The sequence below is a fragment of the Prionailurus bengalensis genome, chromosome X (assembly GCF_016509475.1).
Source record: "Prionailurus bengalensis isolate Pbe53 chromosome X, Fcat_Pben_1.1_paternal_pri, whole genome shotgun sequence".
In the NCBI taxonomy this organism is placed as follows: Eukaryota; Metazoa; Chordata; class Mammalia; order Carnivora; family Felidae; genus Prionailurus; species Prionailurus bengalensis.
Window position 1 is genome coordinate 81,478,049 of NC_057361.1, and position 144,179 is coordinate 81,622,227.

At 39.8% G+C, this 144,179-nt stretch overlaps 3 protein-coding genes and 1 long non-coding RNA gene across 5 annotated transcripts; 2 read left to right on the plus strand and 2 right to left on the minus strand.

Annotated features, from left to right (window-relative positions):
* Window positions 1–14,009: 14,009 nt before the first annotated feature.
* On the minus strand, window positions 14,010–20,376 carry TSPAN6 (tetraspanin 6). Its single transcript, XM_043569649.1, has 8 exons — window positions 20,265–20,376; window positions 19,129–19,317; window positions 18,777–18,851; window positions 17,535–17,633; window positions 16,900–17,034; window positions 16,424–16,507; window positions 14,969–15,074; window positions 14,010–14,307 (listed from the first exon to the last, which is right to left on the minus strand). The coding sequence occupies exons 1-7, from the start codon at window positions 20,349–20,351 to the stop codon at window positions 15,006–15,008; spliced, it is 738 nt and encodes a 245-aa protein (XP_043425584.1). The 5' UTR covers window positions 20,352–20,376; the 3' UTR covers window positions 14,010–14,307; window positions 14,969–15,005.
* On the plus strand, window positions 20,315–27,898 carry LOC122476810. Its single transcript, XR_006295611.1, has 3 exons — window positions 20,315–20,421; window positions 22,739–22,745; window positions 27,887–27,898. It is a non-coding gene; the product is annotated as an uncharacterized LOC122476810 (long non-coding RNA).
* A 930-nt stretch (window positions 27,899–28,828) lies between these two features.
* SRPX2 (sushi repeat containing protein X-linked 2) lies at window positions 28,829–53,541 on the plus strand. Of its 2 annotated transcripts, none has more exons than XM_043569821.1 (11): window positions 28,829–29,223; window positions 30,890–31,101; window positions 35,611–35,691; window positions 44,740–44,931; window positions 47,261–47,437; window positions 47,740–47,866; window positions 48,018–48,139; window positions 49,242–49,421; window positions 49,759–49,892; window positions 51,799–51,920; window positions 53,013–53,541. In XM_043569821.1, the coding sequence occupies exons 2-11, from the start codon at window positions 31,020–31,022 to the stop codon at window positions 53,191–53,193; spliced, it is 1,398 nt and encodes a 465-aa protein (XP_043425756.1). In that variant the 5' UTR covers window positions 28,829–29,223; window positions 30,890–31,019; the 3' UTR covers window positions 53,194–53,541. The 2 variants fall into 2 exon arrangements, with proteins under 2 accessions (XP_043425756.1, XP_043425757.1); XM_043569822.1 differs by having other exon boundaries at window positions 28,832–29,223; window positions 31,019–31,101.
* Window positions 53,542–57,334: 3,793 nt separating this feature from the next.
* Window positions 57,335–84,629, minus strand: SYTL4 (synaptotagmin like 4). Its single transcript, XM_043569577.1, has 18 exons — window positions 84,521–84,629; window positions 84,320–84,399; window positions 80,120–80,299; window positions 79,653–79,868; window positions 79,410–79,519; window positions 79,082–79,184; window positions 72,212–72,313; window positions 71,663–71,738; window positions 71,130–71,220; window positions 70,915–71,018; window positions 70,331–70,423; window positions 68,862–69,040; window positions 68,462–68,564; window positions 67,791–67,952; window positions 64,156–64,264; window positions 62,231–62,330; window positions 61,124–61,332; window positions 57,335–58,989 (listed from the first exon to the last, which is right to left on the minus strand). Exons 3-18 carry the CDS (start codon window positions 80,227–80,229, stop codon window positions 58,841–58,843), a joined length of 2,016 nt encoding a protein of 671 aa, XP_043425512.1. The 5' UTR covers window positions 80,230–80,299; window positions 84,320–84,399; window positions 84,521–84,629; the 3' UTR covers window positions 57,335–58,840.
* Window positions 84,630–144,179: the final 59,550 nt, after the last annotated feature.

Here is a 144,179-nt window from a genome sequence, read left to right on the forward strand (position 1 = left end):
TACCGTACAACCCAGCAATTCCACTCCTAGGTACCTATTCAAGAGAAATGAAAACACATGTCCACACAATGACTTGTATAGAAATATTCACTACAACATTATTCAGAATGGCCAAAAATTGGAAACAACCAAAATGTCCACCAACTGGCAAATGGATAGACAAATATGGTATATTTATACAATGGAATGCTATTCAGCAATAAAAAGAAATGCACTACTGATATCATGGATGAACCTCCAAAGCATTTCATAAAATGAAAGAAGCCAAGCACAAGAGCCCGCATATATGATTCTACTTCTATTAAATGTCTAGAAAGGCCAAATCTATGGAAACAGAAAGATTAGCGGTTGCCTAGGGTTACAAGTAGGACCAGGGTTTAACTATAAATGAGCATGAAGGACCTCATTGTGGTGATGAAAATGTTCATCATAGATTCAAATCATTGTATTGTATACTTGAAATGGGGTAACTTTAGGATACATAAAATATACCTCAATAAAGTTATTTTTTGAATTATAGCTAATATTTATATAGCCCTTATTATGTACCGTGCATTGTGTTGCTCTTAGCATGCAGTATCTCATTCAATATTTGTAACAGCCCTATAAAGTAGGCAATATTTATCCATCCTTCATGAATTAAGAAACTGAGGAACAGAGAGATCAGGTAACTTGCTGAAGAGCACACAACACATAATTGGTAGAGATGGGATCCAAGCCCAGGTGGTCTGGCTCCACACTCTATGATCTTATCTGTGGCTTCCATTTGTGGGAGAGAAAAAATATGCAGATATACTTTTATATGGCAATATGTGGAAGGATTCACAAGGAACTTTTATAAGTAATTCCCTCTGGGAAGTAGAAATTAGGGTGGGCAGGAGAGGGAGACAAATTTATTACTTTATACCACTTTGAACTCTGAATTTTTTATATATTTTAGAATCCATGCCTTCATTTTGTAGATAAGAAACATCATTTTTTTTTTAATTTTTTTTCTACGTTTTATTTTATTTTTGGGACAGAGAGAGACAGAGCATGAACGGGGGAGGGGCAGAGAGAGAGGGAGACACAGAATCAGAAACAGGCTCCAGGCTCTGAGCCATCAGCCCAGAGCCTGATGCGGGGCTCGAACTCACGAACCACGAGATCGTGACCTGGCTGAAGTCGGACGCTTAACCGACTGCGCCACCCAGGCGCCCCGAGAAACATCATTTTTAAATCAAAACATTGGTTATCTTTGATTTGTCAGATTTTTGCATTTTTAATTGTTCCTAAACTGTTTGATATTTTCTAAATTCTTCGGGGTAAACATTCAGCCATGTTCCCAAATAATTATGATGATGTGTTTGGTTACATTTTGCTCTTCCAATGTCAGAGCCCCAGGATGGGGTTCAGGCCAAGAAGGGAGCCGAGGAGGACTTGATGAAAGAAAGGCCTGTGTTGCTTGCTTCCCTGCCAGGGCCAGGCTATTACTGGGCTGGATTCAAGACTGCACTGAGCTGTGGTGTGCTGCTCTGAACTGCAGAGATGCCCTGAGGCACACCCTGGGGACTGGCTGCCTCAGAAATTGCTGCTATGCTGTAGGAGATAGATTATCTGCATGCATATGCATGTGTGCACACAAACCCATTCAAGAAAAGCACGTGTTTGGATTTGTGCCTACAGGATGTGAGTGATTCTACCTCAAGCCTATGTGTGCTTCTGTGTAGCAGAGGTTGGGTATTTTGGGTGGTTTTCCACTCAATATTTAAAGATATTCACAAGAGATTACATTGTGAAAACAGCTAAGTATTGAGGAGTATCTTTACTAACATAGGAAATATTAGCTTGTAAACTTTAGGAAGCATTCACTGTGTGACAAGACACTTAAAAGAAAATGTACAGGGTTAATGTGTAGAATGTGATTAACTCTTTGCAAGCATATCTTTGGCTTTATAACGTTATTGGGGGCAGGGAGTAACAACAAGCTTTGTTTTTGTAATTGAATGTCAACACCCTACAACAGCATATTGTGAGAAAATGGGGTACTCTTTTTCATGAAAGCTTCCTTTTTAAAACTTCATATTCAGTAAAGACTAATTAAAAGGTATTTGAAGAGGGGGTGCCTGGGTGGCTCTGTAGGTTAAGTATCCTGCCTTTGATTTCGGCTTAGGTCATGATCTCACAGTTCATGAGATGGAGCCCCGTGTTGGGGCTGTCAGCACAGAGCCTGCTTGGGATTCTCTCTCTGCCTCTCTCTCTGCCCCTCCCCTGCTCATGCGCGCATGCTCTCTCCCTCTTAAATAAATAAACATTACAAAAAGATATTTGAAGAATAATCTTTTTTTTTTTTATTTTTGTACTTCTCTTCTCTGGATATGGACTAGCTTCACATAACCTCGAGAGTCTTTTTGCTATTGAGACACAGAAGAATCCAATGAAGGAAGCATGGGGCTTCAGAGTCATACAGATTAAAGTTCAAATCACAAATCTGTCTATTACTAGCTTATGTGATCTTGGGAAGATTAATTAACCTAATCTTCAGCTTTTTGTGTGTGGTTTTCTGAAAAGATGGAATAACACTACCTCCCCACACAAGTTAGTCGATTGCAGCACCTTACACAGTGTCTGGCAATTAGTGAGTGTTCAATAAACATTAGTTCTCTTATCTCCTCTGACTAGGAGAAAAAATAAAGACTTTTTACAAAGATTCTACCTTCTCTTATATGCTATTTTCCTGCTAAGGAAGTGTATTACAGAGTGAAAATGTATGGATGTCGTCCCTCACCTCTCAAAAATCTCTTATACCCCAGGTGTGTTTCCCTATGTCCACAGTATAGCTACTCGTCCATTCCAGTGATGTTTCTGAGCAGTTGTATCAACTACTTAGATGCTGTGTACTCTCATTTTTGAACTGATCATCTATATCCAGGGAAGTACCATGACAGTTTGGTTTGTTTTGAGGATGTTGCTACTAGGCACCTTTCCCAGAAAAGGTGGTGAGAAACTTGTGGGAAGACAGAAGAGTCTTTACAAGTTACTACTTCAGTCGTCTTTATTTTTTAAATAAAAATTTTGAGGACATGGTAATGAGAACAACACCAGATCAAATATGAGAATTTTACACAAAGAACTTACATTAGCCTGATAAATAAATGCATGCGGCAGAGACAATGGTAATGAACTCTTAGAGCAACTGACCTATTTCCCCCAATTCCCATAAACTGTGTTATTCCTGGTGAAGGAGCCAGTTCAGTCAACATCAGATGAGGGCCTACTATGCATGGATTAGATGTTATAGGAGGAGTTTTTGACTTTTGAAGTGTTCTGAATGCTGAGCTTTTGGGTGTTGGAGCAGGGAGGACCTGCTATGACCAGCACACAACTAAAGTGTACAACCAGAGGGGCACTTCGTTGGCTCAATCGGTTAAGGGTCCAACTTCAGCTCAGGTCATGATCTCACGGTTTGTGAGTTCAAGCCCCGTGTCGGGTTCTGTGCTGGCAGCTCAGAGCCTGGAGCCTGCTTTGGATTCTGTGTCTCCCTCTCTCTCTGCCCCTCCCCTGCTCATTCTCTCTCTCTCTTTCTCAAAAATATTTAAAATATTTTTTATTTAAATATATTAAATATATTTATATATAAACATATATGTTTATATATGTATTATTTATTATTTATTTATATATATTATATATAAATATATATATATAATATATATTATATATATTTTATGTATTTATATTATAAATATATATTTATAAAATATATAAATTTATATATATAATTTATATATATTTTATATATTTAATATATTTAAAATATTATATATTAATATATATTAATATATGATATATAAATATATATTAATATATATTAAAATATTAAATATATTTTAATATTTTAAATATTAATATTTAAAAAATTAAAGTGCACAACCAGAGAGCAAAGGGTTAGTTAGGCCTGATGATCCTCTACATTTAATCCTTCCAAGGTCAGCGTAATATAAGAGCAGAAAGTCAAATGCAAGCCTTTGGGGGGAAGCCACACTTGAAAGCAGGAGGAAATTAAGACAGTAAAGTAAACTAGAAAGGGCAGTAAAAAGGAAAGAAAGCAGGACATTACAAGGTCAAAGCAAAAAACAAAACAAGAATCTTCAGCGGCATGATAAGTAGCAACAAGTTCAAAAAATAGAAGCAGCAAAAAGTGATTTGACCAGGAGGAAGTTAGCAGTGGTTTCTGAGGTTAAGTGGTTCCTGATGGGGCAGGTGGTTTCTATTATATAAACAATGGTTTATATGGAGTGAGGTATTTAGATCAACTGCTTATTTCTCACAGAACATTACAGAGCCATTATAATTAGATTCACTCATTCATTTATTTCATTAACATTTGCTATACTCTTACAAATGCCTAATTCTACTGAGCTCCATGGGGTAGGGGTACCTAATAGAAAAGCAATAATTAAATCATGATGGCTTCTTTCTCACAAGGAATCTGGGTGAAGTTTTAGACCTACGACTTAAAAATTAAAGTCTCATTTCCCATAACTGTTTCAGTTTATGTATTATTTTCTGATATATTAGCCTTTTGTTTTCCTTTTTGATTTCAAAAAGTTTGGTTCGCCGCATCAGAGGCAAAGTGTCAATCTCAAAGGGCAGCAAGTGTAAAAAAATCAAATTAATTGTATCTTTTTTTAAAACAATGTTTATTTTATTTTTGAGAGAGACAAAGTGCGAGCGGGGAAGGGACAAAGAGAGAGGGAGACACAGATCTGAAGCAGGCTCCAGGCTCTGAGCTTGTCAGCACAGAGCCTAACACGGGGCTCTAACTCACAAACCGTGACATCGTGACCTGAGTCGAAGTCGGACGCTTAAACCACTGAGCCACGCAGGTGCCTCTCAAATTTCAATGTATCTTATGTACGCAGTGAGGAAAGGCAGAAATGGTATTTATACCTTGTGTTAGTTTTTTTTTCTACAAATACAAAAGCCCACACAAAGGAACCAAAGTTTCCTCAGTTTCACAAAAAATGTGTACATTGCTTTGCCCTTCAATAGTTTAATCAGTTTGGTTAGCTGCATCACTGGCAAAGGACCAACTTGGATTCTGATAGGAGGTTAAAAGCATCAAGTCTCAAAGAATCCTGTGTGAGCTTTGAGGAGAAACAGAAATGACATTTATACCTTGTATTGGGTATTTGTTTCCATGAAAGTTTGATGCCTACAACATAAACCTAATCCCCCACAGGAATAAGCCAAAGTTGCCAGGCTTTCTACACGTTCAGAAAATATACTGAGGAGCTCTGCTTCTCAAGGTGGAGTTCAGAGCCACTTTGCAGTAAATAACCTGGTTCCTGGAAGTGAGACAACCCACAGGATGCCTTTGGCACATTGAAGACGCAGGTGAATTTTACAGTCTGGGAGGCACAGGCACACATCAGCTATAAGGGACTTTTGTAACTGGCCATCCAAAATAAGCCCACCTTAAAATAAATACACCAACACATCTACAGCTGTGGTGTTTTTTTTTCTTTCTACATTCTGTATTTTATGGGTTTTTTTTTTCTTTTTAACAATGAGGGAACACTCTTAACTTTAAGAAAACTACTTAGACAACTTAAGGTTCTTCTAGGCCATCCTAGTGAAATACACCTATTTGAAAACTGGATTATCCTTTAAAAATGTTCTTCTTTAGATTTACTAATTCCAATAGCCAAAAATCTGATCTACTACATTTGTAAAGCCACTATTTTTCAACTGTTTTATCACTCTTTTATTTTATTTTATTTTATTTTGTTTTATTTATTTATTTTTTTTAAAATGAAATTTATTGACAAATTGGTTTCCATACAACACCCAGTGCTCATCCGAAAAGGTGCCCTCCTCAATACCCATCACCCACCCTCTCCTCCCTCCCACCCCCATCAACCCTCAGTTTGTTCTCAGTTTTTAACAGTCTCTTATGCTTTGGCTCTCTCCCATTCTAACCTCTTTTTTTTTTTTCCTTCCCCTCCCCCATGGGTTCCTGTTAAGTTTCTCAGGATCCACATAAGAGTGAAACCATATGGTATCTGTCTTTCTCTGTATGGCTTATTTCACTTAGCATCACACTCTCCAGTTCCATCCACGTTGCTACGAAAGGCCATATTTCATTTTTTCTCATTGCCACGTAATATTCCATTGTGTATATAAACCACAATTTCTTTATCCATTCATCAGTTGATGGACACTTAGGCTCTTTCCATAATTTGGCTATTGTTGAGAGTGCTGCTATGAACATTGGGGTACAAGTGGCCCTATGCATCAGTACTCCTGTATCCCTTGGATAAATTCCTAGCAGTGCTATTGCTGGGTCATAGGGTAGGTCTATTTTCAATTTTCTGAGGAACCTCCACACTGCTTTCCAGAGCGGCTGCACCAATTTGCATTCCCACCAACAGTGCAAGAGGGTTCCCGTTTCTCCACATCCTCTCCAGCATCTATAGTCTCCTGATTTGTTCATTTTGGCCACTCTGACTGGCGTGAGGTGATACCTGAGTGTGGTTTTGATTTGTATTTCCCTGATAAGGAGCGAAGCTGAACGTCTTTTCATGTGCCTGTTGGCCATCCGGATGTCTTCTTTAGAGAAGTGTCTATTCATGTTTTCTGCCCATTTCTTCACTGGGTTATTTGTTTTTCGGGTGTGGAGTTTGGTGAGCTCTTTATACATTTTGGATACTAGCCCTTTGTCCGATATGTCATTTGCGAATATCTTTTCCCATTCCGTTGGTTGCCTTTTAGTTTTGTTGGTTGTTTCCTTGGCTGTGCAGAAGCTTTTTATCTTCATAAGGTCCCAGTAATTCACTTTTGCTTTTAATTCCCTTGCCTTTGGGGATGTGTCGAGGAAGAGATTGCTACGGCTGAGGTCAGAGAGGTCTTTTCCTGCTTTCTCCTCTAAGGTTTTGATGGTTTCCTGTCTCACATTTAGGTCCTTTATCCATTTTGAGTTTATTTTTGTGAATGGTGTGAGAAAGTGGTCTAGTTTCAACCTTCTGCATGTTGCTGTCCAGTACTCCCAGCACCATTTGTTAAAGAGGCTGTCTTTTTTCCATTGGATGTTCTTTCCTGCTTTGTCAAAGATGAGTTGGCCATACGTTTGTGGGTCTAGTTCTGGGGTTTCTATTCTATTCCATTGGTCTATGTGTCTGTTTTTGTGCCAATACCATGCTGTCTTGATGATGACAGCTTTGTAGTAGAGGCTAAAGTCTGGGATTGTGATGCCTCCTGCTTTGGTCTTCTTCTTCAAAATTCCTTTGGCTATTCGGGGACTTTTGTGGTTCCATATGAATTTTAGGATGGCTTGTTCTAGTTTCGAGAAGAATGCTGGTGCAATTTTGATTGGGATTGCATTGAATGTGTAGATAGCTTTGGGTAGTATTGACATTTTGACAATATTTATTTTTCCAATCCATGAGCAGGGAATGTCTTTCCATTTCTTTAAATCTTCTTCAATTTCCTTCATAAGCTTTCTATAGTTTTCAGCATACAGATCCTTTACATCTTTGGTTAGATTTATTCCTAGGTATTTTATGCTTCTTGGTGCAATTGTGAATGGGATCAGTTTCTTTATTTGCCTTTCTGTTGCTTCATTGTTAGTGTATAAGAATGCAACTGATTTCTGTACATTGATTTTGTATCCTGCAACTTTGCTGAATTCATGTATCAGTTCTAGCAGACTTTTGGTGGAGTCTCTCGGATTTTCCATGTATAATATCATGTCATCTGCAAAAAGCGAAAGCTTGACTTCATCTTTGCCAATTTTGATGCCTTTGATTTCCTTTTGTTGTCTGATTGCTGATGCTAGAACTTCCAGCACTATGTTAAACAGCAGCGGTGAGAGTGGGCATCCTTGTCGTGTTCCTGATCTCAGGGAAAAAGCTCTCAGTTTTTCCCTGTTGAGGATGATGTTAGCTGTGGGCTTTTCATAAATGGCTTTTATGATCTTTAAGTATGTTCCTTCTATCCCGACTTTCTCAAGGGTTTTTATTAAGAAAGGGTGCTGGATTTTGTCGAAGGCCTTTTCTGCATCGATTGACAGGATCATATGGTTCTTCTCTTTTTTTTGTTAATGTGATGTATCACGTTGATTGATTTGCGAATGTTGAACCAGCCCTGCATCCCAGGAATGAATCCCACTTGATCATGGTGAATAATTCTTTTTATATGCCGTTGAATTCGATTTGCTAGTATCTTATTGAGAATTTTTGCATCCATATTCATCAGGGATATTGGCCTGTAGTTCTCTTTTTTTACTGGGTCTCTGTCTGGTTTAGGAATCAAAGTAAACCTGGCTTCATAGAATGAGTCTGGAAGTTTTCCTTCCCTTTCTATTTCTTGGAATAGCTTGAGAAGGATAGGTATTATCTCTGCTTTAAACGTCTGGTAGAACTCCCCTGGGAAGCCATCTGGTCCTGGACTCTTATTTGTTGGGAGATTTTTGATAACCGATTCAATTTCTTCGCTGGTTATGGGTCTGTTCAAGCTTTCTATTTCCTCCTGATTGAGTTTTGGAAGAGTGTGGGTGTTCAGGAATTTGTCCATTTCTTCCAGGTTGTCCAATTTGTTGGCATATAATTTTTCATAGTATTCCCTGATAATTGTTTGTATCTCTGAGGGATTGGTTGTAATAATTCCATTTTCATTCATGATTTTATCTATTTGGGTCATCTCCCTTTTCTTTTTGAGAAGCCTGGCTAGAGGTTTGTCAATTTTGTTTATTTTTTCAAAAAACCAACTCTTGGTTTCGTTGATCTGCTCTACAGTTTTTTTAGATTCTATATTGTTTATTTCTGCTCTGATCTTTATTATTTCTCTTCTTCTGCTGGGTTTAGGCTGCCTTTGCTGTTCTGCTTCTAGGTCCTTTAGGTGTGCTGTTAGATTTTGTATTTGGGATTTTTCTTGTTTCTTGAGATAGGCCTGGATTGCAATGTATTTTCCTCTCAGGACTGCCTTTGCTGCGTCCCAAAGCGTTTGGATTGTTGTATTTTCATTTTCGTTTGTTTCCATATATTTTTTAATTTCTTCTCTAATTGCCTGGTTGACCCACTCATTCGTTAGTAGGGTGTTCTTTAACCTCCATGCTTTTGGAGGTTTTCCAGACTTTTTCCTGTGGTTGATTTCAAGCTTCATAGCATTGTGGTCTGAAAGTAAGCATGGTATAATTTCAATTCTTGTAAACTTATGAAGGGCTGTTTTGTGACCCAGTATATGATCTATCTTGGAGAATGTTCCATGTGCACTCGAGAAGAAAGTATATTCTGTTGCTTTGGGATGCAGAGTTCTAAATATATCTGTCAAGTCCATCTGATCCAATGTCTCATTCAGGGCCCTTGTTTCTTTATTGACCATGTGTCTAGATGATCTATCCATTTCTGTAAGTGGGGTGTTAAAGTCCCCTGCAATTACCACATTCTTCTCAATAAGGTTGCTTATGTTTATGAGTAATTGTTTTATATATTTGGGGGCTCCGGTATTCGGCGCATAGACATTTATAATTGTTAGCTCTTCCTGATGGATAGACCCTGTAACTATTATATAATGTCCTTCTTCATCTCTTGTTACAGCCTTTAATTTAAAGTCTAGTTTGTCTGATATAAGTATGGCTACTCCAGCTTTTTTTGGCTTCCAGTAGCATGATAAATAGTTCTCCATCCCCTCACTCTCAATCTAAAGGTGTCCTCAGGTCTAAAATGAGTCTCTTGTAGACAGCAAATAGATGGGTCTTGTTTTTTTATCCATTCTGATACCCTATGTCTTTTGGTTGGCGCATTTAATCCATTTACATTCAGTGTTATTATAGAAAGATACGGGTTTAGAGTCATTGTGATGTCTGTATGTTTTATGCTTGTAGTGATGTCTCTGGGACTTTGTCTCACAGGGTCCCCCTTAGGATCTCTTGTAGGGCTGGTTTAGTGGTGACAAATTCCTTCAGTTTTTGTTTGTTTGGGAAGACCTTTATCTCTCCTTCTATTCTAAATGACAGACTTGCTGGATAAAGGATTCTTGGCTGCAGATTTTTTCTGTCTAGCACCCTGAAAATCTCGTGCCAATTCTTTCTGGCCTGCCAAGTTTCAAAAGAGAGATCAGTCACGAGTCTTATAGGTCTCCCTTTATATGTGAGGGCACGTTTACCCCTTGCTGCTTTCAGAATTTTCTCTTTATCCTTGTATTTTGCCAGTTTCACTATGATATGTCGTGCAGAAGATCGATTCAAGTTACGTCTGAAGGGAGTTCTCTGTGCCTCTTGGATTTCAATGCCTTTTTCCTTCCCCAGTTCAGGGAAGTTCTCAGCTATGATTTCTTCAAGTACCCCTTCAGCACCTTTCCCTCTCTCTTCCTCCTCTGGGATACCAATTATGCGTATATTATTTCTTTTTAGTGTATCACTTAATTCTCTAATTTTCCCCTTATACTCCTGGATTTTTTTATCTCTCTTTTTCTCAGCTTCCTCTTTTTCCATACCTTTATCTTCTAGTTCACCTATTCTCTCCTCTGCCTCTTCAAGCCGAGCTGTGGTGGTTTCCATTTTGTTATGCATTTCATTTAAAGCGTTTTTCAGCTCCTCGTGACTGTTCCTTAGTCCCTTGATCTCTGTAGCAAGAGGTTTCTCTGCTGTCCTGTATACTGTTTTCAAGCCCAGCGATTAATTTTATGACTATTATTCTAAATTCACTTTCTGTTATATTATTTAAATCCTTTTTGATCAGCTCATTAGCTGTTGTTATTTCCTGGAGATTCTTCTGAGGGGAATTCTTCCGCTTGGTCATTTTGGATAGTCCCTGGCGTGGTGAGGACCTGCAGGGCACTTCCCCTGTGCTGTGGTGTATAACTGGAGTTGGTGGGCGGGGCCATAGTCAGACCTGATGTCTGCCCCCCGCCCACTGCTGGGGCCACAGTCAGACTGGTGTGTGCCTTCTCTTCCCCTCTCCTAGGGGCGGGATTCACTGTGGGGTGGTGTGGCTCGTCTGGGCTACTTGGACCCTGCCAGGCTTGTGATGCTGGGGATCTGGCGTATTAGCTTGGGTGGGTAGGCAAGGTGCACGGGGGCAGGAGGGGCAGGCTTAGATCGCTTCTCCTTAGGTGATCCACTTCAGGAGGGGCCCTGTGGCAGCGGGAGGGAGTCAGATCCGCTGCCGGAGGTTTGGCTCCGCAGAAGCGCAGAGTTGGGTGTTTGCGTGGAGCGAGCAAGTTCCCTGGCAGGAACTGGTTCTCTTTGGGATTTTGGCTGGGGGATGGGCGGGGGAGATGGCGCTGGCGAGCACCTTTGTTCCCCACCAAACTGAGCTCTGTCGTCTGGGGGCTCAGCAGCTCTCCCTCCCTTTGTCCTCCAGCCTTCCCGCTTTCCGAGCAGATCTGTTAACTTATGACCTCCCAGACGCTAAGTCGCGCTTGCTGTCGGAACACAGTCCGTCAGGCCCCTCCGCTTTTGCAAGCCAGACTCGGGGGCTCTGCTTGGCCGGCGAGCCGCCCCTCCGCCCCGGCTCCCTCCCGCCAGTCCGTGGAGCTCGCACTGCCTCGCCGCCCTTCCTACCCTCTTCCGTGGGCCTCTCGTCTGCGTTTGGCTCCGGCGACTCCATTCTGCTAATCCTCTGGCGGTTTTCTGGGTTATTTAGGCAGGTGTAGATGGAATCTAAGTGATCAGCAGGACGTGCGGTGAGCCCAGCGTCCTCCTAAGCCGCCATCTGGCAAAACCTCTTTTTTTTTATTTTAAAAAGACAGTGTGCAAGGGGCAGAGGGAGAGAATCTTTTTAATTTTTATTTATTTTTTAATTTACATCCAAGTTAGTTAGCATATAGTGCAACAATGATTTCAGAGGTAGATTCTTTAATGCCCCTTACCCATTTAGCCCATCCCCCCTCCCACAACCCCTCCAGTAACCCCCTGTTTGTTCCCCATATTTAGGAGTGTCTTCTGTTTTTGTCCCCCTCCGTTTTTATGTTATTTTTGCTTCCCTCCCCTTATGTTCATCTTTTTTGTATCTTAAAATCCTCATATGAGTGAAGTCATATGATATTTGTCTTTGAATTTTAAGCAGGCTCCATACCAAGTGTGGAGCCCAATACTGAGCTCGATCCCATGACCCTGGGATTATGACCTGAGCCTAAATCAAGAGTTGGATGCTCAAACTACTGAGGCACCCAGTTGCCCCTAACACTCCATCGTAAGTCAAAAGCCCTGTCAAGGGGTGCCTGGGTGGCCCAGTTGGTTAAGCAACCAACTTCGGATCAGGTCATGATCTCACAGTTCATGGTTCTTGCCCCGTGTCAGGTTCTGTGTTGACAGCTTGGAGCCTGGAGCCTGCTTCTGATTCTGTGTCTCCCTCTCTTTCTGTCCTTCCCCTACTCACATTCTTTCTCTCTCTCTGTGTCAAAAATAAACATTAAAAAAAATTTTTAAATCCCTGTCAAATGTTTTCATGAAGAAGGTTCTTTGCACAGTAATTCCAAGCATATAAAGACATGTACCCAAAGACACCATGATTCTTAACTAGTACTTTTTGTCCAATTTATAACTGTGATTGACTCCCCCTTACATCAAATTCAAGGACAGTGTGGATGCATGGCAAAGAAGAGCTAGGTTCTACTAACAGATGTGTAAAGAAAGTCAAAACCAAGACAAGAATTCTCCACATTAGCTCAAAGTTTAGTTGATTATTAATTTCCTTATTACCCAGAAAGTACAGGTTACATCTGTCCCTATCCAACTTCTTAATGTAAGCTATACAGTCAAAATAGCCGATCTTCAGGAGAATGCCAAGCATATGCTATTTCATAATACAGAAGGTTATCTTTTCACAGGGAATACTTTTTGTAAACAAATACTTTTTTGAAAATGACAGAGTCAAGACCTCAGTTTTAGATTTCATATCTGAAACCATACCCTAGTAGAAATGTGGGGTTTAGCCTTTTCCATGAAAACAACCATGCCAGATTTTCTAAAAGTTAAACATGATGGTTGTAGAGGAAAACAATATTTATCATGTAAAAGATTTATATTTAGTCAAAGGCACAAACTGAAACAAGACTATGAAAGGTGACTATAATATTGACAAGTCATATCAAACTGAAAAATACCAACTAAAGCTAATAAAGATGAATTGCTTTAAATTCCTAAGGAAAGTACAGAATTCCAACACCATTATTAGAACCTTTCAAACAGTAGGGGCAAATATAAAAACATCAATATAAACACCTTAATTTGGAGGCAAAGAAATGCAAAGTGTAACATAATATTGGTACTGCTTTTAGTCTTTAGTGCCTCAGGTTAGAGATGGATCAGACCATCCGACAACTCCAATGATGAGTACCATCCAACTGCTGGCCAGAATTAAATCATACAGTGTGACTCTCCATCAGCAAAACAGAGATTACAGAACATACAACTTGATACAAGTTGTACAATAATTTAAACTTGTCTGGGAAATGGCCAGTTCAGAAGGGTCAATTTTCTGTCACACTATATCAGTAAGCAAATTCAGAGGGATCATTTTGTAACACTACATAAAATAGCAAATTCACAGCACCTTTCAAAAGCCCCACCTTGTAGGGCACCTGGGTGGCTCAGTCGGTTAAGCATCTGACTCTTGACTTAGGCTCAGGTCATGATGTCAGTCAGTGAGATCAAACTCTAGGGCAGGCTCTGGAGCCTGCTTAAGATTCTCTCTCCCCGGGCACCTGGGTGGTTCAGTCGGTTAAGCGTCCAACTTCAGCTCAGGTCCTGATCTCACGGCTCGTGGGTTCGAGCCCCACATCAGGCTCTGTGCGGACAGCTCAGAACAGCTCAGAGCCTGGAGCCTGCTTTGGATTCTGTGTCTCCCTCTCTCTGCCCACCACTACCCCTCAACTTGCATTCTGTCTCTCAAAAATGAATAAACATTAAAAAAAATATTCTCTCTTCCCCTTCCCCTCCCTTGCTCATATTATCTCTCTCTAAAAATAAATAAAAGGCCCCAAGGCCCCACACTGAGCAAAATAAGAGTCAAGAGGAACACAGCTTTGCTTCATTTACAATTTACTAGCTCTTCCAGTGTTTCACAGTGATACAGGGGTTTCAATGATCTAACATGAATGGGCCAAAAGGTGGACCTATATTGAACAAATGTCTTGATTAAATCAGGCTATTATATAATTTTTCAGTGATCTAACATGAATGGGCCAGAAGGTGGACCTATATTGAATAAATGTCTTGACTGAATCAGGCTATTGATGTAATTTTTTGGTCTATTGGTAAGAAGTGTTAAGCTGTCTTCCATCCAGGCAATATCATAGTTCACAGGGGGGGATGTAAATGTCCTAAAATTAAAGAAAAAAAGTTAATTTACTTATAACCCAAATTGCAATATCTATATTCACTTGCACACATTAGCATCTACTCTGCTAATGAAGACTTTCATGTGTTCCCAGGCAGTGGCTCAATTAAAATGTGAAGGATACCTTAAGGGATTAATTCAGCCAGCAAGAGTTTTCACGGTTTACCATTCAAATACTGGAAGTATTGAAACACATATTTCCTCCAAATCGGGTTCCAAGGTAGGCTAAATCCGTTTATGGCTCTAAGAATAGTTCACCAGGGGAGTGTGGTAAATGAAAACTCAGTAAAAGACCAGGGAAAATGCCAATATTGGGTCAAGAGCAGCGTGTACTTCCCAGGGAACCTGACAAGTAAGGTCACTACTAGGATTCTCCATTTTTTTTCCATGTAGGTACAAATTTGTCAGAAAGGGGACCACTTAGGACCTTTAGATTGATGTGTAGGTAAAACCCCGAAAGGCTCTTCTGCCCTTTGTGGCCATGCCTTGTATTTTAGAGACCTGACCTACCTATGCAGGGCTAACACAGTACCAACAAGGCTTGAATGCACCACTCGGCAAGACCTTGGCAAACTCAGTCCATCCATCACATGAACAGGCTGAAGGAAACACCAAGACAGAGTTGAGGACTAAAATGAACATACCTTAAAATTGGAGAGGAGTCAGCCCGTGATTTGCTGATTACACTATCTCATACTGGTTATTTGTTATGGCTCGAGAGAGGGAGTAGGCTAGAAAGATTCCAATCAGCTAAAAACAAAATACAAAAACAATTAAACACACACACACACAAAAGAGCTTAAAGACCTCAGGATATAGGTTTATTTTCCTTTCATGTCTAATTCACTAATAATTTCCTGAAGTTTTTCTCGACAGCTGTGTTTGATACTCAGCAGCACCTAAATAACATTCAAAGAATATAAGGGAAGTTTTACCACTACTGTGACCTGGAATTTCACAACAGTCACTGACAAAAGTCCTAAATGTCATTAAGTTTTGGGGAAACTTACCAGATAACTTATCAGCTATCAGAACAAAAAGGATTTGGCTTAGCATAAGCATCTCATCACATAAAATCTCCATCTGTGAAGGCTGTTCCATAAGCAAACCACTAGCCACAGGTGGCTTTTGAGCACTTCAAATGGGGCTAGATTGAGGCATTCAATTTATTTCATTTATTAGAACCTTTCAAACGTGCTAGTGGCTATTCTATTAGTACAGATTGAGATACAGCTATATCTGCTATTTTAGAAATGCATTAAGGTTAGACTTCCAAAACCAATCACATAGGTCAAAATGAAGTGTATTAATTCTTTCAGTTTTATCTCCACGATGTTTAATATAGGAAAACCTCCCAACCTCTAAAAAAAATTGTTTAGAGCCACAACACAAAATTTTCATGTCACAGTGAGAAGTAGCACAACTCAGAAAATACAATTTGACCCACAACATAGCACATACCCAACGTAACAGGCACATATTCAATGTGGGGATCGTGTGATCAAAATTTTTTAAGTCAGACCTTATATGCAGCTCTTCAGGCAGTTGCAGCCCAGGAAAGAAAAATCTGAATCATGTAGAATCTTTACTGCACCGAAAAACACTGTTCCCATCTATCTAATGCTTTTGTTTAATTAATAAACTATGATGCTGGAAAACTGCCATTCCCAACAGGGAACCAGGTATGTACTACTAGGAGGTAATTCTAAGTCTTGCTTTTTGTAGTTTCAAAGCATGACAGGCTATGGTCAAAGAGCCGGTAAACTGAGAATAAAATTTAAAGAATTCTAATTGTGGAAAACAGTGCGGGAAAACATAAGATCCAAGGCATCAAAATACTGGAATGAAAATAGCAAAACATCCCCTCCAAAATAAAACAAAGCTACTGTTTTCTTTACTGGGTCTATTTAAGACCCAAACGCAAATGATTGACTCCATATGTGTCTTATATAAAATAAAAGTCATGCAATACTGTGATGAGAAGCTGACACTTTGTGAAAATGTGACTTCTCTGGAAGTGCCCTGAATCCTTCACAGTGGAAATATTCTAGCTTACATCTAACAAGAGTGACAAAACACTCCTAACTACAGGGACTTACCTGGAAGCAAGCAACTCCAAAGGAAATTCCTGCAACCACTCCCATTTCTGACTCTATAATGGTCATCACCTTTATAAAACAACCCTAATGGGAGTGGAAAATAAAATATTAAGTACAGCACAAGCAACAAGGAACACTTCTGCCAAAACAGGAGCTTTAGCTACCACTGCCTTTGTCATTGTATTAAAATTTACTCTTTTATATAACAAATCTTATCTCCTCTCAGGCACAATGTTCTCGACAGAAGTTTGAAGAGTAGAAGTTCCACCTCTTGGATTATGCATTTAAAAGTGTTATTTGCTCATTGTGTGAACTCAAGTGAAATTGTCTGAGCTTCAGTTTCCTCATTTACTCAATGAGACTAATACTTTCCCTGCCTATTTCTGATTATATTTATTGTGACTAAAAATTAAAAATGGAGTCAACTCTGTATTCAGTTAATATTTTCAAATAAAACAATTTTAAAGGCTCCTTACTTCATTGTTTACTTTATCAGCATCTCTCTGTGGAGAACAATTTTCAAGTTTGCAGCAACTCTTGGGAAATCCTTTTTCTAAGTAATAATGAGTATCCTTCCAATCTCTATAGTCGGTGACACCACAACAATGCAACTGAAAAAAAAACACATTTATAGTTTACATCATTGTAGTCAAACATTTAACCTATCATCTTAGACTGCAATTTGTCCTCAAAACAATATTATACTCAATGATCCCTATCCTAATATTTTTAAGTGGCTGTCCTCAATCAGCATTGTAATTCAACAGATTAGCACCCTTTTTTTCCCCTAATAACAAGTGTAACATTTTTGCACTGGACTCATTTTCCTGCTCTAGTTGGTACTAACAGTACTTGGTCTGTGATGTGAAGAGTGAAGAGGTGTACATGTGAGGAGAATGATTAGGAGAAAATGGAGATATGTGACTTAGTATCATCCCACACTTCTTTCCAGTGACCTATCTTTCCAGGGACATATTTTCTCCTGATCAAAGATTGTAATGAGAATATCGTACAAGTGGACAACACCTAGTAGCCAGGGGCCTATTTCTCTTCTCTAAGGAGATAAGGAATGTGTTCCCCACTTGAGAAGCCACCACCTATGACCACTTACCGTATTTTGAATCTTGTCTACTGCATCGCTTCTATAATCTCCCGTAGAGTTATACTGCTTTATAGTTTTCTCATAATTATTCTTAAAACTGTTCTTAATCTACAGCAAAGAAATACAATGCTAGTAAATAAAAATTCTACAAAGTCTCTTAGGTTTCTATGTCAAATAAAAAATCCCCACATCTGACCAATGATCATATCTTTGATGATAACAACATGTATGGTAATTAATTTCTACAGTGCAATCCTGTCCTCTATGGGATATAGTCTAGTTGAGAGGATTACTAAGCAAAACATTACAATAAAAGATGATAAACACTCAAGTTCAAAGTGCTATGGGAGCATTTATTCAAGTGGCAGCTCTGTATTCCTGTATCCCTCCCCAAGTTTTTCTCTACTTTAAGTACAAATTTGATGCCTGTAAAATTTTTAAGCTACAAAACCTTACTTTGGGAGACTGTACTACCACACTTTGTAAAACACTCTCATTGAAGAACCTTCACTACTCACCAAATGATTCCCCAACCCCAGGTTTAACGGTGGAACTCTGATTTCTAATTCAATATTAAAGTTTTGATGATTTGCACTAAGTATATCCAATCTGTTAGAAATATGTGGCATAATGGGGCACGTGGGTGGCTCAGTCAATTAAGCACCCGACTTCCGACTTCAGCTCAGGTCATGATCTCACAGTTCGTGAGTTCAAGCCCGGCATCAGGCTCTGTACTGACAGCTCAGGGCCTGGAGCCTGCTTCAGATTCTGTGTCTCCTTCCCTCCCTGCCACTCCCCTGCTCATGCTCTGTCTCTCTCTCTCAAAAATAAATAAACATTAAATAAATAAAAAAATAAATATGTGTGGCATAAGTGGAGAAGGTATCAATCTTGTGTTATAAATTTTGTGCTTTAAATATTGTCCTATCAGTAAAGTTATAAATTGTACTATCTTCACTTCAGTAGGTACTTGTACACAGAAAAAGAACTGGAAATACATGTCATTATGGGTACCTGTAATTTCCTTCTGTGATTGTCAGTCTTTACAATTTTCTAATTTTTTTATTAAAAATGGGTTAGAATTTTTACAAGAAAGCCATTATTGTCAGCTACAGGCAGAAAAAATAAGCATTACATAAAAGTAAGCTTTAAGAGTGGTTTTTGAACTTTTAAAAACTGCCTTTAACTCTGTTTTTTATGTCTAGGAGAATAACTTTTAACATATTAATAGGTTGCCTAATTCAAGCTTACCTCATGTCTAAAAACAAATCCTACGATGGCAGCGACCAGTTCAACCAAAAAAATGAGAGTCAGAAACATTGCATACTGTGGGATAAAAAGAAAGTCCAGGTCAGCATAAATAAGATACATCACAGCAGCAAAGAGAGTCAAAGAAAAATATAGTCTACTCAATCAGTTCAGCATGTTTTTATTAAAAAGGACAGGGGAAACACAACAAAAGTGGGAACTGGAAGGTGAAGTGTTACTTGGGAAGTAACGGGAAAAATCCTAAAGGACCGTGGCCAGTTTCAAGAAACAAAGCCTACAACATATAAGATTCTTCTAAAACCAAGAATCAATTCTAAGGAAAACAAGGACTCACCAGTTTTAGCATCCATGCAGAAGCTCGGCAGGTAGCAAAACAGCCAAAGGTGCCCAAAAGAATAATGACAGTGCCGGTGCCAATGAGCACAAAGGGGACATTGGTGGCCTTCTCATTTAAAAGGGAAAAATAATTCTCCAGGCTCACCTTGCCCCAAATGCCAACGGCAAGAAGGATAACACCAGTGATCTATGTGGGAAACCAGAGAACAGAAAGTATAATATACACTGTATAATAGAGAACAGAAAGTATAATATACACAGCAGCACCTTCAAACCACAAACCACTGGGTATTTAAGATACAATAGGTGTACGAATTTAGCAGTCTGTGGCCACAGAGCTGTGGCTGGGATATGGGAGACAAGGGGTAGGAAGGGGATCTTCACAAAAGGACAAGCCTTGATAAATCCACGATAGATCACCAGGTAACCCAGGAAACCAGGGCAAAACCAGGGGGCTGCTAGAGAAGGCATCTTAACAAAATTCTTAAACTTCATCTTTTTTTTTTTTTTTATAAACAGAAGTCTGTGGCATATCTGCTTTACTCCTGCCCTAGGAAGAACACCTTCCTGGAGAAGGGAAAAAAAGTGTTTCTAGGAGTTCCTGAAACTTCCCCCCCCCCCCAACCCCAGTTCGGAGTTGAGCACAGCGTACAAAAGGATACTACACAAAAGCAAGCCGGATGGTAGGTTGGCGGGAGTGCAGCCATTAGTATACTTACCTGTGAAATACTCCCCTCTTACGAAGCAGTGAAAAGAAAGAGACTATTAAGCGAGTGAGCCCTCAGAGGGGAGGGACAAGCCTTGCCTCTCGAAAAGGTCCGAGGACACCCTCTGAGAGCTCTGGGATGTTAACTCCCTTCCTCGTCCCCCGCCTCAAATTCGAATCCTAAGCGCGTCTGTGTCCCAGCACAGCCTATTGGCTGCCACCGTCCAGCACTCCGACCCCGGAGTGGGCAAGATGCCCGAGCAAGACCCCGGCAACTCATTGCCACCGTCAGGGTCACTGCGGCGACAGCCGGCCAACCCCCTCCCGCGCCTCCCTCCCCACCCCGGACCTGAGCGCCCTCTGCTCAGCGTCACACCCCCCACCAAAGCCCGCAACCCCACCCGCCCCCGGGCTCCTCCGTTTCTCACCCAGAAGATGAAAGTGTAGATCAAGAGGACGCTCTTGAAACAAGTAATGACTGGTTTGGTCTGCAGTCTCCGAGACGGGGACGCCATGATTAGCTCAGGACCCTGCCCCGCCGCACCAGGCGAGCGGAATAGAGCAAGAGAGACGCAGAGTCCCCGAGTCTCCCCGGAAACTGCCGGAAACTTACGAGCGTCTACAACTGAGAAGAGCCGGAAACACTGTACAATTTTCTAGAGGGTAAAGTCCGGGAGGCTATCCGGAAAGTGACGACAATTTCTGTGCGCCCCCTGCTGAAGGTTACCGAAAACCATACACAAAGTTCTATTGTCGGGAATTTCTTAGATCTTCAAGTAGAGCTTTCTTAATTTTTTCTCTCAAGGAATCTTTCCCGCTCCCCACCCCTCCCTACCCTTATAACTTGATCATATTGTTCTATCACCAGGAGTGCCAGCAGCACTCTGAGATTCGGCCTTGCCCGCCCCTGGTGCCCTAAAGGGAAAGAAAGGAATGAAAAAAGAGGTTAAAAGTGATCTAAGAATCTTTTATTACATGGCTAAATATCCTCAAGAAATATATTTCCAATGAGAAAGCGTATTACAAAGCGACACGTACAGTCATATGTTTTTAGACAAAAACTGAGGAAAAGTAAAATTTACCTGAGTGGTGGTATTAAGCTGATTTCTTTTTCACTTGTTCTGTGATTTTCAATTTTTGAACATTGTTTCATGTGGTGGGGAGCGGGGCATTACGAGTGAATGGACTGTGGGAAGTAATCACTTCTTGAAAGAATTCCAAAGTTAGTATGAGAGATTGTTAATGAATTTGACAATTTTCCTACAGAAATTTGCAAAATCCATTATCTTTCTCCTCTGTTACCCTCTAAACAATTGGAAAGTCGAGGGGAAATGTTCTAAAGTAATTAATATTGAAATGTAACATCAGCTATCAACAGTAAAGTTTTAAAAAGGGAAGGTGCTACTGAGAATGTCAGGTAAGTGTGACCTCCCCCCTCCACATTTTAAATGTTAAAACTGAACGGCACTGTATATTTGAGCCCCCTGGGTTTTCAGATCAAGAACCAGCTGATCACAGAGAGGCTGAAACCGAAAGTCACACAACTAACAGCAAAGCCAAAATTAGAGATCACTGTGCTTTTCGATCCCCTCCCCTGTTACACCAGCCGCATATGGTATTGAGGTGTGGCGTGTCTGTCCATCTCCCTAAAATTCTCCCAATTGCTTAGATCTTCCTAGAACTTGAGACAGTGTGCTCCTGAAGAGTTAAACTGCTTACAGAATGGGATCAATCACCCAAAAGTTTTCTGTCCCAAATGTCCAGAGGCAGCCCTGAGTGAATCCAAGGGGTAAAGTGGAACAAAAGAAACCCAGCCCTCTTCAGGGTCTCCGAAACATTGGTGACAAACGCTGAGGCTCTTTTTGTTTGGGGCTTGAGTTCAGGAAAGGCCAAATGTAAAGACAAGTCTCCAGATAGTTGAAAGGCCTAGAAAATTTGAACTATGCAAATCTGCAGAGCCCTAAAGGGTATTTAAAGTTCCTTGTTACATCTGTGAAATAGGGAAATCTCATAAAGGATTCATGTGCATGTGCTTTGCTCAGCACACAAGAATAAGCATATATTTGAGCTATAAGTTAATTCTATGCCTGTAGTTACAGGGAAAAAAGAAATGAGCCTAGACCTTATAGATACTCACTGTTTCCTGCTTTCTGGTACCTCTTAGGCTTCAAGAGTGACTAAATGAGCCGTTGAAATTGCCCACAATTTAAATAGGTCATTTACTTTTCATGGGAACCTCAGAATAGAGAGGTTTTTTTATCTAGTCAGGTTCAAAGCAATTCACAAAATGAATTAAATACAAATGAATTAAGGAAGTGCTATAGGCATCCTGGTCTCCCATTTTACTTAGGAACATTAGTTAAATCCCTAGCATTCATCTTTCCAGGAATTCAGGACAGGTATAATCAAGAAGAAAAGAAAGATTACCAATGGGTGTGAAGACTCAATTTTCTGATTAATGGAAAATACATACTTTGTGAAATTTTCTCTGGCCCTTCTTGCTCCCTCCATAAAAATATATACTTGTGAGAAAAAATAGTTACTTCTAGGAAATCTGAGTTGATACCTAACACCAACAATACTATAGATATGTATGCTCCTTTATCCCTATGGTAAGACACAGAACATTTAAGTTTCAACCAAAAACAACTTAACTCTTAAGGAAAGTTTATAATTGTACATCCCTAGTAAACTATGGATGGTACTTAAAGTATGGAAGTGTATTTTTTTCCTATTAAATCATGTATGTAGATGACTCCACATTTCTATGTTATGTATAATGAACTGGTTGATCTATATTATAGCACACAGAGTATGTATTAAGGTGTGGTTTCTTAACTAAGGTGTAAGCTCTTCAAGGGCAAAGACTGAGTGTCCAGTGAGTATGTGCTGTTTCTTGAAGGATGGGAGTAAAAGACAATATCAGTCCCCTATGCAATCCATCACATCATCACTGACATAAGCTTAACATCACAAGTGGGCATTTACTGTATTGCTATTATATTGCTATATATATAAAGAAGAGGTGATGCCCAGACTTTTTTGCTTGAAACTTTGCTTTAAATATATACCACAGAAACAGAAAACAAGAAAGTTACATTGACTTGGTCACACAGAGCTTCCCTGTACTTTCAATATTGTCTTAGGACCAGCTCCTATAGCATCATGCCAGATGTCTGAGATCCAAGAGAGCAACTACTAGAGAATGAATATTGCACCAACAGTCTTTATCCTAAAATTTTATCCTAAAATTTTAAAAGCCTAACATATAAACACATGGGGAGAATGGGTAAAGTATACATCTCTGCAACTATAAACACTGAGGGAAGGTTATCAGGAAATATAGCAGATGTCAATTTTGAGAGAAACATGTGCCATAACTACAAGAAATGAGGTTGAGGAGGCTCTAAGTAAATGCAAAGCTTTCTCCCTAGGCTAAATAACAGTATGTGAGGGGTTCTCATATTAAAACAAACAAGTATCAAGGGAAGTCTTGCTAACTTCTTGTCATCTTAAATGGAAGCTTCCTCTGAAGCTTAGATTTGTACCACGTTCTGGAAGGGAGTTTCCTTGTGAGCCCACAAGCAAAGGAATATTTTTGTGGCTGAAGAGAAAATGAAATAGTTAAAGCAAAAGCCACATCTAATTTCCAAGAATGTGTTGATTTTCCGCCTCTCCCTTCCTCTACCACTTACAATGCTGCTTTGTTTGAATAACAGTCAGTGCCAAGTTAAACCAAAGGCTGACACAGAATTTAATATTCCTATGGCCGCAACACCTTGCACCATTGCCTCTCACTCTGCTACACCCTCTTACCCTGCTGCCATGTCATAAAACCCAGAAGTTCAGTTTACTTCAAATTTAGGCCTGGGTCTGGGCCCAAACCCAGACCAAAGGGGCATCTAATCCCACCTAAAGTAATATAAGTAGTAATTCTCTAAGTCATAAGATACATATATTCTTTAAAGCATTAATATTGTAATACTTAATTGTACTATTGATATTACATTCTATTGTATATTTATATTATATATAGTATTATCAATATTATATTCCATTATATATTATATATTGTAACTATAATATTGAGCATTGAATATGTACTGTTGCTAAGCGCTTGACAGGTGGTACCTCATGCATACATCACAAGAGCTACCTTATTGTGAGGTCAAGACTACCACTGCCCTCACTTTACAGGTGAGGAAACAGGTTCAAAAAGGCTAACTTGCCTAAGACCAAGCCCCTCCACCTTCTGTTTCTCTCATCAGAAATAGGGTCCACTCTATGATGAGACATGGCTGCCATTGTATAAATAGATGTCTTGGCTGGGAATAACCAAGCAAAGACTGCTATATTCAGATGTTTAACCACAAACAAGGGCTCTTAGAATCCCCTGAGTCATAAAAACCTCAATGATTTCCCCAATTCTTCCTTGTACTTGGGGGTTTTGTTGAGTTTTACTTTTGCCTTCATTCCAATAGCCCAATCACCTAAGACATAACCCTGCCCATCCCAGAGTGGCAAAGTAGAGTTCAGTACTTTTTCTGGTTCAATCTGTTTTCCTCCCTCTTTATGACCACAAAAACACTTGTTTGATGCTGAAAATATGGGGGAAAGGCAAATATTTTCCTTAAGTATTGTTGCTCTTTGTTTTACATTCCATATTCAGTAGGGATTTGTGTCCCTTTCTATTAATTTCCTGTAACCTTCAAGATTAAGTTTAAGTGTTGTTCTTTGGAATTTAAACTATGTCTCCCCCAGGAAATATGATATCAGCTTATTTCCTACTGCTTTTCCAACATGAATTTCCTGTTCCACAATAAGCCAGTATGACTATCTCCCAATAAACAAGATCTGTTCCCTGTTCCCTTCCCATTCTCCAACCTCACTCAAAATTCCTACTCCTTACTTAAGGTACATCCCAATCCCAACTCAACGAGAGTGTGAATCTACCCCCTTTAACCATCTCCCCACACTAATCCACACACACCTCTTTTTCTAGTATCAGAGCTCATAGTCTGACCACTCACATTAACTCAGATCCTTAGCCAATTACTATGGTACCTGCTTGCTTCTCTACTTACCTGTCTTACATCCTGCTGTCTACATGTTCAGAAACTACTGAAAAGCCAGTGTGGCAGGGCTCTTGCACCCCCTTTTATACTCTCCCCAACACCCTAGGACACAATGCTTAATTGATGAACTCATTTGGTTTCAACCAATCCCTGTTGAGCCCTTTGGTTACAGCTGGTCTCTGAGACTAACCACTTAGTAGTGACTTAAGGTTTGATCAATTCAATTAAATAAACTAAATAAATGTCTAAGCCATCCCAACATTACACTATCACAAACAAAACAATTAAGTTGAGCTGCTGGATAATGTCTTCGAACATTAATACTCCCTATCCTAGGAACCAGTAAAAAGACACCAACTATTTCATTCAGAATATATCTTATCTCTTATTCACATAATGACCTTACCATTTTCAGTTTCTAATACCTTTTATAGAATCCCTTCAACTACCTTTGGCTAAGTGCCCATCATAAAATGTAAAAAACACATCTTGTTTATTTTCTTAAAATCTCATATTACACATTACAACCATCAGATTAACATCATTTAAACAGGTAATTTGAACATCATCATTTAAATAGATAATTCATATGTACATAAGTTTCCTGAACAGGAATATCTTTATTCCTATTGTGTCTTGTGTATTGTTATTATTTCTTCTGTGAAATTCTCTTCTTTGTCTGTTTTTCATTCACTTTTTTTCCATCTACTCCTTTCATATTCTCCATGAATATTTTCCTCCCTTTCTAGCCCTGATCTTGTCTGCTTTTAAAAAACTCATAATATACAATTAGGGACCCATAGAAATGAGAAATACTCTTGAATGGTATTAAAATTCACAATTTCATGTCAATTTGCCTTAGTGTTCTAAGGAAGTTGTTTCTACTTTAGTTTTGTTAAGCTTTGCTGAGACCTTATCTAGGCAAGTCAGTTTCCACATCTAACATTTCTTCAAATAATATGTTATTGACTGCCGAGGAACTTCGTATTGAATGTCTTCATGTTGAAAATAGTACTGAACTTTAAGAACTTTACATTTGTTTATGTATGGATGTTGTCGGTCTCTTTGTATGTCTTTGTCTTATCTTCCCAACCAAATCACAGAGAGGTGTTTTATTTAACCTGACACCCACAATGTCTGACACAGTGTTATCCACACATAGTGGATGCTGAAGAAATGCTGGGTTTTTTTTAAATGACCCCTCTTATTTTGCATAAGCTTTTTATCTTGCCCATCTTTGTGCTTCACAGAACTGCTGCTGGTCTCCATATACACTTACTTTGATCTCCCTATGATTTCCATATTCTCCTCCTTCACTTTCTTCTTTAATTTCTCTCTGCCACACCTCTGTCCTGCTCCCTCCAGCTATGAGTGGGACATGAGGCCTTACACAGCATCCTCAGCCTAACATGTGCTAGGCTCTGTGTTGTGTGCTGGAGAAATGAGGAAGACTAAGGCAAGGTTGTTGCCCCCTAGGCTCTCATGGTCTGGGAGGGGACAAAGATGAGTCTGAGATGAACAAACTAGTAAAGCAGAGGATAGTGATTGTCATGGGTAAACAATGACAATGAATGTGATAAACTTGTAATTGAGATATGTACAAAGTAATGTGATAGAAAAGGAAGACAAACCCGATCTCGCTGGGGTGGGCTGAGGGAAATTTCAGAGCAGCAAAGATGGATACAGTTTCAACAGTCCAGGAAAGGGAGGAAAGGAATACAGGGTAGAGTCAGTATGCCTGGGCAAAGGTACCAAAGTATGAAAGGAAGAGTAAGAAATTCAGTACGACCTGATGAAGTGAATGTTTAAAACTAGGCTGAGGACATAGATGGGGTTTGCTTGTGAAGGGTATGGAATTCCCTGCTAAGAGCTCAGACTGTACTCTTTGCCAAAAGGGTTTTTTTTTAAGAATGAAAACAACCCTACTATAAATTATTACTCTGCTCTCTCTCCCTCTCTCTCTATTACACACACACACACACACACACACACACACACAAACACATGCACTTAATAGATTTACTATTTCCTAACACCTGAGTTTAGAGTAAATTTTTATATCTGAGTAAAAAGGCCTCACAATCTGGCCCTACTGTATCTATTCAGTTTTGTTCCCTATCACTCTCTTGATCTGTCTAACCAGTTTGCCCATTCCCCTCTGACCTAACTATGAGCTATTATTTATGTGGTTTCCCTTGCCCCAGAGAAGATCAAGGCCTACCTCTCCCCACAGAGTGTTCACACAGTCCTCACAGTCTATACCATAACTTTTAGAATTTTATATGGTCATATATTATTTTCAAATTGTTTACGTCCCCCTTATCTCCCCTCCTAAACATAAATCCTCTGGGAGCTGTAGAGTAAGATTCATTAGATGAAGGATCAAACACTTCATGTTCACCACTGTTCTCTGTTCTTAGCTTATATCAGATGTCCAATGAAAGCTAATTCCCTAAACACACACAATTGTAATCAAGAACATTTTTATTGAATGTCTGCCTCCTACATTCCATGACGGCAAGGATTTTTTTCAATGTTTATTTATTTTAAGAGAGAGAGCAAGTGTATGAGTGGGAGGAAGGTCAGAGAGAGAGGAAGAGAGAGAATCCCAAGCAGGTTCTGGCTGTCAGCTCAGAGCCTGAAGCTGGAGGGGGAGGGGGGACTCTGAGATCACAACGTGAGCCAAAATCAAGAGTCAGTCGCTTAACCTACTGAGCCACCCAGGGGCCCCAGGGCAAGGTTTTTTGTCTCTTTTGTTCACTGATGTTTCTCAAGTACCTAGAACAGTATGTGGCATATAATACATGCTCAATTAAAACTTTTGAATTAATTATGTGTTAGGATGCCAGGGATTTTGTCTGTCTACCATCCTTAACATAGTAGAAGCATGATAAACTTATTGAATAAATGAGGCCAAGATTGTCTTCATTTTTTTTTTATTTTTTAATGTTTATTTATTTTTGAGAGAGAGAGAGAGAGCACAAGTCGGGAAGGGGCACAGATAGAGGGAGACACAGAATCTAAAGCAGGCTCCAGGCTTTGAGCTGTCAGCACAGAACCTGACGTGGAGCTTGAACCCACGAACCATGAGATCATAACCTGAGCCGAAGTTAGAGGCTCAACCGACTGAGCCGCCAGATGCCCCTGTCTTCAGTTTTTTATACCACTGTCACACTGGTGAACACATAGTAGACAGTCAATACATATTTCTGATTGGTGGATTGGAAATGAAACAGGCTTGCTACTGAATATTTTATTATCAGAAGCACAATTCTTCCCTTTATAACTGAGAAGAGGTTACTAATTTGCTTGCACACACAGCGAAGAAACCCTTTCTACAGCACCTAAAAAAGTTCTACAATCACTGATTTTTCAAGGATGGAAATGCCCACTCTGAGAGGAGGAAGAATGTGGGAAGCTGGTGTGCACTATGTTAGAATACTCTCATTACCAGATACTAAAAAGAAAGGTTGATAAGTGAAGCATATCCCTCCATCAGAGGTCACTGGTAAATAGCTTAGTCAGGGCTATAACCTTGCCATGCACAGATCATCTAGGTGTGCTTGAATAGGCTCCCCCTAAAGCCTCTCTAAGCATGCTTTCCCTGCACTCTTATTACAGGAATCAGTCTTGATTCTTCAGGCAAAAAGTGCATGATATTTTTTGTAAACAACATAATCTTATCAGAAACTAAAGTCCATAGAAGTTAGGTCATCAGTGAGATAGTTTCAAAGTGTGTTTGACCTTGTATATATGGATGGCAAGGCAACTGAAGAGCTGGGAAGTACTCAAGAATTACAGGGGAAATCTCTAGGGAATGTCAAAGTCAGCTACACTCTTCCCCTCTCCTTGGAGTTTGTGAAATTCCTTTTAATTCAATCCTGATGTCATGTTGAGTCATAAAAAGAAGTTTTCTTCAGCACACCACATCTCTGGAGGCCCTTTAGCCAGCCTCTGTTAGTTATTACTATACTCATGGGCTCTGGGCCAGCACCTTTCACACTTTCCCTCTGTTCTGTGGCAGATGGACTGTGTTCCTCTAATCCTTGTGTTCTTTCTCCCCCATCTCTCTAAAGTCCTTCTCTGAGGGAGGAATAGCTTATAGCTTTGGGGATAATACAGCTTTAAGGAAACTTTTGGCAGATGTGGATGTCCTAACATCTGGGCAGTGTTAACAGAATCCCGGAGGCCCGGACGGACCAAGAGCCACTCGTTCTAGGAATGGTAAAGTAGAAGTTTTTCCGACTGATGAGAGGAGCACAGAGGAAGGAGAAAGAGAAGGAGAAAGAGAGCACAAAAAAATATAAAACAGGTAAGTAAGATCTGCTGCTGAACCCCTCTACATTATACTACCTCATTTCACAATCATCAAAGGTAATGAGACCTAGGACATGGGCAATATGAGTTGTAGTGGGGGGTGGGTTCTTTTATGAAACTGGATTATATGCTACTTGCCATTTGAACCATGACCTGGCTGCAGATACAGGTTCCCACTACCTTCCTGACCCGCAGCAGAGGGTGGCTGACTCCCAGTGAGTCAGGTTTTCAGTCTCCGATCAGGGAGGAGATAGGGAAGCAGTCACAGATGCAGAGTAGTGGGTTGAAAAGGAAAGCCTGTGTTCCAGGACCAAGGAACTGGATTGAGACTGCATATGTGAGAGGGGTCAGTGATTAGTTTATTTAGCTGTTCATTTTCCTGGATCTCTCTTGAATCCTCCCTTTCTTGTCTTTTTGTTCCCTCTTTATGCTTTTATCTCTTTCCTTCAGCCCTAACAGATTTTCTTTTTCTAGCTTCCTTCCCACATCTTTCCACTTTCCTTGCCTCCCTTGCTTGTTCTCAATTTTTTTTTTTTCTATTCTGCTTCCTTGCCAGTGTCTGGACAAAATCTGAATTGAAGTGGAAAATGAATTTTTGCCATTCTTGGACTTTTCACATCCCTTAGGGTTTGGCCAGAATCTGCCATCTTTTGTTTCTCCATTTCTGGAACTGACTCCTCCCCTGAGCATGGCATTTCATTGACATCATGTGGGTGAATGGGTGCTTACTGAAAAGTTCAGTGACCAGTTTATACCAATAAGCAGCAAGTTTTAATACTGTTTTGGATGAATTATTTGCCTACTGGGAACCTCAAAACTCTCATCCAATTGTGAAGACAGGACAGGAAGTGAGAAGGCAATTGAAGCTTGCTCACCCTCTCCTCATGTCCCTCAATAGGTTTTTCCCAACGTCACGGACTTCCTGCTAGCTCAGCAGACTAAAACAAGAAGGTTAGGCTAGACTTAAAAGCCAAAAGCCACTACCAAACCACTAAGTCTCAAAACCCAAAGCTAAGAAAATATCCAGACCATAGTTAATGTCTGAGAGACTAGAAAAAGGAAACATGTAGTCCTGTCTAATACAAAGTGGGGTATAATAATATCTAATATATATTGATTGCTTCCCTATGTGCCAGGCAATAATCTATTGTATAAGGTAGATACTATTATGATTCCCATTTTATAGATGAGGAAACTGAGGCTCAGGGAAGTTAAGAAAGTTTTACAAGACCCCATAGCTAATATGGACAGAATTGGATACACATACAGATCTGTGTAACTCCAGAGTTCAAGCTCTTAGTCCATATATGCTAATGCTTTCCCAGATTAATGGTTAGGAAATGCTAGTTAAACAGATGAAACCATCAACTGGCAGCTTTTAGATCGCAGGATTCCCTCTTGGTTCTATATGACTTTATGTTGGCCCCTTCCTGATTTTGGTTCCTCCATGTCCCTGTCTATAATTTGGACAATGAAACATTTGCATCTGATCTCACCATGGTTAATTGAGAATTGATTGTTTTATGTCATCCTCCTCCTGGGAGGAAAAGAGATCAGAAATAACAAATAGAGTCTTGCTATTCTATAAAGTGGAAGGTCCTTACAGAGGACACAATATAACAGGCATTCAATAATCTAAAAATTTCTCTTCTTCCTCACAGATCCGCATTTCTGCTTCTCACTTTTGGAAGTTCATTGATGGCTGATTTATGAAACATATTTTCTTTTCCCTGGTACTTCTGGCCACATATCTCTATTCTTGTCTCCCTAACCTCCCGACTTCTTTTAAGGATGGCTGGTCAACTAACCCAAAGAGAAGCTCTATCTATCCTGCTCTTCTTCACTCCAGCAGTGACAGCAACATGGTATGCAGGTAAGTTTTAGGATCTGTTGCCCATTATTTCCATGGAAGGCAAGACCTAGACTAAGCATTAGAGAAGGGAGACTTAGACTGCAATAAGAGACAAATAAAGAAAAACTATTTGCACCAACAAAGATGGTTAAACATTCCAAGAGGCTACCAAGGGAGGCTTTTGAGGCAAATAAGAGATATTTGAAAACAGGCTGCATCAGCACAAAAGTGAGAGGGTTGGACAAATATGACTTGTGAGGCCATTGTCTCACCTGCTCAGCACTCAGCTTCATCTCTCCCTCCCTTTCTCTCTCTCTTTCTGTTTCTCTCTCTCATCTGGTGTGTGTGTGTGTGTGTGTGTGTGTGTGTGTGTGTGTGAGTCTCTCCCTCCCTCTCTTTCCCCTAGACCTTACTTATAGGATGAGATTTTTATAGCCCCTTTCTGCCAAAGATGTTAATGACAATACAGATCACAATCTCTTAAACAGGAATTCCCCAGTCTCTTCTGGCTTGTTTTTTACTTCAGAAGAGATGGAGATTTCTGGATTCCTAAATGTTTCATCCTTTACCTATGGAGACATAGGGAGCTGAAGAGAACAGACTCAGTGAGAAGAAGGAAAGAGGGAGGGAGAGAAATGAAGGAAGGATAATGAGGTGGCAGACAGAGGTTTTTGATGGGGCCCATCTGGCATTCCAAGTGCTAAGAATAATCTGCGGCCTGCAGTGTCTACCTTCATGGGGGCTGGGAGGAGTAAAAGAAAGTTAGACCCAACCAATAGAGTTAGGAAAATATACAGAGATGAGTAAATAACAAACTGCTTCCATCACAGCCACAGGCATTGCAGCTAAAATTTTCCACATGCCCTTAGCTCCTGGTGGAGACCTTTGGCAGTAGCTCTGTTTGTCTGGAACAGCTGCATCAAGCTTTTAAACAAATATGCAAACTTCTTCTCCTCTTTGGCTTAACCTGGCTTTGTAGGGGGTAAAGCACAAGAGCTGACATTGAGAAGAAGAAATTCAAGTCAAGCCCTTGGCAGAGTACACACTGTTTGGGGTTAAAGGAACCCCACGTCTCCAGAAGATAATATGTGCAGCTGTCATTCCCAACCTCCCCCTAGCCAATTCAAGTATATAACACCAAAATCCATCCAAAGACCAGAGGACTAAGGAGTGGAAATTAGATGGCTCAAAGCCTAGTTTTGAACCCCTGTAAGAAACCTCATGGAGAGGATGCCTCTGTGGCTCAGTCGGTTAAGCATCTGACTTCGGCTCAGGTCATGATCCATGGTTTGTGGGTTCGAGCCCCACATCGGGCTCTGCACTGATGGTGCAGAGCCTGCTTCGGATTCTCTCTCCCTCTCTCTCTCTGCCCCTCGCACTACTGCTCTCTCTCTCTCTCTCTCTCTCTCTCTCAAAAATAAATAAATAAACTTAAAAAAAAAAAGAAACCTCATGGAGTACAAGGGCCTTTACCTTTTCTAGAGTGGAAGCCCAAACTATTGGAGTCTTGAGGAGAGACCAGTTTTTTTTTTTTTTAAACAAAAAACTTAGACTCATTTGAAGCTTTCAAAGGGCCATTTTCAAGGGTGCCACTGTTCACTTCCACAAGAATCACCAGGCTCTTTCTGGGGAGCCCAGGTTGGTGAGGTCTCTGACAGCCTTCATTCTGCCTTCTTCTGTTCTTGGAAGGCTACATGCTGAGAGAAATTCAGAAATTTTTTAATAATCCTACCCTACATCACTAGCTCAGCTGTCTGAGCTTGCTCTATTCATATGTTCATTCATTCATTTAACAAATATTTGTTGACCATTCCTCGTGCATCCAGCATTATTTATTCACGGCTATAGCTTTGTCCTCAAATGGGAATGGCATAAGGAAAGCAACCAAGTGTGGATTGAGGGCTAATCAGGAAAAGGATCCAGGAATAATCAGCAGATGTTGGGAAGGGCTAAGAATATTAATAAAGCGAACAGTGGGTTAAAAAGTGTGGATTGACATATCTGTGCAGTTCAGGAAGTCAGACCATATTTGTTACCATAAGCCACGCATTAGTGTATATCTTAAAATAGTTCTCAACTATCAGTTACATTTCCAACCATACCTTTGTGAAGGACAGTGCTTGGAGGGTCTGACTGTACTATGGAATTTGGAGGGACCCAGTAACAGACCACTGATTGATGTAAAAGAACCGAGGAATGTGGCACAAACCTCCCATCCTCAGTGCTGAGAAGGGGCAAGCAGATAGAACAATGTGGGGAGAGTGTCCCTCTATTTTCTTATATCTCATCTCAGTATCGTAATATTTGCAAAATAAAATACCCGAACCCAGGCAAAGAGAGGGACATAGAAAGGCTTAAAGTGGTAAGGTGGCCTAAACCCATTCCCATCACAATGCAAACTTGGCACCAGTCCAGCTATCTCTGCACCCTGCTGGAGACTGTAATTATCTGACTGAGTCTTCCCTTCTGCTTTCCCACATCCCCTGTAATTCTAGAATGATAGAAATTGCATTGTGGTCTTTTATCCCACACACGGAGTTAAAAAGCTGGATGGCAAGAAACATTTTGGATTTTTATGTCTGCTGGATATCATCCAAAACTTTCTCCTACTACCATCTTTAGTGGTGTATCTGAGTTTGGTATCAAGGGGTCAAAGCACCCTGGGCTGGAATACCTATTCTGCTCCTTCCAAGGTGGGAGAAATTGGGCTACTCCCTTAACTCCTTTGAGCCTGTTTCTTCATTTGTATATCAGAGAACAATAAGAGTGTCTACCTCACTGAGATGTTAGGGTGACTTAAGAAGATAACATGTAATGGGCTGAACAGAGGACAAGTATGTGCTCAGTGATGTTAGTCATGCTGCTGCTGCCGCCGCTGTTGTTGTTATTGCTCTCCAGCCATAGGCTTCTGACACTCCTGTTTGCTCTTCTGGTAAATGGGCTTTCACCCTGCTGGGCATTTCTTCACAAGCAAGCTCTGGAACAGGCATGCTGGGACTAATCCTTTAGGTAATCACACACATCTGGCCTCCTGTTTACAGAAGCTATAAGGCTCTGAGGCTAATACTAAACTGAAACAGCTGACAAGAATTCCGTGCCCCACAAAGAACCCTCCCATGTGGGAAGAGAGAAAACAAGGGAGAGGACGCCTAAGGAGAACTAAAGGAAAGCCAAGAAAATAACTGAATTGGGAAAACAGAAAAAAAATAAAAGGAAAGTAAAAAATGAACTCTTTCCTCTGGAATGAGGGCAAACCAATGAAGACATGATTTCATAAGGCAAACTTTCAATTTGATTCATTCCCTTGTTCATTAAGATGGAATGGTTTTCCAACACTCCCCCAACCCCCAGTCTGGGCTTGTGGGTAATGGAAGAGCTCCATCATCTAGCCCTTTGCTCCACCCTTTAGTGCTGGGGTTGTGTGTGGGGGGGGGGGGGGGGGGGCTGTGCCTCTTCCCAGAGAGGAGGCAGACAAGCTTGTGGTCTGAGTGTTTACACAGGCCCAAGGCCTCTAGCACTAAACCCCAGCCCTGTCCTGAAAGCACACTGTCTCCTGGAAATGAGGAATTGTTTTCTGACTCCAGCATGGCTGGCTGTTCTATTCCTGTGCATACATTAGGGCTCAGAGAGGCTGGAAAGAGAGCTTCCAGAAACTTCACTCCGTAAATAACTAAGTTATATTCCAATTAGTTTGTATTCATGACTGATTTCCCGCAGTCTGGTGGAATACACTGTTTAGTCTCCCAGACAGCCACAGATTTGCCTCCACTAGGGACTGGGCCACTTAACAGAATGGGAATGGATTGGGAATGTTCTCCTAGCTCAGCAGCTCCCTGCTAAAGCTCCTGATGATTAGAGGAACAGGAAATTTCCCCAAAGGACTCTGCCTTCCTTTTCCTGCAAACCAGGACAAATTGCTCAGGACGTGAAACTACGCTCATTTCTTCTTCCTTTTGAACCCTCCCTCTGCCTTGGCATGCCACCCCTAGCAATGGCAACCAAGTGGCAAAAGGGTGGTGCCCTGTGGGCTAGTGGGGGCCTGAGGAATTGTTTCTCTCTGAGGACCATGAGCAGTCCTGTCACTAGTGGCAAAGCCATTACTCAGACTCTATTTTTAACTCCTACCTGAGACAACAGTCCTTCCTCAGAGCTTAGTCGTTATCCATATCTCATCAAAACCTTGCATGTTGCATCAAGGAAATGGGTCAGTTATATTCCAGATTGGTGGGATTGATGGATAGTCAAGAAGTTCATTTTTTTCTTTTGAATGGAAGCTTCTTGTGCTACCAGTAAGTCACCCCCACCTCCACCCATGATCATGAGCTCTCCTTCTATGCACCTGAGATGTTGAGATTTATGTATAATAGTTCTGCTGCTTTACAAGGTAGAACTTTCCACACTAAATATCCACCTGGCTCCCTAGCCATGGAGTGCCATGTCCTCAAGAAGGGACCAGGTTGGATAGGAGGAAAGGTTGGGAAGCACTTAAGAAATTAATATGTCATCTTGGTATTATCTTCTTCATTGCAGGTTCAGGCTACTACCCAGATGAAAGCTACAATGAAGTATATGCTGAAGAGGTCCCACAGGCCCCAGCTCTAGACTACCGAGGTAAGCCTCCCTGCTTCTCAGGCTCAGGAAGGGTCTTTTCTGGCCTAAGGCCTAGATCTTCCCTAAAGCATCCTCCTCCAGCTTGGCTCATATGTGCCAAAACTGCAGCTCAGGGAATCAGGGGCTGTGATTTACAATCATGAACTTGGTCATGACTTGCTGTATGACCTTTTCTGTCTAGTACTAAGGTTACCCATCTATTATTAATCATTAAGTATTGACTGAATACCTGCTGTACACCTAATCCCATGCAGGGTAGGCCTATGGATGATACAAAATCTAAGGTAGGGTTTTGTCCCCCTCAAGGAGCTTACAGTCTGCTGGGGGTGGGAATGGGTGAGAGGGGAATAAAATTAACACATGCAGAGCAAGTTAGTGTGTATCTGTGGGGTAGCAGTAAATGCAATAGGAGTTAAATAAAAAGAAGTCAGGGCAGGGATCATGAAAAATGACATATATTAGGCCTTGAGTGATGGGTGGATTTTGAGAACTGGAGAAGGGAGGCAAGGGTGTTTAGCAAAGCATTTGGCCACAGATATAGAGGAAAGAACAAAGCTGTTAGAGGAAGGATCTAAGAAGAAACCAGCCTGATTGGAGGAGATGGGATGTGGAGGGAGTAGGAGAAAAATAAAGTTGAATATAAAGAGTAAGACAAAATTAGGAAAGGCTCCATAATCTAGGGACCATTCTTAGGCAAGGCAGGAGGACTCTCTGTGAAGAATGCCGAATAGGGACTCCTGCATTAGAAAGGAAGTTAGAGAGGCACCTGAGTAGCTCAGTCATTTGGGCAGGTCTGCTCTGACTTTGGCTCAGGTCATGATCTCACAGTTCATGAGTTCGAGCCCTGTGTCAACCTCTGTGCTGACAGCTCAGAGCCTGGAGCCTGCTTTGGATTCTGTGTCCTCATCTCTCTCTCTCTGTCAAAATTAAGTAAACATTTTTAAAAATACAGAAAGGAAGTTAGACCAGGCGATATCTAGTATCTCTTCCATTTCTAAGATTCTTTGTTTCTATGCTTTACAAGGCATGTAGAGGAGGTTAGCTGTTGTGCTAGGAGTTATAAGGAGCCATCATATGTCTTCCCACAAGGGATGGCATGGTAATGATAATTTCACCATATCACCCTTGTTATTGTCTACAGAAGTAGGAGGTCAGGAAAGGTAGAGCCTGGGTCAGGGAGACTCTCCACTAATCAGCTACAGTAATGTTTATTAAAGATGATTGAGGGTATGGCAAAGAAATAGAGAGCAAGGATCAACCCCATGGGGAGCCTGGGTGGCTCAGTCAGTTAAGCATCTGACTCACATTTAGTGAGTTCAAGCCCTGCATCGGGATCTGTGCTGACAGCTCAGAGCCTGGAGCCTGCTTCAGATTCTGTGTCTTCCTCTCTTGCTATCCCTCTCCTGCTCATGTTCTGTCTCTCTCTCAAAAATAAAAATAAATGTTAAAAAAATTTTAATAAAAATAAATTTTTAAAAAATAAAAAAAAGAAACCATATACAGATGTGAGTAGAAGAAGAGAATCCAACAAAGGAAAAAGGGACAGAAATAAGCCATGTAGAAGCCATGTGACATATATCATGTCACAGAAGCCACATAAGAAGAGAGTTTTGGGAAGGAGGAAGAATGAGAAATCTGTGTCAAATATTGCAGAGAAAAATTGAGGGTATTGTAAACATTATATTTGGCAAGAAGGTAAATGGTGACTTTTGAGAGAATAATTTCAATAGAGAAATGATCAGATTTGGTGTTTCTCTATGCTTCTTTCCACCTACCTTCTATCTTCTTGCTGCCAAAGAGTCCACACCCACTGCCTCTCTGCCTAAGCACCCACTAACTCCTAAACTCCCTACAGTCTGTTTCCCATTCACCCACAAATCTACATGCTGAAACAACATTCCCTGAAGATCACAATTCTCTCCCAATGCATCAATCATATGGCCCTTTCTTGAACTTCAATCTCTCTAGTCTCTCAGCAGCAATGTGAAAGCCCCTCTCTTCTCACCACCACTTGGGCTCCATGGCATTTCAGTATGTTTATAGCAGCATTATCAACAATAGCCAAATCATGGAAAGAGCCCAAATGTCCATCAACTGATGAATGGATAAATAAGATGTGGTATATATATATATATATATATATATATATATATACACACACACACACACACACACACACAATGGGATATTAGCCATAAGAAAGAATGAAATCTTGCCATTTGGAATGACATGGATGGAGCTAGAGTGTACTATGCTAAGTGAGATAAGTCAGTCAGAGAAAGACTGTGTATCTTCAAATCAGTGTTTAATATGTGTATCTTCATATCAGTATTTTTGTATACTTTGGGTAAATACTTAGTAGTGCAATTGCTGGATTACAGGGTAGTTCTATTTTGGACTTTTGAGGAAACTTCATACTGTTTTCCAGAGTGGCTACACCAGTTTGCATTCACACTGACAGTGCAAGAGTGCTCCTCTTTCTCCATCAATGGCATTTTTAATAGCCTCTTTTCTTCATCACCTCTCACCAGCCATTCACCAAGAACTGTCATTTCTTTATTACTCCATGGGATCAAAACTTTTATTACCTCACACATGGATAATGACAGTTGCCCCCCTAACTGGATTCTTTGATTCATGCTTCTCCTTTCTCCAAACCTAGTAGCCCAATGTGACCATTTCGAACAGAATTTGGCCTCAGTTCAGCTGTCCAGGCTAACAACTCATTACCCCTTATCCCCACATGAAATCTATGCTTCAGCCAGATTAGTAGAATTCTACTCTGTTCCCTGACTGCTTTAGTGCACACTGAGCTTTTCCTCATTCATTCCCTCATTCCCTTCCATTTATTCAATAAATATTTATTGAGTATCTACTATGTCCCTCTTCTGAAATAAACTTTTATTATCTGGACCGCTCATTTGGCATTCATTAGGTATTGCCCCTTTGGTTTACTTCTTATTGCCCTCAACAAAATAGTTACCTGTTTAACAGAAGGATCCATGTGTGATACCCCCACAGAACTATGTCAAAAGTAGTGCTCAAGAAACGTTTACTGGGTCATTGACATCCTGGGAGCAGAACCCAGATTGCAGAAAACTGTAAATGGAAAAAGTGGATAGGAAAAAGTAACAGATGCAGAAAAGTGGTTTCAGGGGGGTCCAGCAGCCCTATGATTAATATTAACCTGACTCATTGGTTATTTTTAAATGTCATAAAGCCCCTTAGAAAAATGTCAGCCACATGGTGGCCTTTGGCCTTGGGGTCATGTGTGTCATGGCTCTGTTTAGGAATTTGGTCTCCGGACACAAAACGAATTGAGTGGGGTTATCAGTGTTGAGTGGGGAGTGGGTGGCTGGGAAAGTACAACCTGAGATCCGAGCCTCCCCTGTAAGGTCTTTTTGTGTTTTCTCAACAGCTCTGCAATTGTAGTGCTTGAGACTTTCTGTAATTTGGGGATGGTGTCTCCAGATGGCAGCAGCGTGTTGTTTCTTGACACCAAATGAGCTGGTGGCTCAAACCCAGGCACTGATTTAGTGAATATCATTCCCAGGGATAGATATATTTTACACATGCAATTTCAGATGATTCTCAGAACATCCTCATGAAATTGGTCTATTATCCCCATTTTACAGATCAGGAAACTTAGCTCAGAGAAGGTAACTTTAGAGAGTTGCAGAGCTCAGAGGTGGCAGAACAGGAATTTAAAACCAGGTCTCTCTGTCTGACTCCAAAGCCATGGTCATTCCATCTCTTTCATCAAAAATGTAAGCTTTCGTGGGGTGTCTGGGTGGTTCAGTGGGTTTAAGCGTCTGACTTTGGCTTAGGTCATGATCTCACAGTTGGTGGGTTTGAGCCCCATATTGGGCTCTTGGGCTCTCTGCTGTCAGCATAGAGCCCACTTTGGATCCTCTTTCCCCCTCTCTCTCTGTGCCTCCCCTGCTCATGCTTTCTCTCCCTCTTTCATAAATAAACATCAAAAATTTTTAAGAAATGTAATCTGTCATCAAAAGAAAAAAGATTAAAAGAGATAACTGGTAAAAACCAGATCATTATTTTAGAGCAAGCTGACCATGTAGTTTGGTACCATTTTCACTAATCTTGAACGTTATTTCATTCCCTTAACCTGACTCCTGGCTTGGAGTCAGAAGCCCTTCTCTGAGGTATGCCTTAAGTCCGCTGGGGGCACTGCTTTCCCAGCATATTGCTTCAGCCCTGAGCTAACTGGTAACTCTGCCTGGGTTATCTGAAAATAATCACAGACAAGGCAATTTCAACTCTGTTGCCAGCACTTTGTTTTCTTATAATCCCCAAAAAAGATAGGTGGATAGCTGCACAGAGAAGAGACCACGGGTCTGAGTTACAAGTCCCAGCCCCTCTACCTTCCAGCAATTTCACCCTGGACAAACACATATTGTGTGCCAATCATTGTGCTATGCATTTTATAAATGTTATTTCATTTAAATAAATTGCATGCTTGCTATGTAGTAATATGGAAAGATCTCTAAAACACATGGTGTTTATTTTTTAAAGCATTGGTGAGAACAATGGGCATAATATATTAGTCTATGTGTTAAAAGGAGGAGGTAAAAAGAATCTATAGCAAGATTTGCTTTATATGCTTAAAAAACAGTTAACAGTGGTTCTTTATGGGGGTACTAAATGGGGGTAGATAAGGGAGCAGGGGTGGGAGGGAGACTTTTTCCTGTGTAACTTTTTATACTTTTTGTGTCTGGAATCATGTGGCTATATTACCTATTTAAGAATGTAAATTTATGCTTCAAAATGGCAGCCTAACATACTGCAGTGGCAGATATTGTGATCAGAAAAAATATGGGCTTTAGGGGCAACTGGGTGGCTCAGTCAGTTGAGTGTCCAACTCTTGATTTTGGTTCAGTTCATGATCGCAGGGTTGTGGGATCGAGCCCCGAATCAGGCTCCATGCTGAACATGGAGACTGCTTAAGATTCTCTCTCTCTCTCTCTCTCTCTCTCTCTCTCTCTGCCCTCTCCCCTTCTCATGCTCTATCTCAAATTTAAAAAAGGAAAGAAAAGAAAATGACTAACACATTTCCTACTACACAGTTTGCCAAGCAATATTTTGCCACATTCTTAGTTTCAGTTTCCCATCAGCATTCTTTAGGTACAGTTGTTCAACCAGTTCTAAATCTCCACAACTGTACTGTCACCTCTCCTGTATGTCTTCACCTAATCCACATCAATGGCCTGAAAGGTATTGCCACATGCCTCACTTCCATATAGTGTACCCACCATTTACCTTGTTCTACCAGTCTGGTGACCATAAAGGACCAGTCTGGTGACCAAAAAGGAAATGAGGTCATTCTGGAATTGTTCTTGAGGGCACCTGGAGATAACTGCTTCTCTTTCTAACTCCTCATTTGCCTATGTTTAAATATTCTAGAACCCTTTGCTATCAGTGCTGTCAGCCTCATCAGGCTGTAGTTCCCAGAGGCTGCCTTCTTCCTTCTGGGGATCTAATATAAAACATAGTGACCATAGTTGATAATACTGTGTTACATACTTGAAATTTGCTAGGAGACTACATCATAAGTGTGGTTACTAAAAAAAAAAAATGGTAACTGTGTGAAATTATGGTTGTATGAATTAACTTGATTTCAGTAATCATTTCACAATGTATATGTATATTAAAACATCACATTGTACACCTTAAATATATACAGTTTTATTTATCGATTGTACCTTAATAAAGCTGGGGAAAAAAGAAAATTAGAATAGTGTTTTTGCTTTTTACCAGCCTTCCAATGTGTTTGCTTTGTGCCACGATTCCTCAGGGCCAGCAAATTTGACCTTATTTGCAATAACTAGGCCCTCTCCTACTGTCTCAGCATTTATCCTGAACTTTATATTTCCCTGTGCTATGCTTGTTTGTTCCATTCATTCCAATCTGATGTGTATTTTCCTTGACAGAATATGGGTGAGCAATAGAATGGGAGTGCTTGTTGGGGTCCCAGCCTCCCATGTAAAGTCATTGTGTTGTGACATATAATCAACAGCTCTGCAACTATAGTGCTTCAGAGACTTTCTGTAATTTGGAGCTGTTGTCCCCAGATGGCAGTCGTGTATCACAGATGCAGGCTCAAAACTAACAAGGGAAGCCACAAGCATATTGTTGCTTAAAGGATAGTTTTCCCACTATCATCTGTCTTCATTCTCCAGCTGCCCTCAGGCAGAGGTTCCTAGCCTTTCTTTGTTCCTTTAGCTCCTGATGTGTTTTTTTTTTTTAAGACCTCCCTTTTTTGGCTTTTAGGATTTGGGAGCTGAATCAGCTTTTATGGGGCTTTAGCCTTTCCAACCCCAGGCTAACAGTTCTGGGTCATCCTATGTATGCATCCTTGGGCATGTGGACCTTTGCCTGTTTATATGTGCTCCTTTAAAATCTGAAGCCACTGAAGAGTCATTTGTTTTGTGTAGCCAATGAGGCATCTTTCTAATGTCTTTATAATTTAATGGCTCTATTACCTTTTGTGCTCAGTACTGAACTGGGATCTGACTTTTATTCCTAAGCAGCCTTCTTTGGTTATCACAATCCCTTCCCCTCTCTAGCTTATATCTTTGTGTTAATTTTTTTTAAGTCATTTTAAATTTGCATACTGTAGGGGCACCTGGGTGGCTCAGTCAGTTAAGCATCTGACTTCGACTCACGTCATGATCTCACGGTTGGTGAGTTCAAGCCCTGCATTGGGTTCTGCACTGACAGTGCCGGGCTTGCTTGGGATTCTCTCTTTCTCCCTCTCTTTCTGCCCCTCCCCCACCTATTCTCTCTCTCTCTCTCTCTCTCTCTCTCTCTCTTTCTCTCTCTCTTTCAAAAAATAAAATAAAATAAACTTAAAAAATAAATTTGTGGGGTTCCTGGGTGGCGTTGTAGGTTAAGCGTCTGACTTCAGCTCAGGTCATGATCTGGTGGTTTTTTTTTTTTTTTAATTTTTTTTTTCAACATTTATTTATTTTTGGGACAGAGAGAGACAGAGCTTGAACGGGGGAGGGGCAGAGAGAGAGGGAGACACAGAATCGGAAACAGGCTCCAGGCCATCAGCCCAGAGCCTGACGCGGGGCTCGATCCCAGACCGCGAGATCGTGACCTGCCTGAAGTCGGACGCTTAACCGACTGCGCCACCCAGGCGCCCGATGATCTGGTGGTTCTTGAGGTCGAGCCCTGCATGGGGCTGTGTGCTGACAGCTCAGAGCCTGGAGCCTGCTTAGGATTCTGTATCTCCCTCTCTCTGCCCCTCCCCCACTCACACTCTGTCTCTTGATCTCAAAAATAAACAAACATTGCAAAATTTAAAAAATAAATTCATATACTATAAAATTCACTCTTTTGGTGTACAGTTCTATGAGTTTTGACAAATGCACATAGTCAGGTAACCACCACCACAGTTCCATCACCTCAAAAATTTGCCTAGGGCTTCCCCTTTAAAATTATCCCCAACCTTTACTCCTGAACTCTGGCAACCATTCGTCTGTCCCTGTATTTTTGCCTAATTCAGAATGTCATATAAATGGACTCCTACAGTATGCAGACTTGTGAGTCTGCCTTCTTCCAGGTCACAAACTGCATCGGAGATCCATCCATGTTGTTGCATGTTGTCGGTGCTTCCTTCTGTATGGATAAACCACAGTAAGTTTAACCATTCACCCACAGGACGTTTGAGCTGTTTCCACATTTTGGTAATTGTGAATTGAGATACTTTAAACATTTGCGTACAGTGTTTTGTATGAACACAGGTTTTCTGTTCACTTGGGTAAATACGTAAAGTGGAACTGCAGAGTTGCACAGCAAGTGTGTGTTTACCTTTATAAGAAACTACCAAAATATTTTCCAAAGTGGCAGTATCATTTTGTATTTCACCCTGCAATGTGTGAGAGTCCCAATTTCTCTCCATCCTCACCAACACTTGATATTACCAGGTGTTTCGTTTTTTTTTTTAAGTTTAGACAACCTAATGGGTGTATAATGGTATCTCGCTGTGGTTTTAATTTGCATTTCTTTAATGACTAATGATTTCTAATGATGCTGAACATCTTTTCATGTACTTAATTTGCTATCCGTATATCCTTTTCAGTGACATGTTTCTTGGTGTCTTTTGCCCATGTTCTAACAGGATTCTTTCCTTTTCTACTGTTGAGTTTTGAGAGTATATATTTTTATATATTTGAAATACTACTCCTTTGTCAGATATGTGGTTTGCAAATATTTTCTCCCAGTTTGTGATTTGTCTTGTCTATTACAGTGTTTTTCACAGAACAAACTTTTTAAATTTTGACAAGGTTAAATTTTGTGATTTTTTTTCTTTTATGAATTGAGCTTTTGGTGTCATGTCTAAGACCTCTTTGCCTAGTTCTAGATCCCAGAGATTTTCTCCTGTTTTTTATCTAAAAGTATTATAATTTTATTTTCTTTTTTAATGTTTAGTGATTTTTGACAGAGAGAGAGAGAGAGAGAGAGAGAGAGAGATTGAGAGAGAGAGAGAGAGAGAGAGAGAGAGAGAATGAGCCAGGGAAGGGCAGAGAGAGGGGGGGACACAGAATCCAAGGCAGGCTCCAGGCTCTGAGCTGTCAGCAGCACAGAGCCCGATATGGGGCTTGAACTCACAAACTGTGAGATCATGACCTGAGTCAAAGACAGATGATTAACTGACTGAGCCACCCAGGCACCCCTATAATTTAATTTTTTACATTTAAGTCCATGATCCATTTTAAGTTAATTTTTGTATAAGTTATGACACTTAGGCAGAAGTTTTGTTTTGTTTTGTTTTGTTTCATTTGCCTATGGAAGTTTGATTACTGCAGCACCATTTGTTCAAAAGTTTTGAACTTTTTAGTTCAAAAGCTTTCCTCCATTGAATTGCCTTGGTGCCCTTGTCAAAAATCATTTTGACAGACTTACTTGTATGGGTCGATTTATGGGTTCTCTATTCTGATCCACTGATCTATGTGCTGTCCTTTCACCAATACTACACTGTCTTGATTACTGTACCTCTAGCTTACTTTTCTTCTATTGCTACAGTCCCCCGATGGTGTTATACATTAAATATCCAGGATGGAGAAGCCACGTGCTACTCACCGAGGGGAGGAAATTATCACAGCACCCTGGGTACTCGTTGTGAGCTCTCCTGCGATCGGGGCTTTCGACTGATCGGACGAAGGTCGGTGCAATGTCTGCCAAACCGCCGTTGGTCTGGAACTGCCTACTGCAGGCGTAAGTGGTGTGTGTGCATATACTGACAAGTGTATGTGAGAGAGGCCAGCCAGCCAGTCAACCACTTGAGAGTATATGTCCAGAGGTGTTACTATGCCCTCTGTCAAATGTAAATTGAGGATTTTCCACAGGTGTCCTGCAGGACCTATCCACATCCTAACATTCTAGCTCATTTTCCCTTCCTGTGGTTATTGCCCGAGCAATATGGACATTTATGTAACAAGTCCTTCTGGCTCAGCAGTCCCAGGAATGCATATAAAGTTTGGGTGTGGGGCCTAATGCAAACCTGGGCTTTTCTCTCGAGTTCTCAAGGATGTGTGTGGTCTCATACTCTTTCCCAGTCATGGCCAGCTGCTATATTTCCTGGCATAGAGGGCCTTGGCAGTGAAGGCACAAGACATCTGCTGTTCTTCATTCTCTTCTGAAAGTCCAGAAGAATCCCTAAAACTAGAATGTGGGAATACTAATACACACATTCTAAATCATGTCCCCCGCAGCTCCCAAATCCCTGCCTCTTATTCAAGCTCTACAGCCTACCCACTTTTAGTAGCTGAGCTTTGCCTGTCCATATGTCCATCACTGAATGCCATTTGTAGGGCACACACGTTGGAGGAGAGGGGGCGCTGAATTGGTCTCTTCATGAGCTCACTCAATTCCTCAATTACCCCCAAGCTGCTTATAAGACTAATGGGATAGAAACACAAATGTGTGCACATGAATGCTGTGTGAGTGGACACACAGCAATGAGCATCTAGAGACAGATGGGATTGGTCAGAGAAGATGCTGTGGAGGAAAGGGGAAGCTTGATAGCCACAAAGAAAGAAGCCACCACACCACTCTAGGTGATTGTAAGTAATTTGCTTTAGGACTTAGATGCCATCATTTCCAAAATGAATTTGAATTGGGATTACAAAATTAAAATAATATGTCTAGGGGCACCTGGGTGGCTCAGTCGGTTAAGCATCCGACTTCTGCTCAGGACATGATCTCCCAGTCCATGAGTTCGAGCCCCGGGTTGGGTTCTGTGCTGACAGCTCGGAGCCTGGAGCCTGCTTCGGATTCTCTCTCTCTCTCTCTCTCTCTCTCTCTCTCTCTGCACCTGCCCTGCTCGTACTCTCTTTCTCAAAAATAAACATTTTTAAAAAATTAAACAAAAATAAAATAAAATAATATGTCTGTAAATGAACATAAAATCAGTTAAAAGAATGGAGAGATACATATTTCCAGGTGCTTAAAATGGGTTAATTCCAATGTTTGAATACTGAATCTGTCTTTGTCCTTCCTCATAAGAGATAAAAGGGCAAACACCTTGGATCATTTTCAGTCATATAATACTAAGAAAACAAATTCATCTGAAAAGACAACCCTTTTTTCTTGGCCCTGATTTCAAGGAAGTCATTTTTTATAGGTCTTTAAATAAAGGATATTAGAAAACATAAAAGGCACTCCTCTTCAAGTCTGGTTTAGCCAAGAAGCCAAGTGAACATAGTTTATATAGAATCTTTATTCAAAGCTCCAATAATTGAACATGTGCAAGGCTAGAACTTAGATAGCCAAAAGTATAACTTGCCTACTTCTCTTGAGTATCAGGCATCTCAAACCAGACTTTGGCAAGCTCACAATCAGGGTCACAATCAATTCATGGAAGCAGTCTCCACTTCTAACACCTGTGGTGTCTAAAGCCCATGGATGCCTCTTTAATCAAATACCATCGAGTCTGGACGTCCAGGCACTGGTCTGACTTGTATTCTCACCCAGATATAAGACAAGCCTGCTTCCACATGAAAGTGAGCCTCAGCTGAGGGGTGAAGTGGTTAACGCAAAAATTATACTCGAAAGGAAGCTTTGAATTTGCTAAAGGGCATGTAGGATTTTAGGAACAAGATATGAAAGGAGCTGCTGAGGCCCTAAATGAGTCCAGAGGTTTATATGTATTATGTCTTTTAATCTGCACAACAATCCTATGAAATATCCACATTTTACTGATGAAAACAGTGAGACTCAGAGAGATGAAGTAATTTGCTCAGGTCACAGAGCTAGTAAGAAGTGGAGCTGGGATCCAAACTTGAGTGTGATTCTGAAGTCCATGCACTTGGACAAGTAATTTACTTCTTTAAGACTCCCCCCACCTCCAAGGGCACTGCTGTGCTTTATAATATGAAAATTAAAAGGCAATTAGGCACAAGAATATAAGGACAGTTTGGGGTAGGGTTTTCTGTTTGTTTGTTTTTTCTGATGTCTCTGATAAGGTTCTTCCTGTGCTAGATGCTGAGGCATCACCTGCAGATAGTCCACAGGTCATTGAGCTTGCCACTTGGTTCTCTCTTAGAGGTGACATGCCACGCACTGCCATTCATCACTAGTGGCACTTACACCTGCACAAATGGGGTGCTTCTTGACTCCCGCTGTGACTACAGCTGTTCCAGTGGCTACCACCTGGAAGGTGACCACAGCCGAATCTGCATGGAAGATGGGCGATGGAGTGGAGGCGAGCCTGTATGTGTAGGTAAATGGTGGTCACTTCCTGTTGTCCTGCTACAAAGAACCACCCCAGCATTGTATCCACAAAGGGTGTGGAATTCTCACCACAGAAGACATTCCTGCTCACAATGAGGGTGGCACCCTGGTCATAAGCTTAACAAAGTCATCACTTCCCTCTGGAGCTGGGCTTCCTCCCCCAGTTTCATTGAGTATCTTGAACTGAGTGTGAATCTTTTATCTACCCAGTAGTGTAGTGCTGCTTCTATGGGTTACCTCAAGAGAAGGTACGGGGCCCATGAGTCAGCACTTGATTTCTGACCTTGACAGACATAGATCCCCCCAAGATCCGTTGTCCCCACTCACGTGAGAAGATGGCAGAGCCAGAGAAACTGACTGCCCGAGTATATTGGGACCCGCCATTGGTGAAGGATTCTGCTGATGGTACTATCACCAGGTGAGTGTTGGATTCCCCTTATGCCTCCCAGCAGTTTCTCAGGCTCTGCCCACACTGAACTGCACGGGCCGATGCCACAGTGATTATGTGCCCCAAACCCCAATTCTAAGAGTCTCGTTCCTCATTGGCTCTCTTACTCTGTACCATGCAGGGTGACAGTTCGGGGCCCTGAGCCTGGCTCTCACTTTCCCGAAGGAGAGCATGTGATTCGTTACACTGCCTACGATCGAGCCTATAATCGGGCCAGCTGCAAGTTCATTGTGAAAGTACAAGGTCAGAAAGAAGTCTTCCATTTCTACATTGCTCGTTATTCCTGCTCTATCCTGACCCTTTACATGCCCACCAGAACCCTCTCCTCTGTAGGCCTGAAGCAGATGCCTCTTTTATATTGGAAAAGGGAAAAAAACAAGTTCACTTAAACAGGGTCATTCAGGAAGCTGCATTACAGGTGTATACATATTTCAGAAACCCTGACTCCCCAGCAAGACTTTCTCGCTCTTCTAAATCTAGATAAAATTCATGAAGATACTCTGTATAAAATTTGTTTCTTTTCTTAGTCTTCTAATTATCAAATCTAATCAGCTTTCATTCTCAGTCTTTCACTTCTGCTGAAATAGGTAGTGTTGGCTGCCTGATTCTTCCTCTTTGTTTTGTGTTGTATTGTGTTGATTTGGTTTTTCCATTATAAAGATAATTCATGCTCATTGTTGAACATTTTGGAAATAAAGAAATGTACAAAGGGAAAAAATCCATTTCCCAGTCATCCAGAGGCAATCATTGTTAATCTTTTGGTATCTTCCTTCAAGTCTTTTATCTACATATACTTTGAAAAAAATATATAGTTGACATCATACTTACATCCAATCTTAGATCGCTCTTTTTCATTTTTATTACAACACAAGTAATTTTCTCATACTCTTTAAAAATTCTTCAGAAATATTTTGAATGACAACATAACAATCTACTTCTAAGAATATATTTTGATTTTCTTAACACTCTACCACTAATGGATATTTAAGTCTTCTCCAATTTATTTTTGATGTTAAAATTAATTTTGTAAGGTAGTCATCTTTGCACAGGGTATCCACAACATCTGAAAACAAACATTTTTTTTTTACAGATTGATAGCTTTTTTTTTATGACAATATGTATACTCCCTGCACTTCCAGATTTTATGAACACCTTTGTCTGCATTTCAGATTGAATTCCTTAAGAGGAAAAATCTGGCTCCACTCTTGGCCACTGCAAACACAGAGAAAGCATTCATTCTGATCACCCTAGGTCTCCTGGTCTAGAAAACACAGCATGGCACCCTCTTAACACGTTTTCCCTAAAAGAGATACCATAGCCCCTAATTTGAAATTCTCCCTGACAGTGAGACGCTGCCCAACTCTCAAACCACCACAGCATGGCTACCTCACCTGCACCTCAGCAGGGGACAACTATGGTGCCACCTGTGAATACCACTGTGATGGAGGTTATGAACGCCAAGGAACCCCCTCCCGGGTCTGCCAGTCTAGCCGCCAGTGGTCAGGATCACCACCCATCTGTGCTCGTGAGTGAAACAAGGGGATGGGGAAAGTGGACATATTGATCAGGGCTACTTTTCAGTACCTTTCCTTATGTATGCCACAATGGTCCAATTGCAAGATGTATGATGTGGGAATGGGGGTTTCTGACCTGTGTTTATTTTAAGGGCTAATGTTCCCCCATACAATACTCTTACCCAAGAAGGATTCAAACTGTCCAAATGTTCTTTCAGGATTTCCCCCAAGGAAAGGCAGAAACACCCAAAAAGGGTTAACTTGAAAGACTGAAACTCACAGTGTTGTTATCTGCATTACAAGTAACAAAAAAGCCATACTCCGACTGACCATCTGCTTTTGCCCTAGCTATGAAGATTAATGTCAATGTCAACTCAGCTGCTGGCCTTCTGGATCAGTTCTTTGAGAAACAGCGGCTCCTTATCATCTCAGCTCCTGACCCCTCCAACAGATATTATAAAATGCAGATCTCTATGCTGCAGGTGAGACCCACCCCCTAATGAGGGCTTAGTTCCTTTACATACCCCCTAACCTCACCCCATTACTGCCTTACCTCTTTCAAATCAAAGAGTTGCTTTTTCTGCAGCACAAACCCCACTTCCTCAAACTTTTTGTGGGGAACATTTGATCAGTTTTACTGTAGACAAATTTAGCACATTTTAAAAAGTGCTGTTTTTACTGAAAAGGCAGTGAGGGCACAGGAATAGTGGGTGTAACTTGCAGGGGGCATGGTGAAAGATGGCAAGGGAGCATGGCAAAGCACTCTGGAGAGACTGGTGAGACAGGTGTGAGCAAATGTAAATGTTGAGAATTAATTGTGTTTATGTTTTCAAGGAGTAATAGCACTAACACTTAGATAATAAGTGCTATTAAATACTAGGTATATAAGCGCATGCTTTACACCTATTCATTTAATTCTCACAACAACCTTTATAAGGTAAGTACGATTACTATCCCCATTACATAGGTGAGGAAAGTGAGGCGTAGAGAGGTTAAGGGATTTGCCCACGATTACTAGATAGTAAGTAGTCATGCTGGGATTGAAACCAGGCAGTCTAACTCCAGGATCTGTGCTCTTCACCACTATAGTAGCAAAAGAGAAGGAAAAGTGTTGTGATATTACAAGATAAAATGAGATAGTTGCATGACAATTTTTAACATACTAAGAGTTATCTGGCTGAATCCACTTGTGGAAGAGGGGGGAGTTGATAAGACACAACACATATACCCACTGGGTCTTATAAAAAGGTTCTTGAAGAGAATGCAGGGTGCACTGACAGGACTAAGAGAAATGGCTCTGAGATGCTGCAAGAGACTGGATAGCCAGGTAAGGGAAAATGCTATTTAGGAAGATTTCTAAAGGTTAAATCGGGGGATTTCTAAAGGTTAAATCTTAGAAGTTGCTAAGTCAATATTCAGAGGCCCATGATGGCAGCAACTCTATCAAAAGGATGACCCTAGGTGTCTAGATCAAAAAGGACCTTGTTCCTCCAGCAATCCAAAGAAAATGGGGGCTAGGGGGAGGAGGAAAGGCAATACTTTGGCTTGAACAGAAAGCAAGAACAGGAACAGTCAGTAAGGACAGTGATTTTGAGGGTCAGGGCTAGAGGATTAGCCCACAGATTAAATAAGGGGTCAGGCACCAGGGAGTGTTCAATGTTGTTTTAAACCTCACTCCCCATAACTGGCTAAGAGGGGATCCTGCAGGACAAAGTAGGACGAAGAGGCAGGGTGGGGTTACAAGGTGTCCTGCCCAGTGTGAGGAAGGCAACAAAGGGCAATGAAAAGAGCACTGGCACTACTTTGGAGAAATCTTGGAGACTGAGGGAAAGGCCATGGCCATGTTGCCTAGTGGTAAGGAGCATGTACAAGGGTAGGCAGCATCAGCCTTCAGTTTGGCTCAGCATCTCATTGTCATGCAAATTTGGGCAAATTACTTTCTCCTCTACAGAATAAGAATGATACCACCTACCTTGTTAGGGGTGTTGTAAGGATCAACTTATTCCTACAAAGCATTAGGTATGTGTGTTCAATAAATGATAGCCATTATAATCATATCACCATAGCCATCTGTTAAGAACCTATGTAGTTTAAAGCCAATGCAATACCAAACAAGGAGAGATTATGTTCCTGCAATTTATCAATTACATTTCACTTTTCTACTCCCCGTGGTGTGACAGGTTTGGTTCATTTCATTAGAATAAAAGAAACACTATTAGGGCAAATGCTTCAGGAATGACAGATCAAAGAGGTTGTTAAATGCTATGGTATGATGGTTGGGGGAGAAGCCCTTCCTTTCCCACACTGCCTGGTCCCAGGAGGAATCAGCTAAGTAGCTTTAGGTTTGAGTCTGAGAGCTATTCCATAAAATCTTCTCTTCCTTCCCAGCAATCCACCTGTGGACTGGACCTGCGCCATGTGACCATCATTGAACTGGTGGGGCAGACACCTCGGGAGGTGGGGCGCATCCGGGAGCAACAGCTGTCAGCCAACATAATTGAGGAGCTCAGGTCCAGGCTCAGAGGCCACAGGGAAGGGGTGGGCAGCAACCCTAGGCAGGACACTGGCAACAAGAGGGTTGGGGGGAAATCAGCAGACACTATCTTGAGGCATGCCTTATGTTTGAACACTTGGGATACATTAGGTAAAACTAGAGAGTGGTAGAACATCAAAATCAAATGGGTGGAGGGAGAGCATAAAAGACAGATCACCAGGCTCCACCCCAAACCACCTCAGGACTATGCTTTTATTAGGTACCTCAGGTGACTCTGAAGCACAGCCAGGACTGAGATACAGACTCAAATATGACTCAGAGAAGCCTCTGATTCTGTTGCCTCATGGCCTCATATGTCTTCAGTCTACAAAGGAACAAAAGGCATCTGTAGGCACTAAAATCTGAATCATACCCCTCTGCCCCTGGACAAAGAGTGGGTGGCAGGTGGTAGAAGTTGACTTTTCTCATTATCTATCCATTACCACCCCTCCAATGCTTCCACATACACTCAGTGCCAATAAAGTCATCATTGCTCTCTGTTCATAAACAATACCTGCCTTTAGGGCTCAGTCTCAGCGAGGACAGAAAGATTCAATCCCAGGTAGGGGAGAAACTGGGAAACACGTAGAGGAAAGAGACCGCAAACTTGCAGGTACAGATAGAAGAGTTGACCAGGTAATAATATTAATCAACCTCAGGGCTGCCATATATGCTTGTGCACGTTATGCCCAGCCTAACTCTAGAAAACACTAGTTACATCATAGTGCATATGACTTGTACTCCCTGGAGGTATTCTGTGCAGCCTGCATAGCTACCTGTGATAACCCTGCTTAAGGAAGGGGGCCTATGAGGGAAGCCTAGCCTGCTATCAATAAAGTTGCTCCATCTGAGGGGAAGAAGACATGGCTTAGCAGAGTTAGATGCATAGGGACAGCAAGAGTAGGGTCTGGGCAGAGAAAAAGAGGCTTGAGATAGGTAGTAGAGGGGATGAGGACAAGGGAGGGAAGGAATTAGTCCATAGGCAGAGCTGTGAAAGGTCAGAGGGTAGTAGAACCTGGTGCGATGAAGCCCAGACAAGGTCTCACACCTCCTGGGCTCCTCTCTCTAGGCAATTTCAGCGCCTCACTCCCTCCTACTTCAACATGGTGTTGATTGACAAGCAGGGAATTGACCGGGAACGCTACATGGAACCTGTCACCCCCGAGGAAATCTTCACATTCATTGATGACTACCTACTGAGCAACCAGGAGCTGACCCAACGACGGGAGCAAAGGGATATATGCGAGTGAACTTCAGCCAGGGCATAATTGAGGTCAAGGGAAAAAAGCTCTCTTAGCTGCAACTTGGGGCCTAATAAAAGGAAGAAATGGTTTTCCACAGTTCTAAGGACAGGACTCTGAGGTGGGTGAGATTTACCAATCCTGAGACATTCCCAGGTCCCTTTTTAGGGCTGTGTAATAGTTTCCCCAAGCAAATTTCTGCTTTCAGTAGCACTTGAGGAGCATAAGAAGCTAGGCAGGGACTGATGTCAGGCCCTGGGCAACGGGCTTGGGGTGAAAGTCTTCTTTCCCTAACTGGGCCTCTGCACAGCGCTCCAAAGTCTTCCAGATAAGTAAATTCTCAATTCATTCACTAAACGGCTGTGTTTTAAATGGTTCCTCTACCCTGAGGTGACAGCAGAGGGCAGCACCATCACAACAACCAGGACAAGCAAGTGTAGCTGGATTTTCCCTATAGGCTAACTATATCATTGGAGGTGGTGGGAGCTTCAAAACATTCTGGAACTTGTCATTTCCCCTTTTAGGACTTGGGTTACAAATGTCACATTAACCATTGCTTCATCTAAGAGTAAGGAAAATGCTGCAATGGGAGGCAGCTTGGGAAGAAAAATCAGGCCAGAGCAGAATCTTTTGCCCTGGCCCTTCCAGCTGGATCATGGTCAACAATCTCTTTTTACTGAGCCTCCAGTGTCATAGCAGAAGGTACCAGTGCTATCCCTTCTTCAGGGAAGCCCCTAGCTCATGATCTAGAGAACCTCAAAACCACCACTCCAAGCCTCTGTAAAACTAAGTAATGGAGAAAAAAAAAAAAAAGAGAGTCAGCCTCATGTATTAACTTATTTAGCTAATCACTTTTAAAAGATGAGCACAGGGGCGCCTGGATGGCTCAGTCGGTTAAGCATATGACTCTTGATTTTGGCTCAGGTCATGATCCCATGGCTTCGTGGGTTTGAGCTCTGCAACAGGCTCTGTGCTGGCAGTATGGAACCTGCTTGGGATTCTCTCTCTCCCTCTCTGCCCCTCCCCAACTTACCCTGACCTCTATCTCCCCAAAATAAATAAATAAATAAAGCTTAAAAAAAGAGAGATGAGCACAGAGCATGTGGGAGCTACCACGGCACAAAGTCAAGCCTTAAGAGTCAGGCCTGAAAGTAAATCTGCGGTTGGGCTCTTGTGAAATGGAGCAACACTCTATGGTGTGTCAGTGTTTGAAAGAAAGGTGTTCTTCCCATGATGCTGAGAACTTTCTTTTCTATACTCATGGAACCTGATGTCATGGTTAAGACTCAGCAGCCTTTCTCCTTCAGCTTTGTCTAGGGGGTCACCGTGGAAAATTAGAGAAGCAGGCTGAATGGAGAGGCAGAGCTAATGCTTGAGCACTCACTATGTGCCAGGTGCCATTCCAAACCGTCTATCAATGGACTCTGAAATCTTCACAAAAGACTTATAAGGCAGGTCTCATTTCACAGATGAGGGAATTGAAACACAGAGAGATTAGGCAACTTGCCTAAGATTCAGACAGGAAGTGCCAGAGTTGGGATTTAAACACCAGCAGTCTGGAGCCAGAGTCACTGTTTGTAAATATTATGCTGCACAGCCTCTACTTTTTCTACTTTTCATTTAAAGAAAGCTGACTGCTCCAAGCAAAGACAAAGGTTTCTATATACAATCCTACTCAGACACAAGACTTGGAAATGGGCCCCGGTTAGGAAAAAGGGAAATGGAAGGCTTTCAACCCAAGAAAAGTCACTCTCCAAAGAAGAGGGATGGGACATAAATCATGAGCCCAGAATATATGGAGATAGTACTGAGTCAGAAAGAAGCTGTTTTCACTGTGGGCTCAGTGGAAATCTCATTTTTTTAATGCAAAATAAAAAGGCAGTTGCTGAATGGGACAAGACATGGAGTAAATGACCAAACTTGGAGCAAAAATGTCCCTTCTCCCTCTTCCCTCCAAGGAAATACAGGAGCTTGAAAGTCAAAAGACAAGTTATGGGCAGAAGATGAAATCCAATGAGCTAATGTGGGAAATCTCCAGTCAGACAGGTCTGTGGTTCCAAATGCAAAGATTGCACATTAGTTAAAATAAATGCCCTTCCTTGTGTTTACCACTTACACCTCAAGTGCCAAGGCCGGGCATGCTACTAGGTCAAAGACCCAAATGATAACATGAAGAGGCCCACCGCCTCTTAAGTTTCCACCTGGGCCTGACTTTCGTATCGAAATGCTCTTGTTTAAAAAAAATTGAGAAGCTTTTGTTTTGTTTCATTTTATTGAGTAGTCAGGCAAGTCAATCTTGCTTTCTTTAGGTAAAGATTTCCTGTAACCTCTTTTGCATTATGATGCAAGAAATTCCAGGTGCTAAAGGAACAGAAGCAGACAGCAGCAGAATCAGGTTCACAGCCAGACAAGGGGCTAGCCTTACCCCAACCTTATTTCTGTTTTCCTCTGACTCCCATCTCCCCCAAGATGTCTCTCTCTCTCTCTCTCTCTCTCTCTCACACACACACACACACACACACACAAGCTATTCAGTCAGCTGGTTAGGTAACATCCAAAGCATTCGGGTTTTCCTACTTAGCAAACTAAACTGATTCCTTTGAGATATTTTAAAAGAAAGGACTCATCCGTTCCTCTGAGCCTTTGCCCATAATGCATAGAACATCCTCACAGGAAGCAGCATAGAGTCAGACCTTGATTCAAATCCTAACTCTGTTGCATAATAGTGGGCTTGACTTTGCTCACCTGTAAACAGGGAAATTTTCCTACTTCATAAGGTGCTTGGAGAAGTTAAGGAATAATATATAATGTGCCTAGCATAAAGCTTTGTACAAAAAAGGCATTCAGTACATATTAATACCTTTTTGCACAAGAGGTCAAAAGTCACTTGGGCTCTACCTAGAAACCCAGGTTTTTTAACCCAGGGCCTTATTCCTGAGATGGGTTTGCTTAGTATGTGTGTGTGTGTGTGTGTGTGTGTTAAATTTTATTTTTTTAATTTATATCCAAATTAGCATATAGTGCAACAATAATTTCAGGAGTAGATTCCTTAATGCCCCTTACCCATTTAGCCCCTCCCCCTCCCACAACCCTTCCAGTAACCCTCTGTTCTCCATATTTAAGAGTCTCTTATGTTTTGTCCCCCTCCCTGTTTTTATATTATTTTTGCTTCCATTCCCTTGTGTTCATCTGTTCTGTCTTAAAGTCCTCATATGAGTGAAGTCATATATTTGTCTTTCTCTGACTAACTTTGCTTAGCATAATACCCTGTAGTTCCATCCACATAGTTGTAAATAGCAAGATTTCATTTTTTTTTATTGTGGAGTAATACTCCATTGTGTGTGTGTGTGTGTGTGTGTTTGTGTGTGTGTGTGTACACACACCATCTTCCTTATCCATTCATCCATCGATGGACATTTGGGCTCTTTCCATACTTTGGCTATTGTTGATAGTGCTGCTATAAACATGGGGGTGCATGTGTCCCTTCGAAACAGCACACCTATATCCCTTGGATAAATACCTAGTAGTACAATGCTGGGTTATAGGGTAGTTCTATTTTTACTTCTTTGAGAAACCTCCATACTGTTTTCCAGAGTGGCAGCACCAGCTTGCATTGCCACCAACAATGCAAAAGAGATCCTCTTTCTCCGCATCCTCGCCAACGTCTGTTGTTGCCTGAGTTGTTAATGCTGCTTAGTATATGTGTTAATTATTTCTCAAGACTAAATGATGATAGTAGGAGCAAAGGGGAAAAAAGGCCCCACCTCCTATAAATACTGAAGGATCCAGAAAGAAACACAGCAAACAACATCTTCCTTCCCCTGTGCACATCTCTCTCCTTCCTTGTGGTACGGGGCTACAGAGCTAAAGGAAAAGTTCCCTTGGTACTTGAGACAGAAAAGTGATGCACTTTTAAGAAGAATTCTCAGTTCTCTCCATAGATACCAAACACAAAGGTCAATGGATCAGAGTTTGGCAGTGGTATCAGGCAGCAATGTAGGGAAAGGGAAATTTTCTTTCAATATGCACAGAATGGTTAGGGAAGGGCATTTGTCACTTTGGTTCTTCTCCTTCAATCCACTGAGCAGCAACAACAGTAAGTGACAACATCAGAAAGAAAAGCATCTACAGAACTAACAAATGCAAACACTTGACAGGTGAAAAAGCTTTATTGAAGCACACATACATTTCAGGGGGTAGAGAACAAAGGAGCAAGTTACAGCCCAGGATCCCAAATGATGCTTTCTGTTACAATATTAATCCACACCCACACCAAACCTTTTAAAAACACTCCTCTATTCAGTTCACATGTACAATAGAAACCACTGCAGCCACCCCTAGTCCAGTGGCCTTATAGGAGAGTCAGCTAGCAGACTCTACCAAAAGGGATTTCTTCTCCAGTATACATTCCTTTTACAAACAACTCTGTGTAGATACTGTTGCAAGAATAACAAGGTCAGTTTGGTACAGTGAGTTTCAGAAAATGAACCTTAGATCACCAGACCCTTCTTAGAAAGGTCTCAGCACACCACACCCATGTTACATCTAGGTCAAGTATAGGAAACAACAGAAAAAATAGAAAGTGAAACCACTTCACGAAGGAAGTCAGAATAACTGGTAGATTCTCTGAACATATTCTCTTGGAGCCCTAACCGTGCCCAGTCTGGAGAAACACTGGGCCAATTTAGACAGTACTTGGCTATTCTGGCTGGTGTAATGGTATGTCCATCATATTCTGTGTGGTACCACAATGCAGACACAAATGCTAAGAAAGATGTGGTATATGAGAGTGACGATATCTTGTCTTTTATTAGAGAAATGAGGAGCTGTCCAACAAGAGCTGTATCTGTATAAAATGCAAAGATCCAGCATGGGCTGGGAGACATTTCACTGTCAGTCCCTCTGGTCCTATGAGACCACTGAGAAGCCATTGTGGACATGTCCATGATTCAGTCAAAAGGCCACTATCTAATTAAAGTGTTTTTCTAAAGAAGCTCCATTATAAGGGTCCCCTAAAGGTCTAGGGAAGGTGTATGGAGCTTGAAGAAACAGGAATTTTCTTAGCATTTAAAAGAAAACAATTAGACCAAAGTAATATGGAAATTGCTTAAAAACAATAAGAGTTAAAAACCAAGTTCCAGAAATATATCAAGGTAAAAATAGAGTTCAAAACATAAATTGGAAAGGAAAGGGCAGACCTACTCACCTCTCTCCCATCTTCTCCTGTCTTTAGTAACCCAACCCTGCTTCCCAGAGCCCTGGCCTCAGACCTATACAAATGCCAAAGGTAGACAGGGCTTCCTGGGGAAGTAGGAAAAGAATTGCAAGACAGGAGATAAAAACTTGTTTTAAAGGATTTTTAAGGTAATTAAACATCATAAAGATAAAAGAATGGACTCTGGAAATATACTAGATTATGCACAAATGAAAACATTTTAAACAGACCCTTATTCTTGAGCCTGCTTTAAAAAGAGGAACAAACTTTCATCACTCTAACATAATGAGATTTGTAGAAATATATGTTTATTACACATACATACATAACACACATGCACACACACACATACATACACTAAATATAAATCTTTGCTCTTGGTTTCTTCGCTTCCTCTGACTTGCCCTGGACAGGACAAGACCTGCATAGAAGGACAGGGGCTCATAAGCCCAGCTTCTGCTTGGCCATCGAGGAACGGAGGTGCAAAGTCCCTTCTGCCCAAGACCCTGGGTACTGTCGCATCTTCTGCCACAGGCTCACTTCTTCCCCAGTCGAGTCCATCCAGTCTACCACTTCCCCATTACTGATCCCTGAGGAGAAACACCAGAAGAAGCTGAACAGGGAACCCACTCCACAGCCCACCAGAAAAGAAGGGTTATACAGCAAGGGTAGCCATCCCGTAAAAGACAGTGTGCTACGAAGATAGGTTGCTGGGACAACAGTCTGTAAACTGCTCCCTGTTGACCCCGAAAAGCTATTTCTGTGCTCTTGAGACTCTATCAGGAGACTTCAAGTTGATGAAATGGGACTCCAAACAGCACATGGTAGCTTCAGACCTCTTATTCTGGGGCCATTACAGAGCTCTAAGTGTCTGACACCTCATGCCAGAGCTACTGCCCTGCTGTTATTGCCAACTTAACTGAAAAATTAAAAAAAAAAAAAGGAAGCAGCAGCAGCTGAACAGCTTTTTCTCTAGCTGTAGATTCCAGGACTAGAGTTCAGATTGTATGTGGCCTCATTCCTATTCTTTTGTACACTCATTCTTTCAACAAACATGTATTGAGTGCCTACTGTATACCAGGTACTATTCTGGGCTCTGGAGATACAGTGGTGAACAAAAAAAGTTCTGCCTTGCAGGCAGCTTATATTTGGACAGGGAAAGCAGCAAATATACAAGCAAGGCAAGATACTTCAGATAATGAGATATATGTCATGAAGTAAATAAACAGGATGATCTGTAGTGCCTAGATCAGGGCCTTGTTTAGATGGAGTGGTCTGAGGGCCTGTCCAAGGAGACATTTGGGTTAAGCTCTGAAAGATGGGAAGGAGCCTGACTGAGGTTAACTATAATTGCAAAGATTATGAAATTGGAATAAGTTTGGTATATTTGGAGAACAGAAAGAATCATTGTGCTTGGAACATGGCTGAGCAAGCAAGAGAGTGATATAGGATGGATCATAAAGGAACAAAGGGTCCAGAATCTATAGGGGCCTGTCAGAATGGCAAGAACTTTGGACTGTCTTCTAAAGTACAGTAGTAAGCCACTGAAGGGTTTTAAACAGGAGACTGATATGACCTGGCTTACATTTGTAAAAACATCATTCTAGACACTTTGTGTTAAATGCTTTGTATGACTTATTAATATACAAGTAGTATTAAAAGCTGCAGGCATGCAGAGACTATAGAGAGGGGAAAGAGGATTCAAGATTAAGTCTTGAAAAGCACCAATATTTAGAATGGGTAAAGAATGGGAAACCCACAAAGAAAAGTGTAGTATCAGTAGAAGCTAAGTATTTTAAGAAAAGGGGAGTGATCAGGGTGCCTGGGTGGCTCAGTCAGCTAAGTGTCCAATTTCAACTTACGTCACGATCTCACAGTTATGGGTTTGAGCCCCGTGTCAGGCTCTGTGCTGACAGCTCAGAGCCTGAAGCCTGCTTTGGATTCTGTGTCTCCCTCTCTTCTACCCCTCCCCTGCTCACACTCTGTCTCTCTCTCCTTCAAAAATAGACATTAAAAAATTAAAAAAAAAAAAAGAAAATGGGAGTGATCAGCTATGTTAAATAGCATGAATATTCTTGTAAGATGAAAACAAAATTTTGTCATGAGCAATTGCTCAGTGAAGTGGTCAGACAGAAGCCAGATCACAGTGGATTGAGCACTAAAAGAGATGTGAGGAAGTAGAGACAATTTAAGAAATTAGAAGGGGGATGTGGGGTCAATAAAAGATTTATTTCTGTTTCTTAATATTGGAAATACCAGAGGTTATCTGTGTTCACCTCCAGGAGGGAGGCAGAGAGAGTGCAAGTGATCAGACAGGAGAGAGAAGAAATTCCAGAAGTGAGGTTAGGAAGGTGAGGGTGTGATCCACAACACTTGTAAAGAGCTTGGCCTTTGCTAGAAAGGACCCTTCTTTCATTATAACACAATGGAAGATGGAAATTATAAGTACAGATACAGGTAGGTTTTTAGACTTTTTTGGTGGTAGGATGATGGCATTCTTGGCCATCAGGGTCACATTTATCTGTACAGATAACAGTGCATGAGCTCAGCCTTCCCCTAGGTCTGCACATAGTAGGCATTCAGTAAATATTGTCCAAAGGTTAACTGAAAGGAAAGAAGACAACTCTTGTTATAGAGGAGCTTTGAAGGAAGGGGGCTGGGTATAGTAGGAGTGAAATATATAAGAGGCCTTTAAAATAGTCAGGATGGGAGAGAGGCTCTCACCAGTGCCAACACCCAGCCTGACCCCTCCCAGGAAGTCATTGCTGGCCATGGGCTCGCGGTCCCACACAGTCAGTTCCAGGCACATGTGTTGTAGATCTTCCAGCCTCACGCCATTGTAGACAAATGTATGGTTGTAGTGGGGATTCAGAGTCTTCTTCATCACAGGAGTTTTACGCTTACTGGCCTTGTTCCTCATGGGAAGGAGGTATCTGGCAGAAGATGGGGAGTAATCAACAACCTACTCAAACCTGGCAAGTAACTATCTATCTAAATTCCCCTTTCCCTAGCTAGCCCAGGCAGGTAAGTCAACATTCAGATCCGAGTACACACACTCCCTCCTTTGAATATGCTGAAGCAGAGTTCTCACTACCTCCACTAGATCATTCACCTGATTCAATTCCTTTAACCTGGAGAGAAAATTAACATAATGTTATAGTAAACTGTTATCTACACTCTACCAGACATGGGTGTTAGACATTGGATCCCATTTCTTTCTTTCTTTCTTTTTTATTTATTTATTTTTTTACATTCTTTAATTTAAATTCAAGTTAGTTAACATACAGTGTAATATTGGCTTCAGGAGTAGAACCCAGTGATTCATTGCTTACATATAACAGTGCTCATGATTCCATTTCTATTGGATGAGGTTCTCTTTAAATAAAATCAATAGTAATAACTATAGGCCTAGCCAAACATGATTTTCAAGAGACCTTAAAAGTCAGTGGGGTGATGTATAATTTGGGGAAAGCTGGCATTGTTGAAATATTGTGGAGAACAAAGTCCTGAGTTCCTAAATCTTAATAGTCAGGGGACACAGATTTTTATTCAGGAATAATTAAAAGCATAAGTGTATAAGAGAGGGAAAGTCCAGCCTATTTACCACCCTCCTCTTTGGAAATCCACACTATGTCACAGTCCAAACTGAGCTTAGACCAGTACAAAGGTGGCTGTGGAGGCTTCGCTGTTACCTATTTTCAGGAGCAAAGTTGGTTGCTGGAGGTGGTAGGATATACAAGGATAATATCCACAGAGAAAGGTTAAATTGGGTTCATCTCTTAGCTCTCTTGTCCTAGAACTGGTTAGTTTGATGCTGGTCCAGGGACTCACCCCTTGACAAAGCTGTCTGAAGTCCCTCCTGATTTGGCAGCCGTCAGGTTCTTGGCTTCTTTGATCCACACCTGGAGCTCTCCCCCTTCCCCACCTTTACCTGTAAGGGATGTCAGCCATAGCAAGTGAGCCCCTACACCTTCAGATTTGTCTTGATCTTTATCTATATAGCACCTTCCATCCCTTGCCCCTAAAGGCAGCAAGCTTCGTGACAAATGGACCACACCTGACTTGGAGTCTTAGGACCTAACACAGTGCCTGACAGTAACCAACAGGTGCTCAATTAATAAGGACAACAGCAACAAATACTTTTAGAAAACTGGCTATGTGCCAGATCCTACATTAAGCATTTAATTCTCAAAGCAACCGTATAAGATATGTACTATTATTCCTATTTTATAGATGAGAAAATGGGAGTTTAGAGAAATAAAGTTGCCTGAAATTTGTTAAAGAGTTTTTAAAAAGGGAACACCTCTACCTGTGTTCTTGATCCCATGCCCACTTCATAGGACTCATCAGATGTCATCAATTTCAATCCCCACTTCCCATTTTTAATATCTTTCTCTACCAGTCCTATCCCCCAGTCTAAATATACACTAATATCTCTTCTTCTTCTTCTTCTTTTTCTTCTTCTTCTTCTTCTTTTAAAAATCCTTTTAAAAGAAAATCTCCCTTTACCCTTATTGCCTTCTCAAACTATCCTCCATGTTTCTCCTTTCTTTCACCAACAAGTATCCTGAAAGAAAGAGCCCACATTCACTACTTCTACTTCTTTGCTTCATTCACTCAGGCTAGTTTCTGGTGAAATCTGGCTTCTGCTTCCACTTATCCACTGAATACTCAACCTAACGCCAATGCACCATGTCTTCTCAATCCTCTTTGGCCTGATATCCCAATACTATTGACGACGCCACTCTTTTCTTCTTCAATATCTTTCCTAATAACCCTCTACCCTCACTGGCTTTTCTTCCTCTATTCATGCTTTAAAATGTTGTCCTTGCTTCTCTTCTCTAGTCATTCTGCACTCCCTTTTTGAGGATCTCTTTGATTCCCCAAGTCCTATAGATTAGACCTTGCTACAGGTATCTTTCTAAGAACTCTGGCTTCTCATTGCACAAATGGATCGAATTCAACTCCTTACCATTATGTTCAAAGCCCGTTTCAGTTAGGCACCAGCCTCATCAACAATTCCAGCCCCACTCCTGTAACTCCAGTGCCACTGATCTTGATCCCATGTCACTACCTCACTACTTACATACAGCCCTTTACCTTGCCTTTTTAAAGGCATTTACCATGCCTTTTTAAAACCTTTGCTCCTGCTATCTCTTCTGGAACTGCCCTTCTACCCCACCCACTTCCTTTTCTTCCTGGTAAAATCTTAAGTCCAGTTTCATCCTTACTTCTTCTTTGAAGCTCTCCCACATATAACCAAAGAGAATTCAGGACTCCCATTATCGGTGGTCTTTTCCTGTCTTTCTTTCTTGCTAAACTAAGCTCTTCAGGGGAAGACAAATATGTCTTATTCATCTACATATCCACAGTCACTATCACAGTGCCTGGTGTGTTGATTCACTCTTCCTCAACCTTGACCTTCCTGTCCCTCATACTTCACTACCTCTTGCAACCACCCGTTCTCACCCCCGAAGTTTCTGTTCTATTCTGCCCTCTTAATAGCTTGCCACAGCAAGACCAAGTTCAAGTCAGTTTAATAGCCTAAAATAATAAGTGCTAACCCTAAAATATTCCCTTCTGGCTGAAAACAATGCAGAAAAGCCTTACTCAGTAAAGGAATCTTCCCCAGTAGATGATCCAGGGAGCCTCTCAATCTGGTCTCTCCAACAGTGCTAGCCACCAGCTGCACTATCTCACAGACACCCCATAGAAAACACTAAGGGCTAAATCCAGCACACACACCCCAAACTCACTCTTTTTCCGGTCACCTCCAACAGGGAGTTTGGAGGCGGGGATGTATTTCAGTGAAACCACCAACTCGCCTTTGTGTGATGGCAAGCCAGTCGGGGACTCAGCACTGATCTGAAACACAGGGAAACCCGACAGGTCAAGCTGGGCTTCTCAGGAGTTATTGAGACCTCTCGCTAAGGAGATTCTAAAATTAGCCCTAAGAACAGCTTCATAATGTAAGAGAATCCAGCTTGTGAATACAATCCAGGGTCCCAAGGCCATGGCAGCCACAGGTTTCCAAGGCAGTTCCTTTAGAAGGAGCTGCAGAAGAACCAACAAAGTCTTCCACAATTCCCACTATTTTGCTAATTTGGGGATACAGTTACTAGATTCCAAATACCCTCAAAGGTCTTCCAGCAAAGTTGCCACACAAACTCACAGGGACTGACACCATGGTGAAGAGTCTTGCTATCAACATCGTTAGTAAGAGCCAAAAAGTGGGAACAACCCAAATGGCAATCGATATAGGAAAGGTTAAATGAGTGATTTTAATGCCATGTATGGCATATAGATTACGGCATGCAATCATCAAAAAGAATGCAGGGAATCCATACATGCTGACTCAGAAAGATAGCCAAGGTGTACTGTTAAGTCAGCAAAGTGAAATGCATAAAAAGTTTCCCACTTTTATTAAAATATATTCATGTCTGTACATGTGAATATGTATGTATATAAATAATGATTATTATCACTTGTATAATAGTTACTATGTGCCAAGCACTGTTAGAAGTACTTTAAGTATATCATTTTGTGTAATCCTCAAGACAGTCCCTATGAGATAGGTACTATTATCCCCATTTACAGGTTATGGAACACAGAGGTTAAGTAACTTGCCAAGATCATACAGTTAGCAACTGGCAGAGGCAGGATTCAAATTCAGACAGATTGGCTCCAGAGTCTATGCTTTTAATCACTATACTACACTGCATAGAAAAACCCAGAAGGATACATACAAACTTAACACTTGTTTATTCTACAGAGAGGAGTGGACTGGGGAAAGGAGAGAGGGCTTTCACTTTTTACTGTGTGTATATCTTCAGTGTCTTTTTAAAGAAAATGGTATGTATCACTCATATGATTTTCAAAGACAAAGCACAATTTTTTCTAAAAAGAGCTTGCAAAGATTTGAGGGCTAGGCGGAGGGAGCTCCACTGCAAGGATTTAAATATGTCACAATTTATAATTTTATATTTATTTACATTACTTTTGATTAATGGCTATCTCTACCACTCAATGCTAGGAGGACAGGAATCACCCTATTTTTGCTCAGCCTAGTATGCCTGACACTTAGCAAAGTATCTGGCACACAGGAGATGCTCCAGAAATATTTACCGAATGAATGTAAGAGTGAGTGAGTGAATGAATGAATGAATGAATGACTGGAATGAGCAGCAAGTGGCCTATTATCTTTGGCTGCTGGTAGCAGAATTGCTTCCCTCTATTGGCTCTCTTGGCATGGTTCTTTTCTTTTTGCTTTGGTATCTAGAATGTGAGCTGGTGCAGACTAGATGTACCCTGTCATCTGTGTTCGCTGGGGGTCCTCAGCACGGAGTATACCAATGCCAGGAAAGCATAATCCCCACTGGTTTGGAAAAATGTACCACATACCCAGAATGCACAGTTTAGCGTATGGGAGAGATGCAAAAGAATAGGGAAGTGGATGCCAGGAAGAGAAAACTGAATGGGAGCAAATGGATTGCTAGGAGACACACACACATGCACGCACGCACGTAAAGATAGATCAGAGACAATAAATGTAAAATGTTTTAAGTTAAAATAGTTATGTAATACTGGAGTAGTCTTTTTTGATGTTTATAAATGTCTACAGAATTTATTAACTCCTAGATTGTGAACTTCAGTAGACTCTTAAAAACTAGAGTTCAGCCTTAGCTAGAAATTGGTGTAATTTTTCAGTGGCATATTTTAAGAGCAAATGACTCCATTTTAATGCAGTTTTTTTCTTTTGATGTAAGACACATTTATTGGCAGTGCTTCATAATGGTTTATGGTGATGTTTCCAATATAATTATATCAACTGTAGGCCCCTGAGAGAATGACTTGTGTGCCAAATGCTTAAGAAATTCTAAATTTCTAATAATGTGCTATAGCTTGGTCATAATTGTTTTACTGTTTTTATTAGTATTTAAAGGGGCAGATTTAACATTGTTAATATTTTCCATGGAGGGCAGTAGCTATCAAAATATTGCATGTATTTTTCCTCTGACTCAGCAATTCCACCACCAGAAATTTCTTCTATAGTTACATTCACATAAGAAGGCCAAGACATATTACAGCATAGTTTTAACAGCAGAGAAAGCAAACAATTTATTATACAGGCACATGAAAGAATACTATACAGCAATGAAAATGAGATAGATATGTAAGTGATGACATAGAAAGAGGCCCATGATAAATAATCAATTGTTAAACTAAAACACTCAAGACATGTACATGATGAGGTTCATATAAGCCAATTTGCATAAAAAGGAAAAAAAGTATAAATCCTTACGTTTATATCCATGCTGCTTAATACCAAATCTCTATGAAGATATCAAAGTAGTTGATAACAGTGTTTATTTATAGGTAATGAAATGTACTTTTCTTTTTATACACTTCTGTGTTGTTTTCATTTTTAACCATGTGCACAGAAATCCTTTTATTCTTAATTTCTTAAGCAACATATGCAGACATGGTAAAAAGCTCAAACGTCATGGAAGGGCATACAGAGAAAACTAAACTGCTCTCTCATCTCAGTCTCTCTTCCCAGAGGCAGCCACTACTACTAGCTTCTTGTCTATCTTTCCAAAGATAGTCTCTGTAACACATAATACTTTTAGCATTTAAAATGGTGGTGTAAAAAAATTTTACCAAGGAACTTTTCCATTGAACAGTTCGTATTATCAAGAAATCCTAACTCTGTTTTAGCGATCTTATCTTAACCAGAATGACAGTAACCTACTGAATGTCCATTATATGCCAGGCACTGTTATCGCCATTTTGTAGATGAGTAAACTAAGACTCACAGAAGTTAAGTGATTTACCTAAGTTATTTTATAAGAGAGGTGACTTACCCAGCTGGCAAATAACAGAACCAGGATTCAAATCCAGGTTTGCACTCAGATCCCAGGCACTACAATGCATACTGCTATATTCTCGCCTGAGATGCCATCTCCAAAGTAAAATTGTCCCTGGCTTGTGTGACAAAGAGCACAATAATTAGATCTCCATGAATTCCTTTACTTCCCACTGCTTTAGTAAAAAGATTAGCTTGGAAAAGGAGTATAGATTAGGATACACCCAAAAGGTTAGCTTGGAGAAAAGATGCAAGTTAGTATGTTAGAATATGCCCAAACTCTGGAACATTATGAGGCAAAGCTTGGCACACACATGAAAGACTTTTCAAAGGAAAACTATGGCTTCATCCTTTGCCTGGCCTACAATTGCATCTGAAATTACTGTCAAACTCAGAAGCTCCAGCAGGGTGCGCTAGAACTCTACAGAAGATTTCATTCAATGACGCTACCAATATGTACCAGCAGAGATCAATGTAGACAATGCTACCTCAGAGCCAACTGTGTAAGTTGTGAAAGCAGACTACCTTCCCATGTAAAGGCAAGCAATGATCCAGTTTCTTATCAAGTTTCCAGGAATCCATCTGGACCTCTGCCTCTCCAAGGAAAGTGTTTCTGCCAAAACGACCATGATGCCAAACTGAGAATTGCAAAGTCCTCTGAGCCAGGAGAGATTCTGGGATCTCATACTGTGAAAAAAAAGAAGCCCAGGATGATTAGTTTGTGGTAATTCCTCAGAAAAGATTATTCAAAAATCTGAGCAACCATACCCAAAGTCCATAATCCTGAATACCAAATTACTTTAATCCCTAAGAATTCTGAATTTCCTTCATGAAAGCCTCCACTTACCCCATTTAACAAAAACCTACCCTATTCTATGGAAGGACCTGGAAAATTAATTTTTCCTTGACTGGATGAAAGAACAATGGAACATTCAAAAAGGATTGCCACAGAAACTCCTGATCCAAAATAACTTTTTAAAATATTTGTGGTCACATGAACCTCCGATTTCACAACAATCCAAGAAAGCCAGATCACCTTTGTTCTCTGGGAAGTTAGTATATGAACAGATGCCCATGGTGCATCTTCAGAAACAGACATGGCCACTGAAAGCCATGTCAACCAGCTGTGTAGCAGAGAAATTGCCACATAAGACATAAGACAGGGCAAGTTCTACTCCCAGGGTCTAGATACTTACTCTGAGAGTCTCATCATATAGCGGATTGATAGTGTCCCGCTTGATGCTGGTTTTTCTTTTTCCTTGGCGGGACTTGTCAGGCAGAAGATAAGTCTTTACATATCTAGAGACCAAAGAGAGAACGGAGTCATTTGTTGTCTTTTCTGAAGCCCATTCTTCACTTCTCTGCTTTCCATATACATATGCCATGATGAAATGAAAATGTCACATCAAGTCCTCTTAGACATGTCCTTCTTGTATTTTCCCAGTCCTGGTCCATCTCCCATATCTTTCCTAACCACTCTCAGTCACACCTCCCTGTCTGCCCAGGAAGTGATAACCTCAGTTCAAGAATGCCCACATAGATGCCAGGGTCTGAGCTCTCATCTCAGAGCATTGGTCAGGTTCCAGAAGCACTCACGGGTTAGAGCGCTTCTTGGCTTCATCAGCACAGGCCAGCTGGTGGCACTCCTTCACATGGATGACCAGAGTCTGTGTTTGCTGCTCATACTTGAGAGAAAAGGCGATCTTGCCGGTCACAAGGATGTTTCCAAAATCGCCAGCTTCACTATAGATACTCATCATGCTGCCAATTGTACTCTGAAGATAAAGCACCCACAAACATCTGGTAAAGGCATACTCCCCTCCCACATTGCTCACATCTTCCTTCAAAATAAAGCCACAGTCACGGAACAAAACAAAAGCTTCAGAAGTCCCTGCTATAAGCCAGTACTGCCAATAGGCTTGTACTCAGAGCATGAGACAGCCTAGTAGCACACTCATAATTATTGAGGTTAATAATCAGTTCTTGGCTCACCTATGTTCTGTCTCTCTTCTTCCCTGCTTTTTATAAATTTTATTTTTAGTTTTCACTTGTCCCAGAAGGTAGACAAGGAGTACAGGTAGGAGGAAACTATGGTTTTAATATGTTACATACACTAAAATGTTGGCTAGAGGGGGTCAGTTGCTCATTAAAACAAAGTGCCTCAATTATCTTTGGGTTTCTTTTATCCACCATATCCCTATCAAGACCTATAGAAAAAGTGATTCTTTAAGAATGGTGGAGGGCAGGAATCCCACCAGAGGTGAAAATACCTCTTCCTCTCAGGTAGTAGTCGTCTCTGTAAGCCTGCCATTCTATTCCTGTGTGTGAGTAGAAACAAACCCTAATCACTCTGGTTCCTGACTCTGTGTCCCCTAAACACAAATCTTTGTACTTCTGACAGAACTAGGCCCTAATTCTTTACTGTCCCTTTAACTTTATGATTTTGATTTGTATTGTTACTCCTTAATCATACCCTGATGCCAATTAACCCTGCCAGGGTCCCCTCATGACAATGTTCTTTTTCTTTTAAATGTTGATTTATTTATTTTGAGAGAGAGGAAGAGAGAGAATTCCAAGCAGGCTCTGAGCTGTCAGCGCAGAGCCCAACATGGGGCTCAATCTCACAAAGCATGAAATCATGACTTGAGCCAAAATCAAGAGTTGGATGCTTAACCAACTGAGCCACCCAGGCACCCTGACAATACTTTTGAATGTGAGATTTGGAGTGGGCTCTGATGAAGAAATATTATCTTGCTCACTTCATGGCCTGTTACCTTTTTAGAGGAGAAGTTATGGTTTACTGTTCACAAAGCTGTGATAAAGAATGTCTCTAGTCCTAATTACCGAATTACCTAACTACTTCCAGGGCAGAGGCTGAGGGAAATCACCTAGCAGTGCACTAAGCAACTATTATCTAAACTGAGGATATGAATAAACAAATGTATCTCACTTACCTGGAAAGAGTGACTAGGATGATTCCCAGGTCCTGACTCTGCTCTAGAGAGATACTTCCTTCATTCCTGGTACCCAAACATGTCTATAGCCACAGAACCAATAGAACTTACCATGGACGAACCACTTCGCATGCTGCTTCTGGCTAGCTTCTGGCGATGCAGCTTCACCAGATGGTCAATGTCTTCTTCTTCCTCTTCCTCTTCCTGGAACAATAAATATAGATTCAGGGCTAATAAAATGAGAAAAAGTTCAAAGACTAATGAACTTCCTTTGGTGGGAGCCATAATTATTGCTAAACTCTGAGGTGTCATGTACACATGCATGCACATATCCTTATTTTGTGTCTCCCATTTCAGGTTTCCAAACTATATTCCAACCATCTTTCTCAAATTTAAAGACAATAAGAATATCTTTTTCTCATTTGTCTGCCCAACCCAACCACCCCTTTACATTTGAATCAAAATAAGTATTTATTTGAACCCCAACTATATATCAAGCAATGTATTTGAAGATGAAAGAGACAATGAAGACAGTATTTTTCTTTAAGCAATTCAGCAACAAGATTTACTTTACAATAAAGATTCATGTTGCCCTTTCCTAAAGAATTAGGTCAATTAAGAGTATCAAGTACTAAGGTCAGCTCTAGATTTATAAAATTTCATAGAGTGGACAAGTGAAATACAAGGGTACTTACCATATCTACACTGAGGCCTGGGACAGATTTGCTTCTGTCTCCCAAGGAACCACTTTCATGTCCCACATCTTCCGGGTGAAGATCAATAACAGATTTAGTGTATTCTGAGTGGAAGAGCAAAAACCCAAATCAAAAGAAACGTACTCTTCTCCGTACCAAGAACCCATCCAGGGTATTGAGAACTTCAATCTCTAAGGCCATGAAGCTAAACCTACCTGAAGGCCTGAAGATTTTTCTGGTGTTCTTCTTAAATATCATTTCACCCTCATCAATTGATACTGCATTTTGACCCCCAGGCTGAGTTTCCTAGGAAGGAATGAGGGCCAGGAAATGGAAAAGGACTGCTGGGTAGGTGGAGGATGAATAAGGAAAAAATTGACTTAAGAATAAGGCTCAGACTCTGTTTCATATTCTGTGTCTCCTCCTCTCTCTGCCCCTCCCATGCTCATGCTCTGTCTTGGTCTCTCAATAATAAATAAATGTTAAAAAATTAAAAAAAAAATAAGGCTCAGACTTTTGCTAAATTATGCAAAGTTAAAGGAAAGATTAATTTAATCTTAGGAATTTAATCCTAGGAAGTAGTACAAAACCTATTTTCTCACATGTTTCAACCAAACCTTAAATGCTCCCAAGTGAATCTGAACTAAAATTCATTTAACTGAATTCTTGATGTAAACTATTCCTGAGAAGGGAAAAAGAAAGAGAAAAGAGAGAGAGAGACCCCAACGGACCAATACCTAAAGCTTACCTTTTCTACTTGAGATGTGGGTGCAGACATCTTCTTCCATTCTGGAAAGAGTCCAGATTTATCCAGAGAGTCTCTCCTGGAGGTAGATACAGAAGTTATAACAAAATCACCTCCTCACCTTCCCCATCTATGGAAGCTCTATGGAAGGAGATCCACTGGCTTGGGGTGATTGTAGTAACCAAATCCAGAAGGTAAACTTCACATCTGATTTACCTTGAAGGAATGCAAACAATTAGATAATCAACTTTGCACAAACAGAAGCACTCACTCCCCCCCTCCTAAGGGACATCAGGGACAGTTGCTACTGGTCCAGGAAGACTCCAAGATGCAGCAGCCTGTGGAAGTTAGCATGCTCCAGAAGGCTGTGCTCAAAGCCAACAGTAAATGTACTACTGACAAACTTGTGGCAAGGTCAGAGAAAATACTTCGTTTGACTTGCTGAGGACAGAAGTCAGGAACACTGAAGGCACAGGACCCATGCATCCTGAGCTGGACAACAAAATGGAGACTTCAGTTGAGCAGAAGTGCAGAGACTCGCAGGGGTTTCACCTTGACATGCTATCCGAGTCAGCAGTGTAGCTATCCAGACTCTCATTCTCAGTCTCCAGTGCACTCTTTCCACTTTTCAGCTTGGGCACTTCAAATGGCACGCTAGAATAAAAACCAAGAGCCAATGTGTAAAGAAAGTGGGCTCTCCTGCTGGGAGTCAAGCTTCCTTCAACCCATTCACAGTGGTAGCCTAAGCGATCTTCCTAAGATAAATATCTGAGTATATACTTTTAAAACTTTTCGGCAATTCCTCATTGCTGTTGGAATTGAGTTAAAACTCCTCAGCAGGGCAAGAAAATCCTTATGATTTTGACCCCTGCTCACCTCTCCAGACTCATCTTTCACCCTCAACCTCTCCTTATACTTTACATTTCCAGAAGGATTAAGCTCTTTTGGTTCCTTGACCATGCCAAAGTTCTCCCTTTTACTCTTGTCTCTTCCTGGGATGTTCTTTGTATGATGAGCACTTTTCTTCACCTGGCTAAATCAACTCCTTCTTCAGGTCTCTCCTTGTATGTCAATTCCTCTAGGTCTCTCTGACTATGCCCCCACTCCAAGTCTAGATTGGTAACCTTCTTATATGCTCCTAAAGCACCCTGATTTCTTGGTAGCAGTCATCACATATGTAATTATTTATGTCTTTCAAATTATTTAATTTATTCAATAATTTAAACAAATGATTTATTTAATGTCTTTCTCCTCCATTAGACTAAGTTCTGTGAGATCAGTGACTACAAATCTTATTCACTGCCGTGTTCCCAATGCCTAGAAGAGAAATTACCGTACAGGGAGGCACTCATATATTGGTTGACCGAATGTTCTCAGTGGGGCTTAATGTATACACATAAATAACTAGTATGTTTCAAAGACAGTATTCAGAAGACCAGAATTCTTTCTCGGCTTAATGAATGGGCATTCAAAACAGCAGTTCTCATCTCTAAAGGGAAGAACACAATTCCTGGGACTGAAGGAATTTGTGAGAGCAGTTAAGAAAAGGGGAAAAATCATTCTTCCTCAAGAATCTCAACTAATTTCACTTGACTCCCAGGACATGACACTCTCCTGGTCCTCTGACCTTGCTGGGGTCTCTTTCTGAGGCTCCTTTGCTGGTCCTTCATCTCCTAAACCTCTAATTTTTGGATTATGTCCAGGCTTATTCCTTAGACTGCTTCTCTTCAATATCTAGAATTATCCCTAAATGATCTCATCTAGTCTCATGGCTTTAAATATCCTCTATAAACTAATAATTCCTAAATTTATCTCTCACTCAAATGCCAGGCTGGTATTTCCAATAGCCTACTTCACATCTCTGTTTGGATATCTCAAAGACAACAAGTACAAGATTAAGGCCCTAATCCTCCCCCAAATCTGCTATCCCCTCAATTTCATCAACTGACAACTTCCTCCTTTCATTCTCTGGTCAAGGATCTTAATTTTCCTTGACTCTCCTTACTCTCTCACAATACAAATACAATCTGTTAGCAGATACTCTTAGCTCTCTCTTCTTTTTTTTAATGTTTATTTATTTATTTTGAGAGAAAGAGAGAATGAGCAGGGAAGGGGGAGAGAGAGAGGGAGACAGAGAATCCCACGCAGGCTCTGTACTGCTAGTGTGGAGCTTGACACAGGGCTCAAACTCATGAAACATGAGATCATGACCTGAGCCAAAATCAAGAGTCGAATGCTTAACTGACAGAGACACCCAGGCACTCTTTGGCTCTATCTTCAATTGTATGTAGAATCTGACCAGTTCTCATCCCCCACTGCCACTACTTTTGGTCCAAACCAGCATCATCTAGCTACTGGATGATCACAATAGCTTCCTGACTGAACTCCCTACTTCTACCCTTGTCCCTATACAATCTATCCTCAATACAGCAGTCAAAATGAACTTTTAACATATAAGTCCAAATATAGAATTACCATATGACCCAGCAATTCCACTTCTAGGTATATACCAAAGAGAACTGAAAACATATGTCCACACAAAAACTTGTACATGAATGTTCATAGCAGCATTATTCATAATAGCCAACAGGTTGAAACAGTGTAAATGTCCACCAATGGGTGAAAGTATAAACAAAATATAGTATATTCATACAATGAAACTTTACTGTCAATAAAAAGAAAGAAACTTCTGATACATGCTACAACATGAATGAACTTTGAAAATATTATGCTAAGTGAAATAAGCAAGACACATTTTGCATTACTCCATTTATATGAAAGATCCAGAATAGGCAAATCTGGTGTCTCTAGAAAACAGACTAGAGACTGGAGAAAATGGGGAGCCACTGCTTAATGTATGTTATGTGAATTTTACCTCAGTTTATTTTTTTTTTATTTTTTTTTTAAATTTTTTTTTCAACGTTTATTTATTTTTGGGACAGAGAGAGACAGAGCATGAACGGGGGAGGGGCAGAGAGAGAGGGAGACACAGAATCCGAAACAGGCTCCAGGCTCTGAGCCATCAGCCCAGAGCCCGACGCGGGGCTCGAACTCCCGGACCACGAGATCGTGACCTGGCTGAAGTCGGACGCTCAACCGACTGCGCCACCCAGGCGCCCCTTTTTTTTTTTTTTTATTTTTTTTTTCAACCTCAGTTTAAACAAAGAGAAAAAGATCACGTCATTCAGACTCCTCCTCCTCATGCGGAGTGAAAGACAGGGTCCTCACAGGTGCCAACAAAGTCTTACATGATCTGCTTCTCATCCCTTCTCTGTCCTCATCTCCTACTGTTCTCCCCTTGCCCATTCAGTTCCAGATTACCCAAACGTGCCAAATACAAACTCACCTTCGGGTCTTTATATCTTCTGCTTTCTCTGCCCACAGTGCACTCCCCCCATGTACTCCCAGGGATTGCTTCCTCCCTCACTTGCTTCATGTCTTTGCTCAGATGTCACCTTGTTATTAAGACTTTTCCCTGGTTACCCTAAGTGAAATAGCATATATACACACGTTTTCTTGGCACTCCCTATCCCTTTAGCCTACTTCATTTTCTTCATAGCACTTGTCAACATCTGATATATTTATTTGATTACTGTCTGTGTCCATCCACCCCCAAATCTAAGCTCCACAAGCAAGGGACTTTATTGTATTTACCAATGTATCCCACTGCCTAAAATGGTGCCTGGCAAATAGTAGGTATTCATAGATATTTGTTTAAAAAAATGAGTGAACTATTAAATGAACAAAGAACAAAGTAACCAGAATCTATAATGTTTTAGGCAGTAAATAATAAACTTTCCAGGTTATCACATGATGTTTGCAATAACTTCATGAAAACAGCAGGGTTTGAAATCCTAGGGTGTGCATGAAACAGTAGTCATTTCTTGAGAGATGTATTAGCTTTATAGTCTAAGGCACAGCAGGGAAGTTGATTTCATTTTTACTTTAGAATCATTCTTTTCCCCCCTTTGTTCCAAAGAATAAAGAACCCAAAGAGGAACCATTCCTCTAGAGAGGTAGTTGAACAATACTCATGGAGTGTGTTTTCTGCTTGTATTTTTCCTAAATATTAATATGTACTAACTCAGAGATGATACAAATAACCCTGGGGAAAAAAGGCAATTATTGACATCTGTGCAGTAAAAAGTAGACTACGAGATTAGTCCTGGGCTCTAACTACCTGTATAATCTCAGGTAAATCACTTATCTTGCTTTCTTTTCTGTAAAAATAAGAGGGCTGAATTTGATTACCTCTGCGGCTCCATAATTTTATGGCAAAGGTCATTTATGGCCACTTAATCTGCTTCCATGTTTATGGTAAATAAGTCTTCTGGGTCCAATGAGACAAGAGGTCATAGACAGCCAGAAGCAGCAGGTTTCAGAAATTACATTCTGACCGATGATGTCAGATGTGTTCATCAGATTCAGGAAATAAAAGCCATTCTTATCCTTATCCACAAAGGAAGAAGGGGGCCTCATCACCTAGAACAGATGAGTCACCCACCCAAAGCTGTGTGGAAATACCATACAGATAGCAAAAAGAATGAGCCAGACCCTTAGTGCTGACATGGAAAGATGTCGATGTTATATTTTTCTGTGATTTACACCTTGAGTTATAACTGACATAAATAAACTGCACATGTTTAAGTGTGCAATTTGATGAGTTTTAACATATACAGACACTTGTGAAACCATTACCACAATTAAGTTAGTGAACACATCTATCACTCTTAAAAGCTTCGTCTTGTTCCTTCATAATCCATTCCTCACTCCCTACCTGACCCCAGACAGAAAGTGCTGATCTGCTTTCTGCCACTAAAATTTGGATTGCATATTCTAGAATTTTATATAAGTAGAATCATACAGTATAGCTTCTATTTTTTGTTTGTTGTTTTTTGTCTCTTTGTTCTTTGTATCAATAGTTTATTCCTTTCCATTGTTGAGTAGTATTCCACTGTAAAAATAAGCCACGATTTATCCCTTTACCCTATTGGTAGACATTTGAGTTGTTTCCAGCATTTGGCTATTACAAACAAAGCTGCTATGAATATTCATGTACAAGTCTTTGCATGGAAATACGCTTTCACTTCTCTGGAGTAAATACTGAGGAATGGGATGGCTGAATGACAAGGCAGTGCACATTTAAGTAAACTACTACTAAACTGTTTTTCAAAGTGGCTGTACTGTTCCACGTTCCCACCAGCAGTGTATGAAAATTCCAGTTGTTTTACATTCTCACCAACAATTGGTATGGTCTGTTTTTTAATTTTAGCTATTCTAGTGGGTATACAGTAGTATCCTATTATGATTTTAATTTGCATTTCTCTAATTAAAGATGTTGAGCATCATTTGACATCTATATAGTGTCTTTGGAAAAATGTCTGTTCAAATACTTTTCCAATTTTCTACTGGATTATCTATATTATGGAGTTTTCAAAGTTCTTTCTCTTTCATTTATTATCATTTATTAACATGTATGTAGTATAATCCTTTTTTAAAAAGAAATGAAAAATATAAGAATCCAATCCATATTTATACATTTAGACAGTTATGGTAGTCCATACAACAAAACTAGTAATGACTATTAATGATAATAGCTGGGGGCAGAAGCAGTGAGGCTACAGGGGACTCATTTTACATATTTCTATATTATATTGCTTTTCATCAATCATATAAAATATGATTAAGTTATTTCTCTTTGGCTGAGGGAAATGTAGGGGAAAAACACAAATAAAAGCCAAAACAATTCACCAGCAGCAGCCAAATAAGGAGTAAAGTGTCAAGTCATAAGTTCAAAAAGTCATGGCTAAGAAAACAGAAGAAAGATTTAATTCAGGGGCGCCTGGGTGGCTCAGTTCGTTAAGCATCTGACTTCGGCTCAGGTCACTATCTCACGGTTTGTGGGTTCAAGCCCCGCATCAGGCTCTGTGGTGATAGCTCAGAGCCTGGAGCCTGCTTCGGATTCTGTATCTTCCTCTCTCTCTGCCCCTCCCCCACTTGCTCGTGTGGGCTCCTGTGGGCACGTGTGTGCTCTCTCTCTCAAAAATAAATAAACATTAAAAAAATTAAAAACAAGCAGATGATTTATGGTTGCACAGCAGGGTGTAAATGTTATAAGTGCTAACAAAGTAAAAGTAATTTGAGTAATAAAAAAAGGAAGTAGGGGAAAGCATTGGTAGGAAGTGTAAGAAAGCTAATTTCCTCCTCTTTCATAGCAGACAGTCCACTGATATTATTGAAACAGGTAGATTTTTTAAATGACTAAATGACTGGCCAAGCACTCCACTGCTAGGTATCTACCTAAGAAAAATGTAAATGTATGTTCATACAAAAACTCACAGTGAAAGTTCACAGCCGCGTTACTCATAATAGCCAAAAAGTGAAAACAACCCAAATGCCCATCTACAGATGAATGGATAAATATTGCATATACATATAATAGAATACTGTTTGTCAATGAAAAGAAATGAAGTCCTGCTACACGCTATAACATAGATGAACCCTGAAAACATTATGCTAAGTGAGAGAAGACAGTCACAAAGGACCACATAGTCTTTGATTCCATTGAAATGAAATGTCCACAATAGGCAAATACAGAGATAGAAAGAAGATCAGTGATTGTTGAGGGATGGGGAAGGAAAAGGAAGTTGGGGGAGTGGCAACTAAAGAGTACAGGGTTTTTTATTAAGGTGATGAAAAGTTCTAAAATCAATTGAGGTGATGGTTTCACAATTCTGTGAACATATTAGAAACCACTGCATTATACACTATAAATGGGTGAATTGTATGGTTATGTGAATTGTATTTCAATAAGGCTGTTGCCAAAAAGATACTAGGAAAAAAATGATTGTTCAATGGTTTTTATATTTTTTTTCTTAAACTTAGTGGGATGTTAATGACTAATATCTTTTATGGTAAAGAAACATTGGAAGATTAGCAATTCTTCAATTTTCAATGTTTTATTCTGTTAAATTCAAGTAAAATTAAATAGCATGCTTTTAATGTATATATTATGATCTAATATAATGCAGATTTTTCAGTCTACCCACCCATCCTTCTATCTATATATATGCACAAAAGGTATTGGAAATAATTTTTACATGTGAATACTGTGGTAGTAGGAATTTGGGCAATTTTTTGCTTTCTTTATTGTTTCCTATACTAGTTAAATTTTTAATAATAAGTATGTGTCATTTTTATTCATCTTTAAATTGTTCTTAAAAGAACAGAGTAAATATGAGAAAATGTTAATGTTTACATGTGGGTAGTGGGATTAGGATTTTTTCCCTCCTTCTTTATTCTTTTCTGTACTTTCCAAATTTTCCTGTAATAAGCAACTATTATTTTCTAAATAGAAGAAAGTTAAAAATGATAGAATTAAAAGGATGTGTAGCATTTCTGAAAGTGATTGCTAGTTCTTACCTGGGCTCCTTCTGTTGCTCCTGAATGATCTTTCTTCCTGGCCACATATCATCCATCTGTGACTGATGAAGAAGGGACTGTCCCACTGTCTCTCTTTTATTCACTTCAAGACAAACAAAAGCATGGCAGGGTGGTGGTGATGAGAGGGGAAGGGAAATACATTACACTTGCAGACGGGATGGCAGTATTATCTTTATATTACACCCCCGCCCCCAGAGCCCATGAAGTGAAACTACCACCAGTAAGAACATAATAGGATTCCACACCTGAGGATCTATCACTGAAGTTAAGCACCTCAAAAAAAAAAAAATTCCAGGAAGATCAGTACCTGAGGGTTTACGGCGCAGGGACATCCTAATTATCTCACTGCCTGTGTGGTAAGCAAAGCGATTCAGTTTCTGGTCATAAAACCAGTCACCAGTTGCCTTCTTCAGCTCTCTGGGAAGGCATAGAAGAAAATGACAGATGAATTTTAAAAAAATGGCCCTCATCATTCAGCTAACAAAGGCCAAGGAGGGAAATTCTCACCATAGCAGGGGCCTCATTTCCTCTCTCCATAGGTGATACTCACATTTCCTTGGCGCACACCTTGCACCTCCAGGTACTATTGCTTTCCTGGATTCTGCAGTCCCGACATACCAGATGATTACAGCCCCGACAAGTGTTGGTCTTGGGAGTCAAACGGCCAAGGCTTTCCTGGCACCGAGCACAGGTCCGATCACTATAGTGCTGGCTTCCCCTCTTGGCCCCTTTCCTTTTTATCTCCAGTAACTCATTCTTCAGTCGCCTGCCAAGACCCCAAACAGAAGCACAAGCACATTTGCGATCTGCACAGGTTGGATGGAGAGATGTTGAGGGGCAGAGACAGTAAGACTATTTGGTTCTGTGAAAGCAACAACTTCAGAGCCCAACCTGACCCAGTGAGGAATTGTAAACCTCACACATGTTCCTCTGAAAGTCACATGGGAGGTGTAAGGAGAGGTTCAGATAAAACTGGTCAAAGGTCTGGGAACTCATGCTTTTTTCTGGAACTCTTACCTAATCCTTTTCTCATCTGCTTTCCGGAGCTCCTCATCTCGTTGTAGAACACTGAGGATCAAATCCCTCTCCACCTCAGACAAAAAAGAGAGGTCAAGTATCTCTGACATGATTTATTCTATTTTTTCTTCTACTCTTCTTTCTTCAAAGCAATCAGACCAGCAGAGTTACCAGAGTTGCCTGAAATAAGATAAGAACTAATTTCACACAGATAATTTACTCCAGAGTAGACCACAGCCCTAGGGCCTTTTAATAGGTTACTTTCCCCTTAAGTCAGGATAAAAACACAACGTTGAAGCAGCTGACCTATTTACTATTCCTACTCCCACCTGAATCCTGCCCTGAAAATGAAGAGGCTTTGATTTTTGAAGAAAAAGGGTTGAGTCTTTCAGCATAAGCCACTTAGTCTGGAATAAGCACAGAACACCTGAGTCAAACTCCCCCTCTACCAAGTGGATCCTCAATCATCCAATTTTCAATACTTTAAATGTTCTCACATCCCAAGTGTATTAATCCAAATAATCAGACAGATGGTCTCTGTAGTAGAGGAGAAAACCACATGGGGACTCCTGCCAGTTTAAGCCATTTTTCCTTTCCTGACCAGCTTCCATGTTCTCAGGACTCAGCTTCATGCTACACTACAAAACTTCCATAAGCTATTCTATCTCCCAAAGTTCTTATTGCTGTCACTACTTCAAGAATGTCTTCACACATTTGTTAAGCACCCACTCTGACAGGCATTGTGCAAAGTGCTAGGTATATAGAGATGAGTTAGACACAATTCCTGTCCTTAAGAAGTCCACAGACTAGTAGGGGAGACAGATACACATAAAAACAGCACAATGTACTAAGTGCTATGAGAGGGATAATAAATTCAATGCTATGGGAACCTAAAGAAGAAAATAACTAATTCTATCTTGCATAGAGAGAGAAGAGAAAGATTTGTATACATGGTAGGTTTTACAGAGAGGTGTATTTTTCATTATAAAACAGTAAATTTTTGTTGGTGGGGGGAAATGGTAGCAAAGATGGGGGGGCTAAATTTTATAACTCTCACTCTTAAAAATTAAGAATTTTTAAATTTATTACAAAGACAATAGAAATCCATCAAACATCTTTAGTGTTGCTTTGTTTTTGATGTTGAGAAATCACGTGATTAAATTCATCTTGCAGAGATCACTCTAGCTATAGTATGAAAGACTGATTCAAAGGACAAATTGAAGTTCAATTTGGAAGTACATAACACATTGTAAAATATGTACATTCCTTAGCCAAGCAATATCACTTCTAAGAATGTACCTGATGGAAATACCCATATAGATGTGCATACAAGGGTATATACACAAGAATGTTACTGCAACGTTTGTAAGAGCAAAACAAAATAGTTCTTTAAACAAAATAATACTTCCATATAACCGCATATTATGCAACCATTTAAAAAATGTGGTAGATCTGTATGAAGATGCATCTTGGAGTGGAAAAAAAGGTAGTTGCAAGACTATATTGAATGATACCTTTGATAAAGTATTTATCCATACATTTGCATATGTAGAGAAAAAAGGTCTGGAACAAAAACCATGATCATTGGTTTTTCTTGGGGACTACAATTGGGAGGGGCAACGTTTAATTTTTGCTTTGTATGGTTATGATTTTTTTACATAAAAGTGTCTTACTTTTAAATACCAAAAAAGAAAATTCAGAAGAGACAGGAGGATTATTGTAATAGTCCAGACAAAAGACAATTTCAGTTTACTAAGTGTGCCTCTAACCAAATTGGCAAGCCATTTTATTTCTGTCACCCTCTGGTTTCTCATTCACAAAAATGACCTATCTCAAAAAGTTCTCAAGAAAATGAAATAATGTGTGTTAATTAATCACAATATTTGGAACACATGTTTCGAATACACATACTTGATGAATCTGCTACAGGGCAGGTGTAAACCAGGGCAGCAAGACAAAGAACAGAGAATAAAGTTTGCAAAGCAGAACTGACAGAATGGAGTGACTAAGAGGATGAAGAAGGAAGACAAAGTCAAAGATGCCCACCTTGCATGTCTGGGTTTATCAACTGGTAGATTAGTGATAATCTTAACTGTGATAAGAGCTATAAGAGAAGACACAGGTATGGAAGTAAGGCAAGAAGTTTCATTTTAGTCATAATTGTGTTTGTACTATATATAGGACATCCAGGTAATTAGACCCAGAAAATTGTTGGAGGCACAGGGCTGGTCCTCAGGAAGAGAGACTGTATCTGAAAGTATAGATTTGGTAGTCACAGGAGTCAAAGAGCTCAGGGTAGACCCAGTGAGAAAGGAAGTGAGGCCCATATTTACATTCTCTGCTCCCCCTTGAAACTAGACCAAGAGCCCTTTTTCACTCTTTTGTTTTGTTTTACTAATTACCTACAGGACAATTGAGAGTATAAACAACACAGCACAGTTACAAGGTTCCTGAAACCTCAACAGTTTCTTGACTTGGCTATTTCCTGGTCTTTACTGAACTATAAGATACTAAGCTTCCTTCATAGACCCTTTCTTAGATAATCTTGAGGAAGAATGATTAGTTCTTTTTTTAATGTTTATTTATTTATTTATTTGGAGAGAGAGACAGAGTGTGAGCAGGGGAGGGGCAGAAAGAGAAGGAGATAGGATCCCAAGCAGTCTCTGCATTGTCATCGCAGAGCCTGATGCAGGGTCTGATCCCACTAACCGTGAGATGATGACCTGAGTGGAAACCAAGAGTCAGACACTTAACCAACTGAGATACCCAGGTGCCCCAAGAATTCTTAGTTCTTATACCCATGGAGAATATATACACACTGCGAGAACAAAGACTTTTTCAATATTCTTCTATGTATCTGGCCCACCACCTAACACAATATTTGGCACATAGTGCTGCATATGCTGCCACTATTGTTGATCATCATTACTATCATCATCCCACCAGTTCCATTTATTGAGAATTTACTATATGCCAGGCAACAAGTACTTTATATATTAACTAATTTAATCCTCACAACAACCCCAAGAATGAAGTACTATTGTTATCCCATTTTATAGATGAGGACCCAGGAGAGGTTGGGTTAACTTGCCCATTAATAAACAAAAAGCAACTGAAGTTGCTGGGATTCAAACCCAGGCAATCTGATTCTAGAGCTAGTGCTCTACTGGCCCTGTCCAGGCAGGATCATGGCCAAAACAATTATAAAATATTGAACAGGGCAATTAAAAAGCATTGTACAAATTGATTCTCATATGGGTGACTATGAGTGAAGCACTGGCCAAAATATCAGCAGCTCATGGATAAAATAGATATCACCAATTGCCTGGCAGTTAAAGACTAAAGATGGCACTACTGGCACATTGGAAATGAGAATGAAGTCAGATTTGTGGAGTGGCAGCAGAGTTCTGTGATGAGATAGGCACATTGGCACAATAATGAGACCAAGTAACATCAAAATCCAGGGAAATAAGAAAATCCTTGAGGAAAGAAAGATAGCACCATAAGAAAATGGAACTGCTAATACTGTATATCTCTTGTTTTTCGCTCTCATGGACTTGAACAACCAGAATTACCTTCTTCTAAAATCTTAAATTCAGGAATCCCCATTTTCTGACCATAGCACACTCTCACTATACCTATTCTGCAACCTAATCAAGACCACAGTCTCTTGAGCCCATGTCCCATTTTCTCTTGGTCTACTTGATTCCTACTTATTTTCCTTTCCAACCCATTCTGGTCTCCAGATGGCTCAACATTTGAACTACTCTCACCAGTATCTTCCATATGCATATACCTTCATCCCTCTGTTGCATCTGCCCATCAAAATCCCAAACCTGTACCAATAATATAGTCTTGCCTTGTATGCTCCTATACCCAAGTCCTACATAATCCTCAGTCTCCAACCTCAGCTGGACCCTTTGTGTTATTCATGAGTCTTTTTACTTGCCCTTAGTCCAGTTCCTTTTCCTAGTCTTTTCAGGTTCTATTTTTAAGCCTTCATTGATCTCACACTCCCATTTCCCTTTCTTCCAGTTCCCATCAGACATCTTTATTTCACACTTGTAAAGAATATACCACGCATGACTTCCTCAGCTCCCCACCTCCTCTCCCATTACTTGCCAATCTGACTCCTTTCAGAAAAGTCATATCCCACCCCAACCCCTCTTTGGACCATGGGTTGCTATTTCAAACACTAACCCTGCTGCCAGCCAGTTCACTTGAGATGCAATCTTGCACAATCAGTAGTGTGGAGAAGAAAACAGGATAATAAAAAATTTCTGAGGCAAGGAGAAAAAGGAAAACATAGGAAAAAAATGAGACAAATATAAAAAAGAAGATGGTAAAAACAAACTCCAATATATCAATAAACATAAAAAAATATATATGAGCAAAACTCACCCGTTAAAATGCAGAGGTTAACAGATTGTATAAAATTTTTAAAAATCCAGCTATGTGCCATTTTAAAAGGGACACATCTAAAACAAAGATGAGGAAAGATTGAAAATAAAAAATATGGAAAAAGATATACCAGGTAAATGCCAACCCAAAGAAAGTTGGGTCAGCTATATTAACACCTATACAATAAAACTTTAAGACAATAAAAGCATTATAATAATAAAGAAAATTAGTACATAGAGTAAATAAACCTGTATGCACTCATAAAAACACTTCTAAATATATAAAGGAAGATTAAGTACGCTAGAGAGAAATTGAAAAATCAAGCATCAAAATGGGACATTAATATAACCTCTTTGCAGTTATTAATAGCACAAGGAGATAAAAAATTAGTAAATATATAGACAAGTTGAACAACAATATAAGCTTGATTTGGTGGACATATGTAGAAATCTATATCCAATTGGAAAATCACATTCTTTTCAAGTGCATATGGACCATTTACTTCCCAAAATAATCATGTACTAGGTTATAATACAAGTCTCAGTAAATTTCAGAAAAATCATTCTCCTACAGATCATGCTCTCTGACCTCAAGAAGATTAAATACGAAGTTAATAACAAAAGATCATTTTTAATCCTAAAACATTTTAGAAATTTAAAGACATTTCTAAATAACTTATATGTCAAAGAAAAATTATAATTGTACTAAATCTATCATTAATATCTTAAAGAATAAATCTGCTGCCTGCTTTACCACCACTACCACTCCCATATCATAGAATGTATTCTAGAAATTCAAAAAGGAAAATATGGAATAAAAATAATGCTTTCATGTGCAAAGTTTTATGGTAAATGATATAACACATTTTGAAAAACATAACTCAGAGAAATAATGGAAGCACAAATGAAACCAGACAGATTTGAAGTTAGGAAATCTGTGACCTTTCATATTCTCCCAACTGATGAATATTAGGGTTTAGTGGAGAGACCAAAGTCCAAAAAACTTATTAAAGCTGTTCACTGAAATTCAGCCACAGATGTGAAGCCAAAAGAGCAAGGATTATCCACTGAGAAAACCATAGCTCAGATAACATGAGTGTCCGAACCCAAGCTCTGATGGACAATTTGTTCTATGTTAGTCGTGGGGTGTCAAGACTCAGATTAAATATTTTAATATAGCATCCTTGTGGGACCTCATACACACAAGAAGTTATTTTAGAAAAGATGGTTTGTTTATTCAGAAAATTATGTACATTTAGTGCTCAAAATCCAAGATAATATTTTAATGAAAACACAAAAGAAGGAACTGAAAAATCTATGAAAATCAAAGGTTAACATACCTCTCTTGATTATATATCCAAATGGATATATCTAATTTATACCTTAAACCTATAGATTAGGAGATAACATTAATTAATAAGTGAACATTAACAGCTAGTTTTCAAGAAGGGTGGGGAGAGCTCTCTCAAGTTATTTTAAATTCTGAATACCAGTTATAAAAATGAAAAACTGGGCCAAACTGATAGGAATCATGGAATAACGAATATAGTGGTGTAAGACAGACTTGTGTTCAAATTCTAGCTTTGCTATTTGTTAGTTATATGACCTTGGACAAGGGCCCAAAATATAAAAAGATTATCAAAAATATAGAAATCCTTATAAGAATAGTATGTACATTAAAAATCATTGTTGGTGTTTCCCAAATGGAAACTGATGTGAATTAGAAAAAACATCACATAATGTCCCTGGAGTGGGCAGCAAATAAACAGATTTTGCTGTGTTTCATTTGTTGGACACCTTGGTACCTCCCCGTCTCCTAAATATATAGGGCATGTTCAAACTAGAAACTTCTACCATATGTAACCTCCTTGAGGGCAGACACTGTATCTGGACTTCATACTCCAAGGAACGTATTTAGCACACTGTCTGATATACAGTATAAGGTCAATAAATGTTTACTGAATATCTTCACCCAGAAATAAATCTATATTTATATGTTTAAACTTAACTCACAGAAATTGAAGAGCAGTAATAGAGCTGAGACAAAAGTGGTTTTGTTTTCCTGAAGTAGTATGGTGTCGTGGTTAAGAGCATGAGCTCTGGAGCCAGACTGCCTGAATTTGAATCCCAACTTCACCATTTACTAGTTGTGTGACCCTAGGCAAGTTACTAAACCTCTCAGTGCCTCAATGTCCTCATTTGTAAAATGAAGATAATAACTTTATCTACCTTTTTGGATTTGTTATAAAGATTAAATGAGTTTCTAAAATATGTAAAGTGCTTGAAGTAATGTGAACACAAAGAATGCTAAGTGTTAGCTATTTTTATTTTGTCAGGTTTATATGTGTATTCATGCTTTAAGACTTACCTGAATGTCCTTGAAAAAGTACACGTACTTTCTTTCAAAGAATACAGTGAGTTAAAGTGCATCTATACACCATTTAAAGTTTCAAGCATTGTTTTTAAAAGTGAGAAATTATGCTAACAATATTAAAGATTACAGAAGAATCTCAGAAAAAGTGACCCATGCTCAAGGGCAAAAAGACTGAATTGGTATTAAAGTATTCCTCTAAACCTACAAGTAGTAATTATTGACGGTTTTGCATATAAATCCTATTGGAATATCAATTATGTCCCACTAAAGTGATATAAGAGAATTTTGCTCTTTGGGCCAAGGAAAATAAGCAATTTTGGTAAAATTTATACTTCACTAAACACAAAAAAGTGAATCAGAGTCTTTCAAAGGATAGAAACTGCTATTGTTAAGCAAATGATACTCGGTTTTACACAGAAACTAGTGATGTGAGAAGATTTACACTGCTACATGTCAGATCCTGTATACTTTTGAACATAATCAGAACTGATAAGGCTATGACAAGAAATGTGATGGTGTCTACATTTTTGAAAGGTTAATTGAAACTGGGTTACAAATTATACTTGGTAATGAAATTTGTAACTTTAGAAAGTCAGTGGACTTCTAATTCTAGCTAAAACAGAGTAACGAAACGTGGATTTCCACCTTGCCTAAAATAAGCCACCACCCTAAATGGATAAAATACATGAAACAGTGGTGGCTTCAGGCAGTGAAGAACTGTGATCCCTGAAAGAAAATAAACAATAGGGCAAGACCTCCAATTTTTTCCAGGTTTACGGTCTTGAGACAATTTCCAGACTATGGTGCAGGGAAGAGGAATATAGGCAGAACCTGGTGAACTGCTTGAGCTGAGGTGACAGAGCTGAGAGTCTGGGAAAACCCACGTGGCAAAAGTTCATAGGACAGAGTACTGAGAGAGCCACACATAGACAGAACTTTGGAGAGTTATCAAGGGTCTTCCTGAGTATTCAGCACAGCACTGATCAGTGCATGGCATGCCTGTGAGGAAATTACCTGGGCCAAGGACAGAACCAACTGAAAGGATTCAAACAACAGTGTCTGTCAACCACACAGGGCCAGGAGTAGTGCCTGTTCACCAGCCAAACTGGAAAACTTCATGATTCACAGGGCATGGGACAAAGTACTCAGAAGGGTCTTGCTTCCATACTGGGAACTAATTAGCCCTATACTGTGTGCTGCTCTGGTCCTGCCTAACAAATCTAAACAAAGTAGCCTGAAAGGATCAATCTGTTTCCAAGTAATTCAAGTGCATCCCAGAACACAGTTCAAACATATTTATAATAATATAAAAAAATGCAGTACCCAGCAAAGTAAAATTCCCAATATCTGGTACCCAATAAAAAACTAACAGGCGGGGCGCCTGGGTGGCGCAGTCGGTTAAGCGTCCGACTTCAGCCAGGTCACGATCTCGCGGTCCGGGAGTTCGAGCCCCGCGTCAGGCTCTGGGCTGACGGCTCAGAGCCTGGAGCCTGTTTCCGATTCTGTGTCTCCCTCTCTCTCTGCCCCTCCCCCGTTCAAGCTCTGTCTCTCTCTGTCCCAAAAATAAATAAACGTTGAAAAAACTAACAGGCATGATTTGCAACAACATGGATGAACCTAGAGGGTACCAGGCTAGTAAAACAAGTCAGACAGGGAAAGGTAAATACCATATGATTTCATTTAAATGTGGAATCTAAAAAAAAAAAAAAATGAACAAACAACAAATTAAAAAAAAAACAGAAAAAGAATCATAAATACAGAGAACAAACTGGTGGTTGCCAGAGGGGAATGGAGTGGAAGAAGGGGTAAATGGGTGAAGGGGAATGGGAAGCACAGGCTTCCAGTTATGGAATGAATAAGTCACAAGGATGAAAGGTTCAGCAGAGGCATTTTAATAGTGTTGTATGGTGACAGATGGTACCTACACTTGAGGTGAGTTCAACATAGCATAACATATAGAGTTATCAAATCATTATGGTGTACACCTGAAATTAATATAACATTGTGTGTCAACTATACTTCAATAAAAAAAATTAATGGGCATGCAGAAAAGCAGGAAAATACTGTCCATGATGAGGAGATAAAACAATCAAAAACTGACCAAGAACTGACAGAAAGGCTAGAATTAACAAAAAAATCAGTAAAACAGTCATTATAACTGTATTCCAATTTTAAAAAGTTAAATAAAGATATGGAAGATATTTAAAAATACCAAAATTAAACCTAGAGACAAAAACTACAATGTCTAAGATGAAAAATACACAAGATGGGATTAACATCAAATTACACATTGTAGTAGAAAAGATTAGAGAGCTTGAATACATTGCAACAGAAACTATCCAAATGAAACAGTAAGAAAAAATAATTTTATAAAAAGAGAGCATTAATGAACTGTACAACAACTTTAAGCTGGCTATGCACATGTAATTGGAGTAACCAAAGGAAATGGGAACACAAAAAATATTTGAAGAAATTGGCCAAAATTTTTCTAAATTTGATGAACACTATAAACTCACCGATCCAAGAAACTCAATAAACTTTATGCAAAAGAAATATAAAGAAAAACACACCATATGGCACACTGCAGTCAATTTTTTTTAAACCAGAGATAATGAGAATATCCTCAAAGCAGCTAGGGCCGGGGGTACATGTTACATACGAAGAAACAAGACAATGATGAAAGGAGATTTATCACTGGAAACAATGAAATGAGAAGACAGTGGAACATCTCTAAAATACTGAAAGTAAAAAAAAAACAAAAAACAAAAAACAAAAAACACCTGTCCACCTAGAATTCCAAACACAGTGAAATATCACCCAAAAACATATGTGAAATAAATACTTTTTTCAAACATGAAAAAGTTGAAAGAATTAATTGCCAGTAGACCTGCACTATAAATACTGTTAAAGTCTTTTGGGCAGAAGAAAAATAATCCAGATACAAATGTGGTCCTGCAAAAGGGAATGAAGAGCACATGCAATGGCAAACTATGTGGGTAAAAATAGTTTTTCTTTTAATGTTTATTTATTTCTTTAGAGACAGAGCGCATGATCAGGGGAGGGGCAGAGAGAGAAGAGAGAGAGAATCCCAAGCAGGCTCCATGCTGTCAGCACAGAGCTCAACTCAGGCCTCGATCTCACAAACTGTGAGATCATGACATGAGCCAAAATCAAGACTCAAATATTTACCAGCTGAGCCACCCAGGAACCCTAAAAATATTTTTTTCTCATAGATGAATGGGCAAATAATATATGGTGTACACACACACACACACACACACACACACACACACACTGGAATATTACTCACCATAAAAAAATGAGATGTTGCCATCTGCAACATGGATGGACCCAGAAAATATTATGCTAAGTTAAATAAGTTAGAGAAAGACAAACACAATATGATTTCACTTACATGTGGAATCTATAAAACAAAACAAATGAGCAAACAAACAAACAAAAAGCAGAAACAGACCCATCAATATATAGAATAAACTGATGGTTTCTAGAGGGGAGAAACATGGGGGTATGGGCAAAATAGGTGAAGAGTAATGGGATATACAGGCTTCCAGTTATGAAGTAAATAAGTCACAGGAATAAAAGGTATAGCATAGGGAATACAGACAATGGTATTGTAATAGTATTGTATGGTGACAGATGGTAGCTTTGCTTGTGAGCAGAGCATAATGTACAAACTTGTCAAATCACCATGTTGTACATCTGAAACTAATGTAACAGTGTGTGTCAGCTACACTTTAATAAAAAAATAATTGACTGCCAGACTGCCTGGGTGGCTCAGTTGGTTAAGCATCCTATTCTTGGTTTCAGCTCAGGTCATGATCTTATGGTGTGTGAGATCAAGCCCTGTGTTGGGCTCTATGCTGATAGCATGGAGCCTGCTTGGGATTTTCTCTACCTCTCCCTCTACCTCTGCCCCTCCACAGCTCATGCTCTTGTTCTGTAAAACTAAGTAAATAAACATAAAAAAATAATTGACTTTAAAAAAAATTTTAATGTTTATTTATTTTTGAGAGAGAAAGAAACAGAGTGTGAGTGGGGGAGGGACAGAAAGAAAGGGAAACACAGAATCTGAGATAGGCTCCAGGCTCTGGGATGTCAGTGCAGAGCCCCACACAGGGCTCAAACTACTGTGAGATCCATGACCTGAGCCGAAGTCGGAGGCTTAACCGACTGAGTCACCCAGGCGCCCCAATAATTGACTTTTAAAAGTAAAAAAAATATGTAACAATATATTGTGAGGTTCAAAACATATGTAGAACAAAGTTAGAAGATTTACATAACCTGATTTCAAGACTTATCGTAAATCTACAATAATCAAGTGAGAGTGGAATTGGCATACAGAAAGATAAAGAGAACAACAGAAGAGAAGAGTCCAGAAATAAAACCTTATGTTTACAGTCACTTGATTTTTGATAAAGGTACAAAAGAATTCAGCAGAGAAATGATAGTCACTTCCACAAATGATGCTGGAAAAACTGGATATCCAAAAGTAAAATTTTTAAAAATGTGAAGATTTCCTAGTTATGACACTTAAAATATGATCCAGAAGTTAGTAAACTAGACTTCAGTAAAATTAAAAACTTCTTCTCTTTGAAAGATGCTAATAAAAAATAAAATGACAAGCCTTTTACTGGAAGAAAATATTTGTAAATAGTGTATGTGATAAGGACTTGTATCCAGAATATACAAAGAACTCTCAAAACTATAATTTAAAAAAAAACCCTACACAACCAAAATTTTTAAGTGGACAAAACTTTGAACAAATACATCACCAAAGAAAATATATGAATAGTAAATACACATATGAAAATATACTCAACATCACTCATCATCAGGCAAATACAAATCAAAACCACCATGAGATACCACCTCACACCTGTCAGAATGGCTAGAATTAACAACTCAGGCAACAACAAATGTTGGCAAAGATGCAGAGAAAGAGGATCTCTTTTGCATTCTTGGTGGGAATGCAAGCTGGTTCAGCCACTCTGGAAAACAGTATGGAGGTTCCTCAAAACGTTAAAAATAGAACTACCCTACAACCTAGCAATTGCACTAGTAGGCATTTATCCAAGGGATACAGGTGTGCTGTTTCAAAGGGACACATGCACCCCCATGTTTATAGCAGCACTATCCACAATAGCCAAAGTATGGAAAGAGCCCAAATATCCATCAATGGATGAATCGATAAAGAAGATGTGGTATATATATACCATGGAGTATTACTCGGCAATCAAAAAGAATGAAATCTTGCCATTTGCAACTACGTGGATGGAACTGGAGGGTATTATGCTAAGTGAAATTAGTCAGTCAGAGAAAGACAAAAATCATATGACTTCACTCATATGAGGACTTTAAGAGACAAAACAGATGAACATAAGGGAAGGGAAACAAAAATAATATAAAAACAGGGAGGGGGACAAAACAGAAGAGACTCATAAATATGGAGAACAAACAGAGGGTTACTAGAGGGATTGTGGGAGGGGCGATGGGATAAATGGGTAAGGGGGATTAAGGAATCTACTCCTGAAATCATTGTTTCACTATATGCTAATTTGGATGTAAATTTTTAAAAAAATAATTTTTTTTAATTGTAAAAAATAAAATAATAAATAAATAAATAAAGCACATTAATGTCAGTTTTCTCACCAAAATGAGAGTAAGGGCTATGACACCATTAATAAATATTAAAATTAACTGTAGTGTTCATTTCATCTGTATTTCTATTTTTATAGAAATGAATGTCTTATATAATACTAGTACAGTGGTGAATATATACTTTATAAGGAAATATACATATATTAGGGGTGATAAAAATTTTTTGGTGGTGAGAGAGACTGATCAAAAAAGTTGTGAAATGCTTTGCTTAAAGTAGGGTGAAGGGAAACCATTCTTACAAATTGCCATATGTCATTGTGATTCTGCTTGCATATATTTATGATGTATGTTAATTAGGAAAGAATAAATCATTCTGATGATTGTAAAATACAGTTGCCCTGATGCATGTAGGGTAGCATAATGAATATGGATTTGTGCTGCCATAAAGTATATTCAGAAGTGAACTCTATTAACTAATTGTGACCACAGCAATTACAGTATCTGAGGCAGACCTATCTAAAGCACTGTCAGAATTAATACCTATTATATGTGTGGGTTTTCCAAAACATAAATGAAGCATAGCCCTTAAAAGCCAGCAAATCCATCCCCTTTTGGAAAAAAAAATACTATTTGAAAATCTGAAGGTAAAAGAGTGAATTTTAGAGCACAGAAAAGTGAGACCAAAACAGATTATGTGATAAGTCTGCACACTATACCAAAAAAAAAAAAATCCATTAAAGGAAAGCTTCCAGAAATGCAGGGTTTCCCTAAATCCCCTTGTCTGGATCCAGCCACCTATGCACAAAGGCACCAACTGATAACATTTTTTGGTTGGTAACAACTGAGTGAACATGTAACACTGCTTACAGTCAATAAAATGTTTACATTGGGATACTGTGTTGGTCATTTTATCAACTGTCCCTTTCTCTCTTTTTTAATTTTCTTATTAAGTTTATTTATTTATTTTAAGAAACAGAGAGCAAGCAGGGTAGGGGCAGAGAGAGAAAAAAGGAGAGAGAGAATCCCAAGCAGGCTATGCAGGCTAATATGGGGCTCGAACTCAACAAACAGTGAGATCGTGACCTGAGCCAAAATCAGGAGTCGGATGCTTAACCAACTGAGCCACCCAGGTGCCCCTCAACTGTCTCTTTCAATTTTAGGGTGATGTCCCTCCAAGAAAACAACTCTAAATATTTTATTAAAATCTGTCTTAGACATCTAATCAAAGCCATGCAAACAAATTTAAGGTAGATTCAAACTATAAATCTGCTAAATCTGGTTTCTCTATCTTTTTCCAAGTTTTCTTTGGATACAGACCCCTACTCCCATCTCCCTGAGCCCCTTCTGGCCCCTGGGTTAAATAATGTAAATGTATCTGGCCCAAAGATTCTTCTGTGACACCTCCCTCTACTGTCCTGGTAGTTACCTTTGAATGTCTGTGTGGTTTCAGGCCTTTAAAATCCGACTTCTTCCCCTGACCTGCAGCTCTGTATTTTGCACTGTTTACAGAATACACACTAGTTCAGAGGGCCAACTACATGTTAAGTGTTGTGCTAACTGGCTAAGGATAAAATAATTCATAGCCCCTGCCCCAAAGCAGTTCACAGTCTATTGAAATAGATACTTAAATAGATGATCATAAAAGAACATGGTGACCAAAGAAATATATTCACAAGGTATTATTGAAAATACCAAGGATGGACACTAAGTCCAGTTTGGGGAAAGAGAACTAGAAAGAGATACCAACAATAATAGCACATGAACTAGCTATAAATAATGTGTATGTGTTGATTAATCAAGTAGAGAACACAGCATGGAGGCATAAAGCAACATGGTATGGGCAAGCAGTATAGCAATAATGGATAGTAAATTGTAAAGGAGGATGTGAAAGAGACAGGGGGTAGGGTGGGATCATACCATGAGTTTGATATACTGTGCTCAGAAACATATAATCAACCTTTCACAATGGGAACCATTGAAGTGTTTCACGTAATGCAAAGGCTTGTTAGAACACTCTGACAGTTGTGCAGAATATGGATTTGAGAAGGCTGTGATATAAATCTAGAGGGCAGATGATGAGAGCACAAAGTAGAAGGCAGTGGTAGTAGAGATAGAAAGGGGCATATTAAAGACATAACACTGAGGTAAAACCTTCAGAACCTGTGAATGTTCTGTAACACAGAACAGCCTCTTCTACTAGGACTTGGGGCTCTGATGTGCTAGATTTCTAATTACGAGTAGTACTGCTTAGAATAGTGCCTATAAGCACTGAATCTGGGGGCAGGCTGCCTGGATTCCAATCAGAGCTTTCCTATTTTTTTTTTTTGCTGTGTGACCTTGGGCAAGTTATTTGACCTCTCTGAGTCTCTGTTTCCCCATTTATAAAAACAGTGATTAATAATAGGAGCTCCTGCCTAAGGCTGTGAGGATTCCAGTGTACATCATGAATAAAGGGTAGAACATAGTGCCCAGTCTACAATAAGCAGCCAATTTGGTAGATGTTTAATTATCATTCACCATATGCTTTGAAAAAGATACAAGCATATGGCTGTTTTGACATCTTACTATGAAATTTGAGAAATCTAACGAGCAGTCTTGTCCAGATGGAAAGTCACCATATCTCTCTGCATGGAGGTAGGCTGACAAGCATAAATATTAAGTAAATGTTAGTAATTGGATATGATCAGTTTAAAAGATATTTATTTATACACTGTTCCAGACAGGATTTAAAATGACTTACAAAGATACATAAAACATAACAAAATAGCATAAATTTTAAAAATAGAATCAAAAAGAAGAAAAACAAGAGTGGTGATAATGTAGAAGAGCAGAATCAAGGCTCCAAACCCAAAGGGCAACTTAGGCTTCCCAATGGTCAACTGGGGTCCAGACTCCCACAACCTCACCCACAGAGCACATCCATGCCTCAGACAATGTGTCCAGGCCTTCCTACACTGAGGTACATTCTTAGAAGTGTTATGGTAGCCAAGTTGTTATTTTCCCCTAACAACGAGAAATTTATAAACTAGTTCTCAAGTTTACAAGATTCTGATTTTGGGTTTGCACCATGGTTCTTTTGCCCCTTACAATCCTTTGCAAAACAGGTTCCATAAAAGTGGAGTTTGCATATAGTGAGGCATTGAGCAGTTTTAGATATCTTAAAGATAGCCACCAGCTGATGAAGATGAAGAAAGAGGAAGAGGAGTAGAAAGCCAGTAACACTTCTAGAATGCTTACTATGGACCAAACACTTTTCTAAGCACTTCATTAAGATGGAGTCATTTAGTCCTCATGAGCATACTGTGAGGCAGATACTACATTATTATGTTTACAAATGAGGGTAGGGAGGCACATATTGGGCAAACAACTTGCCCAAGGTCATTTGTCCTATAAGTGACAGTCTGGTGTTGGAACCCAGTCTGGTTCCAGAGTCTGAGCTCTTAACCACTATGTTATACAGTCTCTTCTTTGTCTGATAATGTTGCTTATACATGGTAATGTTTGGAAAAGAGACATCTTACCCTAAGTAACTGGAAAAGAGTTTTTTAAAAGTCTTCAGCTAGTAACAGATAAACATTTGAGAGGCCCTCAGTCTGGCTTACTTTCTCAGTCCCCTGACCTCCCCTCATCCAGCATTTCCCTTCTAAAGGACAGTAGGAATATATGGGGGAAGTAACTAAAATACAATGTTTCCTTAGTGCTTAGAATCACACACAGGTGGGGATAATTTCCTCCCGATTGAAACCACATGGTTACCTTTCAATGCCACCAAATTCTGGTCATAAGCGGTTTGAAGAAATTCCCACTTAAAATAATACATACTTTTCTAAAGTAAGTCCCAGAGGGAAGCTGTCTTAATACACATATTTCTCCTGCAGAGTGGTTTTTTTTGGATACATGAAAATATGGTCTTATTTTCATGATTTCACACTTTTTCCTGCTCCTCAGCAACTCCAGATGTCTTAAACCTACCACCAGTTCTGGAAGGCAGATATCCATAAATATGGTACATAGAAGTAAGTATATATAAAAGATCATAAAAATGAGACCATGTGTCCAAATACCACCCTTGGCAACAGGAGAAATGCATATATAAGTCAAATTGCATTTTTCTTTCCAGCTTGCAAGACCTACACTTAGAGCTACCTCTCATATGAGCCAGGCAGTCTCATGAGAGCGCCATGAGATTGATGGGGGGCCGGGGAGGATGGCCAGTTCATCCTCTTCTCTGCCAAAGTCCCTTCCTTAACAGCTCAAAAACTTAAAAAGATCAAAAATCCCCAACTAAAAACAACCACAACGTTTTAAAATCCAGGTCATTTATATGCATAAAACATTTTTAAAGTGTGGTGAGAACCAACACGTTGTCATTCTTCATTAAGTCTCATGACTGTGTGTAACACCATTATCTTTCTTTAGTCAACAAGCTATTATAAACCATCATCCCTTCAGAGAAGACCCTCTTCTACCAGGGTCACTGATGATGGGGATTTCTAACTGAACTCTAGCTAAGCATCCAATTCTTTCTTGCAGGTCATGTCACCTAAAACTCACCCACGCAGTCCCCTTAGATGAGAAATCATGATGGTTTGTGACTAATCCAGCCCATGTTCACACCTAACTGTGATTTCATGCATTTGGTTTCTTTTTTAATTTTAGGGATACTGTGACCTAGCTATGGCCACAGAAACCTTAAACACAATCAAATAACCTGTGGTTAAACTTAACTATACCTGTGGCAGACAATCTTAAGGTTTATTTAAGACCTATAAGACATAAAATAAATGCTAATTTATTTCAAATAAAATATTAATAAATATATACATAAAATATATACACAAAAGAGTAGGTATACATGGAGAATATAAAATAAAGGTAAAATATGAATGTACTACGAGCCCTCCTTCCCTTCTAAACTGCTTAACCATAATTACTTTACATATTACATCAAATCCCTGGAACAAGATTACTACATGCATTATCAACATCTGGTCTAAGCTAGAAACAATGCCTGATATTCAAAAATACTAAAGCATAAAAAATTAAAACTGCTAAAATGTTCAAATTATGCACATATATATTTGGTTTATCTTCAGTTCTGACATAGCATATGAAAGTACATTAAAAAGTTTTATGGGGGGAGGTATGCATTTTCATAATCCAGTTACTATAACTTACAATAAAGCAAGGCACTCAAAATGTCTAGATGGACTTTCCTCACCCTGTATATGTAAATATTTGACTTTATTATTAGTTCTAAGTAAAACTACACAATCAGTAATCAGCATATCAAGGAGGATGCCCTTTTATAAAAATGAATAATCTCCCCCACTAGATAGTAAGCTGGATGAGAAAAGGGACTTTGTTTTGTTCATCTCAGTATCTTCAGTGCCTAGAGCAGTGTCTGGCACATAATATTCATACAATAAATATTTGTTGATTGAATGAGCTGGCATCAAAAATATCAAATATCATATTCAGTCACACCTAAGAGTTTATCATCCAGGACTTTACTTTTCATATCATGAATTCAAACACCCTTCTGCTGCTGCTATGTCAGCTCCTTCCTGTCTTCACTTCCTTTCCTAGATAGCTTGAGTTCTAATGTTTCAACTTCACTCTGTCAATATCCTCAATAACCCATTTTCATTGCAAATATCTGATAAAAATGTAACTCTAGAAGAGCCCAACTGTTGTGCTTTATGCCTGCACTGGAGCTACTGAGATATACTGGGGAAAAAAAACCCACAATCTGGTAGATTATTATCAATATGAATTCTTTGTCACCAAGCTCACCTCAACACTGCCTGACACTCCAACTATGCTTTCCTGTTCACCACAATAACTATTTCAAACCTTCCTCAAGCACTAAAAATCTCCAACCCACACCTTACCCCACTGCAACCCCTGCTCTAAAGAATGACCTTTTCTGGGAATGCAAACTGTTGCAGCCACTCTGGAAAACAGTATGGAGGTTCCTCAAAAAACTAAAAATAGAACTACCCTACGACCCAGCAACTGCACTACTAGGCATTTACCCACGAGATATAGGTGTGCTGTTTCGAAGGGACACATGCACCCCCATGTTTATAGCAGCACTATCAACAATAGCCAAAGTATGGAAAGAGCCCAAATATCCATCAATGGATGAATCGATAAAGAAGATGTGGTATATATATACAATGGAGTATTACCTGGCAATCAAAAAGAATGAAATCTTGCTATTTACAACTACGTGGATGGAACTAGAGGGTATTATGCTAAGCAAAGTTAGTCAGAGAAAGACAAATATCATATGACTTCACTCATATGAGTACTTTAAGACACAGAACAGATGAACACAAGGGAAGGGAAGCAAAAATAATATAAAAACAGGAGGAGGACAAAACAGAAGAGACTCATAAATATGGAGAACAAACTGAGGGTTACTGGAGGGGTTGTGGGAGGGGGCATGGGCTAAATGGGTAAGGGGAATTAAGGAATCTACTCCTGAAATCATTGTTTCACTATATGCTAACTAATTTGGATGTAAATTTTAGAAAATTAAAATTAAAATTAAAAAAAAAAAAAGAATGACCTTTTCTCAGGGCACCTGAGTGGCTCAGTTGGTCGAGCATCTGACTTCAACTCAGGTCATATCTCATGGCTCATGAGTTCAAGCCCCACATTGGGCTCACTGCTGTCAGCCTGTCAGTGCAGAGCCCACTTTGGATCCTGTCCCCCTCTCTCTGCCCCTCCCCTGCTTGTGCTCTCCCAAAAATAAAGAAATATTTTTAAAAAAGAATGACCTTTCCTCTTACATCACAGAAAAAATAAATGCCCTCAGACAAGTTCCCGTCACCAAATCTTTAAACTTATTTTCATCTATGTTCACTTTTTGTTCTTCCCAACTGTAATGTTCTTCCTCTTATTTCAGGGTAATCCCCTCCACTTCATTCTGGATCCTCTCTCGTCTGGCATAAAAACTTCACCCTGTAGGGACTTTGTTCCATTAATTATCCCTTTCTTCCGGGGTAGCTGGGTGGCTCATTCTGTTGAGCCCCCAACTCTTGGTTTCAGCTCAGGTCATGATCTTGAGGTTCATGAGTTCAAGCCCCACATGGGGCTCCGTGCTGATGGTGCAGAGCCTGCTTGGGATTCTCTCCCCTTTCTCTCTGCCCCTACCCCGCTTGCTCTCTCTCTCTCTCTCTCTCTCAAAAATAAATAAAATTAACTAAAAAAAAGAATCTTGTATAAAAAATTATCCCTTCCTTCCCATCAGCTTTTAAAGATGTCTAAGTCCCTCCTAAATTAAAAAAAAAATCCATAAATCTCAACCCTTCCCCTACTACCACTCTCACTGCTCTGCAGAGCCAAATTTCTCTAAGGAATTGTCCATATTCACTACCTCCACCTCCTATCCCCAATAATTTCTTTACCCACCAAAAGAAGCATTCTAACCCACTCACCCCCTGAAATTGCTCTAAGGTCACCAGAAACCTCCATCCAGTGGACAGTAGTCAGCCTTTATCTTCCTAAATTTCTCTGGATCTTTAGCACAACTTACCACTTTTCTGTTAGATTTTTTGTTAATGTTTATTTATTTTTGAGAGAGAGAGAGAGAGCAAGCAGGCGAGAAGCAGAGAGAGAGGCAGACACAGAATTTAAAGCAGGCTCCAGGCTCTGAGCTATCAGCACAGAGCCTGACATGAGGCTTGAACCCACAAACTGTGAGATCCCGACCTGAACTAAAGTCGGACGCTCAACTGACTAAGCCACCCAGACACCCTACCACTTACCATTTTTCAATGGAGCAATTCCATTTTGAAAAACTAATGATATTCAAGTATATACACAAATACAGTAAAACCTTGGTTTGTAGGCATAATTCACTCTAGAAACATGTTTGTAATCTAAAGCACTTGTATATCAAAGTTAATTTCATGAACCATTGGCTCAGTTGTGATCATGTGACATTCAGCATCACATACTACTCATATTGCAAGACATCACTTATTTATCAAGTTAAAATTTATTAGAAATGTTTGCTCATCTTGCAGAACACTTGTAGAACAGGTTACTCACAATCCAAGGTTTTACTGTATATATCATAAGGATGCTCAGTGTTTGAATAATCAAAAAAGTTATACAATATAAACATATATCAATAAGAAACTGACTAAATAAATTATGGCATATACATATAATGGAATACTATGCCACTGTTAAAAAGAAAGAGATAATACTATTTTTACTGACATCAAAGGCTTGCCTCAAATATTAAGTAAAAATCAATTGCAAAACATATACATGATGATTCCATGTGTATTTTTTAACATATAAGTGAAGACAGAATGGATGGATGGATGGATGGATGGATGAATAGATGGAAGGAAAGAAGGAAGGAAGGAAGGAAGGAAGGAAGGAAGGAAGGAAGGAAGGAAATATTTTATATATGCATGGAAAATGTCTGGGAAGAGATATAAATTTTATACTGTTACCTCTGGGGAGTAGGATATGGAGAGAAGAACATAAGACTTACGTTTGCTATATTTTTGTTGGGTCAAGGAATAAAATGTGGCCAGATCCCTAATCACACCAACATTTCCAAGGTAGATAAGAAAGAAGTTCAAAGGAGATCCAAAGGGAATGGCCAGAGACTAAGTAAAATATATTTCATAATTTCCAGAGCTAAGGGAGGAGAGAGAGAAGGGTGGTTAATGGGTTCAAACACTGAGGAGAGATCTACTAAAAACAAGGAGAGGTAAGTAACGGAAGAAGAGCATGAACAGATAATTCTTGAAGGAAGATCAAATGGCCAGTAGATGTAACAAAGAAAAAGTTTTACTCTTACTGGTAATAACAATGCTTTCATATGTGCCTATCAATTAAGCAAATTTTTTTAAAAGACAATATTCAATTTTAAAAAGGGAAGATGTAAGAGGTACTCTCACACTTTGTTGGCAAATGTAAATTGATAAAACCTGTTAGAGAAAGCAAATGTGACAATTTGATTTCTAAAAAATTAAACTTCACTGAACTTACCACAAATGCAATGAAATCACTAATTATGTGATAGTTAAACGTTTAACACATACCTCTCCTGATGAAGTAAGTTCCATGAACAAAAGGCCATGGTCTTCTTCTCCACTCTCTCTCAAGTGCCTAGCCTAGAAACTAGCACATTGTAGGCCCTCAGTAAATCAACCCATGCTTTCTGGCAAGTTACAAACAATACTTCAAGGACACTGTTAGTAAAGCTATTCTGATGCCTGAATTAATACAGCTACAAACAAAAAATAGTGCAAGATGCCATGAAAATTTTCCATCTCTTAAGAATTACTCAAGTTCAAAGTAGAATTAGATAATCACAGATATGAAAGCCACAGAGTTCCACCATTTCTATTCTATTTCTATTTCTATTTCTATTTCTATTTCTATTTCTATTTCCATTTCCATTTCTATTCTGCCAGCACTGCCCAATCTCCTGCCCTTTTATATTTCTGTCACAGCTACCCAGAAAAATCCCCCAAACTAGATCATCTACACTCTGCTTCTACACCTGGGCTGATGAGTGCTGCTGGAGAGAATAGACACAGGATTCTGTGAGTAGGCATGGAGACAAATTCAAGGTATTCAAGCCTTTCTTGGCTCTCTATGATGTCGTAATCTGGATTATAGGCCTCTAAAAAGCTCCTCTTTTCATCCCTCTCAAATGCTATCCCAGTCCCTCACTGCTTGCATCACATGGGACCTTCCTCAAAATCTTGTCCTTCCACAGCTCCTTCCTTCTCAACAGCTTCATGAATCCTGCCCCTTTCCCTCCTGTCTCAATGGAAGAACTATCTCCCCTTCTCTAAGGCCAGTCTTTCCACCTCTTTCAATTTGGAGCCCTCACCCTTCTGCTTCCTCAGCAATGACGTATCAAGTTCTACGCCATCTACACATAAATGGGTTCATCTCTCTCCTAAAATAAACAAAATTTACAAGATTATCTTGTTCCTTGAGCCCAACTGTCTATAAGAAACACTCTCTCCTTCCCATTGTAGCCAAGCCTTTCAAAGTGTATACCATATTCCTTATCAGTCATTTTTAGTGCTTACTCCCTAATCCTCTACAATCTGCCTTCTCTTCTCCTGCTGTACTGATGTCATCACTGATCTCCTAATTGTTAAATCTAATGAACATTTTTTTTAAGAAAGAGAGAGTGTGCACGAGTGAGGAAGTGGGGCGGGGGGGGGGGAGAGAGAGGGAAAGAAAGAGAGAATCCTAAGCAGACTCCATGCTCAGTGCAGAGCCCAACATGGGGCTCGACCCCACGAACGTGGGATCATGATCCCATCTGAAACCAAGAGTAAGACGCTCAACCAATTGAGCCACCCAGGCATCCCATGAACATGTTTTTTTTTTAATGTTTTATAGTGTGTTTTATCTGATTACAAGAGGGGTACACATCATGAACAAAGTTATGACATATGACAAGAGAAAAAACTTGTACTGTGTAACAGGCTATGAATAAATACCCCTAATAAACATTGTGTTCTTACAAACAAATTAAATATATAACTCAAAAGAAAAATGTTCAAAGGATATTAAGGAGCAAGTCTCAGAAAAAATACAAATAGCTAGTATACACACAAAAATACTCAGCCTTACTAGTAATTAGAGAAATGAAAGTTAAATCAGTTAGATACCATGTTTAACCTACCAGATTAGCAAAAATCTGGCCATCCTCAGCAAGGACATACAGAAAAGCATTCTCTGTGGTAAGAATGTAAACCTTCCTGGATGTCACTTTGGCACAGCCTATTCACATTTTTTAATGTAAATATCCTTTGACCCAACAATTCTACTAGAAAGCTATCCCATAGAAATATCTGTGTGTGTTATATATATCTACATCCATTCTTGAGTACTGTGCAAATATGTTTATTGTGGCCTTGTGTTGCCTGGACTAGGGTAATAGGCAGAGAAGATGGAGACATGTGGCAGAATATATGACACAGCTGGAAGATCAGGTCAACAGGACTTGCTGATGAATTGGATATGGAGAGGTGAGAGAAGGGGAGGAATCAAGGGCAAACCTAGGTTCTTGACTTGAGCAACTGAGTGGATGATGGTGCCATTTTACTGAGATGGGGAAGGCTGAGGGAAAGGGCTGGAGATTTGAGAAGAATCAGGAATCCAGTTTTGGCCCTGTTACATTTGATATCTATTTGACACCCAAGTAGAGATGTCAAATAGGCCATTGGATGTATGAGGCTGCAGCTTAGAAGAAAGACTTGGGTCACACAAATAAATGTGGGAGTGACGAGTGTATAGATAGATGGTATTTCAAGCCATGGGGCTGGATGGGTGCTTCTGGGAAGATTTTGGATGGAAAAAAGTGCATGGACTGAGCCCTAGGTCATTTCACTGTTCAGAAGCTGGGAAGATAAATTTAGGAGAAGAGGAGGCTGAGCAGACATTTTTTAATACAAATGTCAGTTTTAAAGAATTTAACACACATCACATGATAGAAAATCACACATTTACCACCCTATCAAGGACCCAACTCCTTCCAAGCCTGTCTTTTAAGGAATTCTAGCTTTTTTTTTTCTTGCTGAATATTTCAAACAACATTTAAACACAATGGTAACTTTTTTTCTTTAATGTCACATAGTGGTTTCCTCACACTGAATAATTCTCCTAGTATAAAACTAGTCAAGTACTACACACACAGCACTCAGCAGTGTCTTTTCCATAAAGTTTATAATCCAATAGTCTCCTCATGCCTAAAAAGCTAAGGGAAACTTGAGGCCAGAAACCGAACTTGGGCCACCTTTTATTCTTTGGAGCTGCACACTTCCCCATTGCACAATAACTTTCTTCCTTGCCAAATGCCTGAAAGGCTTCGAGACATCTGAGAATCTACACCCTCTCCTCTCAGTGTAAGTCCGCCTTCCTACCAACAAGAAGTACAGCCCCTTTACATTTTCACTTTGGAAGTTTCCATTCAGGAAAAAATAAATAAATAAAAGGGGACAAAAAATTAAATACATAAATAAATAAATAAATAAATAAGTAAATAAGTAAATAAATAAAAATAATGCTTATAGCTGAAAAAAAAGAAGTTTCCATTCAGAAACTTGGGCCTTAAAAAAGGAGAGGAAGTACTTCCAACTAGGTCAAAGTTGTCATCAGGAATGCAGTCTCAAAGCAAAACTCAGCAGAAGGAAAGCTGTGTGAGAACTGAGCCTGAAGCAACCTTATAGCTGTAAGGTGACAGTCTAGGGATACCTAGTTTCAGGTCCAGGAGAGCACAAAAGAGCCAATTCCTAGAATGGTACTATAATTCATTAACTGATTTAACAACTATTAGTTAAGTACCTATGATGTGCCAGGCTCTGTTATGGGTTCTGGGGTCCACTGATGAATAAAACAAACACAAATCCTGCCCACATGGAATTTACATTATGGAGGGGCAAGGGAGAGACAGATAATAAGAAAAATGAAAAAAAATACAAAATATGTTACATTAGAGTAATAACGTAGAGAAGGAGCACAGAATGTTCAGGGATGGGGTTGCAAGTTTAAATAGGTAATTGGATAAGGCCTCACTGAAGTGACATTTAAAAGTACAAACTCCTAGTTCTAGGATTTAGTGCCTCAGGAAGGTGTTTTGTGTACTTTAATCCCACCACCACCAGACCTCAGGCCCTTAAAGGCCTAGTATCCCCAGGCTGGCACCAATATTTGTTAATCTCTTGTACTTAAGAGAAAGGGAGCGCCAAGAGCCAGACCTTGCCCTTAAAGAGGTTACAACCTTCTAGGGGCATCTGGGTGGCTCAGGTGGTCAAGCATCCATCTGACTTCAGCTCAGGTCATGATCTCACGGTTTGTGAATTCAAGTCCCACATGCAGTTCTATGCTGACAGCTCAAAGCCTGGAGCCTGTTTCAGATTTTGTGTCTCCCTCTCTCTGTGTCCCTCCCCACTCATGCTCGTGACTCTCTCTCTCTCTCTCTCTCTCAAAAATAATAAACATTAAAAAAAATTTAAAATAAAAAGAGGTTACAACCTTCCATGTGGAAAAACAACTAAGGGAGATGGTCAGGGCTTCCCTGAGGTGTCAAAAAAGTGCTCTAGGACAGGATAACCGGTAATCTGGCTTGGGGGAAGGAACTGTGTGTGTGGTAAGGTTGTCACAAAGGAAATGGCCTTAGAGCTGAATCTTGAGAGATGAATAGGAATTAAAGGCAGGAGGATGGGTACAGGTGGCAAGTTAGCTTTTCAGGAAAAAGAAACAGTTTGAGCAAAGGCCCAGAAATGGGATCAAGGAGGACATTTTCTCCTGTGGTGTCCCTGCCTAAAGGGCTCCATCCATCCCAGATAAAACAAGCACACACTCACCCTCAGGCTCTCTGGGATGGCTGCTGGGAAATCCTTATCATTTACCCCACCCTCATTTCTTCCCTAGCTAGCAGGAAAGGAAGAAGTTGAGTCAGGCACACATCCCTAGAATCCAGGGTTACCGTCTCCTAACTTCAGGATAATTACTACTGAACTGAGAGCCCCAGAAGCTTCATTAAGCCAGGTATACTCAGGGGTGGGGGCTTATAGTGGTAATGTGGCAATTGGCCCCATGTTAAAAGTGAAGTTGTGAAGAGGGTAAGAAATCAGTGAGGTAAGAGTGGCCCAAAGTCTCTGCAGCGCATCTGAGATGGAGTCAAGGAACAAAACTCATGCTTCAGCTTGGAAGAGAAATTTTTCATCACTTAGTCCTCACCTGTGAGCTATTTGGTGTTCCTAAAATATAAGACAGCACAAGCGGTGTAACAGGGGATAGGAACACAAGTCAGATGGCTCAGTTCAGCCCCTCATTAGTTGGGTGATTTGGGGGCAAGGCACTTAACCTTAGTCTCCTTTCCATCCTAACATGGCTATAACTGTAGTGCCTACAACACAGAGTTATTATGAGGATTACATGAGAAAACTATGTAAAGAACTGATCACAGTACATGGCTCAATAGATTCTAACAATCATTACTAGTAGCACTAAGGGGATAAGTTCAGAGAGCATCAACTAGAATGCTACATACAGTCACCGACAAACTATCCCAGAATAGGCCTCCAAGTTCCATTTCACTGCTCTGACCTAAAGTGAGGCACCTAAAATCGTGTTACCAGAAATGTTCATCCCCTGCCAGGAGAAGTCCCACAAGCCAAGCCAGTGGTCTTTTTCTACTTGGATTTCCAACAGGAGCTTAAAAACAATTTACAACTACAACAAAAAACTTCATCAGGGCCTCAACATTGTTCTCTCCACAGCCCAGGTGAGGTAAACATATTAAGTCATTAACACCTTAATATTCATGGATTTATGAGAAGTGGGGTGTGGGGAGCTGAAAGAACAGAAAACAAGCCAGTTAAAAATAGGAGGTCCAGGATGCAATGAAGACCAATTTCTGTCACAAATGTACAAGGTCTAGGGTCAACCCTGCCAAAAGCAATATTCTGGAATGCTAGGTCCTCTGGTCCTGAAGAAGCCGGGTATTTACTGGGTGGAAGAGAATGTTGGCTAATGAAAAACAAATCACCTGTTCATTCACCAAAATTCTAACCAAATGATTTCATCGCCAAAAACCCAACCATCTCATTCAACTTTAGGGGCTAAAGGAACATCTGATGCTTGACAAACCATCACAGGGGATATGAGAGTTCTGTGCCCCTTCTGAGGGCTCTAGGGAACCTCTTCCAGGAGATCTCCGAAGCCACCTTGAAAGGTGGCAAAATAAACCGGTTTAACTCCAGAGCACACAGCTGGGTCCCCAGCCCCAAGCGCAGAGGGAGCCCACTGACGCGGGGCTCAGCCTTTACCTTTGGCGGACCTACGGAGGCCAGAGAAGCTGACACCATGAGATCCCAGGTCCGGAAACAGTGAGAGACTGAGACCGGGCTCAATGACCAAGCGCTGAGAATGGAACCACGGAAAAGGTGACTCGACTTCTCCACAGTGCAGTTCCCGTTTAGGAGCTCGGCCCCACCCCCGCCCCCAGGGCCAGCTCGGGAGTGGCTTCAGCTCCGGCTGGCGGGAAAAGTCGAGCCACTCTGTGCCAAGCGAGACCCGGGGGAGGCAGAGCCCAGAGGGGTACCGCTCGAGTTAGCGACAGGTGGGCCAGGGAAGGGGCCAGAAGAGGCCTGAGAGAAAGCAAACTGGCGGGGAAGGACCGCCCCAAGCAGACGGGAGTCAAAGCGTGGGGGGTGCGGTCAAGACAGGCAGACGAGACAGAGGGAACAGGCGGTCAGCTAGGGAGAAGGAAAACTTGGGAGAGCAGAAGGGGAGTGAGGGAAGGGTTCAGGTGCCTGAAATAGGGGTGGGGGACGCTTAGGCAGAGAAAAAGGGCAAGGGGCCCAGGAGGAGCCTGGGACCGAGAGTGAAGGGGAGGCCGCTGGCCGCGGACTTACCTGTCAACTGCAACAGGTGCCGCTAGAGGGCGAGACGTCTCAGTGCTGGACTCAGGGGAGGGCTGCTCCGCTAAGACTGCAATCCTGTTCAAGTGGGCAGCCCTACTTAGCCTCCCGGGAGGCGGAAAAAGCTGCAACTTTCCCTGGAGTGGGGAGGAGCTGGACTCTTAAAGGGGCCGTACAGCTCTCCGGGACCTTAGTAGGGGGCCACGCCCCCGGAAAGGGTGCTCGGAGAGCCAAAGCCTTAAGTCTCTGGAAGGATGCCCTCCCAGATTAGGAAAGGGAGGTTAAGGACTGACGATAGGGGTCTAAGACTGGACATGGCCCCCTTTTTCACTCTCTCAGACGATCAATCTCCTGCCTCTTCTGCTTAGCTGAGCCAAAAGTTGTCAAACTGCCATGTACTTATAAGAAGATGAAGACCCTAGACCATATAATTTGGGAAGATAAAATATGATACCATTCTGATCCTTTAACCTTGAGCCTTTTGTGGCAAATAAAAGTGTCCCTCTAAAATAGAAATGTTTGGGGCAAAGGATATAGACTAAATACACACACACACACACACACACACACACACTTGTTTAAAACATTCAACTCACCAGTAGAAAAAAAAATAAGAGCAAATTAGAACAATAATGTGATTCTTTGGCAAAGGTATTTTTGTTTTTATAACACTTGATGACAAAGTGGTATCAAAAACAAAGCTCTTCCATAAATGCTGGCAGGAGTGTGTTTTGTTTAAAAACCCTTTAAGAAGGCATGTGAGCAATATACAGTGTATCAATAGGCTTTAAAATTTTAGATCTACCCAGTAATGGTTGATTCCTCTCCCCCTCTCTCCCTCCCTCTCTCTTACCTTCTTCTCATTAGCTATTAACCATGCTCAAGTCCCTCTCACCTGTCATCAGCAATTAAACATGCTCAGGTCTGCCATCTTAAAAAAAAAAAATCCTCCCTACACACAAGGTACTTCTCCAGCTACTCTTTATGGGCAAATTTATTGCAAATGTACTTTGCAGGTACATTTGCCATCTCCATTTTCTTCTTCTCACTTAGCAATTTGGCGTCATTCCCCCATACTCCACTGAAACTGTGCTCAACAAAATACCCAAACAATGACTGACCTCTGTGTCAGTAAATCTACAGAAATAAATTCAAAACTAATGGGGATATTTTTAATCGTTATCTTGCTTGACATCTCCCTTACATTTAACGCTGTTAACTATTTCCTCCTACTTCAAAGTCTTCCTGTGGCATCTATAATGCCACACTCTTGCTTTTCCTCCTACCCCTTTGCCCTCTCCTCAGAATCATTTTGTAGATTCCACTTCTGCTATCTAACCTCTGGAAGTCAGACATTCTCAGAGCTAGGCTATGTATATTGTCTCCCTAAATGATCTCTTTCACTCACTTGGTTTTAATTACTATCTATATGGCCACAACTGTAATATTATAGCTCTATCCAGACCTCTTCACTGAGCTCTGTGTTCCTGATATGTCCATTTGGACATCTTCCAGGCACCTCAAATTCAACACAACCAAAGCTGAACACACCATATTGTCTCTTAAATTTCCTCCTCCTCCAGTCTTTCCTATCTCAGTAAATGATAGCATGCTACTCAAGGCAGACACATGACATTTAGCATAGTACCTGGCACATAGTAGGCCCTCACTAGTATTTATATAATGCATGAATAAAATTATCCTAAGGAAAACAGATGTACACAAATTTTTTGTACAACTATGTTAATCCTAGTATTACTTAGAATAATAAAATACTATGGAAAAACCTAATGGTTCAATGGTTAAGTAAATTACAGTATAGTTATACAATGGTATATTCTTTAGCCAATAAAAAACTGAAATTTACACATAGTTTATGACAGGAAAATGCTTATGCTCTAATATTAATTGCAAGTAGGATACAACATTTAATATAAAATATGATCGCAACAATTAATGAAAATGCATGAGAAAAAGACTAAAACAAAATATGCAAAATATTAGTAGTACCTGTTTCTAGGCGGTGGAACTAAATGAAATTTTGTTTTCCTCCTACTTTTTTCTGTATTTTTCAACTTTATTCTAATGAGAAGTGTGCAGCTTTGATAACATAAAGAATTGTTTTGAAAAATCTTAAAAAGGAAGGGCACCTAGGTGACTTAGTCAGTTAAGTTTTCGACTCTTAGTTTCGGCTCGGGTCATGATCTCATGGTTTCGTGGGTTCGAGCCCCGCATTGGGCTCTGCAGTGCAGAGTCTGCTTGAGATTCTCTCCTTCCCTCTCTCTACCCCTCTCCCCGCTCACGCTGTCTCTGTCTCTCTCAAAATAAATAAATAAATAAAACTTAAATTTTTTTTAAAATAAAAATCTTAAAAAGTAAAGAAAAAATCATTTCAATTGTGATAGGCAAAAAAGTAAAATTTAGCCCCCAGGCTCTACCCAAAGTTTTCTTCCATATTTTAGCTCTTCAGTACCCTGTGCACAGCCTGAAGTGTGAAGAAGCCACTTCAAAGAGGAAATCCTTTTGATCTGTTTAGTTTTGCCAACTCAGCCCTCAGGGCCCCTGTGCTGAACCCTAGGCCTTTGCCTGTGCTCCATCTCCCTCACCTGGCCTGTGGGAATTCAGACCAAGCACTTTTCTGCTCCTTTTTTGCAGGTGGTGGTTGGCAGGAGCTGGAAATACCCTCAGCCAGAAGGACCTCCAGAAAACATTTAGTCCAATCCCCTTATTCCTAAGCAAAACTTCCAGATAATGTTTTATGTTTTTATTTCTTTCTACTTGTGCAGTTTCTCCCTTTGTATGGTCCACCTCATTAAAGAGGATGTGGAGATCTGACTCTTTTACTTTAAGACGATCTCAGTGAACCAACTGAAAATACACAGAAAGAGACAAATATAAACAGTGAACCAAAACAAAATTAGTCAGTAGCCTGTCCGCATAGACTCTGTGCTGTCCATTTCTGTTTGATCCTCCTTGCTTGCCACAAGGATTCTGCACTCAAATTCTTATAACCAAATATCATGAGGGGTCCAATGCAAGAAGACTCATGTTGTAGCATGTATCAGAATTTCTTTTTAAGGCTGAATAATACTGCATTGTATGAATACACCATATTTTGTTTATTAATCTGTCGATGGGCATTTGATTTGTTTCCATATTTCAGCTATTGTGAACAATGCTGCCATGATCATTAGTGTGCAAGTATGTCTCTGCTTTCAAGTCTTTTGGTATATTCCTAGAAGTGGAATTACTATATTAACTGATAATTCTATATTTAGCTCTCTGGGGACTTGCCAAGTTATTTTCAACAGTAATGCACAAAGATTCCAGTTTTTCCATATCCTCACAAAAACTTGGTGTTTTCTGGGGTTTTTTGTTTTTTCTTTTTTATATAATAGCCATCCCTAATGAGTGTGGAGTGGTATCTCATTTTGGTTTTGATTTACATTTTCCCTAATGGTTTGTGATGTTGATCATCATTTCTTGTGTTTATTGGTCATGTGTATATTTTCTTTAGAGACATGTCTATTCAAGTCATTTGCCCATTTTTGAATTGGATTTGTTGTTGTTGTTGTTGTTGTTGTTGTTGTTGACTTGTAGCAGTTCCTTAAATATTCTGGGTATTAATCCTTTATCAGATCTGTGCAAATATTTTCTTCCCTTCTGTGAGTTGTCTTCTCATTCTTAATAGTATCTTTTGATGTGCAAAACTTTTTAATTTTAATGAAGTTCAGTTTATCTGTTATGTTGTTGTTGTCTGTGCTTTGGTACCACATCCAAGAAAAATATGCCATATCCAATATCCATGTGTTTTCTTCTAATAGCTTTATAGTTTTAGCTCTATGCTTAGGACTTTGATCCAGTTTGAATTAATTTTTGCCTATGTTTTATATATGTTGTAAGGGTCCAACCAGTTTCCCAGCATCATTTGTTGGAAAGACTGTCCTTTTCACATTATCTTGTTATTTTAAATGATAAACATCAAAGGATATATTCATAGTTTTGAAAAATAATGAATAATAATAAAATTAACTATATTTTTAGACTGTATAACACAAAATTTCAGTAAATATGTGCTTATCACAAAATGTAGACATTGCAGGGCAATACAAATAGGAACTTATGGAATATTATCCTATGTATAGTATGTAAGCTCCTGTCCCATACTGAAAGATTAGATTCAATGAATTGCTCGATTTTACCACATTGAGGGAGTTCTGGCTAGTACAAACTAGTAGGATAGAGATTAGATTTTCCTCAGCCCCAGGTGACAGGATGCCTCAGTATTGAGCAGTTGCTCTTTTATAAAATGTGTATAGAACAATATATCAAGGATATGCCCACTATCCAGGTTAAGAAATAAGGCATTACCACTGCAGCTGAAGCCCACTGTATACAATGCTATCCTGAGGTTTTCGCTATTTCTTTATTTGCCAGATTTGATCTTGATCTTTTCCATGTATATAGTTATACATTTACTACATATGTGTCTATACTTTAACAATATGTAGTACTTTACAGAAATAGTATCACTCTGTATGTACCTTCTGCAATTTGCTTTCCTCACTCACCATTATGCTTATATTTATCCCTGTTGATACATGTAGCTCTAATTCATTCATTTTTCACTGCTATAGAGCATTTCAGATTTAAAGATATTGTAACTGATATGGCTGTTCTCCTATGGATCAGGTACTTTTCAATTGTCAAAATCTTAATTCTGGATGCCAGGACAATCCCTCTATATTTCTTGTTGGGAAATAGTTTATTTTTATTAAAAACAATCAGGCTTTCTGACAAAGCAGATTTAGTACACTAGTGGTCTACAGTGAGTTTATGGTATAAAAAGTAGATTAAGTCTCTTATTGTGTCAAGATTAGGGTCTCTCTGCCTCTACACTAATGACATTTAAAAATTTTTTTTTCAACGTTTATTTATTTTTGCGACAGAGAGAGACAGAGCATGAACGGGGGAGGGGCAGAGAGAGAGGGAGACACAGAATCGGAAACAGGCTCCAGGCTCTGAGCCATCAGCCCAGAGCCCGACGCGGGGCTCGAACTCACGGACCGCGAGATCGTGACCTGGCTGAAGTCGGACGCTTAACCGACTGCGCCACCCAGGCGCCCTGTTAATGACATTTTAGACTGGATAATATTTTGTTGTGGGGAGCTATCCTGTGCATTGTAGGATGTTTAACAGCATCTCTAGTCTGTACCCACTAGATGACAGAAGTGACAACCAAAAATGTCTCCAGATATTGCCAAATGTCCTTAGTTGAGAACCACTGGCCAAGATGTACTGAGCACCCATTATATGTGAAGCACTTTAGTAGGTGTATGGGGAAAAAAAAGAAAATGAATAAATACTGAAAAAAAGTCCCTTCATTCAAAGAAATATATTGAGCCTCTATTATGTGCAAAGTATACTATGCTAGACCCCAGTATTTTGGTGACCCTTTCCTTAAAGAGTTAACAGTGTATTGTGTGGAGTGGAAGGAGGCAGAAAGAAAACATCAAATTATAATACAATGTGGAAAGTATAAAGCTGGGGAGATGCACAGGATATGTGGGAGCACCTAGGAATGCTATTTACACCCTCCTCGTGGTGAGTAGTCAGTGAAGGGTCCTTGGAAAATGTAATAGCTTCTCTGAATCTTAAAGGATGAGTCGTACTAAGCTAGACCAAAAAGACATTGCAGGCAGAAGAATAGCATAAGCAAAAACAAAAAGGCTGGAAACACTAAATCTACGCAAAGGAAGTACAAGAAAGTTAGCGTTGCTGGAGCATAAAGTGTAAAGAAAAAGTGATAGTAGATAGGCTAGAAAGATGGTATATTAGTGTGCTAGGCCTGCCATAACAAAGTTCCAAAAGTGAGTGGCTAAACCAAGAGAAACTTACTGTCTCACAGTTTTAGAGGCTAGAAGTCTGAGATCAAGGTGTAGAGTTAATTCTTTCTGAGGGCCGTAAGTATATGCTCCATGACTCACTCCTAACTTCTGGTGGCCTGTTGACAATCTTTGGCATTTCTTGGCTTATAGAAGCATTGCCCTGATGTCTGCCTTCATCTTTACGTGGTGCTTTCTGTGCATGTGTCCCTGTGTCAATATTTCTTTTTATAAAGATACCAGTCCTATTTCATTAGGGCCCACCCAAATAACTTCATCTTAACTAATTACATCTGCAATGATCCTATTTCCAAATTGGAATATATTCTGAGGTACTGGGGGTTAGGACTTCACCATATGAATTTGAGGGTGGGGGACACAATGAAACCCATAACAGATGGGTAGAGATTAGAACTTCAGAGGCCTTATACGTCATGTTAAGGAATTCGGACTTTATTCAGTGGCTAATTGCAACAATTCAAGGAGCCCTGGAGCTGTTATTATTGTTGACATTATTCAAATTGTTCTTCATTCTTTTTTTAGGGCTGACACTGAATATTCCACAGTTGGCTTATCCATTCATCAGTCGATGGACATTTGGGTAATATCCACATTTTGGCTATTATGAATAATGCTGATATAAACATTTATGTATGAAATTTTTTTGAACACATGTTTTCAAATCTCTTGTGTATATACCTAGGAGTGGAATAGCGAAGTCATATGGTAACTCTATGGGTAACTTTGAGGAATCACCAAACTGCTTTCCAAAGTGGCTGCACCATTTTCCATTCCTACCAGCAATGCATGAGGGTTTCAATTTCTCCACATCCCCAGTGACACCTGTCAGTACTGTTTTTGTTTTTGTTTTTGTTTTTTATCATAGACATCCCGGTGGGTGTGAAGTAGGATCTAATTATGTAGTTTTGATTTGCATTTCCATAATAAGTAATGATGTTAATAATATTTCCATGTACTTACTAGCCATTAGGATATCTTCTTTGAAGAACTGCCTATTCAGATCCTTTGTCCATATTTAAATTTGATTATTTGTCTTTTTATTATTGAGTTATAAGAGTTTTTTATACATTCCACTTATACTTTTGAGAGGAGGGAAAGTGGGTAGGGAGAAAGGGGAAGAACATTCTTAGGAAAGGAACTATCATAGAATGAGAAGCAGATGTTCACAACAGGTTTCATTGTTTGATTCAAGAGGAGAGTCCAGGTCAGGGGAAAATGTACTAAATTGTATTGAGGCTGGGTCCTTTGTGTTTATGAACAAAAATAAGTAAGTGCTGGACTGGTTTGTTCCTTGGAGGTTGATAATGCAGGGCTAAAAACTTTGAAGACCTATTCAAAGATTTATTATGAGTGGTTATTAGTTTTAATAAAAGCATCTATGGAGGAAAGAAAAACATTACATCAGGATATAAAAGCAAAAGATAGCGTTCCTTGTTACAAAATGTACTGACTGTATTTTAGTTTTATTTTCCTTTGATATTCTAGTAATTTTTGATACTGTTGCCCTTCTTTCCTTGTTAAATTTTCCCCTCCTGTGGTTTCTGGAGCATCATAGCCTGCTGGCTCTCCTATCTCTCTGGCTATCTTTCTTAATCACCTCAAACCCCACTTTCTATGTCCACATCTTGACACTTAAGACTTAAATGTCATATTAATTTATTCAGAAGAAGTCTGAGAGCACTAACATTTACTGGTGCTTGTCCTATGCACTGTTTTAGGAGCTGGGAATGCAGCAATAAGCAAAAAAAGATCTTGTACACATGGAGCTTACATTCTAAATCAAAGAAAAATAAGCAATAGCACTAATCACAAACACACACAGCACTTATTACTCTAAATACTGTTTTAAGGTATTAATCTAAGATATACACAACACATTTAGTCCTCACAAAAATCTTATGATATAAATACTATTATAATTACCATTTTACAAATAAACTGAGGCACAGAGGTTAAATGATTAAGATTTGAAGTCAGACAGTATGGCTCCAGAGTCCATGTTCTTAACTAGTACTCCATATGGCCTCTTAACAATAAACAAATATATCAAATAGGACTTCCTAAGAGGTGGCCAAACTGGTATTTCAATTATCACTCTTCACCATTCAACTCCAGTCTATATAGTAGAATTCTAGAGATTAATTAGAGGAAGGAAAAGAGGATTAATTTTTTTTTTATTTTTTTAAAAGTTTTTTAATGTTTATTTATTTTGAGAGACAGAGACAGAGCGTGAGTGGAGGAGGGGCAGAGAGAGAGGGAGACAGAATCTGAAGCAGGCTCCAGGCTCTGAGCTGTCAGCACAAAGCCCAACACAGGGCTTGAACTCACGAATTGTGAGATCATGAACTGAGCCAAAGTCATATGCTTAACCGACTGAGCCATCCAGGCATCCCATTTTTAAAAACATTGTAATGTTCATTTATTTTTGGGAGAGACAGACAGAGCCCAAGCGGGGGAGGGGCAGAGAGAGAGGGAGACACAGAATCTGAGGTAGACTCCAGCCTCTGAACTGTCAGCACAGAGACTGATGCGGGGCTCAAACTCACAAACCATGAGAACATAACCTGAGCTGAAGTCAGACACTTAACCGACAGAGCTACCTAGGCACCCCAGAAAGGAGGATTTTTTAAAGGAATTCATGGGAATAAAGATCACTGTGGTACGTCTCCTGTAGCTGAGCAAACAGGTCCTAATTAAACCTTTCCATAGGGGAGACTGGCATCTTACTTCCAGCTTGAAGGCTGACTATGCTACAGAAATTTTTAGGCCTGCTGTGTTGCCACTGAAACACAAAGAGTTCATGAGAGAACCTCACCTATGTCATGTGGTGTCTGGAGAAGAAAGAAACTTGTGCTTGAGTTTAACCTGAAGAAGTCTAAAGGCAGAGGTCTGGTTGAAGTTGTTCACAGTTTCAGGGCAAAGAAAAGCATCTAGACTTCCAAGGAACTATGTTTTGTACAAGCCAGATAGTTTCCTCTGTGTGTAGATGGCAACCCAGGCAGAAGAATGAGGAGCTCATGAGAAGACAGTTGTGTGGAGTGAAGCGGTCTCTAAAGAAACCACAAAAGTAGGAAGATGGCGGTGAAGGATGACACTGGGCTCTCCTCGTGCTGCTGATCACTTAGATTCCACCCACATCTGCCTATATAACCCAGAAAACCTCCAGAAGACTAGCAGAACGGACTCTCCAGAGCCAAGCATAGAAAAGAGGCCCATGGAAGAGGGTAGGAAGGGCAGAGAGACGGTGTGTACTACACGGACTGGCAGGAGGGAGCTGGGGCTGTGGAGGGGCACCCGCCTGGCAAGGTAGAGCCCCAGAAGTCTGGCTTGCAAAAGCAGAGTGGCTGGACTCTGTAAGTTCTGACAGCCAGCAGGACTTAACATCTGGAATGTTAAAAGTCAACAGCTCTGCTCTCAGAGAGCGGGGAGGGCGAGAGGACGCCAGGAGGGAGAGGTGTTGAGCCCCGGAAGACAGAACTCAGCTTGCCGGGGGGAAAAAAGGCCCTGGCAAGCGCCATCTTCCTCACCCATCCCCCAGCCAAAATTCCAAAGGGAACCAGTTCCTGTCACTGAACTTGCTTGCACCGTGCAAATGCCCAATGCTGTGCTTCTGTGGATCCATCCCTCCAACGGGTCGGCCTCCCTCCTGGTGCCACAGGGTCCCTCCTGCAGGGGACCACCAATGACAAAGCAAGCTAAGCCTGCCCCTCCCACCCCTGTGCACCAAGTGGATCCACCCTGGCTAATACGCCAGATCCCATCAAAGCAGCATCACAAGCCTGGCAGTGTTCAAGTAGCCCAGACAGGGGCCACACCACTCCACAGTGAGTCCTGACCCTGGGAGAGGGGAAGATAAGGTACACACAAGTCTGACTGTGGCCCCAGTGGTGGGCTGGGGGCAGACATCGGGTCTGACTGCGGCCCCACCCACCAACACATGTTACTCCAGACAGCACAGGGGAAGTGCCCTGCAGTTTGGAGCCACCACAGCGATTACCCAAAATGATGAAACAGAAGAACGCTCCTCAAAAGAAACTCCACGAAGTAGCGACAGCTAAAAAATTGATCAAAAATGATTTAAGCAATATAACGGAACAAGAATTTAGAATAATAGTCATAAAATTAATCGCTGGGCTTGAAAAAAGCATAGAGGACATCAGGGAATCTATTGCTACAGAGATCAAGGGACTAAGAAATAGTCATGAGAAGCTAAAAAATGGTATAAATGAGCTGCAAAATAAAATGGAGGCAACCACAGCTCAGATTGAAGAGGCAGAGGAGAGAATAGGTGAATTAGAAGATAAAATTATGGACAAAGAGGGAGCTGAGAAAAAGAGACATAAAAAAATCCAGGAGTATTAGGGGAGAATTAGAGAACTAAGTGATGCAATCAAACAGAACAATATCCGTATCATAGGAATTCCAGAAGAGGAAGAGAGAGAGAAAGGGGCTGAAGGTGTACTTGAACAAATCATAGCTGAGAACGTCCCTGATCTGGGGAAGGAAAAAGGCATTGAAATCCAAGAGGCACAGAGAACTCCTTTCAGAAGTAACTTGAATCAATCTTCTGGACCATATATCATAGTGAAACTGGCAAAATACAAGGATAAAGTGAAAATTCTGAAAACAGCTAGGGATAAACAGGCTCTAACTTACAAAGGGAGACCCATTAGACTAGTGGCAACTGGCACAAGAACAGACACTCAGATCAATGGAATAGAATAGAGAACCCAGAAATGGTCCAACAAACGTATGGGCAACTAATCTTTGACAAACAGGAAAGAATATCCAGTGGAATAAATACAGTCTCTTCAGCAAGTGGTGCTGGGAAAATTGGACAGCAACATGCAGAAGAATGAACTTGGACCACTTTCTTACACCATACACAAAAATAAACTCAAAGTGGATGAAAGACCTCAATGTAAGACAGGAAACCATCAAAATCCTCAAGGAGAAAGCAGGCAAAAACCTCTGTGATCTTGCCCCCAGCAATTTCTTACTCAACACGTCTCCGGACAGGGGAAACAAAAGCAAAAATGAACTCCTGGAACCTCATCAAAATAAAAAGCTTCTACACAGCAAAGGAAACAATCAGTAAAAATAAAAGGCAACTGACAGAATGGGAGAAGATATTTGCAAATGACATATCGGACAAAGGGTTAGTATCTAAAATCTACAAAGAACTTATCAAACTCAACACCTAAAAACCAAATAATCCAGTGAAGAAATGGGCAAAAGACATGAATAGACACTTCTCGAAAGAAGACATCCAGATGGTCAATGGACACATGAAAAAATGCTCAACATCACTCATCATCAGGCAAATACAAATCAAAACCACAATGAGATATCACCTCACACCTGTCAGAATGGCTAGAATTAACAACTCAGGCAACAACAGATTTTGGTGAGGATGCAGAGAAAGAGGATCTCTTTTGCATTGTTGGTGGGAATGCAAGCTGGTGCACTCACTCTGGAAAACAGAACGGAGGTTTCTCAAAAAAATTAAAAATAGAACTACCCTATGACCCAGCAATTGCACTACTAGGCATTTATCCAAGGGATACAGGTGTGCTATGTCAAAGGGATACATGCACCCCCATGTTTATAGCAGCACTATCCACAATAGCCAAAGTATGGAAAGAGCCAAAATGTCCATCAATGGATGAATAGATAAAGAATATGTGGTATATATATACAATAGAGTATTACTGGGCAATCAAAAAGAATGAAATCTTGCCATTTGCAACTACATGGATGGAGTTATTATGCTAAGTGAAATTAGTCAGTCAGAGAAAGACAAAACACATATGACTTCACTCATATGAGGACTTTAAGAGACAAAAAAGATGAACACAAGGGAAGGGAAACAAAACATAAAAATAGGGAGGGGGACAAAACAAAAGAGACACATAAATATGGAGAACAAACAGAGGGTTACTAGAGGGATTGTGGGAGGGGGGATGGGATAAATGAGTAAGGGGCATTAAGGAATCTACTCCTGAAATCATTGCTTCACTATATAGTAATTAGGATGTAAATTTTTAAAAATAAAAAATAAAGTTAAATTACAAAAAAAAAAAAAAGACTAGTGGCAGACCTAACCACTGAAACTTGGCAGGCCAGAAAGGAACGGCAGGAAATATTCAATGTGATGAACAGAAAAAATATGCGGCTGAGAATCCTTTATCCAGCAAGTCTGCCATTCAGAATAGAAAGAGAGATAAAGGTCTTCCCAAACAAACAAAAACTGAAGGAATTCATCACCACTAAACAAGCCCTACAAGAGATCCTAAGGGGGATTCTGTGAGTGAAATGTTACAAGGACACAAAGTACCAGAGACATCACTACAAGCATGAAACCTACAGACATCACAATGACTCTAAACACATATCTTTCCATAACACTGAATGTAAATGGACTAAATGCTCCAACCAAAAGACATAGGGTGTCAGAATAGATTAAAAAAAAACAAGACCCCTCTATTTGTTGTCTACAAGAGACTCATTTTAGACCTGAGGACACCTTCAGATTGAAAGTGAGGGGATGGAGAACTATCTATCACGCTACTGGAAGTCAAAAGAAAGCTGGAGTAGCCATACTTATATCAGACAATCTAGACTTTAAATTAAAGGCTGTAACAAGAGATGAAGGAGGACATTATATAATAATTACAGGGTCTATCCATCAGGAAGAGCTAACAATTATAAATGTCTATGCTCCAAATGCGGGAGCCCCCAACTATATAAAACAATTAATCACAAACATAAGCAACCTTACTGGTAAGAATGTGGTAATTGCAGGGGACTTTAATACCCCACTTACAACAATGGATAGATCATCTAGACACAGGATCAATAAAGAAACAAGGGCCCTGAATGATACATTGGATCAGATGGACTTGACAGATACATTTATAACTCTGCATCCCAAAGCAACAGAATAGACTTTCTTCTCCAGTGCACCTGGAACATTCTCCAAGATAGATCACATAATGGGTCACAAAACAGCCCTTCATAAGTCTAAAAGAATTGAAATCATACCATGCACACTTTCAGACCACAATGCTATGAAGCTTGAAATCAACCACAGGAAAAAGTCTGCAAAACCTCCAAAAGCATGGAGGTTAAAGAACACCCTATTAACGAACGAGTGGGTCAACCAGGCAATTAGAGAAGAAATTAAGAAATATATGGAAACAAATGAAAATGAAAAGACAACAATCCAAACGCTTTGGGATGCAGTGAAGTCAGTCCTGAGAGGAAAATACATGGCAATCCAGGCCTATCTCAGAAACAAGAAAAATCCCAAATACAAAATCTAACAGCACACCTAAAGGAAATAGAAGCAGTACAGCAAAGACACCCCAAACCCAGAAGAAGAAGAGAAATAATAAAGATTAGAGCAGAAATAAACAATATAGAATCTAAAAAAACTGTAGAGCAGATCAATGAAACCAAGAGTTGGTTTCTTGAAAAAATAAATAAAATTGATAAACTTCTAGCCAGGCTTCTCAAAAAGAAAAGAGAGAGGACCCAAATATACTAAAATCATAAATTAAAATGGAATTATTACAAGCAATCCCTCAGATATATAAGCAATTATCATGGAATACTAAAAAATTATATACCAACAAACTGGACAGCCTGGAAGAAATGGACAAATTCCTAAGCACCCACACACTTCCAAAGCTCACACAGGAAAAAATATAAAACGTGAACAGACCCATAACCAGTGAAGAAATTGAATCAGTTATCAAAAATCTCCCAACAAATAAGAGTCCAGGACCAGATGGCTTCCCTGGGGAATTCTACCAGACGTTTAAATCAGAGATAATACCTATCCTTCTCAAGCTATTCCAAGAAATAGAAATGGAAGGAACACTTCCAGACTCATTCTATGAAACCAGCATTACTTTGATTCCTAAACCCGACAGAGAACCCGCAAAAAAAGAGAACTACAGGCCAATATCCCTGATGAATATGGATACAAAAATTCTCAACAAGATACTAGCAAATCAAATTCAACAGCATATAAAAATAATTATTCACCATGTTCAAGTGGGATTCATTCATGGGCTGCAGGGCTGGTTCAACATTCGCAAATCAATCAATGTGATACATCATATTAATAAATGAAAAGAACCATAGGATCCTGCCAATTGATTCAGAAAATCATTTGACAAATTTCAGCATTCTTTCTTAATAAAAACCCTTGAGAAAGTCGGGATAGAAGGAACATACTTAAACATCATCAAAGCCATTTATGAAAAGCTCACAGCTAATATCATCCTCAATGGGGAAAAACTGAGAGCTTTCTCCCTGAGATCAGGAACACGACAGGGATGTCCACTCTCACTGCTGTTGTTTAACATAGTGTTGGAAGTGCTAGCATCAGCAATCAGACAACAAAAGGAAATCAAAGACATCCAAATTGGCAAAGATGAAGTCAAGCTTTCACTTTTTGCAGATGACATGATATTATACATGGAAAATCCTATAGACTCCACCAAAAGTCTGCTAGAACTAATACATGAATTCAGCGAAGTCACAGGATACAAAATCAATGTACAGAAATCAGTTGCATTCTTATACACTAATAATGAAGCTACAGAAAGACAAAGAAACTGATCCCATTCACAATTGCACCAAGAATCATAAAATACCTAGAAATAAACCTAACCAAGGATGTAAAAGATCTGTATGCTCAAAACTATAGAAAGCTTATGAAGGAAATTGAAGAAGGTATAAAGAAATGGAAAAACATTCCGTGCTCATGGATTGGAAGGATAAATATTGTTAAAATGTCAATACTACCCAAAGCTATCTACACATTCAATGCAATCCCAATCAAAATTGCACCAGCATTCTACTCGAAGCCAGAACAAGCCATCCTAAAATTTGTATGGAACATAAAAGACCCTGAATAGCGAAAGTAATATTGAAGAAGACCAGCACAGGAGGAATCACAATCCCAGACTTTAGCCTCTATTACAAAGCTGTAATCACCAAGACAGCATGGTATTGGCACAAAAACAGACACATCGACCAATGGAAGAGAACAGAGACTCCAGAATTGGACCCACAAAAGTACAGCCAACTAATCTTTGACAAAGCAGCAAAGAATATCCAATGGAAAAAAGAGAGTCTCTTTAACAAACGGTGCTGGGAGAACTGGACAGCAACATGCAGAAGGATGAAACTAGACCACTTTCTTGCACCACTCACAAAAATAAACTCAAAATGGATAAAGGACCTGAATGTGAGACAGGAAACCATCAAAATCCTAGAGGAGAAAGCAGGAAAAGACCTCTCTGACCTCAGCCGCAGCAATTTCTTACTTGACACATCTCCAAAAGCAAGGGAATTAAAAGCACAAATGATCTATTGGGACCTCATGAAGACAAAAAGCTTCTGCACTGCAACGGAAACCATCAACAAAACTAAAAGGCAACCAACGGAATGGGAAAAGATACTTGCAAATGACATATCAGACAAAGGGCTAGTATCCCAAACCTTTAAAGAACTCACCAAACTCCACACCCAAAAAACAAATAATCCAGTGTAGAAATGGCCAGAAGACATGAATAGACACTTCCCTAAAGAAGACATCCAGATGGCCAACAGGCACATGAGAAGATGCTCGACGTCACTCCTCATCAGGGAAATGCAAATCAAAACCACACGTGAGATGCCACCTCACGCCATTCAGAGTGGCTAAAATGAAAAAATAGGAGACTATAGATGCTGGCGAGGATGTGGAGAAACAGGAACCCTCTTGCACTGTTGGTGGGAATGCAAACTGGTGCAGCCACTCTGGAAAACAGTGTGGAGGTTCCTCAAAAAATTAAAAATAGATCTACCCTATGACCCAGAAATAGCACTGCTAGGAATTTACCCAAGGGATACAGGAGTGCTGATGCATAGGGGCCTATGTACCCCGATGTTTATAGCAGCACTTTCAACAATAGCCAAACTATGGAAAGAGCCTAAATGTCCATCAACTGATGAATGGATAAAGAAATTGTGGTTTATATACACAATGGAATACCACGTGGTAATGAGAAAGAATGAAATATGGCCTTTTGTAGCAACGTGGATGGAACTGGAGAGTGTTATGCTAAGTGAAATAAGTCATACAGAGAAAGACAGATACCATATGTTTTCACTCTTATGCGGATCCTGAGAAACTTACCAGAAGACCATGGGGCGGGGGGGGGAGGAAAAAAAATAAAAGAAAGGTTAGGGAGGGAGGAGCCAAAGAGACTCTTAAAAACTGAGAACAAACTGAGTGTTGATGTGGGGTGGGAGGAAGTGGAGGTTGGGTGGTGGGTATTGAGGAGGGCACCTGTTGGGATGAGCACTGGGTGTTGTATGGAAACCAATTTGACAATAAATTTCATTATATATACACATATATGTATATATAAACCATTATATGGTTATATATATATAAAGAAACCACAAAAGCACAGTGCTATAAAACCCAGTATTTGGGCATCAACCTCACAAAGGATATTGATAGCCTGATTACACCAGCTTCAGTGAATTAAGCCTGTCACTTTTCCTTTAAGACTCCCTCTCCCTGACCACCTTACTCCTCAACCCCAGAGGAGCCAGAAGCAGCACAGCATTAGGGGACAAGGTGCAGAAAGAAGAATGAAAGAACAGTCACTTTTTTTCCACCGGAGATCTGTCCATCTCTAATCAAGCTGCACTAGAGGTTGGGAGCTGGAGAAGCTTAAAATGAATGTGAGTTGGAAATTTTTATTTTGAATTGCTGAACATTTTAATGCCTGTGAATTAAACTACTGTAAATATGTCGGAGTAACCAAAAAGTGAACGGGTTACATACATAACAAAGGATAGCAATGATATAAAAAAAAAAAGCAGGGTAAAGAAATATAGAGCCATAGGGGTGATAATTGTATACACTCTAAGGAAGACTCCCAGAGGAGGTGACATAAATCAAGTGAAGAAGCAAGCCATGGGAATATCCTTGCCCCTCATCTCTTTTCACACATTCTCCTTAGATGATCTCCTTCATTCCCATGGCTTCAATTTCCCCTGATGACTCTCAATCTTGTACCTCTGTCATTAAATTTCTCCTAATCATCAGACTCAGACATTTAATGGCTACCAAATATCCCTACCTTGATGATTGCAACCACCTCAAACTTCGTCTTCCTTCGAAACCTCTGCCACCAATGTTTCCAACCCAGTGAACAGCACTACAATCTACTGAGTAGCACAAGCCAGAGACTGTCCTCATATCTGATAAGTCCCCAGATCCTGTTGTTCTAGCTACCTAAGTAGATCTTGAATTCCATACCACTGCCACTACTTAGGCCATAATCACCTGGACTACAACAATAGCCTCCTAACTGGTCACCTACTTCCAATCTATTTTCCACACTGCTGCCAAAGTAATCTCTTCTAAATCCAAATTGGATCATGGAGAAACTCAGTGACTCTTGGTAGTTCAGAACTGAGTCTTTTACATGGCTTAGAAGGACTTTCAAGATCTGCTTCCTATCTATCTTTTAAGCCTTCTCTTCTACCACTCCTTGTTCCTGATTGCTCTTCTACCAGTCAATCTAAATGATTTGCATTTCCCTCCAAACCCCAAATTCTTTTACATCTCTTCCATTCTCCCTTTATCTTTTCCATTCTAATATTTATTAATTCTTCAGTTCAAATGTAATCTCTTCTGGAAGGCTTTCCCTGCACTCTAGAGGATGGGTGCCCCTCCTCTAGCACTCACTGTAGTGTTCTTCCACTAAAATGTGAGCCCCCCAAAAGCAGGACCTACGTCTTCTTAATATTTGTATCCATAAGGCCTGGCATATTAACTAGGTTCTCTTCCTAAGCCTAGACTGTTCCTCTGCCTCAGCTTTTCTTTCCCTCACTCTTCCTTGCCCTTTGAATTTCCAATCATCGGTAAAGATTTCATTAGTCTTCCAGTACAGGATGTTTGTATGCCAAACAGCTAGCTGATTTGTTTCTCCTAAAACTAGTTTTCCACTGGTAACAATATTATCCCCCTCACCAGGGGACATTTGGCAATATCTGGAGAAACTTTTGGTTGTCACAACTCAGGGAAGGGGTGCTACTCATATCTCATGGGTTGGGGCCAGGGATGCTGCTAGATGTTCTATAGTGCATAGGACAGTCACCCACAACAAAGAATTATCCAGCTGAAAGCATCAATAGTGCTAAGGCTAAGAAACCCTGCATGAGGACAAGGAAAGTCTCTCAACTATGATGTACTTTCTAGCTTTATTTCTCTTGTGCTGAATTACAGAGCTGCCTATGAAATTCAGTCCTGTCTTCTGGGGTCTAAGATAATGGGGAGGAGGACAAAGAAGTCATAAAGATAAAGTTCTTGTGGCCTGGGGTTTCACTTGGTCTTTCTGGATGAACAAAATTACACTTGAATGTATGCTAAAACCCATATTTGGAAAAATGCTCACTTACAGGGAGATGGGCCATTCTACATATGGTCTGAAGGGCTTTAACTAAATTCAGAGAACTGTTTAGAGCCACCATTTTTGATTCAAGCTAAACATACTAGACAAACTTCTGTATAAGTGGAAAAGGAAAAAGAAATGAGCATTTGTTGAGCTATTTTTATATGCCAAACACTGTATAAAGTGCTTCTATGCATTATCTCTTTTAATGCTCACAATAGCAGTATAATTTAGGCAGTTTTATTATCTCCATTTTACAAATGAGGAAGCTGTGGGTCAGAGAAGTTTGATAACATTAATTCTAAGTGAAGAAGTCCTTAAATCCAATGTCCTTCTATTATACCATGGTAGGATGATTCAGTGCTCAAAGCACATAAAAATTGAGTTCTCAAGGCAGAAGATATCTTCTAGTACTTTCAACATTTTGCTTGCTTGTATTAAACTTTAAAAAGAAAAAACATTTTTTACATCCACTCTAAAACCAGTTAACCCTTGTTTGATTCTTCCTACTTGAGTAGGACCCATCTTCCTTTGGTACATTTCCATTTAGAGGCACTATAATCCAATAAGATCATGCCTGAGCTGGGAATCAAAAGATATTAACTCATAAAGTTAATCATGTGTACTTGAAAAAATTATTATGACATTTATCTCTCTATTCCTTGGTTTCTCATCTGCAAAATGATAATGTTTGATTATGGTAACAACAGGCTATGATAGATGTGATATATTCCACATATAGGCCTTTTAAGTGTGCAACTTCATGGTCCCTTTGCAGACCCAGACTCACTCCCTAGCCAAAAGTGTCTACAATTCAGTCTACTTTTCCATCTTTCCAAAAGTGCTGCTATCTCCTCAGCGTTCTCATCAATATTCTCCTTCCCCCATTCTGTAGAATGGGAAACAATCTCAGTATTCCAGAAAGCAATCACAAAGAGTTCTTTTTGCATAGACTTTTATATCATTACTAAACTAATCCTTCCCTTACAGGTAGTGACTATTGGGTGGACCAGAATCAGAGGAAAGCATGGATTGCACAACGTCTCTCTTTCATTAAGAACAACACTGAAGACTGCTCTAGCACCATATATAATGGTTCACAGGAATAGTGGTCATTATAATAAAATCCTTCCTGCCTTATAATGTCTCAATTACTCAATTGTCAACAGTAGCCTCAATGCAAAGGACAATTTGTGCTGATATATAGTCTGACCATTTCACATCACAACTTGTGTTATTAGCCTTCCTCTCACTCTATTTATACCTTCCTCTAAAATCACAAGCTTCATCTTCAAGGATCTTGAGGTCCTATCTCCATCTAACTTGCTGTTGCCATTCCTTTTTGATGAAGTGTATCAAAATGTCCCTCTTCAGAGTTAAAAGGAGGCACTATCTGCACATCTCCTCACCTGGGTTTAATTCCTGCTTCTTTCTACTAAAATTCTCTTTTTGTGGTTCTTCTTGCACTCCTGCTAGACAGTCTTAAAGCTCTTCTTAATGTGTAGCCAAAGGTCTGTGAGAATGAAGCTTGATGAAAATAGATTTCAATTAGATGTGCAGGTAGTTACTAGGAAGCTTCAGCAAATTTGTTGAATCCTGGCACTCATTTTGAGCAAACAAGTTTACTCAGAGTCCACCCTTCCCAGATACTTTTCTATTTGAAGTTCAGTAAACTGACAACTAGTTCACTTCAACACTAACTTAAAAGGTGCAACAAGATTTCCAAAAAGAACATATGTGACTAGCAGAGTTAAAGTGAAAGTAGTCTTTTTGTAAATAGGAAGATTGGTTCTCTCTGTACTTTAAGTCATATAATTGGCCTATGACAGATTTTCCACATGATATCTCATTCTTCAGGTCTTTATAAAAGCAGAGTCACAATAGGATCTGTTTAGGGTGAAGCTAGGGACTTGAAGAATAATAGAACAAGAAAGGAAGGACAAGCAATAAGGATGATGTCTAAATTCCATCCTTCTGTTACTACTGCTCACTCTCCAGAGGAGGAAACTAGTAGAAAGTTGATGCTCCAGTTGCTATGAAGTAGTGAGACAAATAATCAGAGAGGACATTCCCCAGAAGAAAAATTGTGCATTGGCACCAATCATCTAGCTTAGAGTAAGTCTTGTGTACATCTCTGCCTGTGCAGATTCCCCGCTCTCTGGGGTCTATTTTATAGACCCAGTCTAATTTATAAACTTGATGACAAAAGGCTGTATTATCTGGGGTCAGCATAACACTGAGAAGTGGAAAAGCAAATACAGGGGATAGGTACAAGATGTTCTACACATTCATATTGGTATAATTTTTTTTGAGGAGACACAGGAATCAAATAGGGATTTTTGCCTCTTCTCATTCTGAGGGAAAACATAATGACCTTGGCATCTAGAAAATAAGCTCCAGTTCTGAAGATTGCAGTTATTACCCACAATAAGATTAGATTCTGCCCTGTGGGAACACATTTGTGTTCTGCAGTCAATTTGGGTTTAACCTTTTCAGGACTGCTGAAGAATTAATTGGTTCTTAACCTCTCTCTCTGGCTGCCTTGGGCTCTAGAGGCTTCCATGTATTCCAAAGGAGCTTTGTACAGGGCATCCAGCTGTGCAACTGTGGCTTATTTACCCATGCTTCTGGCTTAGATTCCTTCGAGTGTGAGAACTGGAAAAGGCAGCCCCTCCCAGAGAGCACACAAGCCCAGCCCAGCATACCAGGACTTGGTGTGGGTGGGGTCCATCCAGTGCATCAAATATGACACTCCAGATAGGGGCTTAATTATAAAACCACCCCATGTCTGTTTCCTGCTCCACTGTGTTTCTCTTTTCTTCAATTGCCCCTGCTTTGTACATACTCCCACAGATAGGGGAAGTTATGAAAATTCTAAAAGCCCAAGAATTCAAGCTACCATTGCTACAGGAAATGTGGATGTTTTAAAGAAGTGCACAACTTAGTTTAAAAAGGTATTTATCAAAATGTTATCAGTGGTTATTTCTGTGAAAAGGGAATACTGGATATTTTTATTTTCTCTTTGTAGTTTCCTAAATTTTCCATCAGGACCATATATTTATTGCTTATATAGATTTTTTTAGACTTCTTTTTTAAAAAAGATAACATTCCTAGATGAGTCATTTTTATTTCCTTGGTGCTCTATCTCCAAGCACTGTAGAACAGCCCAGAAAGTGTACAGAAAAACACCCAAGTGAGGAGTTTTCCACTTCCAGCATCATTGTTCTTTAAAATCATGGAGATAAAACAAAGGATGAAGATACAAACAGACTTTATCAGCAGGGCCTTAGCAACAAAATAATTCACTCCAGATGGTTCATATTAATACAGTTTGTGAAAATACTATTTACAGTGAGTGGTCGGAGTCACAAGAAGAAACAATGGATAATGAGGTATGAGTGGAAAAATATTACTACCCCTAAAGCCAAGGGGTCAGTGGAAGTAGTAGAGTTACCAGAGACCAGTGAGTGCTAGAACCCTGGAAGAGGAGCCCAGTAGGTGCTCCAGTTGTACAGGGATGCAACTGCTGCCAGAGACACAGAGCCAGAGGAGGGAGAGAGTAAGGGAGAAATATCCTGGCCCCCCTCTCTTCCTACTAGCTAATCTTTTACCATTTCTACTACCTCTTTACCATACTCAACTACAAGCCGAAAGGAAAAGATCCAGGAATATATAGTCTGCAGGGGTAAACCTCCTAGGTCACTTCAGCACGGTCTACGCTTTTTATCACTCAGAAGTGATTCCTGTCCTTCGTACAAAGGAAGAACTCTCATCTCCAACAGAGGACACAGAAAATTTATGAGACATCATATCATCATGAGGTGGTGTTGATTCAATTATATTCCTATATATGGGATTCCTATATATATATGAAGCAAGGAAAGAGAAGTGAGAAAAAGCGATAACTGAGTAACATAAAATATGCATAACCTTTACAGTCCTTTCAATAAATGCCCTGGGGCAGTTGCCAAACAAGATAATAATTAGCCTCCTTTTATTATTAGCACATTATTATATGCTCCAAGTCCATAAGGACAGTTTGAGCCCAACATAGCACAAATTAGAGAAAGCCTCTACCTCAAAAGACTCATTAAGACTTCACCAGCCTGTATTGACAAGAGCACAGAAAGCATGTACAGAAGTGAGTTCTAAGGGTGTTGACCAAGGGGGAAGAAATATAAGACTTAATTAATAGGGTGAAATTCATTCATGTACTCACCTAGAATTCAAAATTTAAAGTGTTGGCTCAAGCAACAAGATATGTGGTAATAGTCTATTAAACTGGCTAATCAAAGTGTAGACAGAGATGGCCTGCAGTCATTGAAGTCAAAATGCCCGACCTTCTCTGACATCCTTCAGAAAGAGTTCAAAGGTTCAGGGAATTGGATATAACGGAATGGGTCTACTTGCAAACTATTTGGCTACCCCTAACCATACCTCCTGGGAAGATACCTATGATACTCCCCTCTCCAAGGCATTTAAGAAATGCATTGATCCCCTTCCACTTACCTCCCATTCCTGAGAAATTCCATCTGAAAGCCATTGGGTGGGGGCAGAGCAAGAGAGGCATTTGGAGGGCAGGGCAGTTAGAGCCTGAGTGGGGCAAGAAAGGCATGACATAGGGTTATGGAGCCCAAGTAAGGTATGGAGGGCACCTATGCAGATATAAAGGGAATCACACATGGGGGCAGTCTAGCATGGAGTGTCAATGCCCAAATGGGGAAAGGAGGGGATTCATGCAGGGGCATAGTGTGCTAGCACCCAACTAGAGTCAGGAGAGTGTTCATACTAGAGGTCATTTCAGCATGGGAAGTCACAGCCAGGGCAGGCTGAGAAGGGCATTCCCAAGGAGAGGTGACCTTGCATGAGTTATCAGAGTCCAAATACAGTGAGGAAACCATCCACATGGAATGAAAGGGGCTGCCTCGTATGGGGAATCAAAGCCTCTTGAAGGGGGGGTGGCCTGATGACAGAAAGGCATCAATGGAAGAAGTGGCCTGGAATGGGATATCCCAGCCTAAGTGGGGTTAAGAGGGTCTCCATAATGGAGCACAACTCAGCATACAAAGTCAGAATTGGGCAGGATGAAGAAGGCATAAACACAGATGCAACTTGGTATGCAGTATCAGAGCCCAAATGGAGTAAGAAAGGTGTCCATGATGGCAAGCAGCCTTGTACAGGAAGTCAGATACTGAACAAAATGAAGAGTGCATCGATAAGAGTAATATGGCAACCTAAAGCAAGATGTCAGAGCCTGAGAAGGCCAAGGAAGGCATACATTCAGGGGTAAGGCCTGGAATGAGGTGTGAGGCCTGGAATGAGGCCCAAGAAGGGTGAGAAGAGTCTCCATACAAGGAAAAGACTTACTAGCATGTGATGTGAGAGTCCAAACAGGATGAGAACGGTTTCCATATAGGTAAGGAAGAGAGGGATGTTTGAGCTACTGAGTGAGGATGATGTCTCCAGGGAGAGGCTGCCTTATGTGAGGTATCAGAGCCCAAACAGTATAAGAAAAGCATCCATGTGGGAAAAGGGACATCCTGGCATTGAGGGATCAGAACCTGAGCAGGAAAAGGTGTGAAAAGAATTCTTGCAAAGGGGTGGCCTGGCATGTGATGTCACAACCTATGTGTAGTTAAAAGTACATTCACACTGTGGAGGAGAGGTGGAGTGGGAAGTGTGCAATATCAGAAACTTAGTGGGGTGGAATGGGTATACCCACAAAAACATAGACTAGTATAGGGTGTCAGCAGCCAAGAAGGATGAGGAGAGCATCTATGTAAGCTACAAAATGGTTGCTGATTCACTTCCATCCTCCAAATCTCCCACAAAAATCTCTTTTGTGACCACCTCAATAAGAAACATACAGAAAAGGGAATTTTTGAAAATGGAGTTCACCCTAACCAGCTGATGCATTACAATGCCAACAGATATACATAATGTGAATGTAATCATGAACAAATATCAAAATAATCCAAATTGGGGGACAGTCTACAAAGTAACTGTAACCTTCAAAAGTTTCAAAATCATGAAAGTTAAGGACAGAATGAAGAATCATTGTAGACTAAAAGTGACTAAAAGGACATTGCTATTTAATGCAATGTAGGATTCTGTCCTGAAACCCTTTGCTTTGAAGGATGATCGGCACAATTTGAATGAAGTCTGAGGATTATATGGTAATAATGTATCAGTGGTAAACTCCTGATACTGATTGTTGTCTTGTGATTATTTAGGAGAATGTCCTTGTTTATCAGAAATGCATACTTAAGTATCTGGGGAAATATATACTTTCAGTATTCTGAGGTAGAAGGGCAGCAGGTTGGCAACTTAGTGTCTAAAGGCCCCAAGAAAAAAAGGTTACTTATATTTGCAACTTTTCTGTAAGTTTTCTATATACTTGTGATTGTTTCAAAATAAAAAAAATTCATAAAAATACACATTACTAAGGGGAGTACCTGCATCCTTGACACACTCAGTAGTGGCCATACTCTGAAGGCCAGAGGTAATGATGGGAAATACTGCGGTGGAATTGGGTTCCCTGATCTCAAACAGAACTTAGTAGGATCTCAAAGTGATAAAAATCAGGTGGCAGCCTAGCACAAAATAAGAACCATTACCACAATAAAACGGAGGGACAGAATGGTAATATGAGCGTTTTGACCCGTAAGAATCTATGGCAATGGTTAATTGATTTTAGCGTTCCTGGAAATGAAATAGAGTGTATTATTAGTCCACAAAAGTTCTGCTTGGCATATATGTGGAGAAAAATTATAGGTCTGCTGCGCAGAAACCTAACTTTCTTTGGTTACCATAGAGGAAATTCATGGCTCAGTTCCCAGTCATAATCCAGTTCAGAGACCCCAATCAAATAAGGATCTTGCATTGGGGCGCCTGGGTGGCTCAGTCGGTTGAGCGTCTGACTTAGCCTCAGGTCATGACCTTGCGATCTGTGAGTTCAAGCCCCGCGTCAGACTCTGTGCTGACAGCTCAGAGCCTGGAGCCTGCTTCGGATTCTGTGTCTCCCTCTTCTCTGCCCCTCCCCCACTCATGCTCGCTCTCTCTCTCTCTCTCTCTCTGTCAAAAAAAAGTAAAATATTTTTAAAAATTTAAAAAAAAAATAAGGATCTTGCAAGGCAGCCACAGATATGTACTATGAATCTGGCCCCAAGGGTCTTATGGCAATTTATCAGGGTAACTGTACAGGGGAAAAAGAAATATCCAGACATTATAGGGATTATTAGATACTGGCTCTGAAGGAATGCTGATCCCTAAGCAACTGAAATAACCACTATTATCCACTGACAATAGGAAACCTATGAAGTTTAGATGATAGATGGAGTCTTGGCTTGAATGTCTTATGTTGGGACTAAGGACACATCCTACAGTTTTTTTCCCAAGACCCAGAATATATAATGGAAGTAGATAGACTTACTAACTGGCAGACCTCACAAAATGATTCTCTGACTCATGGGATGATAACTATTTATGGGAAGAAAATCCAATTGGAAGCCCCTGGAAGAGCCCCCACCCCTACCATGATAGTTAAGCCAAAAACATTATTGTGTCCCTGGGGGAACTGCAGAAACCAATGCCATATCAAAAATTAAGAGATGCTATAAAAAGCCAATTTCTACCAAGTCTCCATTTAACTCATCTGCTTGGCCACTGTAAGTCAGATGGTTTGTGGAAAATTAGAGTAAATTATCACAAATTTAAATTAGTGATACCATTTGAAACTGGAGTTCCATATGTGCCATCTGTGTTGGTATGCAGTTATTGACCCAGAAAATACATTCTTTTTCATTTCAATTAACAAGCAAAATCAGAAACAATTTACATTTACAGGGCAGAGACAACAGGGTGACAATATACCTTTACTGTTGCCCCAGGCTATGTCAACTCTTCTGCTCACTGTCATACTCCAGAAATTACTTGATTGTCTTGATATCACAATGTAATAATAGTCCAGTATATTGATGATATTATGCTAAGTGAACCCAATGAGTATGAAAGAACAAAAAAATAAATATCTTAGCAAGACATATGTATGCCAGAGGGTAGGGGATAAACCTTCAGGTATCTGCCACATTGATGAAGTTTCTAAGGGTCAAGTGGTATGGGGTGTGTCTGTATATTCCTTATAAAATAAGATATACCCTCCTGCCCTTGTACCATATAACATGAATAAAGAGGGACAATGCTCAGTGAGCCTCTTTGAATTTTGAAGGTAATATTTACCATATTTGATTATGCTGCTCTGACCCATTTAACAAGAACCTTGTAGGGCTGCACTTTTGAATGAACCTCAAAACAAGAAACAGCTTTGAGACAGGTCCTGATTCCGGTGGAAGTTTATCTGACCCTTGGGTCTTACTGGGTCCCAGCAGACCCAATACTATTCTAAATTTCATGTCTGTGGCAGGCAGAGAAGCAGTATGAAACCTCTAGAAAGTACCAGTAGGAATCACTGTGAAGATCACTATCACTTATGAGTAAGGATATGCCCTCCTCTATTGACAACTTCTCTGCATTTGAAAAAATACCTACTGGTTTACTATTGGACCCTGGTAGGGACTGACCACCTGACCATAAGATACAAAGGGACTATACAAACCACATTTGTTTTCATAAACTGAGTACTATCTGGTCCACCAAATCATAGTTCCTCACACAATGTAGCATTTTGTTAAAGGTAGAAGTGAAGAAATTTCATATCCAGAATGACATATAGGGAGCACTGTAGATCCACTGCAGAATCAAGCATAACTGATTAAAATAATTTTAAAAGCCAACCATTTAAAGTCCCTGGAAATTGTCATAGGGTAAATAGCAAATGCAGAAACATTTATTTAAGAAAATCTACTAAAACCCATTAAGAAAACCAAGAATCTGTAGCAGTTCAGCCAAGACACATTCCCTTCCTCCTCATACCCCAGCTGAATTAAAATGGAGCTCCTCTCCAGGAGGATGTGGCCAAAAAGACAGGTCTCTCTCACCCCTTACTTCAAATCAAGGGTTACTTCTTCACTGGGAGAAGCAAGCCACCAGCACTTTTTATTCCTTCCCACTTCCAGTTGAAAATGCTAAGTTCCTGGTGAATATGGCCAAGAAGTTGGGGCAGCAGCCTTCCCTTACCCAGCCACTTCACAAGGCAGAGGTTCTACACCAGGCACAGCAGGCCAGAATACTGGGGCCCCAATCACCTTTGCTCCAGTCCTCTAAGTGTAAAGGCTCCATGTCAGGAGAAGAAAACTGAGAAGACCAGAGGCTTCTGTACTCATACAATACCCAGAGAATAGTTCAGAGATTTTTTTTCCTATGGGGAGAGGCAGCCCATAACAGAGAGTTCCAAAGTTCTCCTCCTAGGAACTGGCTTAATTTGAAATGGTGTGTGGGGAAGTTCAAGATTAAACGTGGTCTTAGAAACAATAGACATTTTGGTAGTAAGAAATTGAAATATGGCCTTTTGTAGCAACGTGGATGGAACTGGAGAGTGTTATGAACACTGGGTGTTATATGGAAACCAATTTGACAATAAATTTCATATTTAAAAAAAAAGAAGAGACTGATAAATCCATTAAAGCAACATTGGTAAATAGTAGGATGACAAATTTCACAGAAAGAATTAGGGACTAAGACTAACCCTCCAGGGATCAGAACAAACTTCAGACCTGTGCTTCAGAAACTTTTCCTACAAAGGAACCCAAATTTAATTGGATCAAACTGTAGAGCAATTTAAGCTCCAGGGAATTGTTTAAAACAATAGAACAATCAACCAGGCATTAGTGGAGTCCAACAATTGAGTGTGATACCAACAGAGGTAGATATCTTAACAGAAAGAACAGGAAGAGAGACATTTAGAGAACCTGCTGAAACATATGTTCAAGTCTGCACTATCTGAGAAGAAATATCAAAGGCTTCACACTGCCTGGAAAATACACTTTATTAAAATTGTCTAGTCAAGCTACTAAACAAATAAACAAGCAAACAACAACCAAAACAAACTAGAGGGGAAAATATCCAGACTTGCTACCTACCATATATTACCTAAAATGTCTGGTTTTCAACAAAAAATCATGATACATGCAAAAAAAAAAAAAAGGAAAGAGTGACCCATATACAAGAAAAAATCAGACAATAAAAAGTGCCTAAGTGACCAAGATGTTGGGTTTAACAGAAAACAACTTCAAAGTAGCCATTATAAATATGTTCAAATAAGTAAAAGGAAATCATGCTTAAAGAAATACATGAAGGTATAATGACAATATCACATCAAATAGAGAATATCACTAAAGAGATAAAATTATAAAAAAGAACCAAATAGAAATTCTGAAGTTGAAAGTACAATAATGTAAATGAAAAATTCAGGGGAGAGATTCAACAGTAGTTTGTATTGGAAGAAGAAAGAATCAGCAAAGTTGAAGACTGGTTAAGAGCTATCATATAATCTGAAAAGTAGAAGAACAGAGCAAAATAAACAGAGCCTCAGAGAAATGTGGGACACCATTAAGCACACCAACATACACATAATGTGAGTACTGGGAGGAGATGAGAAAGAGAGAAGCAGAAAAAATTCAAAGAAATAATGGCTTAAAACTTCCAAAATTTGCTTAAAATGCAATTCTACATATCCAAGAATCTGTGAACTCAAATAGGATAAATACAAAAAGTTCATACCAAAATGCATTATGGTAAAAATGTCAATAGCAAAAGAGAAAACGAAAATCTTGAAAGTAACAAGAGAAAATGAACTCATCACATACAAGGAAATCCCATATGAAACAATGAGGGCCAAAAGGCTGTGGAATGACATATTCAATGTGTTGAATGAAAAAAACCTGTCAACCAAGAATCATATATCTTAAAAACTATCTTTCAAATGATGGCAAAATAGATATTCTAAGACAATGGAAAAACTGAGAAAATTCATTGCTACTAGATGTACCTTATAAGAAATATTAAAGAAAGCTCATCAAAGCAGAAAGCCAGTGACCACAGATGGTAATTTAAAACTACTCAGGAAAAAAAAAACAAACATTACTGGTAAAGGCATTTATACAATTATAAAAAATAGTATAATTGCTTATTTCTTCTCCTTTCTTATTTAATAAGCAATTATATAAAACAATTTGTATATAATTGTATTGTTAAGTCTATTACATACATTAATGTAATAATATATATGATAACAATGGCAGACAGGAGTGGGTGGAAGAAAAGCTGTATTGGAATTCTGATGTGACTCAACTGTAACTCAAATCCATAAGAACAAGGGAAGACAACCAGAAATGGTACATAGGAAGGTTAAGACCACAAATTCTATAAATGTATACTTACTCTCCTTTCTTTTCTTGGCTTCTTTAATAGACACAAAATCATATAAAATAATAATTGTAATAATGTGCTGTTGGTTGGCAACATACAAATATAATATTATAACAATAATAGCATTAAAAAAGGGAAAGAGGAGGGACACCTGGATGGCTCAGTCGGTTGAGTGGCCCATTTCAGCTCAGTTCATGATCTCACGGTTCAGGTCATTATCTCACGGTTCAGTACAAGAGTTTGAGCCGGGCTTCGGGCTTGATGCTGTCAGTGCAGAGCCTGCTTCAGGTCCTCTGTCACTCTCTCTCTCTGCCTCTCCCCTGCTCTCTCTCTCTCGCTCTCACAAGCACATGTGCGTGCTCTCTCTTTCTCTCTCTCAAAAATAAATAAACATTTTAAAAAAGAGGAAATAGAGCTATACAAGGCTAATGTTTCTATACTCACTTGAATTGTTAGTATAAATTTGAAATCAATTCTCATAGCTTAAGATGTATATGGTAAGTCCTAGAGAAACCACTGAAAAAAATAAATATAAAAAGGTAATATAAATCCAATAAAAGATGAAATAAATATATATAAGTATTACATAAAAATAAAAATATAAAAAATGATTAAAATAATTAAAATGTTACATTAAAAGTATTCATATAATGCAAAAGAAATAGTAAAAGAGAAATAAGTAACAAAAACACATGAGACTTGGAAAACATAAAATTAAAAATGGCAGATATAAATCCAACTATATCAATAATAACATTAAATGTAAATGAATTAAACAGTATAACCAAAAGCCAGAAATTGTCAGACTGGATTAAAAAATAGGTCCAACTACATGCTGTGCACTGGAAGCATACTTTAAATTCAAAGGTACAAATAGCCTGAACGTAAAATGATGGAAAAAGTTAAATAATGCAAACAGCAACTATAAGAAAGCTGGAGTGCAATACAAATGTCAGCAAATATGAGTTTAAAATAAAAAAGTCACTAAAGGTAAAGATGGGCATTTTATAATGACAAAATGATTAATCTTTCAGAAGATATAACAATTCCAAACTTATAGGCCTAATAAAAGAGGTCTTAAAATAAATGAAGCAAAAACTGACAGAAATGAAGCAAGAAATACACAATGCAACATCAGAATTGCAGAGTTCAATTACCCACCACACATAATGGACTTTAGACTCTCTAAACACAGTGTGTAATAATTGGAGACTACAATACTCCACTTTCAACAATGGATAGAAAAACCAGACAGAAGATCACCAAGGAAACATAAGACTTGAACAACACTATAAATCAAATAGACCTAACGGATATCTATAACACTCCATCTGACTACAGCAAAATACATATTATTTTCAAGTGCACATGGGACATTCTCTAGGATAGGCCTTATGCTAAGCCATAAAACAAGCCTCAATACATTTAAAAGGATTTAAGTCACACAAAGTATGCTCTCCTATAAAAATGAAGTGAAACAATGAATTAATAAAAGAACATATGTCGGAAATCCACAAATATGTAGGAATTAAACAACAGATCCCTAAATAAATGATGATGAAAGTAGCAATTATAAGAACAATTAGAAAATACTTTGATTTGAAAGAAATGAAGACACATCATACCAAAACTTATGAGATAGAGCTTAAAGAGTGCTTAGAGAGAAAATTGTAGTGTAAATGTCTACACTAAAAAAAGAAGAAAATCTCAAATAAATAATGTAACTATCGACTTTAAGATACTGGAAAAAGAAAACCCTAAATCAAAAACAAATAGAAGGTAAAATAATAAAGATTAGAGTGGGAAAAAATGAAATAGGAAATAGAAAAACATACAGAAAAACAGTGAAACAGTTAGTTTTTTGAAAAGGCATAAAATTGACACACATTTAACTACAGTACCAAGGCAAAAACTGAAAAGGTTCAAATGACTGAAATCAGGAATTATGGATGGGTAATGAACACTAATCTTACAGAAGTAAAAAGAATTATAAGATAATATTATGAAAAATTGTATACCAAAAAATTATATAACCTAGATGAAATTAACACATTTCTAGGAAAACAGAAACTACCAAAACTGACTCAAGAATTTCTAGAAAATCTAAATAGATCTATAACAAGAAAATACATTGAATCAGTAATCAAAAAGCTACCCCCCCCCCAAAAAAAAGTCAAAATCCAGATAACTCTTCTGGTGAATCACCAAATATTTAAAGAAGAATTGATATGACTTATTCACAAACTGTTCCCAAAAATGAAAGAAAACAGAACAGTTTCCAACTCACACTGACACCAGTATTACTCTGATACTAAAGCCAGGCAACCACATCACATAAAAAAATTATAGACTGGGGTGCCTGGGTGGCTCAGTTGGTTAAGCATCCAACTCTTGATTTCAGCTCAGGTCATGATCTCATGGTTCAAGAGATCAAGCCCCACTTAGGGCTCTGTGTTGACAGGGCAGAGACTGCTTGGTATTCTCTCTCTCTCTCTCTCTCTCTCTCTCTCTATCTCTAAAAATAAATAAACATTTTTGAAAAATTACAGACCAATATTCCTAATGAATATACATGCAAAACTCCTCAACAAAATACTAGCAAGCTGAATCCAGCTTGATATAAAAAAAGATTACACATTATGACCAAATGGGATTCTGTCCCAGTAATGCAATTAGTTTAACATCTGAAAATCAATATAATACAAAATATCAATATAATTAAGGACAAAAATTACATAATCAGCACAACCGATGCAGATACGCATGTGACAAAATTTATCAACCTTTTATGATAAAAATACTCAACAAACTAAGAGTAGAAGGTGACTTCCTCAGCCTGATAAACAGCATCTATGAAAACCCCACAACTAACATCATACTTAATGGTGAAAGACTGCATGCTTTCCCCTAAAATAAGGAACAACACAAAAATGTTGCTCTTGCCACTTCTACTCGACATCATACTGGAGGTTCTGCCCAGGGCTATTAATCTAGACAAAGAAACAAAAGTCATACAGTTTGAAATGAAGAACCAAAACATTCTATCTGTAGATGGCATAACCTTATATAAAAAAACTCAAGTAATCCAAACATACACACACACATACACACACACACACAAACTATTTGAGCTAATAAATGAGTTCAATAAGGTTTCAGAATACAAGAGTAATACACAAAAATCTAAACGTATTTATGAAAATATGATTGGATTTTTTTAAATCCAAAAATCAATTGTATTTCTACAATGAACAATATGAACATAAAAATAAGAAAACAGGGGCACCTGGTGGCTCAGTAGTTAAGTATCCGACTCGGTTTCCGCTCAGGTCATGATCTCACGGTTTGTGAGCTTGAGCCCCGCATCGGGGCTCCGTGCTGACAGTGCAGAGCCTACTTGAGATTCTCTGTCTCCCTCTCCCTGCACCTCCCCGCTCATGTTCTGTCTCTCTCTCAAAAATAAATAAACATTAAAAATAATTGGGGTCCCTGGGTGGCTCAGTCGGTTGGGTATCTGACTCTTGGTTTCAGTCAGGTCATGATCTCATGGTTCCTGGGTTTGAGCCCCACATCAGGCTCCACACTGACAATATGGAGCCTGCTTGGGATTCTCTCTCTCTCCCTCTCTCTGCCCCTCCCCCCTCACATGCATGCATGTGCATGCTTGCTTTCTCTCAATCAATCAAACAATCAGTCAATAATGGGCAATGTACCTGAATGTCACCTGGGTGGCTCGGTCAGTTAAGCATCCAACTCTTGGTTTCAGCTCAGGTCATGATCTCACTATTAGTGAGCCCGAGTTGGGCTCTGTGTTGACAGTGCAGATCCTGCTTAGGATTCTCTCTCTCTCTCTGCCCCTGCCCAAGTCATTCCCTCTTTCTTTATCTCTCTCTCTCTCTCTCTCAATACAAAAGTAAACTTAAGAACAAAGGGGGTGCCTGGGTGGCTCAGTCGGTTGGGCATCCAGCTCTTGATTTGGACTCTGGTTATGATTTCACGGTACGTGAGATTAAGCCCTGTGTCAGGCTCTGTGCTGACACCCTGTAGCCTGCTTGGGATTCCCTCTCTCCCTCTCTCTCTTTGCCCCTCCCCTGCTTGTGCTTTCTCTCTCTGTGAGAGAGGGAAATAAATAAATAAACAAGAAAAAGAAAAAGGGCAATGGACCTGAATAGCCATTTTTCCATAGAAGGCAGACAAATGGTGAACAAGTACATGAAAAGGTGCTCAACACTACTAATCATCCCAGGAAATGCAAATCAAAACCACAATGAGATATCACCTCATGCCTTTTAGGATGGCTTTTATCAAAGAGACAATAGCTGGGCCACATTCGACTTCAGCTGGGGTCATGATCTCACAGCTTGTGGGTTCAAGCCCCATGCTGGGCTCTGCTCTCAAAGCAGAGCTTGCTTCAGATCCTCTGTCTCCTTCTCTCTCTACCCCTCCCCCATTTTCTCTCTCAAAAAATAAATAAACATTGAAAAAAAGACAATAGGGGTGCCTCTGGGTGGCTCAGTCGGTTAAGCGTCTGACTTCATGGTCTCACAGTTCGTGAGTTTGAGTCCCACATCAGGCTGTCAGTGCAGAGCCCACTTGGATCCTCTGTCCCCTTCTCTCTCTGCCCCTCCCCTGCTCATTCTCTGTCTCTCTCTCTGTCTCTCTCTCTCTCTCTCTCTCTCTCTCTTTTTCTCTCTCTCTCTCAATTTCTCTCTAAAATAAATAAACATTAAAAAAATATAATAACTAACAGTTGTTGGTGGGGATGTGGAGAAATTAGATCCCTTGTACACTGTTGGTGGAAATGTAAATTTGTACAGCCATTATGGAAAAAAAGTATGGAGATTCTTCATAAAATAAAAATAAAACTACTGTATGGTCTAGCAATCCCACTTCTGGGTATATATCCAAAGGAAATGAAATTAGTATATGTTTTTAAAAGTTTATCTATTTTGAGAGACAGAGACACAGCACATGATTGGGGAGGGACAGAGAGAGATGGACAGTGAGAGAGAATTGCAAGTAGGCTCTGAACTGCCAGCACAGAGTCCAACGTGGGGCTTGAACCCATGAACCATGAGATCAGGACCTGAGCCAAAGTCAAGAGTGGGACTCTCAACCGACTGACCCACCCAGGCACTCTGGAAATGAAATTAGTATCTTGAAGAGATGTCTACTCCTCCCTTCTCACTGTAGAATTTTCATAATAGCCAAGTCATGGAAACAACTTAAGTGTCCATCAATGAATGAATGGATAAAGATATAATGCGCACGCGCGCGTGCACGCACACACACACACACACACACAAGAAAATTATTTAGCCCTAAAAAGAATGAAATACTGCCATTTGCTACAATACTGATGAACCTAGAGGATACTATGCTAAGTGAAATTAGTGTAAAAAAAGTACTGTTTGGTCTCACTTATATATGGAATCTAATGGGAAAAAAACCCATAGAAACAGACAGTAGGAATGTGGCTACCAGGTGCTTGGGGGTGGAGTAGACGTTGGAATGCTTATCAAGGGGTACCAGCCTTCAGTTTTAAATGAAAACTCCATGGGAATCTAATGTATATGTTATAATGTACATGGTGACTGCAGTTTATAATAGTGTATTGTGTACTTGAAATTTGCTAAGAGACTAGACCTTATTACCATACATAAAAAAGGTAACTGTGTGAGCTGACAGACATGTTAGTTAACTTGGTTTTGAGAACAATTTCAGAAATTATATGTATGTCAAATTACCTCACTGTAAATTTTAAAAATATAGTTTCATTTGTCAATTATACCTCAAAAAAGCTGCTCCAAAACTTATGGGATTCTGAAAAAGCCATACTAAGAGAGAAGTTTATAGTGTTAAATGCTTGAATTTAAAAAGTAGAGGGGGTTGGGGCGCCTGGGTGGCGCAGTCGGTTAAGCGTCCGACTTCAGTCAGGTCACGATCTTGCGGTCCGTGAGTTCGAGCCCCGTGTCGAGCTCTGGGCTGATGGCTCAGAGCCTGGAGCCTGTTTCCAATTCTGTGTCTCCCTCTCTCTCTGCCCTTCCCCCGTTCATGCTCTGTCTCTCTCTGTCCCAAAAATAAATAAACGTTGAAAAAAAATTTTTTTTAAATAAAAAAATAAAAAAATAAAAAGTAGAGGGGTACAAGAGACTCATTTTAGACCTGAGAACACCTTTAGATTGAGAGTGAGGGGATGGAGAACTATTTATCATGCTACTGGAAGCCAAAAGAAAGCTGGAGTAGCCATACTTATATCAGACAAACTAGACTTTAAATTAAAGGCTGTAACAAGAGATGGAGAAGGGCATTATATAATAATTACAGGGTCTATCCATCAGGAAGAGCTAACAATTATAAATGTCTATGTGCCAAATACCAGAGCCCCCAAATATATAAAACAATTACTCATAAACATAAGCAACCTTATTGGTAAGAATGTGGTAATTGCAGGGGACTTTAACACCCCACTTACAGAAATGGATAGATCATCTAGACACATGGTCAATAAAGAAACAAGGGCCCTGAATGATAC

Excerpts from the sequence above, each read along its gene's own strand:
- TSPAN6 (XM_043569649.1), bottom strand. The coding sequence starts at position 20,351 with ATGGCGTCCCCGTCTCGGAGACTGCAGACCAAACCAGTCATTACTTGT. Across the intron at positions 19,318-20,264 it reads TCTACACTTTCATCTTCTGG|ATCACTGGTGTTATCCTTCT; the intron begins GTGAGAAACGGA and ends TTTCCCACATAG. Across the intron at positions 17,035-17,534 it reads TAGACAAGATTCAAAATACG|TTGCATTGTTGTGGTGTCAC; the intron begins GTAAGTGGTCAT and ends TTTTTTTTTCAG.
- SRPX2 (XM_043569821.1), top strand. The coding sequence starts at position 31,020 with ATGGCTGGTCAACTAACCCAAAGAGAAGCTCTATCTATCCTGCTCTTC. Across the intron at positions 31,102-35,610 it reads GACAGCAACATGGTATGCAG|GTTCAGGCTACTACCCAGAT; the intron begins GTAAGTTTTAGG and ends TCTTCATTGCAG. Across the intron at positions 47,438-47,739 it reads AGGCGAGCCTGTATGTGTAG|ACATAGATCCCCCCAAGATC; the intron begins GTAAATGGTGGT and ends TGACCTTGACAG.
- SYTL4 (XM_043569577.1), bottom strand. The coding sequence starts at position 80,229 with ATGTCAGAGATACTTGACCTCTCTTTTTTGTCTGAGGTGGAGAGGGAT. Across the intron at positions 71,221-71,662 it reads CCACATCTCAAGTAGAAAAG|GAAACTCAGCCTGGGGGTCA; the intron begins GTAAGCTTTAGG and ends ATTCCTTCCTAG. Across the intron at positions 71,019-71,129 it reads AAAAATCTTCAGGCCTTCAG|AATACACTAAATCTGTTATT; the intron begins GTAGGTTTAGCT and ends TCTTCCACTCAG.